Source organism: Ananas comosus, linkage group 9 (genome assembly GCF_001540865.1).
Source record: "Ananas comosus cultivar F153 linkage group 9, ASM154086v1, whole genome shotgun sequence".
Lineage (NCBI taxonomy): Eukaryota > Viridiplantae > Streptophyta > Magnoliopsida > Poales > Bromeliaceae > Ananas > Ananas comosus.
The window spans coordinates 12,973,734-13,110,157 of record NC_033629.1 but is presented as its reverse complement, the minus strand read 5'-3'; the positions used below and the strand labels follow the sequence as shown (position 1 = coordinate 13,110,157).

Sequence of the window (136,424 nt, the reverse complement as noted above, 5' to 3'; positions counted from 1 at the left end):
GGATGATAGTAGTTTTTTAGAATTGTGTGGGTGATTGGTTGAATAGTATGCTCTAACAGATGAAAATGGTCGAAGAGGTAGATTTAATAGCAGAAAACTTAAAAATACCAAATACTTGATGCTATTGATAGTACTGTAGCCAGACTCTAAATTATAATTAGATTAGTTGCACAAAAACCAAGTTTTCTATATGTGTACAAACATTAAACCAATTCTAAGCTAATTAAGTAATTCCTTCACCCATATTTGTTCAACTACATTCTCATTTAAGCTTATTAGTTAGACTAATTGTTTTCCTTTTTTTGGTCCTCTATACTAGCTGGACATTTTAGGACATCAAATGTGCAACCAACTGTGCTAGTCATAATAAATTCGTGCGTGCATGCAGAGGTCACGAGGCAAAGGTAGTAGTGTAGTGAGGTTTGTGTCAGCAATTTAGACTGCTTTGGCGAGTTCGCAGGAGAATTGAACGCATAAAAAGGATGTGATGCACGCTCTTAATCTTGCGAGCTTGGTAGCAAATCCAAACACGTGAGGAAGAGCGTTGGACATGCTCACGAGTCCTGTCTTTACTTTTGACACGAAAATAAACCAGGAAAACTTCAAATATCATTCCTGTGATTTCGTACTTTTTTATTTTAATATCATATGATTTAAAGTGTATCAAAATAGTATTCTACAGTTTCTCACCTTCTCACTTTAGTATCATGTAGTTTCAAGTGTATCAAATTAGTATCCTGTGGTTTCGCACTTTCTTACTTTAATATCCTGTGGTTTAATAATTCGTTAAATTATATACCCCGAAATGGATAATAAAAAGAAAAAATTGAAACTATAGAGTACTAACTTGATACAAAAATAAAATAACAGGGTACTAACTTAATACACTTGAAATCACAAGATACTAAAGTGAGAAAGTGCAAAATCACATAATACCAACTTGATACACTTAAAACTATAGGGTACTAAAGTGAGAAAGTATGAAATCACTTGGAGTATTTGAAGTTTTCCCAATAAACAATCTCACGCCAACCAAAAAAAAAAAAAACAAAAACACGATTTACATCTCAATTGTAAAAGAGTGAATGCATTAATTTTGATCAAATTAATTTAGTACTATACGAATATCTTTTACACCAATGACAGTTCCTACTACACTTCACAATAGGAGGGGAATTATATATGAATAATAATAATAATAATATATGAAAATTATATTTAATATAGTTTTTTTAAAATATCTTTATGACATTAAATTGGTCCTTCCAACGCCCATAGGCGTTCTATCACTTTCTCATGTTCCAACTTTGCTACTCTCTTTGATCCCCTACTTGTCCTACTCGGTTGTACGGTTTAATACCCAATAACATAATGCCACGTACCACTTTCCCCTGCGATAGCTACGAACCAGGTTGTAGCGAATCCGCCTTCTCAAATGAACGAAGAAAGAAAATATACATGGGCCGAGTGCATCATATCATCTCTGCATCGACTAAGCATCTGCCGTTCGTTCTCACCCTTTCAGATCTTTACCGTTCAATGAAATTCACCAAACATTGACAGCGCGGCGGTCTTTGATGACGTGGTGGACCGGGTGGACGAAACAGTGTCCCTGGAGCTAGCGTAGATTAACCCAACAAGTAAAAATATGCCACGTGTTCAAATGATTTCGCTTTTGTATTTTCTTTTTCCCAAATCTAATTCATATTATTATTAATATATTAATTATTATTAAACAAATCAAATTAAACTCCTCTCCCTCTCTCTTTATCTATAAATACCGAGCTCCTCTTCTCCTCCCCCTCCATCTCTCACCCCATCCCCTCTCTCTCTCTCTCTCTCTCTCTATATCTCCCTCTCTCTCTCTCTCTCTATATATATATATATCTCTCTCTCTCTCTCTCTAAATTAGGGTTTCTCCTGAAACCCACGAGGGATTTGGAGCAAAAAGGTCGGGTTTTTGCTCCCTGTTTCGGCCCCAATGGCGTCCATGATGTCCGTGAAGCAATCCTCGGCGGCGCTTACCGCCCACAACCTCGCTAGATCCAAGCCCAGAGCTTCGGCGCTTAGCTCTTCGCTTCTTCCTCCGCTCCCTGCGTCCAAAAACCCTGAATTGGTGTCGGTTTTCTTGCTTAAGCCCTTGTGTCGAACCCCTGTTGAGGGGCTCCGCATCTGGTGCGGGGACCCCCCCGCCGAGCGCCGGCCGCGGGCGTTCGAGTCGGAGCGTCCGGAGGGGATCGAGATCCCGGCCCAAGGCGGCGGCGCCGGCGAAGCCGGGGCCGCGGCGGCTGCGGCGACGGCGACGGCAGCTAAGGCGGCGCAGAGGGCTAAAATCGGGGTCTACTTCGCGACGTGGTGGGCGCTCAACGTGGTGTTCAACATCTACAACAAGAAGGTGCTCAACGCGTTCCCTTACCCATGGCTCACCTCGACCCTCTCCCTCGCGGCCGGATCCCTCATCATGCTCGTCTCCTGGGCCACTCGGATTGCCGAGACTCCTAAGACCGATCTCGAATTCTGGAAAGCTCTAGCTCCCGTATGTAAAAAATTGGATTTTGCTCTCAATTCTCGGATTATCTGTGAAGAAAAAGCTGTTTTTGACATGTAGTTTGTGCGTTAGGTTGCGGTGGCGCACACGATCGGTCATGTGGCCGCGACGGTGAGCATGTCGAAGGTGGCGGTGTCGTTCACGCATATCATTAAGAGCGCTGAGCCGGCGTTCAGCGTGGTGGTGTCGAGGTTCCTCTTGGGGGAGACTTTTCCGGTGCCGGTTTACCTCTCGCTCATTCCGATCATCGGCGGTTGTGCTCTCGCAGCAGTGACGGAGCTCAATTTCAACATGATTGGTAAGAGGAGTATCACAAAGATAAATTTATGAGTGTTTGCTCTTTCATTATGAAACATTTATTATCGAATTAATTTTTCGAAAAAAACTATCTGTTCTGAAGGTATTGTAACAGATCATACTTTTTTTTGTCTTTGTCAAGGATTCAGTCCAAACCTTCTCTTATGATACTTTGATAATAAATTACTCCAAAATACTATAATAATAATATAGTATTCAAAATTTTGGTATTGTTGGTGTTTCTCAGTAGTATTGTAATTGTTCTTTTACTTGTTTGATTAACCAATTCTGTGAGAACTCTTCTGCTGAAATTTGTATGTGGCTCAATCTTTATTGACTCTATGTAGGATGTTGTTGGCCAAATACTCTCTTTTTTCTTTCTCAAGTCATTGTCCTTTCACATCCCCTTTAGCCCTGTTGTGTTGTGTTTTCCATGATAAATACTGTTATGTAGTATATTTATGAACTCTTAAACTGATGAAATCTTCTTGGCTATTTGGTAATCTTTGCAGGATTCATGGGAGCTATGATCTCGAACCTCGCATTTGTTTTCCGCAACATATTTTCCAAGAAAGGGATGAAGGGTAAGTCGGTTGGCGGGATGAACTACTATGCCTGCCTCTCCATGCTCTCTCTGCTCATTCTCACCCCATTCGCCTTCGCGGTGGAGGGACCGCAGATGTGGGCGGCAGGTTGGGAGAAGGCGATTTCGCAGATCGGTCCCCATTTCATATGGTAATTTCTAATTGCGACATTATTTTTGAACTTACCATAGATACTTTTGCTAGTATTATAGATGAAATTTATTATGTTATCATTCACATGCCTCGCGTTTGGCCGATGAATGTCTGTTAAAGTTGCTAAGAATGTGTTTCTCATTCTTCATTCAGGAGGTTAGTGACAGAAAAAGAGAGTTCTTTTGTCGCAGTTCTTGTCCTGTTTCAGAATTCATGTTACCGTCTAGTAATAGGTAGATACGTGTGGTCATTATACATGCTTTACATTGTTTGTGACATGAAGGTTCTAGTGTTTACTCAATTATCTCTTTGTTGGCATTTTCACCATCTACTCTTTAACAATAAACAATCACAAAACAAAGGTAGCACAAAACCAGGGGATAAGTTATTCTCCTTATTATGTTTAACATGAAAAGGGTGGAGGGATAATTGTTACAATCAAATCAATTTATTCTGGTAATGCAACGCTCTTATCTCAAGTTAACCCTGTAATCACTGCAGTCGTTCCACGATGTAAGATCAAATGTAAAACAATATTTGCACCAACTTTCTAGTCGATTGTTAAAAGGAAAGTCCTTGCCAAAGAATTTGTCATCGAATCAAACACCTTTAAACGTTCGCTAACTTAGACAGTACAACATATAATTTTGCTACCTTTTCTGAAACGCATTGTTGTATTTTTTATTTTTGTTCAGTTTTGATTTATTGTGGTTCTTGAATCATGTATGATCAGGTGGGTAGCCGCGCAGAGCATCTTCTACCACTTGTACAACCAGGTCTCCTACATGTCCTTGGATGAGATCTCTCCTTTAACCTTTAGCATTGGCAACACTATGAAGAGGATATCAGTTATTGTCTCGTCTATCATTATTTTCCACACGCCAGTCCAACCCGTCAACGCGCTCGGAGCGGCCATCGCCATTTTGGGCACCTTCCTTTATTCTCAGGTAATTTGATGCCTTTAATCTCCTAATTCTCTTCCTCGCTGTAATTTTAGTTTAACCTTGAATTTACAAGCATCTAGGTTTCATCTTTAATGGCTAAACTCATATGAGAACTCTTCTCAACAAGGTATAAGAGAGAAATAGTAAAATTAAATGTGAAAACGAATGGAGAAAAAGGAGAAAGAAGAGGTGAAGAACTGCCTGCAGTGGTTATTACAGTCTATGATTGAAACAATTTTGCTTGCAGTGTTTGACTGGTCATCGAATCTTGCTCTTCATTCCAATCAGTTAAATACCATTGGATCTAATCACATAATTTTTCTTTTTCTAATTTTGCAGGCAAAGAATTAAACTATTGGAATCCGCACAAGATTTGATGACAAAGTCTCTATCCGGTTCGCTACCCCTAGTAGATTTTCCGGCTTCGCAGAGCAGTAGAGCCAACTTTTCGCAGCGGCCCAGCATATGTAGTATTGGTATTCTAGCATCTTAGTATCAGCAGGTATTTGTAGATATGTTATCATTTTAAATAGTAATAAAACTTAGGCTAGCTTGTCTTGTTTAGTACCTGAGGAAATAATGAATTGTTTTATTTTTTATTGTTTGCATTGTGTTTTTGTTTGGGTGTGTGAAGTGTGTGCATGACATGGTGGGTTGATATTGTTATTGTCCCCATCTCAGTTGAAAACAGCTATTTGATATGAAGAGGGCTGAGAGGGTTTAGCACATGATTGTTGCTTAGTGTTGATACCTATTGTGGATCTCTCTCTCTCTCTATGGCCTTCTTATTCATATCTCTGTAATGCTTCTCTGTTTGGATCAGAGTACTTTGTTGCTGTACATGAGCTGCAACTTGCAATTTGTTATAAATACGTATCTTAATGGAGATTTTTGATTTGTCCCTATTTGGTATTCAAATGGAATACAGAGTATTTCCTTCCCTGCAGTAGCCTGTCGAAATAGGCCTCTCTATTCTCAGAAGCAGAAGTGGAGGTGCTCGGCGACCAACTACAGGTAAAAGCTGAAATGGAATTCTAGAATTGAAAAGTAGAAGCTCCATTTCAAAATTTTGGGAGTATTTTGATGAAAAGAACTGTTTAAGTGTCTTTTGGAGTAATTATGCTTAAACAGCCCTTTATGGAGAAGCTCCAACTAGGCTAAATGTGCTTCTAACATGTTTCAATTTGTTCCAACTAGGCTAAATGCTGGGAGTTACATTAGTAACTAGTTTGATTTATTCACTAAAGCAGTAAGCAAACATCCATGATTTAGGAAACTGAGACAGCTTTGGTCTCTCTCTCTCTCTCTCTCTCTCTCATTTTTTCATGCATAAGCATATATTATAGTAATACAACACAACTTCAGGATCTCATTTAGCCAGAAATTGTTAGCTCACATTGTTTCATCTTGAACACCCAAAAATTAACAGCTATTGAAAACAACCAAACTTAACACTAATCATAATAATCACCATCACCTGATTAACCACCTCTCGACAAAGTTACCACACACTAATTAATGTTATACGAAAAAAATTAGGTGAGGTGAAGAAGGAAAGATCCAGCAAAAGCAACCATATGGTACTTATAACCAGAAAATGTTTACTACTAGCTCACTGCATGGTTGGTAATTAATATCATGAAAAATGCTCTTTATTTGAACTTACGACAATTCTGGGCAGTACAAAACTAAATGGTTAAAGCAGCGAATTTTCTTTTATCCTGTCTATTAGAGGATGCACCAACCATTGTCAACAAAATAGAAGGGAACTAACATTATCAGTGCCAATATTCATTAAACAAAAATTTGAAAATGACATCAATACTTCAGAAAGAACCTCCCTTAATACTTGTTCATTTAAGGGAAAAATAAAAGGCAATAAAGTAACAAACTGGGAGATGCCCAACAAATTAGAAAAGAGATGTACCCTTCCCTTTCTTGTCTCCACCAATCTCAAAATGCTTGCATCTCTGCGTAACAAGATACCAAAGTTAACTAACTACTCAAGAAACAGATAATATAAGCAGCATATTAAAACATAAACGCATATAACTAAAAATAGAAAACCTTAATTGCGTGTTGAGAGTAATGCTTGCAACTCTGACATTGCAGCTTCAACACAATTTTCTTGGTCGTTTTTGCCTGGAATATGTAAAATTACCATGCATTCCTTAGTTCTCCCAAGAGGACAATAATAAATGGATACAAGTTAATCTATTCCACTATCAAAAGTACATAACTTGAAACATCTCTTAATTACTCTAGAGGTACCACTAATGGTAGGAACAGTAATATATCCAGCGTAGTAACGAGTGATTACATTACCTTCTTGTGGAAAACGGGCTTTGTTTGTCCACCATAACCCGACTGCTTTCGGTCGTAACGGCGCTTCCCTTGAGCGGAGAGACTATCTTTACCTTTCTTATACTGAGTGACCTTGTGGAGGGTGTGCTTCCGACATTCCTTGTTCTTGCAGTACGTCTTCTTCGTCTTTGGAACGTTCACCTATAAAACAAATATATTTTGCAAAAGGTTGCATGGGCAAGAACCACCAAGCAAAACTATGAATAACAAGAACTACAATAGCAGCAGAAACGCCGGCGCAAAATAACGATCTGCAATGATATACGAATCCTCCACAAACTAAATCATCCAGCAATGTCCACAAGGTTTCAACCATTGCAAAAGTTTGGATCTTTGCAATTGACTATTACTAGCAAGAAGGTAGTTCAAAGGTTTCATTGGCAAAATTCAAAGAACTGAATGAAAAATAGGAAGTCCAGCACTTAAGGACCAATATTTCCAGAGCTGGCAAGTGACAGGACTCTTGACTTTTTAAAAAAAAAAAAAAACTCCTTTTCAAATGTTTCTGTCGCTTCGTAGTTTGATAGATCATTCCACAATAACAAAGTTGGATTGGAAAAGCAGATGAAGACATTAAGCACTTCAATAGTAAAATTAGTAACCGGGTGTGCCAATTGCCATATTCCCTATTCAAGTATAAGCTTTGCTCCGATAAAGGTTGAATAAGAACAAGCGCAAGCTAATCAGTTTTCTAACGAGCAAGCAATAGATGAGCAACGTAACAAGAGATTAAAAAATGCAAAGGTCGCAGGCATGCAAAAATTATACTATACTGAAATTTTGAACTAATATATTACATCCAGTTTAGCCCCTACAATCCCCCAGCTACAGTTCAACCTAATAAACACCTGTTCCTTGCACCAAACTACATGAACACCTACTATTTCTTTTCCTTTGTACTAAAAAATTTTTTATAGTGCCAAACTAATTCAACACTTAAGCAGCAAAACTTAAAAATTTATTTTAAAACCAATATATAATATGCGATAACCAATCTCCCAATTTCGTGACTTTTACCTTCATTAAGCATCCGATCCAAACCCTAGAATGCAACAAACACTATGAACCCAAATTCTACAACACAAAGAGCACCTATATGTTCCGGATCACAGCATCAGCATCGTTTACTCCCTAAAATCGTCAATTTTCAACTAATATTCCTGGCAAAGCTATGATATTTCGATCTAAAACTTCCTCATTTGATCGTAAAAGCGTACGATTTGGATCTAAGCGAGTCATATTACCATGATTGCGCCTAGGGTTTAGTCTCTCGGATCCGAAGTATCCTCCTCCGATTCCTCTTCGAGCGGCCGGAGACGGTGTAGACGACGAGGGGTTTATGTATATATATTCGTGGAGGTGAAGAGAGTTAGGGTTTTCACATGGATTTTTTTTAAAATTCCATATTTGCCCTCAACTTCGTATCAAATTACTCTAAACCAGACTTCAAGACGAGAAATTGTTGCCTGGACCTGGTCCACTATGGACCGGTCATGTAAAACATAGCTCGGAATCTTTGCATCTAAAAAATTCACAAGTTTTTAATTGTACTTTCTTAGTCTAATGTATAATAATAACTCTTTTTATATTATTGATTTTTTTGAATTATTTATTCTGAGATACTAGGATGCAGAAAAAGTCTACATATTAGATATCCAAAATTTTGGAAATATATTTTTAAAATTTAACGTGTGATAATTATTTTAATGATGTTTTTTTTTGCTACTTGTTGGGACGAAATTCGATGACTTGATTCAGCCTCCTCTTGAAATGCAGTGGGCGATCATTAACCAGGTATTGAAATTTTTATCTTCCTATAAAAGATGGTTGATCAAATGATATTCGTTTTTATCCGAGCATGAGTTGTGAAATCAAACAATCTTTGTTTTTTTTTTTTCCTTTTATGTTATACACTGCTAATTCTTCGTATATACCTTGTGCAAATAAGTATTAGCCACATACGGAGTAACTGAATTAATCATTATAACCTAGTAAATTGGATTCCTATGAACTAATGATTGACACAGGCTTTTGACGACTCGGCATGATATACCAAGATATTATTGAAGCTTGAAAATTTAGAGACATACCACCCATTTGGCCCTTTATTCCTATTTGGATCGATTTCATTGATTTTTAGTTGGTAACAACTAACAAATAGATATCTTCTTAGGCTTCGTTGGTTCGGAGTTAAGTAAGAATTAGTTATTTCAGGGATAGAATTAAGTTCAGGGTTAAGATGAGATTAGAGTAATTTTGTATTTGGTTGAGTATTGGGTTTAGTCCAGATATAAATAAAATAGTGTTTGGTTGGGGTAACTGAAATAAGAAGGATAGTGGGTTGTTATAAATAGAAAATAATTTTATATTTAAATTTAAATATTTATAATTTATAATTAAAATTTTAAATTTAAGTTAATAACTTTAAAAATTTAAAAAATTTAAATAAAAATTAATTTTTAAATCTCAAATTCAAAAATTTTAAGTTCTAAATTTTAAATTTATGATTAAATTTAAATTTAAAAATATCAAATTTTAAATTTTAAATTTAAAAAAATAATAATATAAAATTTAAAATTTAAAACTAATAATTTAAAATTATATGTCTCAATTTTAAACTTACAAATACAAATTTAAATTTAAAAATCAAAATTTAAAATTTTAATTTTAATTAAAAAATTGAATTGGGGTGGGATTAACTTTTTCCACCCCAATTCTATGGGGGGTGGGGTTTGTTAACGCCACCTCTAACGGGTTATCTTAGGGGGGGTTTGTTAACTCCACCCCTATTTTATTGTATTTGGGAGTAACTTCGGGATTAAGGGGTTATTCCCCCATTAACCTCAAACCAAACACAGGCTTAGAGACTACTTCTGCAGCGAAAGGACTGGAGCTTTAATCATCCACTAACTGATTTAGTTATCAGTGCAAGAACCAAGTTTTGTAACTAAAGTGATTAACCTCAACAACTGTTGCAAAATCCAATCATAAATAGTCTGAGTATTTATTTCGATAGCGACTATGTTCATTTAATCAAACAGGGGCTTTCCATGTACTGGCATATTGATTGAGTAGCTTAAATAAGGATCTCTCAAATTTGGTGGACCCCTTTAGTGCTCCCCAGATCAATTTGCCATATAAGAGGTGGCTAATTATCAACCTTATGCTCTCTTTGTGGACCTCATGTTTGAAAAATCACATATTACCTAAAGTAAGGCCATTTCTTGTTGGATAAGAGACATTTCGTGAAACTCACGACATTTGAAGTGTCTAGTTCTAGTTCTATGAATGTGAGATGGATGATCATTTGCCCATCATAAATGTTGTATGATAGGTCCTCCTAAAAGTGAGTTTAATTTTATTGGGAAAAAAAACATCTATTTCACATGTTGCTCAGAGATTGTGGCTATATATAGCCACTAATGCTCACTCAAATTGCCAAAACAAGTGAAGAGTTAAAGTTTTTTTGGAATAAATTTTACCACTAAATTGAGGTGCATCTTTCCACCAGTTAGGATGAACTGAACGAAGATGATTTGGATGATAGTATTAAGATTAAGTGCCTTTCCGCCTCCTCGACGAGCATTCCGACACAAAAATACAAAGAGAGTATACAAGAATGGAAAAAATTGACTAATAAATATACAGTCTCACCTCTTTTCCAGCCCCATCTTCTGCTCAAGATCTCACCTATTTTTTATGCATATTATTAAAGCGAAGCATCCATTCTGGTATCTCTTTGTGCTTATATCCAGTAATCTTCAGTGGACCATGAATTGTTAGAGACCTCAAAGGTGATACATCCGGAAAGATTGCATCGGAAAGACATACTGCTTATATTCATTCTTTATTTTATAATTTTTGTTTGTCTTTTTTTGCAGATTCCGACGCAATCTTTCCGGATGTATCACTTTTGAGGTCTCCAACAATTCATGGTCCACTGAAGATTACTGAATATAAGCACAAAGAGATACCAGAATGGATGCTTCGCTTTAATAATATGCATAAAAAATATGTGAGATCTTGAGCAGAACATGGGGCTGGAAAAGAGGTGAGAAAATGTATATTTATTAGTCGATTTTTTCCATCCTCTTATACTCTCTTTGTATCTTTGTGTCGGAATGCTCGTCGAGGAGGCGGAAGGGACCTTACCATGCTTTGTAAGGCACAATTTCCATTTCGTTCTCACCTTTAAATTTTCATGATTCAGTTCCCAAACTTGACATTCCATCACAGTTAATAGTCTTTTTTATCAATATGTCATCATCATAAAAGTAACTTTTCCGACTTCTTTTCATATGATATACTCAATTTGGTTTTGATGGCCTTTTCATAGTAGTTGCAGGACAATTTTCTTTCAACTTTACACAAAAATTCGACAGAAAGGTTTGATCGAATAGAAGTAAAAGACTAGAGATTCGGTCATAACAATTTAGAGATCGAAGACCAAATTGAAACTATATTAGAAGGTTGATGACCAATGGTGCATTTTATTATTGTAGTAACATCAAAGTACAGCAAAAAAAATCTAGACCAAGATGTAAATATAGTCGAAAACTTATTACCATCCATACCTGAGAAAGCTATATGGATATACAATAAACCTTCTAAAACTTATGATGCAAAGATACATATTGATTGTGTTTTATCCATATTTTGCCCCAGCATTTAAACTAAAAGGAGATAGGAAAACAAAATAAGAGGGACGAATGCGTGGCTCTTTATGACTCGTGTTTCGCTATCTACACTGCAGGAATTGAAACTCTACGATAGAAGCTGTACTTCAAGGTACCAACAGAGAAAGCAGACGATAGGAAAAAAGAAACTTAGGACCTAAATATCTATAATAGGCTCTCCGATGGTTAAGTTCCTCTTCACGGTATATGGCAGGTTGAAGATCTTTGCTGTGATGAACTTGAAGATCTTGTTCACATTTATGTTGTGGGTAGCACTCGAAAAGAAGAGAGTTGCTTTCATTGCTCTTGCATATGCCCTGGCCTGAGTAATAATAATAATAATAATAAGCATCATTAAATTCAAGTTTTAAAAACCATGCTATGAGCAACCAAGGGCCTGTTTGGCCTGACTTGAGCTTTTGAAGAAAGTGCGGCTTCAAAAGCTCATCCCAACATCTTGCCACAACAAAGCTCCAATCTTCGGGGTAAAATTTGTTTTAAAAAAAACCTTAACAGACCGTCCCTAGCGTAAGTGGCAAAAAGGCTTGGTGGTTGGTACCCGAGACCTTAGTTCGAATTCTAGTTGATTCACATTTCCTTTTAGAAATAAACGAAACAAGTAGCATGCTACCTTTCTCTCTCAAAAAAAAAAAAAAAAAAACTCTTAACTTTTCACTTCTTTTGGCAATTTGAGTGAGCAACAGTGGCTACAACCACAATCTGAGCACCATGTGAAGAGATAGATGTTTTTTTCCCAATAAAATTGAACTCACTTTCAGGAGGACCTACCATACAACATTTATAATGGGCTAATGACCATCCATCTCACATTCATGACACTAGACACTTCAAATGGCGTGAGTTTCACGAAATGTCTCTTATCCAACAAAAAATGGCCTTTACTTTAGGTAATATGTGATTTTCCAAACATGGGGGTCCACAAAGAGAGCACAAGGTTGATACAAATTGATCTGGGGAGCACATAAGGGGTCCACCAAATTTGAGAGATCCTTATTTAAGCTACTCAATCAATATGCCAGTACATGGAAAGCCCCTGTTTGATTGAATGAACATATTGAAATAAATACTCAGACTATTTATGATTGGATTTTGCAACAGTTGTTGAGGTTAATCACTTCAGTTACCAAACTTGGTTCTTGCACTGATAACTAAATCAGTTAGTCGATGATTCAAGCTCAAGTCCTTTCGCTGCAGAAGTAGTCTCTAAGAAGATATCTATTTGTTACATACTAAAAATCAATGAAATCGATCAAATAGGAATAAAGGGCCAAATGCGTGGTATGTCTTTAAATTTCCGAGCTTCAATAATATCTTGGTATATCATGCCAAGTAGTCAAAAGCCTGTGTCAATCATTAGTTCATAAGGATCCAATTTACTAGGTTATAATGATTAATTCAGTTACTCCTTACGTGGTTAATACTTATTTACACAATGCATATATGAAGCATTAGCAGTGTAATAACATAAAAAGAAAAAAAAACGAAGATCGTTTGATTTCACAACTTATGCTTGGATAAAAACGAAGATCATTTGATCAGCCATCTTTTATAAGAAGATAAAAGTTTCGATCACCTGATTAATGATCGTCCATTGCATTTCAAGAGGAAGCTGAACAAAGTCATCGAATTTCGTCCCAATTAAGATAGAGATAGATGTCTACATTAACGAAAAAAAGAATAAGTAACTATAATAGCTGAAACAATATTCAAATATCTTTCTCAAAAACTAACTCATTCACTGTAAACTTATAGATCCCCAAAATTAACTACCTAATAAGATTAGAGTAGCGAGATGTAACAAGAAGATGATCAAAATGTATTACCTCATTCCATCTTCTTCCCCTTTGATACCATTCAACAACACTGTAGCAAGTAAATGATACCAACAACAAGTAAAAGATCAAAGACTATCATTTCTCCAATATGTTCTATTTGTTATATCTGAATTTAGCACACAATACGGAAACCAAAGATGCGCTTGAATTAAACACTCTGACCGAGATTCGCACACCACTAGTTACAAATCCATATAAATTGTGAATTCGGGGACCATGTAAAGATCAAAATAAGCATCAAAATACAGAGATAAAAATAGATAGGACTAACTTATTTAGCGTGCAACGGCTCGTAAGATCGAACATGTAGAGAATCGCCGCAGCATCTTTGCAAGCAATGGGGACGTGATCCAGGAATCGGCTATCACCTTCATGAACACATATAAAAAATACATCAGAAAAAGTATAACTTTTTTCTCCAAACAAGTTTAAAAAGGTTCAAAGTGTTGGAGCACAGTGATAACAAATACACACCTGCAACATCCCAAATAGTAAACCCAATCCTAACTCCCCTCACCACCAAAACCTTATCCATCAAATTAAGCCCTGTTAGCTGTAGCCCCCTCTGCTCCTCCCCATCATCACCGCCCGCATACTTAATCTTCAATCAACACAAACAAGTTAGGTTAATTTTAAACCCTAATCGCCCGAATAAATTGAGATTAAACAACAAAGGTGGGGTTTTCACTACCATGAAGCTCGTTTTGCCAATTCGACAATCACCTAGCAAGCTAATCTTCAGGGACACGAGATCGGCGTCGGCGTCGGCGTCGGCGTCGCGGTCGGGGTCGGGGGGCGAAGGAGGAGGTGGGGGGTCTTCGGCTGCGGCGGAGGCCGTGGGAGGCGGCGGAGGAGAGAGGGGTTGGTAGTGGCGGCGGCGGCGGACGAGGAGGGCGAAGAGGAGGCGGACGAGGCGGCGGAGGAAGCGGTGGGCGCGTCGGAGGGCCTTCATGGCGCGGCGGAGGAGAGGAAGGGGACGGAGCGGCGAGGAGGAAATGGAGGTTAATAATGGTGGGCTTTATATTATTATTATTATTATTATTATTATTATTATTATTCGTAGGTGGTCGGATTTTCTCTCTCTAGTCCTATCCCCCTCTCTTACGTGGGGATTTACTGGGTATGCTTGGAGTATAGACCAGAAACACAATTTTTTTTTTTTTAATAAGAGATCTTAATTTTTAACAAACCTCAAAATTATACATATGCTTTTCAGCAATAATAAAAGTTTTGGACTTTTTCACTTTGAAAACAAAAGCAGAAATATTCGCTGTTTATTATGCGGGTGCGGTGGTGCACGAATAACTTCATGCACAGGGTCCACGAATGATTTCTTTTTGTGCATGATTTAGTTAATATTATTATTATTTTAATTATTATCCGTTGTTATTGCCGTTGCGGCAACGACCGGGCTAGTGTGAAAAAGGGACTACGTGCGGGGCGAAGACATAATACGCACCACCCAAAAAAAAATTTTAAAAAAATGAGTGGGTCCCACATGTCAGTGTCTTGTTCATAGAATGTGACCACTATAAAAAGAGTACTTTATTGGTTATTAGTCCAAAATGTGGTTATCAATTGAATCCGATAACCCGATAAAAATATATAGTCAAAGTGGATTTGGGTTCTCAAGATTTGAGCTCACTATATATATTTGTTTGGTATAACTTTTATGTCCCGAACCGACCGTGCCTAGCGTCGCAAAGAATTTAGTAGTTGGTACGATGGTATCCGAGATCACAAGTTCGAATTCTAATTAATTTACATTCTCAACTAAGTTATTTTTAAAAAAAATAAACGAAACGGATAATATCCTTTCTATCTCTCCAAAAAAAAAAAAAAAAAAAACTTTTATATCTTAGAGAACTCTATTCACACAGCAGTTTTTAGATTACTCTATATTTTACATGAAATAACTATCCAAAATTTTATAGGTTATAAAGATTCGAACACCTCCACAAGGAAATTAAGAAAGTATACACGTTGAGTTAATCAAACAACATTGGTGTTAACATGCAAATATACATGCATAATCAACTACCAAGCTTATTCCGAGAATAAAATTAAATCATAATTAGCTAGCGATGTCAACTTTCTTTGGCTTTTTAAAAAAAAATATAACAATCATGGGGGCATCAAAGAAGAGATCGGGGTCCAAATCCCCGCTAATTAACAAGTGTTCGATCGCTCATCAGATACAACAAAAAACAATTCTAAGATGCAATTAAAATATTATGAATGTATAATAATATGCTTAATTTATGTTCTTGTGTTTCTTGTGAGATTTTCTTTAATTTTGAAATGGTTGTTATGTCCCCTTGGAGCTAATTAATCACCAACCAAGTAATTAAATAGCCATTAATTGTCTACATCCATAGCTTATGTAGAGGTTATGTAGATGTGCAAGGGTGGAAGAACCCAACAAAAATGGTGTATAGTTTAGTCAATCAATAGTTGGAAAAAAAGAAAGGATGGTAATGATAATGAAAATTGCTTGACAATGGACAAACCACACCTGGCTTGTACAAATTATTGTCCTTTCCTGTTTTTTATTGTCCTTAGCCCAGGCTTTTATTGTTTTTTTATCTTCTTTTTTTTTTTTTCTTTTTTTGTCATGTTTCTTTACTTGCTCTTTGCTTATTTATTTTTGGCTAAATTATTGAAAACCTTTCTGTCAANTAATAATTAACTAGTGATGTCAACTTTCTTTTTAAAAAATATATAACAATCGTGGGGGCATCAAAGAAGAGATCGGGGTCCAAATCCCCGCTAATTAACAAGTGTTCGATCGCTCATCAGATACAAAAAAACAAGTCTAAGATGCAATTAGAATATTATGAATGTATAATGCTTAATTTATGTTCTTGTGTTTCTTGTGAGATTTTCTTTAATTTTGAAATGGTTGTTATGTCCCCTTGGAGCTAATTAATCACCAACCAAGTAATTAAATAGCCATTAATTGTCTACATCCATAGCTCATGTAGAGGTTATGTAGATGTGCAAGGTGGAAGAACCCAACAAAAATGGAGTATAGTATAGTCAATCAATGGTTGGAAAAAAAGAAAAGATGGTAATGATAATGAAAATTGCTTGACAATGGACAAACTACACCTGGCTGGTACAAATTATTGTCCTTTCCTGTTTTTTATTGTCCTTAGACTAGGCTTTTATTGTTTTTTTGGAAAACTTCAAATACTCCGTTGTGGTTTTATTTTTTCTCACTTTAGTATTCTGTGGTTTAAAATGTATCAAGTTAGTACCTTGTGATTTTACACTTTTTCACTTTAATACCATATGGTTTAAAATGTATCAAGTTAGTACCATGTGGTTTCGTACTTTATCACTTTAGTACCTTGTGGTTTCGCACTTTATCACTTTAGTACCCTGTGACCACAGGGTACTAACTTGATACAAAAATAAAATCACAGAGTACTAACTTGATACACTTTAAACCATGGGATATTAAAGTGAAAAAGTGCGAAACCACAGGGAGGGTTTTTAAAGTTTTCCCTTGTTTTTTCCTCTTCTTTTTTTTTTTCTTTTTTTGTCATGTTACTTTACTTGCTCTTTGTTTATTTATTTTTGGCTAAATTGTAAAAAAAAAAATTATAAATATTTATTTTTTCACTTCTCGTTCTAACTTTCAAAAATTTATATTTTACTTTCTATGTATTTCAAGTTATTGCATTTAGCTTCCCCTCCACTTTCTTTAGAATTTCATCACTACTCCGTTTATTTCTTATAATTTATACCGAAAATGTCTTTCAACATGACAGAAAAATATTACAATTTTATATTTTTTCTTACAGAAGAAGTAAGAGTAATTTGGTCATTTTACCCTCTCCATTAGCGTCATTTCTGTCCGAAAATATTTCTAAAATTTTAAGAGGACAAAATGTAGATTTTAAAAGTCAAAAAGAAAAATAAAAAAGAGAGGATTTATAGAAAGATTTTCTATAATTTAGTCTTATTTTTTTCATAAATGCAGCCTCTATTTATCCCCCCCCAAAAAAAGTTTGATACAAATTATGGCCTTTTCTTCTAGTGGGTCCAATAAAGTACCTGTCAAGTAATGACTTATTCTTCTTTGTATGGTTGTTGAAATAAGGGAGTGATCATGAAGCAAACCACATATAGAAACCTAAAAACCCTAGGCACAAGATAAAGAACAAGGAAAAATGATATTAGTCATCAAATCCTGAAAGGAGATCCACTCTTCTTCTTTGTTTTTTTAATGAGTTAGCCTCTAGGCCCCAACACTGAAACCTTCCAATATAGGTATTATTATTATTTTATGATCCAATAAATCGGAAGCACGAACCCGATTAGTAAAAGTACAAGCACAAGATTAAACTCTCAACCTCCTGAGTTAATGGTAACCCTAGTAACAATTAGTCGGTTAAGCCGATAGTAGTTAAAAGAAGACCCACTTATTAGCTTTGCTCTTTTTTTTTTTCGTTCTCTTGAAAGCGAAAAAGAGAGAAAGATAACAAGTTATCTACTTCATTCCTCTTTTTTAATAAATAACTCAGCTAGAAATATAAAGAACTAGGTTTTAATTGACTGTGCTTGGTNTGAAAATATTTCTAAAATTTTAAGAGGACAAAATGTAGATTTAAAAAAAAAAAAAAAAGAGAATATTTGTAGAAAAATTTTCTATAATTTAGTCTTATTTTTTTCATAAATGGAGCCCTCTATCTCTCCCAAGGAAAAAAAGTTTGATACAAATTATGGCCTTATCTTCTAGTGGGTCCAATAAAGTACCTGTCAAGTAATGACTTATTATTATGGTAATGGTTGTTGAAATAAGGGAGTGATCATGAAGCAAACCATATATAGAAACCTAAAAACCCTAGGCACAAGATAAAGAACAAGGAAAAATGATATTAGTCATCAAATCCTGAAAGGAGATCCACTCTTCTTCTTTGTTTTTTCAATGAGTTAGCCTCTAGGCCCCAACACTGAAACCTTCCAATATAGGTATTATTATTATTTTATGATCCAATAAATCGGAAGCACGAACCCGATTAGTAAAAGTACAAGCACAAGATTAAACTCTCAACCTCATGAGTTAATGGTAACCCTAGTAACAATTAGTCGGTTAAGCCGATAGTTGTTAAAAGAAGACCCACTTATTAGCTTTGCTCTTTTTTTTTCTCGTTCTCTTGAAAGCGAAAAAGAGAGAAAGATAACAAGTTATCTACTTCATTCCTCTTTTTTAATAAATAACTCAGCTAGAAATATAAAGAACTAGGTTTTAATTGACTGTGCTTGGTACGGTCGGTCGCTTATTAACTTTGTTGGTTTCCTTTTTGAAAAAGCATAGGCTATTTGGTGCCTATTGCTCTCATATGAGAGCTATGCTTGCCAGAGCTTATCATATGTGGTCCATTTCGGTCCATTTGTAACTTAGGGTGGCACCTAATCATAGAATAGGAATACGAAGAACAATAGGATAACTATTCATTTGCTTAATGAATTCTCCAATCAAATTAGTGATGATATGATACAAGGAAGTACAGGTCATGTAGTGGAGGGCAACTAATTAAGTTAAATGGTCTACCAACCATAAGTATTATCTCTAATCTCCAATTTAGGGTGGTTGTTAGATGGAGACATAAACTAGTTGGATGTGAGGCCAACTACTCTAATAAGAGATTTTAGCTAGTGTAGGAACCACCATGTTGACAATTTGATTGCACTCAAAATTAATTCGCGGGTTGCGGTCAAGCGACATGATTGAAGGTTTAACAAAATTGATTCCCATTCTGAAAGAGAAAATCATAATCTTTTGAGAAATTAGGATTTGGTCCTTAATTTCTTGCTTTAATTGTAAGCGAAAGATTTCAGAAAGATCAGGGAGATTTGTAGACAAATTACATACCATAGTCACCGCTATGTATAGATTTTTATGCCAGTGGTTAACAACAAGACACCATTGTAGATCTTTGTGGAGCAATCAACCTTTTCCCGGCACACGAGTTCTGATTTTTTAAGGTCCCTACACCCAAAAGAAGTTTAGGAGGTTCCTGAACAGGGATGGCAGCAGGATGAATGAGCAGGAAACCTGTTCTGTTATGTAAGGTTTTGGAGGTTTCTGAATAGGGATGGCAACACGACGGATTAGCAGAAAACCTGCTCCGTTGTGTCAAGCCCTGAATAGGGCGGATATGGGACGGTCTAAATGAGGTGCGGCGGCAGGTTTAAGTTTTGTCACACCGTCAATCCAAGACACCGCCCTAGATCTGGCCCATACAGATAACAACTTCAATATAGTTAAGCTACAGTTCATCCTAGATCATTACAAATAGGATCAAATTGGTCCCAACCGTCTCACTCTTTATTTTGAAGTTTCAGTAGGATCTTGCAAAATCCATTTAGATTCTGGTTGTATATTGAAGTACATGACTCATGCTAAGGTTTCGAATCCAAACATCATAAAGAGCTTCAAAGATGTTAGAACAATGGATTTCTCAAAAATAGCATCATAAATGTCATAATTAATCCAAATCAAGCACTCAATTGGTTCTAATTTAGCACTAGATGACGAAATTGCAAAGCAAATCTAAGTTGGAAGTGGTCAAAATTATCTTTGATTCTCTCAAATAAATAAAAACCGAAAAGAAAACCTGGCATATTGAAATTGTCAGCAACATTAAACTACTGCTGCACCTGAAAATATATCTAGCAAAGAGTGCTTCGGCGGAAAGCACTTTTCTCCTAGGCCCTCTTTTTCCGTGCAGAAGGAGCATGTGATGCAGCAGCAACAGCTCGTCCAGGGCGAGGGAGGAGTCCGCGCAAAATTGCGCAGAGGGCAAAGACCATGAAAGGGACATACATTTGCAGCAGCTTATCAGAAGCTCTTCCCGAACCGAGAAGTTCAGCAAGAATGGCAGCCTGAAAATGAAACACATAACAGTAAGGAAACAAAGTGGAAGTTAAAACTTAAATGTTCCTATTACATGTATATTTCCCACCAATATCATCTATCAATATATGTAGCCCTAAAAAAAAGAGAAAAACTGATTTGGGTATGTATGCAATTTCTACAGAAAAAAGTTACGCTTATCTAAGTTGAAGAAACATCGAATTCAGGAGATTGGTTATGCATTAGAAAAGTTGTTTAACGAGGACCACTATTCTAAGTAGAAAGGAATTAAATTTTCTAAGGCAATATATGACATTCGGATTTTGCAAAAAGATAATTCTACAGAGGTCTAGGGAGATATCTCTAATTTAGAACGAGAAGGTTAAAGCACACAAAAGCAGGATTCTAGTGCTCCGAATTCGCTTTCATAAATTCTGCCACCAATGTCAACAATCAATTTATAGCACGGTGATCGTTTTGTTGGTTATGCGACTCTTATGAACAACCCAAGGTAACTGAATTTCATCAGATGAACTTATGAGAGGTAAAAATGTATTCACTATCCCTTTCTATCACTTGCTAATATTGCAGAATGGTTTTTACGACATATATCCTATATTCCTGCATTGACATAATCCACTGCAATAGTCTATGAGATTAAACCGATACTAGTTATATCAGATATAGAAAACTATGCACCAGTTATCAAAAAAAAAAAAAAAAAAAAGGAACCTTAAAAAGCACTTTATTCCTCACATGTTGGAGTGGTTCAATTTGAGCAACGTATGTAACCCTTCTCCAGCTGCTGCAGCAGTGCTTATTTTATTTTTGTTTTATTTTAAATCTATCCTATTTGTTTAGCCAATATAACCAGATCAAGATCGGTTCAAAGGAAATCAAGAGAATGACAAACTAAGTTACAAAAAATCATTACGTCATTTTCAAGATCAAGCATAAGTCACCGACCGTCCCTAGCGCAAGTGGCAAAGAGCTTAGTGACTGGTATTCGAAATCCAAAATTCGAATCCTAGTTTATCTATATTTTCAGTTAAATTCATTTCTAAATGAAATGAACGAAATGGATAACATGTTACCTCTTTCTCTCTCAAAGAAAGAAAAGAAAAGAAAAGAAAAGAAAAATGGATGTAGGTTTGTGAGGGAGTCATTCTCAGGCAGTCAGTCAGAAGCCTGCTGCAAGTGCTTTTTCCTGGAAGCTTCCTCTGTTTGTGGACCCATTCATGAGCTGTGCAGCCAAGAATAATATCTACATCTACATCTACATGCCCCAACAAGATTTTTGAATTTTCTTATAGGGTCTTTTCTTCATTAATTCCATGCTTGGTTTCACCATATATGGATATTTTCCTAAATCTACAAAGTAATGGTCCAATGATAATGATATGTGTAGCTCTTAACCTAAATCTACATTGTAATGGTCCAGATGATAATGATTTGTGTAGCTCTTAAAACCATTCTTTGCTACACTTTCTCTCTCACCAAATAAATGATTTTTTTTTATAAAAAAAGGGGCTAAATTACAGAAAACCCTCCTGTCAATATCTGCTTTTTTACTTTCCTTGCTGTCATTTAAAAACCTATAGTTTACCCCCTTGTAATATAAAAAATGTTCANGCGCGTCGATCAGCGGCGCCGCCACAGCCACCGCCGCCGAGAACGCCACCACCGCCGCGTCCAGAACCCTCGAGATCAACCCCATCACCACCATAGATAGAGAGAGATTCTACGGGCCAAGAAGAAGAACAGGAGGGTTTTTTTTTTTTAATTTTTTCCCCGTCTTTGTCCGATGAGTGAGTGCCTAAATGGGAGGAGGGTGGATTGTACTTTAACAGTGCGAAATATATATATTTTTTAAACAATAGCATGTTACTGTTTTATACAATAAAAATTTGAATTTAGGTACAAAGATGCCACAACAATGCCTCATTGAAAGAAAGGAGGAAAAATTAAAAAAAAAAAAAAAAAGTAAGCAAAGAGAAAGAAAGACAGAGTACACTCAGCGTGCCAAATAAAATTTTGATAGAAGTTTGCTGGTTTAGTCAATTTATCCTTATTTTTTAGTCACTTCAAAACGTCTTTAAAATTACTAATTAATTTAATTAATGAGAATGAGTTGCTTTAGAGGTTTTTTTTTTTTTTTCGAGAAGATAGATAGCACGTTATTCGTTTCATTTATCTCATTTATAAATAAACTTAGCTAGAAATATAAATCAACTAGAATTTCAAATTTTGAGTTATTTGCCACTTGCTCTAGGGACGGTCAGTATTAACTACGTTAGAGCTAATTTAAGAAATTTTATTTGGATCACGCAAGCTCAAACGAACCGTTTCAAGTCATCTGCATCGTACACGTGCACTCTGAGATTCACTAGTATTTTTATCCCAACCTGTACTGGAATGTAGCTTGAGATTCCTAAATAGTAAAAGAGCCCATAAGCACCTAAAAAAAGATTACAACAAATAAATAAATTAGAGAGTAAGAATATATAGATTGCTTAAAGCAATAAGCAGTGCGTTAGTCAAATTATCCACTTCCAAGAAATAAAAAAGAAGAAAAAACAGAAAAAAAAAAAAAAAAGTTAAATTATATTATATTGGACAAGCAAATCCAGTGACATACTCGCGTTTTAAAGATTAATGTGGCAGGATGAAGCGGCAAAGAGGGCAGGAGCGGTTGATGCGCAGCCACCGGAGGACGCACTCGCCGTGGAAATAATGGGAGCAGGGTAAGCGAGTGACCTCGGACCCGGCGTGGAGCTCGGCGAGGCAGATCGCACACATCTCATCCTCCGCCGATCCCGCTGCAGCCAGCTGCGACAGCTCCAGTCCCTCCATCGCCATAGGCATCAACCGAAGACGAGAGGTCACCGGAAAGGCAGAGAAGACCGTCAGCTCCACGATTACCGGGAGCTTTCTGCAGAGCGCGTAGCGCGCGTCGCACAGCATCCAGCACGCCTGGACGCCGAAGTCGTTTGCGATGCATCTTCGCGTGAACGACGGAACTGCACCCCCCATGCATTCTTCGAGCATTTCGAACATGATCTTGCGGGCCTCCTTAGACACTTCATTGCTGATGAATTCCCCGCGATCGCGGCACAGCTCCGTGCACCCGATCTCCAGATACCACCGGATCGGAGGATCTACGGGTACGCCACCCCTTATCCCGTGTTCTTCGTCCTCTAAGATGTTCCGAATGACCAACGCGAAGCCGAAGAACATGGAAGACCACGAGGGAACCGGCGGTTGTGGATACTGATTGATGCGGACGGTTTCGTCGACATCGTCTGCAAACACTCTATGTGAGTAGCGCTCTGCAGACATGGCTTAATTTTTTTCCTTTTTTTTTTTTTTCCGCGCAGCTGCAGGAGCAAAATCACAAGGGAGAGAGAAGAGTAATAAGAAGAGAAGATACAGTACTTACTAATTAATTCAGGATACGATACGCCCCCACGGCCCCACCCCATTCGTATTTATTGCTGCTAATTAAAGCCTCGATCAATAATAACCTTACCAAATACTACTAAACCGACTCGCATTATAACCTTAAAACACTACTAATTCTACTGCTACCGCTTTGCACTGATTTGGCACGAGATCGAAAGAAAATTCAATCAATTCGGAGAAAAAATCCAGTTAAATTTATTTTAAAAAAAAAATAAAATCATACATTTTTCATCACATTTTCAGGAAGATATTATCTCTACTTTATCTATATTTACATCTCTATCTGTATCTATGTCCATACTATTTATTTATCTCAGTCTATAGGCCAATTTGTATAAAAAAATATACTAGTTTTAAGTTTTTGTAAAAATAGACGGCTTTTTTGAATTTGATAAATTCGGACCAAATTTTTAAAAAACTGACAAAAAGACAGAGGCAGCACGCCTCGCCTCTCTCCGGCGCACCCTCGTCTCTCGCCTCCAACCTCGCCAAGGCCGTGTCGCGACCCTGCTCTTTACGACAGTAAAGAGGGTAACTCCACGTTCTTTTCCTCTCTTTTTTTTTTTGTTCCTTTTTTTTTTTTCTCTTCAACCTCCCTCCATTGCCTCCGCAACTCTTCACAACGGTAAGGAAAACAGCGCCGCGTCTTCTTACTCCGTCTTCGCCGGCGGAAGTACCGATACCGGCGTCGGAGAAGGAGAACTCAGAGTGAGCGCGGGAGAAAGCAGATCCAAAGAAAAAAAATAAAATTAAAATATAAAATATAAAATATAAAGAAAAATATTTTTTTCTACAAAAAAAAAATAAAGAATCAAAGAGAAAAAAAGAAAATGATGAATATGCACTGAACACTACACTGTTTTAAAGAAAAATTACATTTTTCTGAATGAAAGTTACAGTCTTTAAACGAAAGTTGTACTTTTTGGATGAAAATTATACTATTTATTCTCTTCCTCTTCCTCCTTTCTCTTTGTTTCCATGTGGAGGAGAAATAGTGTAATTTTCACCCAAATAATGCAAAATTTTTTTTTTTCTCTCAAATAGTATAAGTTTCTTTTTAAACCATGCAACGTTCCTTTAAAATAGTGTAACTTCATCATCTTCTTTTTTTCTCTTCTCTCTGATTCTTTATTTTTTTGATAACTTCTTTTCACCTTCTCTGACCCTAGTATAAGTTTTCTTTTCTTTTTTTTGAGAAAATAGTATAAGTTTTCTTGTAACTTTTTTCCATGCAGAACATCTTAATTAGTATCACCTCATCACTAATGGGAGACTTACGTATTTTCAGCTCAGCTTGAAATTCTCCTCTTGACACACAATAGGAGTGATTCATTTTGATTCCTATTCCAAGTCCCAGATTTTTCAAATCAAAACACACTAAATTCTCCTTGTTCTCTAGCACAAATCATTTGTTCTTTTCTGTTGGGTTTTTCTCTACATTAATTTTAGTATTTTAATGAGAGGTCTCCTTGTTCTCTAGCACAAATCATTTGTTCTTTTCTGTTGGGTTTTTCTCTACATTGATTTTAGTATTTTAATGAGAGGACTAGTGTGATAAAAATGACTTGGATGGGTAAAGTGTAAATTTACATTTTCTTACAGTAAGGGCGAAAATAATCAAATGTGCTAGGATATTTAACAATACCATATTCCTATTATATTTAATACACGAATACAAATTTGAATACGAATAACAAATAAATAATGGATTTCATAATTATATTTGACCAAAATGAATTTGAATACAATTGGAGTTCGGAAAACTACAGATATGAATAGACTTTTCAAGTTTCAAAATATCTCGATTAGAAATCTTTAGGCATTATTTTATAAAAAATACATTTTGAATTTTAAAATAAATCTATTTTATAAGCTCTATACATGATTAGCTTCCTTCTTTGGTTAATTTGAGCCCTTGTTTTAAGAAAAATGCTACGGGCGCACTGCTACATGGTCCAAGGATTAATAAAACCTCTTTTAAATTTTTTTTTTTTTAGAAAAATGACAAGATAAGTGTAAAAATGTGGATCACAAGGAAACTTGGAGTGTAATATGGAACTATGTTAGAATAGTTTTGCTTATAATTCTACGAAAGTCCTCCGCAATCGGCAAGACGAGAATTTGAGGTCAACCTCTCCTTCAACTTTTTGAAGCTTTGATTGCAGTGAACCGGAGATTTAGAGAATCCTTCCATAAACTACGATGGTGCTATGCTATCGATAACACCAAATACTTGGTGCTATCAAGTTTTCTACTGTTAGATTAATCCTTTAATTATTTTTATCCGTTAGATTATACTATTCAACCAACTGCCTATTCAACCTTAGGGGGTCCATATCATTCTAACCGCACATTTTTTAATAGTATGGTACATGACTCAGCCTGAAAAACGGTTCTTTAAAAAAAAAATAGCATGATGATCCACTAATTTATTTCTAAATGAAATAAACGAAGCGAGTAGTATGCTATCTTTCTCTCAAAAAAAAATAGCATGATGTAGTACCTAACAACACTGATTCTGTTCCTATAGATTTTTTTTATAACGAAGGTAAGTTGAGTTTTTTGTACGCTGTTTGGGGATTTGATTGTCGTCTTTAATTAATATGCAAATATAGTATTTCCTAATTTCTATAAAAAAATGTTAAGTTTATCATTAAAAAAGAATTATAACCTCTACACCTCTTCCTTCAATAATACTAACTTTTGCCAACTCCTTTCTAATTTTTAGTGAAAAAAAAAAAGAAATGTGATAAAACTTATAGAAAAAGAAAAGCTTTGGATAGGATTATTGTAGGATTGCAACTAATTTTTTAGTATATTTGTCTTGGGTTGTTTATCATGGTTTGGCATGATATAATAAAGTTGAGCTAGAATACTCTCAAAAGTACTATAAAGGTTGTGCTTTTGAGTTTTTAATTATTGAATGGAGAGATGTGAGATTGAGATGATGGTGATAGGTGGTGGTAGGTGGAATAGTATTTGTTCCAAAGGTTATTAATAATCAATGAGTAGATCCAAGGGCTAGAAACTTAAAAGCACGGAGGAGTTGGTACTTATAAAAGTATTTTACCTCAATTCATAATATTGGTGTGCTGGTGCTTATTAAAGTATTCTAGCTTAATTCATAATATTGGTGTGCTGCACGATAAACATGTTAATCCTGTTCACACCAAAGACACCAATATTATTGATGTGTCCTACGATAAACATGTTAATTCTGTTCACACCAAAGACAAATGTCATTGGTGTGTACCATGCAAAATATGTTAATTTTCTTCATGAGAAAGACACTAATATGATCGGCGTGTCTCATGAAAAACATGTTAATTCTGTTCATGCCAAAGACACCGATATTACTGGGATATTTCATGCAAAACAGGTTAATTTTTTTCATGCGAAAATCTCACAAAAAACATGTTAATCCTGTTACAAATATCGAACCCATCACCCATGGCTGGCCTAGGACACATATTGGCTCCAATAAAACTACCTCTGACCGTCTCTCTTCAAACTTTAGAAGTTTTGAGGTAGAAAATATGGTGGCCTTGGGTTTCTAAAATCGACTATAAGATCAGTGCAGTCCAAATGGCCATAAAATCCTGGAGTATAGGGGTTGTGAGAAAGCAAAAACTAAAATTTCTTTTTCTCATCACTGAACCTATCAAGTTGGTTCCAGTTCAAAAGATATTCTGCGTAGTATAATATCCTCTTTGATAATATTATTCAGCAAATTGACAACTTGCTGAAGTTCTATCTTTCCAGCAAAATGGCCGCGAGCTAGAATGACATGTTACTTGCATATTTATGCGATAGTTCTTAAACAAGTAGGAATACACGAGAAACCAGTAGCTTATGATTCAGCAAAATACTAAACCACTAACAAGAAAAGATCTGCAACAACTATTTCTCCAATAGCACAGAGGATCAAATAGTTGCCGTAGCAGTTTTACAAATGGCTTTTCATATTATGCTATGACGAACTTCTTGATCTCATTGGGTCCGCCATTGCTCTATCACAGGCACCATTCCATGTAAATCCTTAACATTACACCTTGCAATTCTTTTCCGACAATCGAAACAGTTCAAAGATGAGAACAGAGTCACTGAATAGCCAATGCTTATAAGGAAATTAGTAGCAGCAATTCAACATATAAACTACCAACAACAAAATAAGATATACATCAACTAGTGTTCTACCGCAGCAAAACAAAAAAAGAAAAAAAAAAAACATACAAAAAAAAGATCAAAGAGATCATTCGAAAAGTGGCTTCTTCCAATCAAACTTTTCTAACTGAAAACCCAAGGATAAGCTCCTTGATCTCATCGTTAGCCACTCTATCCAATGCCGTCCTTCCATCTGCATCTTTAACATCGTACTTCGCACCGGCCCTCAATAATTCCTCAATCTTCGGTTTGTCACCTTCAGACGCCGCCAACATGAGTAGGATATCAACGGGGTGAATGTTTTGGTTTAAAAGAGCTTCCATCTTATCGTATGAGCCTTCGACAGCAAGCATTCCCATATAATTGAAATACTGCCAAAGATTGATGAACAATTGAAGAAAACTACAAATATCAGATATTTTTCAATGAGCATAAAAAATTATAATTAAGAAATTAACTAGAATATTTTTTTTTAGTGAAAAAACACAGTCGGAATTCTTTTCTAGGAAATTTGAATGTAGAATGCTAGTTTTAGCGACAAATAAAGACTTGTGAAGGAATAAGAGAGTAGTATCTTGTAAATTAGTAATTATATACAAATTAAAAACCAAGTGAACAATTCTAAATAATAGGCTAGCTCATTCATCTACATGAGTAAGTTTTCATAACTTTACAATAGATCATATGAAAATGATGACAATTGATTTGAAAATGTTGATAAAATTAATCTTTATAATAACTTTTGAGCCATAACCTGAGATAAATTACCCACGGCATGATACTTTTAACCTCATTTCTTTATAGTTAACGAAAGAGTAATAGGTTTTTTGATATGTGATAAAAAAAAAAGGCTTGAAAGATACTCTATAATCACGTACATTTGTTAAAAGGAAAGAATGGCAAGTTTACAATTAACATAAATTAAAATGGAAAGAGAACATTGTGTAACTTCAAATGACGAAATTCTCTGTTTTTGGGCAACAATAATCAAAATGAATAAAATTCCTTTTCCAAAAAGAGGGATAGACTACAAGCATAGACAAACTATGCATAATGATAGACAAACTTGAGTACACTTGTGTAAGGCTGAAAACGAATTATTAGTGCTCCGATCAATCTCCTAATCCTATAAAAACAAAGTGAAAGGAAGAATACGATTCGTGTTATTAGCTTACATGGATAGAAGAAACTCTACAGCAGCAAACTTGGGAAAATTTTTGGAAGCTTTATAAAGTTTGAACAACACTAAATTAATGCTCCCGTAGGATATCTAAAAGTCAACAAAATTGAGGCTGTATTAGTTTTAAATTATTTCAACTCAGAGAGAATCAATAGAACAAGCTGACACACGTGTGTGTTGCATGCGAAATGTGGGCACGGGCTTGTCCATGTGTGTGCGCACATGTGTGGGAGCAAACGAGGATGATGAAGCAATAATGTTATGGGCACCTTCGAAGGAGTATTGAGCGATTGTCCCACACTTCGCAAATACACAACCTTTAATTAAAATTCTCCTCTTAGCTACCTACTATGCCAAAATTGTGAGCAAAGTTAATTTTTTTTGGAATCCAATCTCTTAATGCCTACAATGATGAGCAAGAAAAACGCAGTTTTTACTCAGGCAATTCAACAAACACTTAAACAGAAACGATGAAAGGAACCACCAAAATTCTCAGGAGAGCCAAAATTCAGAAGCAATGAAAAAAAAAAAAAAGAAAATTGAAGAAAAGGAATCACCTGCTCCACATCGTCGCGGTCGAAATCGTCCCGGGACTGGCTCCCGTAGATCCCCGCGCCCTCGGCGTCGACCCCCCTGTTCCCGAACCGGAACCAGCACGTGGCCCCGCGCCCTCCTCCGCCGCCGCCGCCGCGCACCTTCGCGGCCACCCTGTTCCCCCCGAACCACCCCAATCTCCTCCTCGCCGCGAGGAACGGGGATCTCAGCTTGTTCGACGAAGATGAAGACGAATTCGTCGAAGAAGAAGAAGACGAAGTGGGTGGGATCAGGAGTTGGATGGAGCAAGGAATCGACGCCATGGATGGGACTGGATTCGTTCTCCTCGCTCTCAATCTCTCTCTCTCTCTAACTCTGTATCGCAGTGGTGGAGTGGGGAGGAGGAGTTAAAGGTGGGATTTTTGTTTGGATCTATCCGGGGCTTCGATTTCGAATCGATTTAGATGCGGAATAAGAGGTATTTGGAATAGGATTAAGGAATAACGCGGGAGAGAATAACGGACAGTTATTCCCGTTTTAAAGCGGATTCGGGATTTTGCCCGTTCAATCGTTTTGGATAAAAATTGGATTTTACTCATACCGGATAAGGACTAAGGTCCTCTACGAACTCGGGTGTAGGAAATTTGTACAACAAAGTTAAGTGACTATTTCTCACTGGTTGTTCGAGTGCTTTTGGGTAAAAATATACACTAAACCCTTTGACTATTACTCATTCGGACATCGGTCCCTCAACTGTATAATATTATTATTATTTTTTAATCTAATACTCTCTTACTTTATTTTCCATTTTTTAGTTTAAAATTTTGGTTAAATTTGATAGAACTCACTGTTGATTGTTCTAGTTTTATTTGCTAAAAAATAACAAAAATCATTAATTTGACTGCATCGCCAATATTTTTGTCAAAATTTCCAATTTAATAGAACTCAAAGCCGACAAATCTCATCTTAAAATCAAACTCTCAACCTGCTCTACAAAATTCGAATCTTGATGCACAAAATTACTATAAGACCTTATTTGCACTCTTTCACAATTATGTATAAAATAAAATCATCTTTTTCAAAGCATTCAAACAATCACATTACCTCACATATATACCATCTTCGCTAAATCCATCAAAAAATCACAAGAGACAACAAATTCCATTCCAACAGAGCAGAAAAAAAAGAAAAAGAAAAAAGAGCTTCTTTTCATCCAATTTCATCCAATTCTCATCACTACACAATCGAACCGGAGAGCTTCGCAAAGCCGATCTTTCTATGCCGTCTGATAAAGAGATTGTCGCATTTTACATCCACCATTTCGACAGCGTAAACTCGCTGTTTGCTCCCCCCGACATCTACATTCGAATTCCTTTCTGCATATATCTCATCCACGCGCAGTATCGGAACTTGGCTCCCGTCGCATCGAACACTTCTCCGAGGTTTATGGTTATTGTTACTACTGCTATTGCTGTTGCTGCTGCTGCTGCTGCTGCTGCTAAAATCATTTTGTGGGGTTTGCTTTTTGATTGGCTTCTTAGAAATAGCACTATAGTGTACTAAAATAGGGCTTGTTTGGTGCTTTTTTCGCGAGAACGGAGGGTGTTTAACGGTGTCTAACTCCCTTGAAATGAGAGAGCCTATTGTGCCGGTGGTGCCGACTTCAATAGAGCCTTCATCGGCATTCATGAGTTCTTCGTCGGCACGAAGCATTTATCCTTTTTTTTTTTCTCTTTTGATGATCGGTACTGGGAACCGCGAGAAGAGAATTTATCTCAAGAGTATTACTTCTCAGCCAAACGAGCTGTGATTCAAGAGAAAGAAAAGTATGTTAATTGTTAGTTAAGATGCATATATTTCACCAGAAAAGTGTACAAAAACTCTAGATTGTGCAAATACCAGTTCAATGAATTTAGCACTATTCAACATAAATGGTATCTGTAGTTTTCAGTTTTTTTATAAAAATTGCTAGAAGTTTATTATAATATTGAGAAAGCAAAAAAAAGAATGATTTAGAGAAAACTATTTGCCAAAGAACATCTCTTGGAAGAAGCAGAAGAAAAAAGGAAAAAAAAATTTCAGAAGAAATCTGTTTAATGCATCAGATGAGAGAAAAAGCAACAATGAAACAATCAAACAGAAGAACCCATTTGCCCAATTTACACATAGGGATATAAATTTTACAAATCCCGGAGAAATTAGGAACCAGTTCACATTAAAAAAAAATAAAAAACTTGAAAAGAATTTCAATTGAGGAATTTGAGACGTACCCATTAATGATCCATTTGTTCTTGCTCGCAGAAACTGCTCTTTGCAAATCAAGTTAAAAGAGGTAATTAAGGAGGAGAAATTAGAAGAAAATAGCAGGAAAAATGGGGGGGAAAAAAAAAAAAAAAGCGGATCCGAGGCGTCCTGTTCAGTTGACTTATAATTATGCAATAATAAGAATTAAGAAGGGTATATTATTATTATTATCAAAGTCCCTGCACTTTTTATAAATTTTACTTTACTTCTCGAATTTCTAAGTTGAGAGTATTTTACACTGCGTTATCTATTATTTGAATGGAATTTCAAAAAATACATACTTTATGAGGAAGTGTGTACAACAAAAGTAGAAGCACCCACTTGGTATTTTTCATTTTACAGAATCAAAATTCATTTTCTTTTTCTTGTCGAAGTAGAAGCTTCAAAATTTTCTAGCATTTCTTATGTAGCTTTGGATCCATTACATTTGATACTGTTGTTTAAGCTCTTTTAGACATTTTGGTTATGAACTGCTTTGAAAGCAATTTGCATCTTAAGCACATGCCTTGTGCGAAATATCATTTATTTATGGAAATGATAATAGTATACGGAGATTTGAAGATGTTTAAGCATTTGAGGTGATTAGGTCACAGGCTCTTATTGAGGTCCCCAGTAAGGACACTGGGCCCTCTACTTTATACATACATTCTAAGATCTAAACATGCTTGTATGTCTAGCTGCGAGAGATGTAATTCTACGTTGCGCTTTCAACATCAACTCCATGTTGCCGCCACTGCTTAGGCCAGTTAGTCGGTACCTTTCACACAGGGTCAGGTGATCCCAATTCAAATATTACTTGAGATTAGATTGGCAATACCAAAAGTTAGGTAAATGAGACCTTCAATATGATTTGTATGACACATGACGATATCAAAGCATGTGAATCCAATTAATTGAATTACGGTCTATGCTGAAGCAAATCATTGATCGCTTTCTATTAGTTCGATGCTTTGAATCAACATGACATCAGAGTCGGTTCTAATTATCCTTTTCTGTAGTTTCATGTCGTAAATTCATATATGTTTTGGGTCACAATCTAAAACTTGGTAAAATGCCTCAAAATCAAGATTAGTTCGTCGGGGTTTGATTACATATTTAAGGATTTGGGACGCGTTACCCGCTCCTAGAGAGTCGAGAGAGGACAATTCTAGCTGTCCCAGAACAATCAAACCATGCAGCTACAATGACGGGCTAACCTCTCTTAGCTCCTCAAGCGAGTTTTCGTTGAGATAATCTGAAGAGTTGTGTGATTCATTCCGCATTTATGTATTACACGTCCCTTTCAATATGAAAGTTTTGTTTTTTATCAAACACCGTTTTAAATGATAGATTTAGAGGAGATCCGACAAAGAAGAATAAAATAACTCATAATCTAAGTTTTCTCCGGAACTAGCAGCCTGTTGGTGGATCATCTGAGAGAGCAGAAATAATACGATCTTTAGAATGATCCAGCTGGACCCCCTGATAGCAGTTCGCAAGGTTAAACAGTTGTCAAATTTTTGGAAACATCTACTTTTGGCTAATCGACACTTTCATGAGATATAGTTTTCTTCTTTTTTTTTTTTCTTTTTTCTTTTTTTTTTTCTTTTCCCACCTCTTAGAGGTCCTGGTTGTCTCACCCCTATGGCCTAATTCATCTTTTCAATGAATGAAGCGGATAGCACGCTACCTTTTTCTCAAAAAAAAAAAAACCATTTTATTAGGTGTAACGTAACCTAGCTCGTGGATAATAATACTAATGTTTTGCAAGAAAATGACTTGCGGAGAAAAAAACAAAAATATCCAGCTATGTTTCTTAATTAGTTAAGTAGTAGATGGAGAATATTATGTCACTAATGAGAGCAAGCAATATATACATTATTATCAAAAGTTTTAAGGTTTAGAAACATATGTACAAAAATATCATGAAATCAAATAATAAAATTAAAATATTTAAAATTTAGATATCTATTTGGAAGGGGGCTACAGTTGAAGAAAGGTTTGGTCTATTTTACTTTAAATTCTTTTTACAATCTAAAACATAGTTTAATTAAGAATTATTCCCAATTGGAGAAGAGGGGAAAAAAAACCCAAAAATGTATGGAATCTGAATTGGCTTCTCAACTTTAATTTTTTTGACCGAAAATCTATCAACTTTTAATTTTTGCAATTAAGTAATGTTTGTCAGATAAATTAAAAATTTTATCAAATTCATGAGAATAGTACAAAATTTAATAATTTTAATCACTTTAAATAAATACATTCAAGACAATAAACAACTAACAGCTAATAATAAGCCATTAAATTTTAAATAAAATTTAGTTTGAGTAGAAAAGCTCAAATAAAAAAAAGAGTATAGGTTAAAGGTCATTTTTTTATTTATTACGAAAAAAGAACAACACATGGCACTCCATAATTTGTTCTTTCCTTTGAAATGTCATTATTTCATTTAATTTAATTTATTTATCCCAACTGTTTTAACCAATCAGAAAATTCCTGAACCATAAGCCAAATGCTTTTTGAAACCATATACAAGGATCACATTTATTCAATATGAAGGAAACGATTTCATTTCTCAAAAAAAAAAAAAAAAAAAAGGAAACGATTTCTCCCAATCGTATTTGAGTTGAGTTTGAATCTCTCATCTTTAAATTTGTAATATTATTTGAGCCAATAGCTTTTAATTTCATAGCTCGATTTATTATTAGTCGTGGAATCTAAATAATTTGAATTTGGATTTGATTGGATACGATTACATCAGTCGATTTAGAGCAGACGAATTTTTACGAGTTGGACAAATCAGAAATATCGAGTTGTCGTGTTGCATAATTTCTAAAATAAAAAGTTTAGTTAATTTAAGTTAAATAGAAGAAAAAACTTAGGTAAACTTCAATTTTGGTCCAATTACGTTTAATCTTTGTAATGCACCTCTGTAATGTACAGTAAATACATTCTATTAACCCATCATCCTCCTTTTTATACAGCGAAAAAATAATATAGTTTAGAGGTTGAAAAAAAAAAAAAAAAATCTCTTTCTCCTTCCTTGTTTTAACTTCTCACCTCACTGTGTGGGACTCTTCTCAACGATACTTGTTTTCTACTCCATTTTGGTTCACTTCCCCACTCTCTCTCTCTCTCTCCTCATCGTTCTCCTCCTCCTCCATTCTCTTCCAAATCGCACCCCCATTTCCCCCTAAATGTGCTAAAAAATCCCATTTTTTCCCCTAATTTTGCCACCATACATAGTGAGAGAATGGCTACTTCGCTCTACAAACCCTCCTCGAAGCTCTCCAAATCCCCCTCTTCCCAATCCCAATCCCTCCCCTCCCCATCCCCCAAACCCTCCTCCTCATCCTCTTCGTCCTCCTCTCTGTCCACCCATCTCGCCATGGTTGAGCTCAAATCCAAGGTCCTCGCCGCACTGTCCAAGCTCTCGGATCGGGACACGCAGCAGATCGCCATTGACGAGCTCGAGCGCATCATCCGCACCCTCCCCTCCGACGGGGTCCCCATGCTCCTCGGCTCCCTCACCCACGAGCCCCCGGCCCCGCCCCCGCCCCCGGTCGCCGTGCGCCGCGAGTCGCTCCGCCTCGTCGCCGCGCTCTGCGCCGCCCACCCCGACGCCGCCGCCGCGCACCTCCCCAAGATCGTCGCCCACCTCGTGCGCCGCCTCAAGGACCCCGCCTCCGACTCCTCCGTCCGCGACGCGTGCCGCGACTCCGCGGGCGCCCTCTCCGCCATCTACCTCCGCCCCCTCGCCGCCGCAGCAGAGGGGGGCGGCGGCGCCGGCGCCGGGTCCTCCTCCTCCTCCTCCTCCTCGTCGGTGGTGGCGCTGTTCGTGAAGCCACTGTTCGAGGCCATGGGGGAGCAGAACAAGGCGGCGCAGGCGGGGGCTGCCGCATGCCTCGCCAAGGTGGTGGAATGCGCGAATCCGGAGGCCGCGGAGGCGTCAGCAGGGGCCGGCGCGGGGGCGTCAGCAGGGGCCGGCGCGGGGGCGCTGTTCGCGAAGCTGTGCCCGCGGATCTGTAAGATGCTGAGTGCGCAGAGCTTCCTCGCTAAGGGGGCCTTGCTCTCCGTCGTCTCCAGCTTGGCTCAGGTTTTGCTCTCTCTCTCTCTCTCTCTCTCTTAATTAGGGTTTCACCATTCCTTCTTTTGGATTTATTCAGATTTAGTGTACTGAAATTGCAGATCTTTTTCCACATTTATAAGAGAATTGCCACATTGAAGTAATTTAGATCTGATATACATTTCTCTTATTTTTAAATCAAAATGTACAGTATGAAACTAATCATCTTTGTCCTTTTTATTCTTTCCTGACACTGTTTGTTTTTTGGATTTATGAGGCATTGACTTCTAATTGAGATTTTTAGTGAGCTTACTGATATATTATCTCTTATGACATCGTGGAACTGAGTTTGGCCTTGTCTAAATCTTTGATGGGTTCTCCATTGTCTCACAAAGTTGTCAAAATTCATTTGCTCTATGGTAATTGAAACTCTTTATATGAGATTAGCAAGCGATGATCGACATCACTTATATAATAAGATATTGATCATGAAAACGACTAAACGAGTCTACATGTCGTTTGGTTGTCAGATAATGGATCATAGTTGGATAAGTTTTCAGTTTTCGTCTGTAAGGTTCCAAATATCTTGTTTCTAGTCCCTGAAGTGTTTGATTTCAACTAAATTTATCTTCTCAGGGTAAACTACAAAAATACTTCGAGTATAACTATCAAGTCCTCATATTCATACCTCTTTATACCATAGCTATCATTCTCTCCCAGTTTCATATCTCTTTTTGTGCCCGTTTATGTCTTTCGCTTCCCTTTATGCCTTGTACAGTGCACAAGCTTAAAGCTTGTTATTGCGAAAGACATTGTTTTTCTCTAAAAGCTTCAGCAGCTGGAGAATGTTGTATTTTACTTCTATTTAACACCCCCCTTGTATGAACAGATTTAGACACAAACCCCTACACGGTTTGTAAATGGGAGGGCATTGGAGACTAGGAGTTTGGAAAGATTCAAACTCAAGACCAGGCCTCTTGATCTACCACTATGTGAAACAACCATTTTCTCTAAAAGCTAAGGTACTGTTGAAACATGTATTTATTCTATATTTGACAGATTCAAATATGTTTCAGGTAGGAGCAATAAGTCCTCAGAACATGCAACAGGTGCTGCAGAACATCCGTGAGTGTCTTGAGAGCAGTGATTGGGCTACTCGAAAGGCTGCCGCTGATACACTGTGCATCTTGTCTTCTCATTCGAGTCATTTAGTCGGAGATGGGGCCACCTCTATAATAACTAGCCTTGAATCATGCCGTTTTGATAAGGTAACTCTTTTGCATTTCACTTCTTTCAAAGATTAGTTGTAGATATATTTGTAATTTTATTGTAACTTATTTGAAATCATGGTAGGTTAGAACTTTTGCCATTGCTTTGTGTATCATTTCTAGATGTATACTGTTAGATTGCTTGCTTCATTTTTATTTCTTTCTCTTCTTTTTTTTTTTTTTCCTTTTTTCTAGGTGAAGCCTGTTAGGGATAGCATGGCAGAGGCACTGCAGTTATGGAAAAAGAGTACAGGAGAAGATGCAACCTCTGAAGACCCAAAAGGTGATTCTTTTTCTGTAGCTGGGGCTAATTTTGGACTGAAATTCGGGGTTTAAACTTTCTGGACTAAATTTTTTGGTGAAATATATATTTTCCGGGCCCTATTTTTGGCATCTCCCCCCCCCCCTTTAGCTAACTTTAGATCTATATATTATTCTGCAGATGGCAAAAGTAGTGAATCAGCTGATAATGAAGAGAGATTAGATTCCAATAGACCAAATGCCAGCACTAAAAAATCAGAATTTGTGAAAGATGCATCCCCTGCTTCTCCACCCACAACTAGTGATTCTGCACCTAAAGGAAAAGGCGCCAACATATCAGAAAAGGCAGCTGTTTTGTTGAAGAAAAAGGTCCCTTCTTTAACCGATAAGGAGTTAAATCCCGAGTTCTTTCAAAATCTTGAAACAAGGACAAATGACCTAGCTGTTGAAGTGGTGGTACCTCGTAAGTATCTTCAAACACAAGGTGGCGATGAACCAGATAGAGATTATAAGGTTCAAGAAAATCAAGATGGATCCATGGACCGTGATTTGAATCAGAGTCAAGTTGCCAATAACCAGAGTTCCGAGAAAAGATTCTTTAATAAGATGCAAATTGCAGATGATTATTCTCGGGATAAGTGGACGGAACAAAGAGGATTCAGGGGTAGAGACTTGAAAGCGAGGATGGGTGATGTTGATGATAAAAATGAAACTAATCAGAGGGATTCTTCAAGTGGACGTTTAAATATTTCTAGATCGGATGGCCAGGCAAATTGGTTGGCCATTCAAAGGCAGTTATCACAATTAGAGAGGCAGCAAACAAGTCTGATGAACATGTTGCAGGTTAGTTTAAAATAGAACTAACAAATTTCTTATATTGCCAATAATACGTGGGGTAATTTTGTACTGCTGAAGGTCGCTAAGAGTGTATGCAAATTGTTCTTTCTTTTGGCTAGCTTGTCGCCTTTTTTGGACTAAACTAGCTTTTAGTTTTGACATACTTGAGTAATGTTGTTAGTAAGAACTAATTGAGGTTTAACCTTGCCGTCCGTACTTGTGACTGGAATAGTTAAGACTCTTCTTTTGACAATGTGAGACGAATCTTCCTGTGATATTACTAAGTCAACATCTGAATTTTGAAATTCCTCAACTTTTCAGCATCTAAACAATATATAGAATTTTCATTTATTGAGTTTGCTGGAGAAACAGAGATGTATCTCATCATCTGTAATCTGTACTCTGTAAAAGGAGTAATCTTTCTTATGCCTAAATTAAGATTGTCGTATGTGCATCCGTTCACGTCATTAGCTATACTAACTATTCCTTTCTCTCCTTTTGCTTCGTGTACTCTCAGGATTTTATGGGAGGTTCTCATGATAGCATGGTTACGCTAGAAAACAGAGTGCGTGGTCTTGAGAGAATCGTTGAGGAGATGGCGAGGGATCTAACTCTATCATCTGGAAGGAGAAGTAACTTACTCATGGGTTTTGAATCACCTCCAGGTAGATCTTCAAGCAAGTACAACGGTTTTCATGAGTACTCTAGCTCAAAATTCGGGCGGGGTGGTGACGGACGGCTTGGATTTGCAGAGAGATTTCTCTCTCCAGATGGTATTAGAGGAAGAGATCCTTCTTGGAGATCAGAATCCGAAGCATGGGATTCTTATTCATATTCTGGTTCAAGAAATGGAGCCATGAGTTCAAGAAGAGGTTTGGGTGCTGCTATCCCGAGAACTGAACGAGATGGTGATATAATAAGCAACAGGCGAGCATGGGATAAGGGACAAGGGCCGTTTCGGCTTGGTGAGGGCCCATCAGCAAGAAGTGCATGGCAAGCCTCGAAGGATGAGGCCACACTGGAAGCCATCAGAGTGGCTGGTGAAGATAACGGGAATTCTAGGGTTTCGACACGGGCGGCTATCCCTGAACTGGACGGAGAAGCTTTGACCGATGATAATAATCTAGGTCAGGAGAGGGGCCCACTTTGGGCAATGTGGACCCGTGCGATGGACTCGCTTCATGTTGGTGATGTGGATTCAGCATATGCTGAGATTCTTTCGGGTGGCGATGCTATGCTGCTTGTGAAGTTGATGGAGCAAACTGGTCCTGTTATTGATCAGCTTTCTAGTGATGTTGCCAATGAAGTTTTACATGCAGCAGGGCAGTTTCTTCTTGAAGAGAGTTTCTTTGATATAGCTTTGACTTGGCTTCAGCAGGTAAACGTCTTATTATATAGTAGCATATGACATGTCCTGGTTACCTCTTTCTTCCTTGTATATCCTGAAAATTTATTATGTTTTGATGCAAGTATATTGAACTGGCGGTTGGATATAATATTTAGGATGGTTCAACTTTTTGATATAATATCTTTTTGAATGTCTGTTGCCACAAAAGCATAAAACATTTAGTTTAATGACAGGAATACAATATGTCATTTTGTGTATTGAGAGGTAAGACATGAAACTTTCCCAATCGAATGGAATTTCCATTCTCTGCAAACACCTACGCAATGTAGGAATGTAATGGTGGATAATGGGTTCGGCCAGATGTTTTGAGCTGCCAAATTGGCTGATAAATGGGAACAGTTACACTAGGGCCCCATTGTTTGGAGACAATATGCGGGTACCAATATCTAAGAACAATATTGATGCTCCAAGTTGTATGAGATGTCAATCATTAATAGTCATGCCATCAAACTTTGAGCAAGAGTTATGAACATAGGGTGAACAAGCACAATGCCTGGGAACCAGTTCTATTTAATGTTAAAGGCCATTATTGAATTATACATTTCTGAGGCTCACCGTTAAGTACGGAGAAGTAAAAAAGGACTCCCATATGATTCAAAATTAATTAGAAATCATTTAAGTAGCAGTTTATCATGTGGTCATTTATGAAAACAAATCGAAAATCAATTTGGTGGAAGTATATGTCGCAGAGAGCAGTCACTATAAAGGGTAGTGGTATTACAGTAAGTATATTTGTGATGCTTCTCTCATGTCGGATACGTTGTACTTGATAAATCTACGTGTAGACTCATCTACCTTCCTATTGATATATATTACTCATATGCATAACATTTTGCACGCCTTTAACATTCTTTAACGATTATAGGCTTGTTCTTGCAGTTGACCGATTTAGTTGTGGAAAACGGCAGCGACTTACTCGGAATTCCCATCGAAGGAAAGAGAGAGATACTGTTGAGCCTTCATGAAGCTTCTGCGGTTGAATTGCCGGAAGATTGGGAAGGGGCAACACCGGAGCAGATAATGACACAATTAGCCTCATCATGGGGAATCAATTTACAAAAGCTTATCAATTAAGATCTTTGCGATCTATCTAATACCGTGTCAGTTGTTAATTAACTCAGTTTTTTTGTTGTTGTTCTTGTTTCTCTTTTTTGGTTTGCTTGGTTCTTGGGGAGCAGATATTACCACATGTAATGAAATCGAAAGGGTAGTTGTGAATCCGTGGACTGCCGATGTGTGGGAAATATGCGTTATTATGACCATTCTTCAGAACTTTTTGATTTCTCTTCTAAACTGTTGAATGATCCACCTCAAATCTGTGTCTCCTTTTTGAAATGCAAAAACTGGGTAAATCTGGAAAAGAGGGGGGGGGGAGGAAATCAGACGTAAATGAAGTGGAATTTTGGGTTATGTGGGAAAGTTATCTCACTTTGGCTACTAATTTTATTGACACAGTTTGAGCTGAATTAGCATAAATCATCATGGATTGGTTCTTTCATGCTTCAGAGATTAGCTCAAGTTTTTTTTTTTTTTTTTTTTTTTGAGAGAAAGGTAGAACGTTATCCGCTTTATTCATTTAGTAGATGATTAGCTCAAGTTTTATTTGGTCATCATGAGATTTCATATTGGAAGGACAGGTTTTTTTTTTTTTGAGAGATTGGAAGGACAGGTATTGCTCATTGTAATTCTCGATCCCCTTTTTTTCTAAAGCAAAATTGTGATTTCTTCTCTAAGCCCATTATTCCTCCAATCATGAATAACTTTCTTATAATAAATTATTTAAAATTTAGGTTAAACTTATATATATATAATTGCACCTAATCTGAAAGTACTACACCATGATGCACGTGTTTTGAAAGTTCAAATTTCGCGCAAGTATTGTCCTTATTTTTTATTCAGTACCTCTCGGCTCTCACCAGCTTAAAATGTTTTCATCAAAAAATTATATTATATATAAATCAATATGATGGAAATGTACTGAAACTATAAAAAAAACTGAAAATTTTAGTAGTAAAATTAATAGTTCACGAGTTCAAAAGCTTCACAAGTATCAACACACGTACCAATTTTTTTTTTTTTTAAACTCGAATTAATCATATTTTCTCCGGGATAATAAATGCGGTGATTATCTAGTTTCATTCAATAATTGTTTTTTTTTTAAAAAAAGAGGCAAAAGGGGAAAACTCTGGTGTGTGTGTGTGTATGAACGCGGGAGACGGAGGGAGTTTGGGTTGAAAATTACGAGAATGCCCTCGGTCAAAGCCCAATCTCCCAACGGTGGAGTTGGTCTGCGCGGGAGCGAGGGATTGTTGGCGCGAAAGCTGGAGTATCAACTGCGAGAGCGAGAGAAGAGAAAGGAAAAGAAGAACAGTTCCAAGAATCACTCCCACCACACAACCCCCTCACAATATTATTATATTATCATTATAGAGAGAGAATATATAAAGAGAGAGAAAGATAGAGAGAGAGAGAGAGAGAGAAATAGTTGAACTTAGAGGAAGAAGAGAAGGTTAACAACAGCAGCAACAGTGATAACAACAACAATGACAACACCACTGGGTTCAACAAAGAGGATAGTGAGGCAAACGGGAGAGGCAACAAGTTCAAGCTCAACGTGAACGCGCCCGAGTTCGTGCCCCGATCATCGTCGGCTTCTCCGGGAATGCCGCTGAGCACCGGTTACTTCTACCCCTACCTCCAGTTCCCCCCCGGTGGGGCCGGGGCTGCGGTCGCGCCTGACTGGGTCTACTTTGCCGATCATGATCCGATTCTCTTCGCGCCCGATTTCCACGCCAAGATCAATCCCGCGCAGTTCAAGAGCAGTGCCGACATCGTTCAGAAGATCGTCAAGCAGGTTCGTTTCGAGACCGTTCGATTTTTACTATATTTTTTGATCGAATATATCACGCCAACATTAATTCCAAAAGCTCGAGCTATTAAGAATACGCAACTAATTCGCTTAAAGCGTACAAACACAGCGTTCACAGATCTCGATTGTGACTCGGCTCAACCAGTCTCACGCCGCTTCGAACTTGGCTCGGCCTAACCGAGCATCACTCTATTTCGAACGTGACTCTACCCACCCTAGCATTCCGTTACGGGACAGGATGCTGGCCCATTTAAGCCAATACAATAAAGTATATATAAGCTAAAGTTGTTTTGTAATTACTTCATAAGAAACGTACAAGAAGTAAGCATTTTGCTGAATCTATCAGCGTCACATAATTCTTAAAACTGAGTTTTTTTTTTAAAAAAATGTTTTTATTTTTTTCATCACTTCATTTTGTGTCTTCTCTCGCATTGCGAATTCGGCGCCTTTTGTTGTAGTATGGCCTAATATGCATGAGTTTGTTCTCCAGGTGGAGTATCAATTCAGTGACACAAACTTGGTTGCAAATGATTTCTTAATGAAGATTATGAACAAAGATCCTGATGGCTATGGTGAGGGAAAAACATATGTAATACCAAATTCGAGTTCGACTTTAGTGATTCAATGAGCAGAACAAAAAAAATTGCTTTAAGAAGTATCATTCGGAGATTTAATTACTCTCTATAGATTGATTATGACTTCTTTTTTTTCGTGACAGTGCCAATGTCTGTTATTGCATCTTGGAAGAAAATAAAGTCGCTTGGCGCGAGCAATCATATGCTTGTTAAAGCACTTCGGACCTCAACGAAGCTTGTAAGTGATTCCTCTATCTCCATCTTATAATCTTCTGTACCAGAAATACAATGTAATTGTTTAACAGAGGTGTATAATTTCATCTTATCTCTGAATCTTTTCCGAGTTTTTGCTTAATCATCGCATCATTTGCAGCTTGTTAGTGAAGACGGTAAGAAGATTAAGCGCAAGCAGCTTTTTACCGAAAGGGATAAAGAGGAATTGCAGGTTCAAATTAATAAAGTTATTTAGTTTATAGAGATTTTTGTTATCCGAAATTTGGAAAAAAAACTTATTGTTGCTTGAAATTTCGCCTATTTCCTGCAGTCCCGTACTGTCATCGTGGAGAATCTGCCTGAGGATTACTCTCGTCAGAATCTGGAAAAGATATTTGGTGCCATAGGGAGGTGAAATTATTGAACCTTAAACTTTTTATTCTAATATGATCAAATTTAAAGGAAAAGAATAATCGTTCGCCCATTAAACAGAGTGAAGAACATCCGAATATGCCACCCACCGGAACCCAATTCTGCGAGGTCTTCAAATAGTGATGTGCTAATAAGCAACAAGGTACTCGCTAGATCTTTTATGGTTTCGAAATTTGTGAATTCCTGGACCTCGTCTCCATCTCGCATATGGCCTTCTTTCGCTTTTTTCATTTGTATTTAATACACATCACATTTCATGAAAATCTAACTTCATTTTGGTGAAGGTGCATGCATTTGTGGAGTATGAGACAACTGATCAAGCTGATAAAGCAGTAAGTTAACTAATTGAATGAAAAAATATTTTTTTTAGAGTTTATTTTTTTCATTAAATTAATCGCTTGGACAGGTCGAGAAGCTAAATGACGAAAGGAATTGGCGAAAAGGTCTCCGTGTCCGCACGATGCTCAGACGCTCGGTAAATTAAAAAAAAAAAATTGCTGATTTTATATTACATTCAACTTTCAACTTTTGGGCTCTATACTATTACCACTACAAACTAGTAAACTATTCAATTTGATTAATCTATCTCGCAATATAAAGACTTTTTTGAGAACTTTTACAGCCAAGATCGGTAATTCTTTGAAAACTTTTACAGCCAAGATCGGTAATAAGAAGCAGAAGGCCTGAGTACGATCATTTCGATATAAATTCCGAAGACGAAAAGTCACCACCATCTCAATCATCTACAGCAATTGACAATTTGCTTGATCAAAGTGTAAGTAATTTTTTCTTAATAACTTTATATCAATAAATAGAACTTAGAGCAATCCACACATACACATATATTCCGCTGCAAACTTATAACTTTGCTTATATATCCAAGCTTTTTTTTTTTGGTTGAAATTGACTGCAAAGAATTTTTTACTTACACCCTTCCTAAACTTGTTTTCTCCTAAATCAAATGAGTTTTTAATTTAATATAAGGGTTTATACATAATAGAAGATTTTGTAGAAAAGCATTTTAAAAATATTCAATAATATAAAAGTTCATAGGTAATTGAAGATTTTGTAGGACAGCATGCATACTAAAAAATTCTATATTATTGAAAATAACTTGATAGAATGAAGAAAACCAGTATGGCATGAAGAAAGCATGGGGGAGAGGCAGGATGAAGATGCAGGTACCACCTCAAAATATCAATGGTCGTGGCGTGCTATCACAGTCCCCACAATCGCCAAACTACGGCCTTCCCGAATCTCCGAGCACCAAACAAGGTCCACGAATGCCGGATGGCACACGTGGGTTTACTCTGGGGCGAGGGAAGCCACTTACGTCGCTATTAGGATGCTTACAACTACCGTCGGCTGTTCTTGCTTCTCCTGCTCAGCTGTGATTGTTGGTATTCTTGTTATTGGGGCAAGAAGTATTCGTCAATTATTTTTAATTCTCCAACATGCATTATGTTTCTTTACTTTCTAAAGTTCGGTATTTCTTGTCATTGTTGTTCAATTATTCTTATTAATATTTGTGATGAGTTCTATTGTTATATTTCTATTTATAATTTTTTAAAAAAATACTAAGTATGTAACTCAAAATAGATGGAATCCTATAGTAGTTCATCCTAGAATTGAGTCAACCTTTTTAAATTTTAGTATAAAAAAATTAACAAAAGAACAATTTGTTGAGACATGAATTAAATACCGATATATCCTTCTAAATTTCACAAATAATCTATATATTCCTAACATAAAATTAATCCGTATATCCTCTTTTCACATAAATTCCGTTAGTCCGTATATTTATTATTAGCCGCTAATTATTTTAATTTTTGTTTTAAGGGGAGCTATACCTGCTTCTAACTATTCATATAAAAAATAAAGTCACAGTTCTGTACTGTTTATGTTCCCAATTACCTCTCTATTCAGAGTAAGTCATTTTTATTCTATTTTGTGTCCCCCAGTTATCTCTCTATTCAGAATAGGACAGAACAGAAGTGGGTTTTGAACTGATTTTTTTAGAAATCTTATATCACTACTTTTTTTTTCTATTACAGAAATATATTACATAAAAAATAAAATACTTCACTAAAATAAAAATTACCTACATCATATACTTTGATGGAAGCGAGCACTTGAGGTGCGTGACATGATTCATCATCTTTGGGGCGATAAATATAAGTCTCTTGTGCCGGGGCAGTCGATAGAGGTGTCCTCGGCGTGAACAAGAATAACATTTTCCTCATGAGACACACAAATACCAATGACGAAACAGTAATACTGGTGTCTTTGGTGTGAAGAGAATTAATATGTTTTCCATGAGACATGCCAATAATATTGATATCTACCGACTGTCTCTAGAGCAAGTGGCAAAGGACTTGGTGGTTGGTACCCGAGTTCTAAGTTCGAATACTAGATGATTCATATTTCCAGCTAATTTATTTCTAAATGAAATAAACGAAGCGGGTAGCGTGCTACCTATCTCTCAAAAAAAAAAAAAATATTGATATATTTCGTTAGAACAAGATTAAGATGTTTTCCATGATGCACATTGATGTCAAACCATAATAAAAAACCCAAAGACAAATATATAAGTATTTGCATGAAACAAACTAAAAAGAGAACTCAAGAAATTAAATTTAGGTGATTAGTACACAAAGTTTCATCATCTACCTCCCTCGACTTGATGTCGTCAGAATTCTTGGTGAACTCTGAGCTATTGGTTGGCTACATTGCAATTTCAGTTAGATTTAATAGCATTTTTATGATAGAATTTTGATTTGAAGTAATAAAAGTTAAGGACCTTATTAACAGGAATGTTGGGAAGTAAAATAAAAAACCAAGTAACTCCTGAAAACCAATGATTCAATTGCCAATTTATTTATTTTTTTAAAAGTTATTATTAGGTTGCTAGCCTAAAAGTTGAATTACAAGATTTTAAAATTAAAAAACTAAAAAATTATGTTAGATTGTTAGTTTAAAGAGAATTTGTTAGTCTAAAGAGAACTACATTTTTTAAAAAAACAGAGGAAACAAGGGTTTGGAAACATATAAAAAGATAGAGAAAAACAAAAAAAATATCACATAAGTGCTTATACATGAGAATCCCTAAATTCGAGTTCAATAGGAAGTCCATGCAAAGGCGATGGCATGGGGTCTCTCTTGAATGTATCTTCTTTGCAACATAGCTTCCATTTGTACTGCATGACGATGTAATGCATTGTCACCAATATCTCTATCCTTGCAAACTCATTTCCAGGGCATATTCTTGGCCCTCCTCCAAATGCCACAAAGCAATACGGCGGGATCGAAGATGAATTCTCGAATCGGATTGGATCGAACTTGGTCGGTTCGTGGAAAATATTCGCATCCATTTGTGTTATATTAGATGCCCAAAACACCTGTAAGAAGATTATATATAATAGAATAGAGTCTTATTAGAAGTTCCGCAAAAATAAAACTTTAAGTTAGAGCTTTTGCTTTTAGAGTATGCCTGAGTAAAGCCATCAGAATATTCGTTGGTCAAGATTTTGGACTTTTGAAGTTTATGATTTTAGAAATGAAAAAGCTATTTCAGAAGCTAAGTAATCCTTACCTGCCATCCTTTTGGTATGAGATGTCCCTCAAACTCGATATCTTTGAGAGCTCTTCTGAAGCTCCCAAAAATCGGAGGTATCATCCTCAGTGTCTCCATTGCGACTCGCCATGTGTACTTCATCTTAGAAAGATCATTCCATGTTAGAGTATCCCCTGAGAGCTTGTTCTTCGCAATCTCTTCTTGTTCTGTAAATGCCAAATTAGTCCAAAGAAAGAATATACTCTTCTTGTAACAAGAGTTTTTTAAGCCATTGTACAAATAGCATATCCTGTCTCACATAATTTGTGATTTTAAGTTCATTTTTCATTCTTAGTTGTTTTAGACATGAGCAGCTAAGCTAGTACAGTAATTATTCTAACCAAATCACGAAACTAAAAGATCTCTTTTTTTTTCTCCTCTCACCATGAACAACCCCTTGTAGTGTTTCCGGATCATTCGCGAGGTGTCGGATCATGAAGGTCATGAGGGTGGACGAAGTGTCATGGCCGGCGGTGAGCAAAACCATGGCATTGTCCACAATCTCCTCCTCACTCAATGCACAATTATTATCCTCACCCTTCAAACTAAGCAAATAAGTGATGAGATCCTCAGAAGGAGAACAGTGTCCACTCTCTAACATGGCCTTTTTCTTCCTAGTGATTTCGGTAAGCGCCTTTCGAGCATGCGCGCTCGCACGCAGGCTCTTGTTGAAGGTGGTGAAGGGTAAGTTCACCGGGACGGCCCATAACCCGGCCAGCAATTCCACAAAGTCCTTGCATAGTGCATCTCTCTGGGGACCCCTCTCAAGGCCAAATAGGAGCGAGGATATGATGTCAAATGTGAGACTTTTCATTAGAGGAAGCACCTGAGTATGTACACAAAGATCATATATAAATGATAAGATTACATGGCCATGAAACCATATAACTTGATGTTCTTTATATGCATTAGTCTAGTTAAGTTGCTTGAGAAATTCTAACAGGTTTCAATTGCACTTCAATGTTAAGTTGCACTTTCTCTCAAATGCTTAGTTTAGTTTGATTCAAAAGGACTTTAATTAGTGCCGTACCGTGACAGTTTGATGCCTCTTCCATTCACTATTGATATGATGCTTAACTTCGCCGTCGATCTTTCCGACGTACTTCGTAAGCATCTCCGGCTTAAGGAATTGCACGACCGCCCCCCTCAGACGTCGATGATCGTCTCCAACTAACTCAAGCATGTTTCTCCTCCCTAATATCAGTGAGATCGACCTCGGCTGCTGCGGAGCCAAAGCATCATTCACAAATATGAACTTGTTGGCCGCCGGTCCGGTTAAGAATATCGTCGGGGTCCCGAAAAGCGACATCTTCGATATCGGGCCGTATTTCTTGATCCGACCTGCTAACCATTGCTCTGCCGTGTTGTCGTTCATGGCGCGGAGGAGCGCGAGGCTCTGGCCGACGATCGGAAGTCCTAGAGAGCCTGGCGGGAGCTTGCTAGAATATCTTCTTTCTTTGATAAGGAAATAGAGGATAGGAAGGACAAAGATAAGAGCTAAGATGATTGGTGAAGCCATATATTGTTAGAGTGAGGAAATTGAATGAATGGAGAATCAATTGTTGGGGATTATATATAGATGATTTTAAGGAAGTTAATTAGGAATTAAAAAGGTAATTATCTAGCTGAGACAAATGAGAATCCATTTTATTGAAGGTACGTGCAAAACTAGAGATACCATGGAGAATAAAACAATAATTGTCGTTTATCGATCGATCGATTATACTCTAAGATGTTCAAATTAACTATAGTTTAGTGATTGCCTTGTGCAGTGCAAGAGCCTCTAAACCTTAATCAAAAGCATAATGAATTTATAAATTAAGTTAAACAGTTAATTAGCTCCACCCTTGCTCTCAATAAATATGTTTTGAAGCTAAACATATCTTTTAGGATTTGGTTAGATTTGTAATTGAATCATATTTGGATTATAATTAATATTTAAATTTGTTGGAGATAAATTATGATTTAAATATTAATTAGAGTATGAATCTAACTAGATTAGGTTAAATATTTAAATTTATTGGAGATAAATCAATTAAGGTTTAAATATTTATTAGAGTAGAAATCCTAAATATATTAGGATTGGGGTACGTTTTGGTGGAGCTTTATAAATAGCTCTCGGTGGGTTTACTTTTGGTAGTAGTACGGCTTTTGTGATGTGTCGTACTAGAGAGAGAAAAAGAAAGAGAGAGAGTTAAAGAGTTGATGCACCTAGTGCACGGGTGTACCAACAAGAGAAGTCTTCTTTTGAGTTTATAGAAGACGAAAGAAGGGTAGAAGAGATTCAGAAAGAGGGCTCGGGTTGTAACTACTCTCTGCAGAAGAAGAATCAGATGTAATCTTTTCTTATTTAATTGAATCTTATTTTACCTGTATATTTTTCTCTTTTATGATTGTATCAGCTTCTGCTGAGGAGACGGGTTTATAGTGAAAATCCGATTCGACGCTTTCGTTGCGGAATCCCAACAATCTGTTGCGAATTCACAAGATCCGGTACCGGTACGAGTACCGGATTCCCAACAATTGGTATCAGAGCTGAAGGTTATCGATCCAAGGGAGAGATCGACGAAGATGGCCACGAAATTCGAAATCGAGAAGTTCGACGGCAAGAACAATTTCAGATTGTGGCAAATTAAAGTACAAGCGATCCTCGTACAGCAAGAGTTAGATGAAACGTTGAACGGAAAAGAGGCAAAGTCGGCGGAGGTCACGGATACGGCATGGACGAAGATGGAGCGGAAGGCGCTGAGTACACTTTATCTATTATTAGCAGATGACATTCTTTACAACGTAGCCAGCAAGACGACACCGGCGAAGTTGTGGAAGAAATTAGAAGATTTGTACATGACCAAATCCTTGATGAACAGGTTATATCTGAAGCAACGACTGTTGATGCTGCGGATGCAAGAAGCGGCAAGCCTACATGAGCATCTGAACGAGTTCAACAAGGTGGTGGCCCAGTTGACTAGCATCGAAGTCAATCTGGATGACGAAAATAAGGCGCTGATTTTACTATCTTCGCTACCGGCGACATATGAGCATCTGGTGACCACGTTGCTTTATGGCAAGGAGACCATAGGCGTGGAGGCGGTCACAGCGGTGTTTCTCTCGAACGAGATGCGGAAGATGACTCAGGAGTCCGGCACGCAGAGACAGAATACTGCTTTGATGGTGAGAGCGAAGAAGGAGGCGACAACATCGGCGACTGGAGATCGACAGAAGAAGCCACTATCCGAGGTGGAGTGCTTTTACTGTCACAGGAAAGGGCATATCAAGCGCAACTGTCGGGAACTTCAGAATGATTTGAAGGAGTTAAAGCGACAGAAGGAGAAAACTATCGTGAACCAGGACGAGACGGTATCAGCGATGGCGCAGGCTGCAGAATTGGAGATGATGGATTCTGATGTCCTGTATGCGGCGATCGGAGGTGCGAAAATTTCGGATGATACGTGGGTGCTCGATTCGGCATATTCCTTTCACGTCTGCCCGAAGAAGGAGTATTTTGCCACCTGTAAGGCAATTAATGGTGGAAAAGCTTTGATGGGGAACGGGACGGCGTGCAAAGTTTTGGGAGTCGGCACGGCGAAGATCCGAATGCACGATAGGGGTCGTGAGGACGCTAACAGATGTGCGACACGTTCCTGGTTTAAAACGAAATTTAATCTTGTTAGACGCATTGGACTCGAAGAGTTGCAATATTTCGGCTTCAGGTGGAGCTATGAGGGTCCGAAAGCGAGATCGGGTCGTGTGCGAGGCGAACAAACGCAGGAACTTGTACCTTCTGAACGGGAGCACGGTTAGAACGGAAGTAAAGACGGTTTGGGTTCCAAAAGTTCGCAGAGGTGCAGTCGCTCGACGCGAAGCGACAGATGTGGCGACATCGAGCGGAGGAGACAAACTCAAGGTGGAGCTTGCATGGTGAGCTCGACGTAGCGGTTGAAGATTACAAATCCAACCAAGGTGGAGATTGTTAGGATTTGGTTAGATTTGCAGTTGAATTCTATTTGGATTATAATTAATATTTAAATTTGTTGGAGATAAATTATGATTTAAATATTAATTAGAGTATGAATCTAATTAGATTAGGCTAAATATTTAAATCTATTGGAGATAAATCAATTAGAATTTAAATATTTATTAGAGTAGAAATCCTAAATATATTAGGATTGGGATACGTTTTGGTGGAGCTTTATAAATAGCTCTCAGTGGGTTTGCTTTTGGTAGTAGTACGGTTGGAGCCTTTGGGATGTGTCGTACCAGAGAGAGAAAAAGAGAGAGAGAGTTAAAGAGTTGATGTACCTATTGCACGGGTGTACCAACAAGAGAAGTCTTCTTTTGAGTTTATAGAAGACGAGAGAAGGATAGAAGATATTCAGAAAGAGGGCTCGAGTTATAGCTACTCTGTGCAGAAGAGGAGTCAATGTAATCTTCTCTCATTTAATTGAATCTTATTTTACCTGTATATTTTTCTCTTTTATAATTGTATCAGCTTCTGCTGAGGAGACTGGTTTATGGTGAAAATCCGATTCGACGCTTCCGTTGCGGAATCCCAACAATCTGTTGCGGATTTACAAGATCCAGTACCGGAACGAGTACCGGATTCCCAACAATATCAATTATTGTATCTTTTATAAATAAGAGGAATTAACAAGTATACTCGTGTCCATGATCTAAGTGCTTTGATTGTAATTAACGAGTCAAATTTTAAATGTGGCATATAAGGTAAAAAGTTTAATCAATAGTTAAACTATTAATTTGCAAAAATTAATATATTTTAATATTTGGGGCGTAATTTGTGCTATGATCAGTAGTAACATTACTCTTAATTTGGAGGGTTACTAGTTTCTTGGAACCATATATATAAAGGAAGATTCTAATGAATGGATGTGATCGGTCCAGACGAGGCCTATCCACGCTCCCAATGTAGACATGTTTAGGAGAATAACATCCACACATCACATTCTCAGTAAAATCGGCCTATAGGATGTTGAACGATGGAGGAACGAGGGATGGACATGCCACCAAGATCTGGAGGCTTAGCATACCACTCAAGGTCAAGATATTCTGCTAGCTTGTCCTTAAAAAAAGACCATTCACAACCGATAATCTTGTTAAGAGATGGTGGATGGGAGACACAGTCTGTGTGTTGTGTAGGGCCCACGACAAATCTGTGGATCATCTTTTCACTCAATGCGTGTTTATTAAGTATATCATGGTGATGGTACTCGAGGATGTGCGCACGGAGGAACTAGGTGATGACGTACTTGTAGTTTGGGATAAGTGGATGGGAAAGGCAGCGATGCGAGGTAGGAGTAATGGACTTTCCGAATTGGTCGCATGCTGATGGACAATTTGGAAGGTCAGGAACAACCTTATCTTTCGTAATCAACAGTTCGACCCTGTTTTAACGGTCCAGAGGCTTAAGATTCTCCTATCTTCGTGGAAAGATTTGCTTTGATCCTTTTTTTTTTCTTTTTTTCTTTTTTTTTTTTGAGGCCTTTGTTGTCTCATCTCTGTAGCCAAATTCATCCATTCAATGAATGAAGCAGGTAGCGTGCTACCTATTCTAAAAAAAAAGGTGTTTCTTACGAAAAATCTGCTAGTTTTGCCTTGTTGTAAAGATGGGCCATATTTTTCATCTTTTCAGATTAAGTTANGTGGAGCTTGCATGGTGAGCTCGACGTAGCGGTTGAAGATTACAAATCCAACCAAGGTGGAGATTGTTAGGATTTGGTTAGATTTGTAGTTGAATCCTATTTGAATTATAATTAATATTTAAATTTATTGGAGATAAATTATGATTTAAATATTAATTAGACTATGAATCTAACTAGATTAGGCTAAATATTTAAATCTATTGGAGATAAATCAATTAAGATTTAAATATTTATTAGAGTAGAAATTCTAAATATATTAGGATTGGGGTACGTTTTGGTGGAGCTTTATAAATAGCTCTCAGTGGGTTTGCTTTTGGTAGTAGTACGGCTGGAGCCTTTGGGATGTGTCGTACCAGAGAGAGAAAAAGAGAGAGAGAATTAAAGAGTTGATGCACCTATTGCACGGGTGTACCAACAAGAGAAGTCTTCTTTTGAGTTTATAGAAGACGAGAGAAGGATAGAAGAGATTCAGAAAGAGGGCTCGGGTTATAGCTACTCTGTGCAGAAGAGAGTCAGGTGTAATCTTTTTTTATTTAATTGAATTTTATTTTACCTGCATATTTTTTTCTTTTATGATTGTATCAGCTTCTGCTAAGGAGACGGGTTTATGGTGAAAATCCGATTCGACGCTTTCGTTGCGGAATCCAAACAATCTGTTGCGGATTCACAAGATCTGGTACCGGGACGAGTACCGGATTCCCAACAATATCAATTATTGTATCTTTTATAAATAAGAGGAATTAACAAGTATACTCGTGTCCATGATCTAAGTGCTTTGATTGTAATTAACGAGTCAAATTTTAAATGTGGCATATAAGGTAAAAAGTTTAATCAATAGTTAAACTACTAATTTGCAAAAATTAATATATTTTAATATTTGGGGCGTAATTTGTGCTATGATCAGTAGTAACATTACTCTTAATTTGGAGGGTTGCTAGTTTCTTGGAACTATATATAAAGGAAGATTCTAATGAATGGATGTGTTCGGTCCAGACGAGGCCTATCCACGCTCCCAATGTAGACATGTTTAGGAGAATAACATCCACACATCACATTCTCAGTAAAATCGGCCTATAGGAGGAACGAGGGATGGACGTGCCACCAAGATCTGAAGGCTTCGCATATCACTCAAAGGTCAAGGCGTTCTGCTGGCTTGTCCTTAAGAAAACACCACTTACAACTGATAATCTTGTTAAGAGAGGGTGGATGGGAGACGCAGTTTGTGTGTTGTGTAGGGCCCACGACGACGAATCTGTGGACCATCTTTTTACTCAATGCGTGTTTATTAAGTATATCTTCGAGGATGTGCGCACGGAGGAACTGGGTGACAACGTACTTGTAGTTTGGGATAAGTGGATTGGAAAGGTAGCGATGCGAGGTAGAAGTAATGGACTTTCCGAATTAGCCGCATGCTGGTGGACAATTTGGAAGGTCAGGAACAACCTTATCTTTCGTAATCAATAGTTCGACCCTGTTTTAACAGTCCAGAGGCTTAAGATTCTCCTATCGTCGTGGAAAGATTTGCTTTGATCTTTTTTTTTTTCTTTTTTTTCTTTTTTGAGGCCTTCGTTGCCTCACCTCTGTAGCCAAATTCATCCATTCAATGAATGAAACAGGTAGCGTGCTATCTATTCTCAAAAAAAAAAAAAACATCCACACATCACATTTCTTGGAATGTTTGTTTTTGTTAAAAAATATATATATATCTTTGGAATGGTTCCAACAGGGTGAAAATAATGAAGCTCAACAATTTGTGTTTCTTAACCACGTCGAAGAACAAGAAGAAGGAGACATAAAATAATAATAATAATAATGATAATAATAATAATAATAAGAAATAGAAATAGAATAAATAAGAGGTGGGGACAAGTGGTAATGCGTGGAGAACTTATTAGTGTGGACAGATATTTGATGTGGGTCTAATAGACTCATTTCAACTAATTTAATTTAATTTATAATTAAAACAATTTTGATAGAAGCTAAGTTTGTGTGACAAATTGTTACATAATTAACTTTCAAATTTAAATTTAATAGGTTAGTGGATAGGGATAGAAATAGGCCCTTATTCTCCCCTTTATACCCAAATACTAATTTTTTATTCGAGAATAGTAGTTTTTGGTTATCCCCACCAACACCTTCATTTTCTATATAAAACNAAAAAAAAAAAAAAAACATCCACACATCACATTTCTTGGAATGTTTGTTTTTGTTATATATATATATATATATATATATATTTATCTTTGGAATGGTTCCAACAGGGTGAAAATAATGAAGCTCAACAATTTGTGTTTCTTAACCACGTCGAAGAACAAGAAGAAGGAGACATAAAATAATAATAATAATAATAATAATAATAATAATAAGAAATAGAAATAGAATAAATAAGAGGTGGGGACAAGTGGTAATGCGTGGAGAACTTATTAGTGTGGACAGATATTTGATGTGGGTCTAATAGACTCATTTCAACTAATTTAATTTAATTTATAATTAAAACAATTTTGATAGAAGCTAAGTTTGTGTGACAAATTGTTACATAATTAACTTTCAAATTTAAATTTAATAGGTTAGGGGATAGGGAAATAGGCCCTTATCCTCCCTTTTATATCCAAAAGCTAATTTTTTACCCGAGAATAGTAATTTTTGGTTATACCCATCAACACCTCCATTTTCTATATAAAACTATCTAAAATTGTTCTTATCCCCGGAAACAACCCAATTTTCATCCAAACACTATTTTTTTTATCCGCATACTTGTACCTATCCCTGTAATAGCTAGTTCTTGCTTATACCCGAACCAAACGGCACCTTAAAGTTTACATGGTAATAAAATCCTATTTCTTTTTCTAAATGCTATACAAAATTATTTCCTGCACCCGGTGCATACTTTAGTACTTTAATAAAATTAGGAAAACGTGGAGGATTCGAGTACGAATCAAAATGGGTGTTGCGGTACACAGAGTGTACGGATGCACGCGGTGCACGCAACAGTTTCTCTAAAGCCCACTTCACTTCATTTTGAAACCGCCCCTCCTCCGTTTCCCGCTCACCCTTCGGTCGTTCTCATTTCTCCAATCCGCTTCTTCTCCTTCTCCGACGCCGAAGCCCTAATGGAGCGGCGGCGCCGCCCCCCGGCGAAGGAGGCGGCTGCGGCGGGGGAGCTCCCTCGCGGTGGTGCCTCCTCCCCTCCACCGAACCCTTCCCCTCTCTTCCGCGACGTCTCCAACTACAAGACCCCGCACCCCTCCTTCCCGAACCCTAAAACCCATAACCCCGCTTCTCCTCTCCCCATATTCTTCACCGCCTCCAAGAACACCCTCACCCCCGCCGCTTCCTCCGCCTCCGCCTTCCGACGCCGCCCCTCCGCCGCCGCCGCCGTCGCCGCGCGCCGCCTCCGGGCGCTCGAGCTCGACCAATCCAAATCCTCCCGCAAGGTCCAGATCCGCCGAGAGAAGGCCCTCAAGTCGTTCTCCACGTCTCTCTCCTCCTGGCTCAACCTTCTCTTCCGAAACCCTAGCTCTTGCGGGTGCGATATCGCGAGTCGGCGACAGACTTCGGGTTTGATCGGGAAAAGGCAGAGCTTGGATGCGGAGAGGGAGATGGGGGTCGGCGGGCATTGGAGGAGCCCGAAGCGGCGGAGAGATCGGCTCTGGAAGTGTGGCGGGGAGGAGAAGAAGGGTTTTTCTTTTGGGATGGTTGCTTCGCTAAAGGTTTCGTTGCAGGATGTTTGTAGCTTTGATGATCTAAAGGAGAGAATGGAGGGTTACATATCCAGGGAAGGTTGTGATGAGGTTCTCTTGATGATGTATCAGGTTTGCAAGGTGAGTGCTTTCGTGGCTGTTTTATTGGTTCCTGATGCAATTTGTTCGATTTCATCATCATCCAATGCTAAAATACATAATCTCTGAAGAGAAAAGGCAGAATCTTTTTATTAGATGTAAAGTGGTGTTCTGAGATTTGCTAAGTATTTCATATTTCTCTTCCAGAATATAGATGAAGGCAGATTAAAAATGAAAGCAAATTGCCCGCTTGTAAGTGACCTTAGACTGAAGGAAAAGGCAACTCGAATTCTGATGTGCTACAACCCGGAGTGGCTTAGGATCGGACTGCATATTGTTCTTGCCGGTGATTCATTATTGTGCAATGAAGAAAGGGAACATGAAAAAGAAGATCTGTTCTTAAGGATGATTATAGAAAAGCAATTCTTTTCTCATTCAGGTGTTGCGAAGTCCTTTGCCTATAACAAGTTAGTTGAGGGCCTCTACCGGCCAGGGTACTTCGAAGCTTTGGGAAGCATTATCCTGAAAAGATTTATATTGCTAGTAATCTCTCTGGACAAAGCTAAAACCGAAAGTTCTCTGCCTATTAAATATGGTATTGATGGTCTAGATGGTGGTTCCCCTTTACTATTTTGTCGTCATTCTAATATTAAGTCAAGTCAACAAATTATTCATGGTACGTTGTAAAAAACTTATCTTTTCATAGACATGCATTTGGCTTTTATACTTTTATGTTTCGAAACACAACCTTTGTTTTTTTCTTTGTTCGCACATTGTAGAGTCCTTATCAGAGGTAATGCATGGCGAAGGTGATCTTCTTGTGCATCTCACAATTGTAGGATGTAAGCTGAATTATGTGCAGGTATTTGTAAATGATTGTCCTACTTTCTCTGTGCCTAGTCCGAATAATCATTGAAGTGGGGTTTTCATTCTCTTTTTGTTGATATTTAAATTCTTTTTTTGTCACCAACAGTATCAACAGTCTGTTTAGTTGCTGTATGCTACACTACTCAACATTGATATGAGTTTCGTGCTTTTGAAATTGTTAACAGTCCCCGCTTTCAGAATACGACTTCATTGTAAGAAATTTATTTCAAGATCTTCAAGATGGCATAGTACTGTGCAGAGCTCTTCAACTCTTGCTTTGTGATGCCTCAATAATTTCAGTATGATTCCTAATCACCACCCCTGTAATTACGCTCTAATGATATAGTATTTTAATACGAAATCTGGTTATTGTTTTCATGACTAGAAAGTGGTGGCTCCGTCAGATACTCGTAAAAAGAACTTGCAAAATTGCAGTATTGCGATTGAATACCTCAAGCAGGCTGGGGTTCCACTCTCTGCTGGAGATGGAGTTATGATTGTTGCAGAAGACATTGCCAATGGGGACAAAGAGCTGACAATGTCATTGCTCTGGAGTGTTTTTGTTCACTTGCAGGTCTGTTTGTAACTTTTGTTATTTGGATGGCAGATTATCTGGTGATACATTGAATGTTGGATTGCCTTCTGCAGTTTCCCCTACTAGTTCAGAGAACCTCATTGGTTGGCGAGATAGCAAAGTTAAAGGCATCTGATATGGTATGTATTCTACTTTATACTCTTAAATCTGTTGTAGTGCAGGTTTAATTTTTCTCTTAGGCTTCATGCGTAGTATTTGATCCCTGTACATGGATTGAGGACATGACCCAAGCTTTTCAGGTTGGGAGGGTCTAGAATTAGGGCTCTTTGATAAGGTCTAACTGTTGCAGCTTTCTTTCTTTCTTTCTTTCCTTTTTTGACAATAAGCTATTACAACTTTCTTATCTCCATAATATCAATGATTTAGTAATCCAACATTGTTGTTATACCCAACCTGCTGAAATTGGCTGGAAGCTCTGCTGCCGAGCTTAGCTATAATTTCATATAGATTGCATAGGATTTGCACAAAGTTTGCAATTTACTTCTTAATTTATAGTATATGTTATCTTCACTCGTAGGACCTTCCAAAGTACAACACCAAGACAAACATGGCCCTGCTTCTTGAGTGGATCCAGGTACTCTTTTCTTCTTTTTTTCGAAATTAGATCCAGTCATCCAGTTACTTCTGTTTAATACTGTTACCATCTATGAGGTTTCGTTCATGCAATCCCAGAATCTTTTTATTCTCTAGATATGCTTGAGCATAAACTCCAATCTGATGCATACTCATAATTTTAGTTTCTACAGAGAATTAAATTCATTCAAACATTATTCTATGCATATCCTAGCAGTTTATTTCATCTTTACTAAGATATTTAGTTTTTTAATCTTCCAGGTAGTTTGCGGGAAATATAGTATCAGGGTTGACACCTTGTCTTCTCTGGTCGACAGCAGAGCATTATGCTGCTTGATGAACTTCTATTTAAATATTGACATTCCTCTGACTTCACAAAAGGTTGACAATACTGCTGTTTATTCTTGTTCTTTGTTCTTATTTTCATTTCTCTTTTATTAAGCATCTGATCAGACTTCTTGTTAGACAAATTACTGTGTGACCATCTGTCTATCAGGAAAATGGTGAAAATTTTGATGAAGGATTAACTAGATGTCTTTATGCCGATTCTTCTGTTGTGTGTCACAATTTTCTTCCTGTCCGAAGAATCATTGAATGTCTATCTGACTTTCCTGAGGTAGGATTAGATCTATTATATATTCCTCTGTTTCCTCTGTTTGCTTATGTGTTTTTGGGTCTTTTATTAGGAACTGCAAGTAAGTCACATTTTAAATAACGATGCATCTCCTGACGAACGAAGTGTGACAATTCTTCTTACCTTCCTGGCTTCGCAACTTCTAAATAGTAAGAAATTGGTAAGTTACTGCATCCTAGTTATTTTGCAGGTTTAGTTGTTGGAGAATATGTGTGAAATTTTGTCTCTTGCCTTACTGTAGGATAAAGTAAGGAAGCTGACAAGTAGAATATTGGAGGATCAAAATGCAGAAATTAAGGTTTTGGCATTTTCCCAAATGTCCTTTTCTGGGAATGGTTCACCTATTAGATGCAGATCTCAAGGAAATAAGCTACCGAAATGTGCTTCAGAACAGAATAATGAAGGGTTTGGTAAATATACCAGTAAAAGTTTGTTTCTCTTTACTCTTTATAACTTGACTGGAATCGCTAGAAGTTTCATTTGCTCGCAAAAATTTAATGCTATCTGAACCATTTTCACACGATTTGTTTGATTTAATAAGATAGAGCTGAAAATTCAATGAAAGTCTGATTCTGCTGTTATACTGTAGTTTAGTACTTTCTTTTATGGCTTTTGTTTTGATGGCAGAATTGTCGCAGGAGAAATTTAGTCCATATTTAGTATAGATGCCAATGCCATTTATGTCTAGTTATGTCAACTCATGTTTCAGTTGCTATCCGAGTTGCTAGAGTCACATTTTACTGATTTTTCAGTTGCCATCTTCAACTATAGTCTCCTTGGTCCCTTTTATTGCCATATGTTGAGCCCTTGTTCTTTCATTCAGATTGGGCTGCAACAGTTATCCAGTCTCAAGTAAGAAGGATTGTTGCACGAAGCAAATTTTTGAAGATAAAAAGAGCCGCTTCTCTTCTGCAATCTGCCACACGTGCTTGGTTAGCTGCAACTTCAAATATTAAACATGCCTTTACTTGTTCTGATCACTCCGTCCTAGAGCAATCTTCTGGTGAGTTTTTCTCCAAATATGCCTTATAGTTATGTTTCATGCGAAAACACTGCTGATATTTATTTAAAATTATTTTAGGAAACTCTAACAGTTATCTTAAGTTCATGATGGAAAGACATAATTTTGTACGCACCAAAAGATCTGTTCGACTGATTCAGCGAGCATTGCGGGCTTGGATCGCACAAAGACGGCAGTTAGAAAGTATATTTTTGCATTCTAGTCTTCCAAACCAACAAAGCATATGTAGCAAGCTAGAAAACCCTAGGTATCAAGAAAGTATGGCTGCAGAGAAGATACAGCTTGCATGGAGAAGATACGCATATCATAAACAATTTTTGGAGAACATATCTGCTGTGGTGAAGATTCAAAGCAATTGGCGCAGCTGGTCCACACGGATACATTTCTCAAGACAAGTTCGAGCAATCATTACCATCCAGGCCAGAATTCGATGTCTATTTTGTCTAAGGGCATTCAGAAGGTTTCGTCTTGCCGCCCTCGTAATTCAACGATTTGTTAGGGGATGGCTGGCTCGAAAAGCGCTGCTAGGTTTGTTTTCACTTTAGTATGAATATGATTAGATTTTTCGGAAATTCTACCTTTTCTTACTAATCTACAACTTTTCCATTTTGGGTATCTGCATATTATCGTGCTTTGTTACATTGTTGCAATTCTCTATGATGCTTCCATGGGCCAATGATGACTAGTATCCATGCAGGTGCTTGTTTCATTCAATCAAAGAGGAAGATTTGTGGGTTATACAGCACACAATGTGCTGGTTCAGTCAAAAGTGTTGAATACAGTACTGTATTAAATTCAGTTTTGAGGTTACAGAGATGGTGGAGACGGATTTTGTTGTGTAGATCTGAACTAATGTCGGTAATTTTGATCCAAGCATGCATCCGTGGTTGGAGCTCTCGAAGAGAAGCAAATAAACTACGTTATAGTATTTCAGTTATTCAAGTAGGTAAAAAAATTCCAGATTCCGCTAAGATGATATATTAGTCTCTTAGATAAAGTTCGACCAAAGTAAAGCTTCATTTGCAGAAATGGTGGAGAAATGCCTTATTTCGACAATCAAGGAAAAGGTCGGTGCTCATTATTCAGGCACATGTTCGTTGTTGGATTGCTAGACAAGCAGTGAGACGAGATAAGAAGCGTATAATTCTTATTCAAGTATGCCATTTTCTAGGTTCTCTTGTCTAATTATGTTCTGTATTTTCCTTTTTTCCTATCTGGTGAAGTAGCCATATGGCTGGACACTAAAGGTCGTGCATAATGTATATTTTAGGCTAATAGTAGTAGTATACATATTTTAATTGGTAAAGGTGGAGCAAGTCCCATGTATGTACATCAACAACAAAAAGTCACACTAGTTTGTGTATAAAGATGGTTCTAAGGGTCTTTGTGATTCTGTTTCTTTACATGCACACACAATCCACTAATTCTCCGATTGCTTTCTTCGATACACAGTGTAACTATCTACCTAAAAATGTGTGACAAAACCTTCTTATCAATCTTTTGCCTTAAATTGTGTTAATTACATATCTTAAAAAAAATAAAATCAATTTTTCATTATTATTTTAAATCTGAATCAAGAGTCTTGGTTCCTTGATATCAGAATACTAACTCTCTTATTTACAGTCTCAATTCAGAGGCTACCTTGTAAGAAAAAACTCAAAAGAAGAGGTGTCCAACCTAAGGCACAGGCTACAGAAGTCAGCAACAAATGTGAAGGACGATATGCGGCTGATTAACAGACTACTCTCCGCACTTTCGCAACTCCTCGCCTGTAGAAATATTAGCAGTATTCGACAAACTTGTGCAACATTAAGTAAGTATTTCTTTTTCCAGAAATAGTTTTCAACATAGGAAAACTTGATTCTGCATAGTATGTATATAGCCAATGGGATATAATGCAAATATTTTAACACAGTCACATAATTTAGCTGCCAGTTTATCGATTTCATCAACTTTTAGGTGTTCAATTTTAATAGCTGTGATTCTTTAACCATATGTATCTTTTCTCACTAACCTTTTTCATGTGTTACTGTTCTTGAATTTATCATGGAATGTTTATTTATCTGTAGCTTCTATTGTTTTGCCACCAATTGCCTGTATCTTCTATTAACTACCAAACTACATCTTCCCTGAAATTTGCACGAATTTCATTAGAGCTGTTCTAAGATGATTGCCCATTTTGCTTGTCAAAAATTTCCAAAGACACAAGGTAATATTTTCTTCTGTTGTGGAAATAACCTTTGGTGGATTGTATTTATTACCAAACAGAATAATGATGCTTCCACACCACATAATTAATGTGTTAGTAGTTGGTCCTCATAGGTTTACATTTTGGAGCAGCATTGGCACCTATCATTCTGGATTCATGCTTAAGAACTTGATGATGTTTACTGGTTTTTCATGCAAGAGTTATGCTGAGCAACTGCTTTCTGAGCTGTTTGTGGTTGTTAGCTAATATTATGTTGAAGTTTCTGGTACAGAAGGAAAGTATGTATTTTATTTTGCATGTGTTGATTCTCTCATATTTTTCTCTGGCAGGTATGGCTACCGAGCATTCTGAGAAGTGCTGTGAAATGCTTGCGGATGCTGGCGCAGTTGAAATTCTACTGAAACAAGTCCACTCACTGAATCGTGGGGTCCCCGACCAAGAAGTTTTGAAGCATGTGCTTTGTACTCTTAGGAACATTGCACATTTCCCTAAACTTCTGCAAGTATTAATCAACGCCCCTCGGTCGGTGGAGATTATCTTCCAAGAATTGCTAAGGTTCTCCATAAATGGTGTCTCTTTCTCCATACTCAACAATTCTCAGTCACCTCATTACCCATCTTTCGAAGTTTGTGTAGATTTTTCCATATATACTCCTGCAACATAAGTACATATGCCTGCAATATTTGAATTTAAATACATGTCCTAAGCAAACTTAATGTCTTACATACATATATTCGTACTTACAAACATACATATGTTCGTACTTACAAAACTAACCTTTTAGAACAAAGAAATTTCTTGTATAAAACCAACTACATGAAATGAGTACCGCTGGTCTGTAAATAAGCAAACTTTTGAATACTAAGCCATTCATATACACTTTGAGGTTGGTTTTTTTTTTTTTTTTTTTTGGGAGAGAGGAAGAAAGGTAGCATGCTACCTACTTCTTTTATTTTTTTTAGAAATAAATTTAACTAAAAATGTAAATCAACTAAAATTTGAACTTGGGATTTCAGATACCAACCACCAAGCCCTTTGCACTTGCACTAGGGATGGTTTGTACCCTCTAAGGTTTCGTAATAGTATTTTCAATGCTGTAGTAGTGTAGTACTTTAGAATACAGTAACCTTGGAGGTAAGTTTCCCAACATCCTTTTCATATTTTGGAGTCTTCTGAGCATTTCAAATTTTTTCAATTTCAGTCCTTATTCCACTTCTTTTGTTTTTTACTTTTTGGTGCACTGTCTCAGGAACAAATCGGGCACGTTTTTTGTTGCATGCGATCTTCTGAAGAAGATTACTGCAGCGAAAGAAGGCCGCGAACTTACACATAAGTTACACGGCCATGTGAGAAGACTAACCATCATCATTCAAGATCTCGAGAGGAAGATAGAGTTGGAAAAGAGGTGAGATAATATATATTTATTACTCGTTTTTTTGCCTTTTTTTTGCCTTCCCCTTATACTCTCTTTGTATCTTTGTGTAGGAATGCTCGTCGAGGAGGTGGAAGAGACCTTACCATGCTTTTAAGGCACAAAGAGACTGTTAGCCTGTTAGCTATGATTATCGATAACAATCAGTAAGAGCATTGTAATCTTTATCCACATTTTTTTTTTTTTTGGTGGGAGGTGGGTGGGATAAATTTTGTCTTTTGTGTATATGGTAAAATGATACTGCTAGGGCCTATCTCTTCTCCTTTTGCGAGAAACTAAATATCAGGGAAAATAGGAAAATTAATATGGGTGGTGTGGAATGTTTGTATTTTGGTTTTTCTGTGTGCATGATGAAATTTACTAATGAGTGCTAATTTGTGGAGAAATGATTAAATACTCATGATCAAAATTTTCGTTTCTATTTGCTTTTGAGTTTGCTTTTTTTTATTTTTTGTATTTTCTCCTGTGAGAGTGAATTTAAATAGAATGAAATTTTGCGGGTAACTCTTGACAGAACCTAATAGTTTACGTCTGTTGCCTTTTTTTTATTATAGTGCATAAAGTGTGAAAACAATAAAATTTTTATATTTTATTATAGTGCACAAACAATAAAATGACCTTTTATTTTTTGATGTATTTATTTTTCTTTTATATAACTGTTTGATCCATTCGAGATCCTGCTGCCTCAACATTTGTAGCAAAATGTATTTTCCAAATGAATGAAGCGGATAGCGTGCAATCTTTATCTCAAAAAAAATTAAAATAAAATAAAATTCCCCTGTCAGGCTATCTTTCTTCTTGCACGTCCAAGACTTGCATTGTACTTCCTTACGGTAGTTTAAAGTGTAGCATTTGGAGCATATTAATCAATTGAGTGGTAGAGATTGTGTTTAAGTACCACATAATAAGAAGTCGAATTGAGCTAAACCACAAGTGTTTTACCGTCACAAAGAAATGGACAAAAACAATACATTAGCTTGTTAATGATAACCTTATGTAGGAGAGCTCTTGCGGAGATAATCATCAAGCTGTGCACTACTACATTACAAGCCTAGCATTAAATTTGCTAACGATAATACATACAGGAATTACATTATCTTTGGCACATGTATATACTCCTGGACCTAAGACATACATGTAAATTATATTTGAATCCCCCCCTCGCCCCGCCTGTTATTGGAGCGCGGCAACACAAATCAGTGCTATAGAGCATCGGATAGTGATGGGAATATGAAGATTACATGTGTCAGCTAGCAAACTTCAAATCAAAGGGCTCTGCAAACCGAGCCGACCTTCGCCTCCTTTTCCCCTCGGGGGTGCACCTAATAACATTGCCCTTCCCAAGCTTAACAGAAAATTTGCCACTCTGACTCGGCGAGTTCAAGTGGGATGCGTCGTTCACGACACAAGGTTTGCCTCTTTTAGAAACTTTCTTTAAAGGGGACTTTAACCTCTTCCTAGCCCACCGGCTCTCCGTTTCTTCTCTTTTATCACGATTAATGAGTGTGACAGAGAAGGGGTTAGTGCTTGTGTGACATACCAACTCATTGCTTGATGTGTCTCTTTGCAAATCGACATTACCATCATTCACCTAAAATTGAAAAAAATAAAGTTGACTAAAATGAGCAAGCTGCAAGCCTGAGGTGCTTTTACTGTTGTAAATTGCAATTAGCAACAACTGACAAAACTTAGCAACATTTGACAAAAATTATCAACAACATGAGAATTGAGAGTAGGCGTATACCAATTGGAGAAGAGCAGAAAATGTCCTGGCTACCTCGTACTTAGATTGGCCCAACACTATATTCGTAAAAGGCATTGCTCCCGCATCATCTGCTTCTGAGGAGAGTTTGTCCAGGATTCTTTCTCCATACAAGTGAATGTCAAAAGCCGGATGTGATTCCTATAGGAACAACCAAATATAAATGTAGAGAAAATTAACCTAAAAGTAGGAAATAACCAATAAACAAATCACTAGTGGAATCTCGTAACCCACTTGCTCTTCCAAGGTGTGTTCAATTCGTTGTCTCCATGTTGAGACTCGTGCAGCTAATTCTGTCTGCTTCTCAGTCTCAGCTATGCTAGCAAGAAGAGAATCCTGTGTCAAAAAATAGTATCTCATCAGACAAGCAACAAAAACAAATTGACAGCTAAGGCATGGCAAGATCCTCAAAGATTAACATATGTAGTGATAAATAGGATATCAAATTTACCAAATGCGAGCGGCACAAGTCTTCAAGGTTTCCATGGGAATCAAGATGATCTTGCGCGAATCCTTCAACTCCATCAAAATTAGCATTATCACTCTGCGACACGATGGTTAAAGCAAGCACATCACATAAAACACAAGCTGAAGTAACCAAAAATGAAAAGGAAAAGAAGCTAATAAACACCAACCTTGTCATGGTATGTGGGCAAGTCCGCATCCATATGATACAAATCATGGTCTACATCAACTTCCTCTTGAGCACAATCAGGAGAATGATCGCCACCTGCATCATCATTCTCATCCTCGAAATGACCAAACCCATGATGAATTTCTTCCCCAAATGTAAGTGATCTCCTAAGCTGCAATAATAAAGTCGAGATCAGTAAGAACTATGACAATTTAAACGATTCACATATCGTACTAGAAAATGGTACATATCTTCACCTTTTCATACAGAGGGGGGGAGTGTGACGCCTGCTGCTTTTTTTGAAGAGATAGCTGTACTTCAAATGATTTTGCAAACTCGGGGATAATAACGCCATCCAACTTGGCAATAGGAAACTGGGAACTGGTGGTGCTCCGTTTAGTGTTACATGTTACCCGTCTTGCAAAAGCCTTAACTGTTGAAAGAAGAAGAGCCACAAAGAGGTATTTCAATTTCTTGAGAAAAGAAAAACAGAGTTGTGATTAGTACAAATTTTATAAATAAAATTACCTTTTTTGAAGGGTTTTATCTTCAAATCCCCAGGTTCATGGGGATTCAATGGCTTCCACGGATCTTCATATTCATCATCTGAATCATCCCTAACACTTGAACATCCAAAATTTGGTTGCTCCCCTTCGAAGTTATTATGATCGGGATAATCTCGATTATAATTCTCATTATCTACAAAATCAAAATTTTGCTCTAAATTTCTATCCAAATTGATCCCTTGGGTTTCCTTATGAGTTGATTTACGAGCAGATCCTCCAGATCTTCCAGTTGGCGAAGCAAAAAAACCGTTACGACCTTTGGACCTCACCGAGCTGCCTCTGCTAGGTAATACACTTTCTTCAACAACATAATTCGTTTGCAAGAAATCATCAACAGCTGGGGCGTCACAGGGGTCTAAGAGAAGAAAATCACCATAAAAGTCACATGTCGCTAACTGCAATGAGAAAAGAACCAATCTGGATTCAAGAAGGCAATAATTCTGAAAATAGTTAAAAAAAGTTCGCATATAAGGAAGCAAATATTACCAAATACGATTCTAATTCACCAGAATCACCACTGCTATCTAGACAATCTCCTTCAAGTACAAGTAGATTAGCAGGGGGCTTCGGTATTCGCCTGACAGAGTCCTCTTTATCATGCACATCATCCAAAGTATTTTTCGCTTCCACTGCAAATTTATATTTTATGCCACTGGGGATATTACAAATTTGCTACAGAAAAAACACATTTGATAAAAATTATAATCACCTAGCACATCATCTAATCCCAGAAATGTTTCGTCCTCTTCATGTATAATTGAATCAGGTGCATTTCCATCAGCTTGAGCAAAAGTTTTCTCCTGTTGGTCTTGCCTAAACAAGAATCCAAACAGCTTAGTCTCTTCCAAATAAATAAAAAAGTTATGAAGGTGAAATGCAAAAGAGTGAGGAAAGAATGATTCCCACAAATTGATTATAGCTCATTGACTGGTCCAATATTTTTGATAATGGGTGAAAGGTCTTCAAACTTTTCAAAAAGATAGTACATACAGAGAATTGGAATACTAATTGGAATACTCATAAAAGCACTTTATACTAGAGCATTTTGATTTATTTAGGTGATCTTTTTGCTTATTAATGGAGAATAGAGCTAACTTCTTATTACTATCTATCAAAGAGATCATATACACAAATAGAAAAATATATTAAATTCATACACTGATAAAATCAGATCCTAATAAGTTAATCTCTCTCAGTTTGGACTTTGGACTAATATTCTAAACTATACACTTTTATCCATCCTAACCAAGACCGCATTGCTTTAGAGCTGTCGACTGAATTTTCTACTTAACACGCAATGAAACCTCACTACATCACCAATTAGGCTCCAAGTTTTTGTTTTTCTGTCACCTTCTACACAGATCTTCTAAAAATGTATACCTTAAGCCAGCATTACAGAGAAGAGCAAGAATTGCTAGCAACATTACTAAAATTGTTTCAAATGGGTATATATATATATATATATATATATATATATATATATATATATATATGTATACAGCACCAATTAAAAGGCAGGCTACTCAGGACTTACGCAAACTAACCTCTTCTGCGAAAGAAACTCCAATGCATGCAAAACCAATGAATACAAGTACTCAACTTTCCGGCTGTACACTTGGACCGATCCTTGGAGAAGCAGTGCAGCTGCACCAAGATCACCCACATTATGCAAGAAACAATCACCGAAAAATATAAAAAAAAATCATGCAAACAAATAAAGGTGAATTGCAAATATGTACCAATACCCCCTCCACAATAGGCCAATTTGAAATTGTTTTGTTTCGTTATGTTATTGAAAGGGATTTGTTAGCGCTGCGCTTGAAAAAGTGTCCGAAACAGTTAAATTGGTCGCAAAGACCATTAAACATAGAAAATCAACAATTTAATCAGTAGAAACAACTCAAATCAAAAGAATCTAAATTTGACGGGGTTATGAACCAAAAGGGGTTTATTTCAAAATGGTCTATGATCAGGGTTTTCCAATACAACTATACCTTTAAAAAGAAAAAAAAAAAAAGAAGAACAAGCTGAAAGAGAGAGAGATACGAGGTCGAACCTTCGGCGAAGTTGACGGAGTGGAGCGCGTGGTCTTGGTCGTCGGCGGCGGAGATCTCCCCGGAGCAGATCCTAAGGAGGTACTCCTCGAGATTCGCGGCGAGATCGACCTCCCAATTGGATTGGGGATCGCGGTTGGGTTGGAGGAGGTGGAACCGCGATGCACCGCCGCCGCCGCCGGGCCCTGCGAGCTCCTCTTGGTCGCTCATCTCCGAGGCTACGAGAGACCCGTTTGAGCGCGGCACCTCGGCAGATCCATGAGAAACCCTAGCAAACGTGGGGAGGGGATTTGGCGGAGGTGTTCAATGGAGTGGTTCTCGGTGACGGAGTTAGGGTTTCTAGGGTTTCAAGGGGAATGGGGGAAGAGAGAGAGAGAGAGAGAGAGAGAGAGAGAGAGATTTGGTTTTGGGAGTTCCCGCTCTCGGTCGAAAGAGGAGACATGGTTTAAACTTTTTCTAGTGTTTATGGTGTTGACTCGGTCAGAGTTGGAACTGGGCCCAACCAAAGCCCAAAACAGGTCAGGGTTGGGCTTGGCCCAAACACGGCCCAAAAGTCTGTCACAAGCAATTACTATTACTGGGCTCATAATTTCTTCCGGCCCATTTAATTTTGAGTCGGGCTTTTGTTAAATGACATTTAAATGTTATCAATCTCAAATTAACTTGCAGAAATTAGAAGAGCAAAAGAAGTATACCAATATATTTATTTTTTTCACATGAATAAAAATGGGAAAAGATTTTCTTACCTAGATTATCGTGTTATAATTTGTTTTGTTCTGTATGTTCTTAAGTAACTCTTTGGCTTAATCATACCGAATATGCGAGATAAGCTCGAGCTTACGAAATGAGTCAGATGAGGGAGCGCATGGTGAGCCAAGTTGCGAGCCAAGCACGAGGCATTTGCTGACGCTGTGTAGTGACCTATCGTAAATGTCTCCGAGCTATTCTGTGCCCCATAAACCTTAACCCTTAACATACATAGAAATGACTGAAAATATAGAAAGATGTTGAATCACCATCACAACTCATGACCACCAAACATTAGCCAAACCCTAACCCTTCCAAAGCTAAATTCTTTCGCATATTGGTAGAATTGGGCTCGAGCCATAACCGAACCCAAATGCACCTTTTCAATCAAGTTGGTCCTCATTTGCCTTTGGGTCCCTTTTAGACAAGCACTAAACCAAAAGGGAAAGTTGGCAAGTGTGTTCAAATGCACTTGTCTAGTACTAAAATAAACTACTTTGATTTAACAATGAATCTTCAACGCAAAATGAGATGACTTTTTAAGTGGTTTTCTGTTGTCCTACCTACTTGACCAAGTTTTGAATATATAGTTTATTTGGGAAAAAAAAACTTTTGAATCTATAGGGGCTTATTTGGAGCTAATCATGCCATAAGACAATTACATTGGATTGGACCCATAACCTGATAAGCTGTTACATTTGGTTTTAAGTAAATGATTTGAAATGGGTCTAAAATTCAAGTTTATGATTGACACTAATAAGTTACAAAATGTCATTTTACGACTCAAAATCAATACTTACATCTCTTGTCGAGTTTTGTGGGCTCCATTGACTCACCTATTACTAACCAATTTGTTGCACTTCTCTTTCAATATGGTTGAGGATAAGGATATGATTATCGGATTAGATTCATACATGATTAAATCAAATGCCAATCCAAAATCCAACCCGAATCAAAGGTATGTTTCGACCTTCACTGCATTTCAACTTCAAAACACAACTCCAAATCTCAGTATAACAATCGAAAGAATCAGACTTGGTGGTTGGTATCCGAGGTCCCAAGTTCAAATCCTAATTGATTCACATTTCTATCTAAGTTTATTTCAAAAAGAAATAAACGAAGCTGATAGCATGATATCTATCTCTAAAAGAAAAACAATCGAAATAATCGGACTACAGAACGTATTTTACAAATTACTTGACAATTGTTTAGAATTAAACTCAAATTGGTTTGCAGGTTCATATTTATCGATTAGCTGTGTCACATACATATGTTGCTCAAATGAAGCATCACATTCTTTTGTGCTGCTAAATTGCTAACTGATGGATAAGTATAACTATTTTATTTTTATTTTTATTTTTTTGGAGAAATAGGTAGTGATCTACCCGCTTCATTCATTCGGAAAATGAACTAAGCTTACAAAGTGAAAGCAGCCAGAACCTCCGATGGGGAAAAGCGTCAAAGAGTAGCAACAAAAAGAAAAACAAAAAAAGTAAAAATCGAGAAGGTAGTGATCTACCCGCTTCATTTATTCGAATAAGTATAACTATTAAACTGAGAATAGGGCAACTAATATTTTTGAAAGTAACATGCCAAAAGGAAAGGAGCCATGAATATTCCTCTGCACCAAAATTTTAATACTTGGGTACGATTTGCTGTTCAATCCCAACCACCAATTTTCCATTCTTGTGACTCTCAGAAAAGTATGCACAAACTACAGAAAAAGTGACATCTCACCTTATGTCCATAGCTATCATGAGGCTCTTTATTATAAGAATGTGCAAAAAAGATAGTAGAATCATGGAGTGTGAGATGGGCAAGGAGAAAGGTAATAGATAGCATTTTTAACCTATTTGTATAAACTAATAAGCGAATTTTAGACTGTTAGATATAATCAGCAACATTAAAAAGGTCTACTCATTAAAATGATCATTTGGGGTACTTTATTTCATATCTAATAACTCTTAGAACCACTTGGTATTTCGATAATAAATTTTAATTAAAACATCTAAATTCTTGAGTAACTATCGTTAAAATTATTTACAAATGAACAAGATGCCAGCAATAATTTTTTAGAGAGAGAGAGAGAGAGAGAGAGAGAGGGTGAGGGTTAGGGAGCAATAACTTTGCTATTATACATTTATTATTGGAATGCATGTGTTTGCTCAAAAAACGGGAAAAGAGAAATCAAAAGTTATATTGGGAAGCTTGTGAAAAGCACAAAGTACATATATAGGATAACCATTACCCTTATTATTCCATGCTATCAATAATAATAAATTTATATATATTCCACCAACCAATCTCTCTTTGGGGATTGGTCAACTGCTCCACCTTTGCCTCCATTCCAGGTTTGCTCATGTGATGAGTTCCATTAAAAAGAGCTTTTTTTTTTAGTAGCCCCATGTGAGGACTAAGTTGTTTGGCTTGACCAAATTTATTAATATTAACTTTATATATTAAAGAAGAAGGAAAAAAAAATCATAATTAGAGCAACCCACATTGTCTAAGTTGAATTCAAAATCAATGCATGTTGTTTGTAGCGGAAGCGAAGAATATAGAGGCTTGAGAATGAATAAGTCGTTTATGCGTTCATCTTATCATACAACTTATTAATGTGTGTTGCAATCGCGCGAACTCGATGTACTGTAAAATGTACAGAATAAATTAGAAAGATTGAGATTTTTTTTTTTTTAAACTCGTGCTTGTGTAAATATGGTTGCATCTGTGTATGTTAACTTTAGGGATTGGGTTGGGCCAAGAAATAGGACTAATTCAAGATAAACAAAAAAGAAAATACTTTTTTTATATAACTAAAATATCTAAATATTTTTTTAATTGAAGTATTAGTTTTTTTGTATTTATTTTTATGCATAGTGCTTGCTTTTTTCTAAGTTAGTTGTGACCTTATGAATATATAAGTTGTACAAAGTTTTCAACCTCAAAACCAATCATATTGGATTACCTTATCCTTGTTTGTAGGCATAGTGCACATGCAATTTGTTTAAACTATGCTTTGTTAAAAGTAATTTCCCTAAATTAGTGTCACCTTAGATGAAGGAAAAATGAATGTGATGAATTATACACTTTTTGTAGGTATATATATATTCATTGTAATCATAACAGTACTTAAAATGGAATTGATGATTATTGTTAAGTACCTTTATAGGTCTTTTTGTAGCAGATAAATTGTTATGGTAATTTGATATTAAAATTAATCAAAGCCTCCACCATTTAACATGTCTTATCTGGTCTCCACCTTAAATATTTAATGTATTAAATTTTCGTATTATATCACGATGGATTAAATTTTTACCTCTTATCTAATTCATTAATTTCTCTAGATAAGAGTGCGAGTATCTAATTCATTTAACGGTCGCTAATGTTGAATATTGGAAACTAAAGCCTAATATATATGGTGCCATTTTTTGTTTCTCTTATTTTGCCGAAAAAATGAAAACAAAAGTGTATTGTGTTTATATATTATTCATATTAAAACTTGACCGTTCAGAAATAAGAGACTACAACATAAAAAAATATAACAAATAACAACTTATTTGTCTTTTGAATCTTGATGGTTGAATTCAGAATTTTGAAAAAAAAAAATGTTGATATTGACTCTTGTTACAATATTGAAGTTATAAGATCATTCGAACTCCCACTCCTATAGAGATTAATCTTTCAACTTTGGTGGGGGTTGGCGAAACTTAGAATTTTCTCGCTTTTCAATTTTCTATTTCCAAACAATTTATAAGGTTTAGTTTGATATTGAGTTTTATCTAACACTATTAAAAAAAATGAAGTTGAAGAAAAATTATATAAGAATATACTTCTGCATTCTCCAGTGGAATCGTAGAAAATATATTGTAATCGATTCGACATGCGGAACGCAATATTACATATGAAAACAAACAAAATATTTTTTAACGTACTTTTTCATCGCACATAACGCAATCTTTCCGCAATAAGCCTAAGTCGCAATAATATCAGATTATGTTGCTACCATTTAAGATAAATAAAATAAAACGAAACAAAATAAAATAAAATAGAATAAAATGTTGTTAGTTTTTAAGCTCGCAACCAACTACACCAACCGGGCCACAATTTGAAAACTCAGTGGCAAAACCGATATTCTCTCAACATCCAGGGCCATTTTCCTAGACATTCGTCCTATTAAGCTGAGTACAACCCATTACCTATCGACAGGTGGTATCAGCGAGAAGAGTCGACCACAACAAAACAGGGGGAGGCGAAGGAGCGCCACGCCTCTTCGATCCCAATCCCCTCAAATCTAGGGTTTCCAAAATCCGAATCCTCTCTAGGGTTGCGATTCGGGAGCCCTTTGATTCCTAGTTCCACCTCCCCGACCGGATTTGGTGAGTTCGATTTCGCTATTTTGATGCTTCTTCGTGCCCTATTGGTTCGGATTCGGCACATCTAGGGTTTTACCGCTCCCGATCTCCGAAATAGGAGGGGTTTATTGGTGGGCACTGTTCAATATGTGATTTTGAGGGCTTCGACTTGTTCAATTTGCTCGATTTACCTTAGATTAGGAAGCTATTCTGATTTTTTTTACTGCTAATTTTTTGTTTTGTAATTATTTTTTGGGGGCTTGTTTGTTTTAGCGAGATTTTTGGTGGGATTGTTCATTTGCATTTTTAGTACTATTTTTTGATTTAAAGGTGTGTTTGATGGCTTATATTGTTGCATTCGATGTGAAAAGTTGAGGCCGTTGGTGGTGGGATTTGTTCAAAAAAGTTTAAATGTTCAAAAAAGTTTAAATGCGAGCTGGGGACTTTAGCTAGTGGAAATGATGAGCTGTTTTTGCAGTTAATATAATTTCTATTTACATTATTAGTGAAATTTGTGACTATATCTGAATCTAAGTGACGAGATCCACGGGATATTTTTTTTCGAACTTAAATTATGGTATAATGGGAGCAAGAATTTCGTTGGAAATTTTCATAGAGTTTTGAATTTTCAATTCCCCTTTTTTCTTATTTTTAATTATTTTGGTTCATTAGTGTTCCATTATAAACAATGGAAATTTATGTTTCGCAACATTGATTCAACAGAGTTGAGATTATCTAGGTCAAGGCACTGTTCCCTGAAACGAAGTTCTCAGTGTTTGTCCTGGCATATTACGATTATATTAGTGGTATTATTGTATTAAAATTGTTATTCTCTTTTTGTCACAGTTATAGCTTTTAGAAGATGGACAACCTCTGGCAATTAGGAGATGAGTTCCGCGGCCAATCGAAGGTCGCAGAGGATCATCAGTGGTCTCTCATCACTTCAAAACTGACGGAGTTGACTCGGTCGAAGGCCGAAAGGATGAATAACCTTGAGTTGTCTAAGAATTCTATTGAAGCCAAGCCATGGGACAAATTTGGCTATCAGGATGACAATAATAAGCTCGAGAATCTGAATCTCGGTCTCATGAATCTTGATCTCAAAGTGAACGAGGCCGCAGTGAAGAGCCCCTTCTATAGCAGCGTCTACAATATGAATCCGGTGTATCAGAAGAGCACCTACAACAATATCAACAGCTTCAAGATGAACAGTGGGATTAATACCTACGGTAGTAAGTTAAATGGTAAAGAGGCCAACAACAATATAAATGCCGGCAACAGTAACAGTAATAACAGCAACAACAACAGCAACAACAATGCTTCTGTTGATAAGCGATTCAAGACGTTACCATCGGCTGAGATGCTTCCAAGGAATGAAGTTCTTGGTGGTTATATATTTGTCTGCAACAACGACACTATGCAGGAAGATCTCAAGAGACAGCTTTTTGGTATGTAAATTTGTTTGTCAAATTTGTGGAGTCCCTTTGTTTTTTTATGGCCCTTTTCCCCTCCCTTCTCTTGCATGTGAGACAATGTTGATCATACATCTCAAGTTTTGTTTTAGATGAGTTATTTTGTACTTTCTAAATTCAAACAGCCCTCATTAGCAACGTTATATTTTGTTGCAGATTAAATGTTACTTAATTATTATCTTGCTACCATATTTTGTGATTGATTTTCATTTGCTAATTATCATTATTTGTTCAATATTTTTGACAATTTTCCCTCATATTTTTTATATACAGGCTTGCCTCCAAGGTACCGTGATTCTGTTCGGGCGATAACTCCAGGTTTACCTCTTTTCCTGTACAACTACACAACGCATCAGCTTCATGGAATTTTTGAGGTTTGTCGGACTCATCTCTAGTTCTACCTTTTATATGCTACTCTGTACATATGAAGATTATGATGTTTTGGTGCCCCAAGTGTACACTTAGGGCTCCCATTCTTCTTTTACAACCGATGCTTTCTTATGACATGTATCGTATTTTGTATTGTGGACCAGTGGCCATTCCTTTAGTTCCTATTACTCTTAACTTTCTTATTTTCTTCCGATTGTTCTGACAAATGACATTGCTCTGACTTGCAACTGTTGCAACTCATTTCACTTTTTCATTCAGTTAGTAAAGGCGGTTGCAAAACTATATGGCTTGCTTATAGTCATGCTAATTATTGAGTTCTGCAATAGTGCTGATGCTTATATTTGTATTATTGCCCTATGTTGGTTTTGTAGATTTTGAGTGTGGTGTCGGTGTATTTTCGTGTGTATGCCAGTTCTTATCCCGAGTTTGCAGACTCTTTGTATTCTCCCTTTTTTGTGATTAAAATTTCTACGACAAATTTGGGAGGCTGGTTATCAAACTTGTTGGACGAGCCTTGGGATGAGAGCACCAGTTTGGGCTTTCTCGGTGTTCTTTTTTGTTCAAAATATACAAAATATTGTTCGATTACTTTATATTAATGATCAGTTAAAATGAAGTACTTGTGGTGTGCTGATGCTTTTTCACTTTTGTTGTTGTTAGTGTTGAGTTGCTCAAGTTGAATGGCTAGTTCGCTTTGTTTTCTTTATTTGTATCATGCCCCATACTACGCAAACTTTATATTGCATGCTACCATCTTACACTTCCAAATATCAACAATTACTGGTGTTTGTTATATACCTGGATGCCTTTTTCTAATATATTTGGAATCAGGCTGCTAGTTTTGGGGGCTCCAACATTGATCCAACTGCCTGGGAAGATAAAAAGTGCAAGGGCGAGTCTCGATTTCCTGCGCAGGTAGGCTGAATGTGCAATTGGATTTCATTTATAGATTATTAACTGCCTTTTGGCTGAATTTTTCTGATTTGTAACATATTAGGTGAGGATTCGTGTTAGGAAGCTCTGCAAGCCTTTGGAAGAGGATGCTTTTAGGCCAGTTTTGCATCACTACGATGGTCCAAAATTTCGCCTTGAACTCTCTATATCAGAGGTGCATTAGGTTTCCACTCAGTATATTTTTCATTTCTATTATAATGTATATCTAAATGATCACTTATTGATTTTTCCCTTTTCCTTTTCCTTTTGTTGTTTAGACATTGTCGCTGCTAGACCTGTGCGAGAAAGCAGGTATATGAGCCTCAAAATGGAGGAGGATAAGTTTGAGGTTTTCTGCAGGTGCAGTAAATATGTATACAAGTTGTGTATACAAGCTGTGTGTATGTTGTGGGTGTTGTTCCACCTTTTCTGTAAGATGATCTTTTGAAGAAGCGCAAGCTTTGAAAGTCTGGTAGGTTCAAAGCCCAAAGAATGTGAGCCTACTACTTTTGGTAGATGTTTGCTGTTTTATGTTTTGTTTGTGTGTCAAAATGCCCCCCAAATAAAGGGGGTTTAAATGATGAACTGGGGGCTACTGCATGTATTATTAGACAACAATCGTGTATTTTGTTCGTGGAAATTCGAATTTGAACCCTATGGTCGCTGTCGAGTTTGCTCTTCCAAGTGCTACTGATTATCTTGCTGCAAATTTTAGTTTGGTTTATGCTCTTTTGCACTGTAATCAGAATATCCAAGGGAAAATGTATATCATTGAATAGAACTTCCCCTCTCGAACTTAATAGTGAAACATTGACAATACTCTTCAGTTTTATGATCAGGTAGATACTGAAACATTGATAATACTCTTCGGTTTTATGATCAGGAAACATTGATAATACTCTTCGGTTTTATGAGCAGGTAGATACTGGTTCTATGAAAAACTGGTTGAATCAGTCAAACCAATGATTGATGTTAGAGGGCTTGAATCCAAATAGAAATTTTGAGCTTTATATGTGGGGATGTTGTTGTACATAATCAAAATTGGAACACCAGTTGTTCTCTAGTATCTAGTTGTTTCAGTAACAAACTTGAAACAGTGAAGAAGTCTCAGATAAATTGTTATTCAGATGACAGAAAAAGCGCTTTCAGGTGATAGCACTTTGTTGTCTAGTTTCAATAAATTGTGTTTGATTATTGAGGCGGCCGGTGCATCTGTGCCTTCTTTTGGGGTCCATTTGGTTAACAATTTGTTCATCCCTGGGACCATCCAAAAGATTCAGCCGACACTCACATTCAGTCCATTCAAAAATGAGTAGTATCATTTTATTCACTCAGAATTTTGATTATTTTGGTCAAAAATGAGATGATATCTAATACCGTAAGATTAAGAAAATAAGATTTGAAGCGCTTCAAATCTATTTATTTTCAAATCAGTTTATTTTGTTTGTGATTGAAATATGAGTCAAAATAAACATTACTTGTTACTTCATTTGCATTCGTATTTTACTATTCTATAATTTTTTTTTTTATGTAATACTAGTCATATTTGTAATTATTATTCTGATTTTTCACTGAGTACCTGCCATTAAGCCAAAAGCAGAGGTCACCATATTAATCACGTCTCTAATTATTGCTTCATTCATTAGCAAAGCTAAAATTTGCTCCGTACATGTTTCCATCTAACTCCTCCATAGCAATTCCTCCGTACCAAACACAAGGAGGGAAACCAATATTACCAAAACAATATTTATTATTGTTTGTAACTAATTATGTTTTGAATTATTTTTCTCTGACAGTAGTAAAATTTACACTGTCAATAACACTTTCAAACAATAATAACACTACAGTTCTAATCATACTTAATGACACGTAATAATAACGCAAATACTTGTGCTTAAATGTAGTACCCAATAACATCCCCTACGCTTCCCCAAACAACCACTCAGGCGGCGCGGGCGGCGGAGTTGCACTCCGGGGGGAATTCACGGGGATCAGCACGTAACCGCCCCCGACGGAGATCATTCGGGGGACGGTGACGGTGAGGATGCCGTTCTCGTAGTCTGCGGAGATGTGGTCGAGGTTAACCAGCCGCGGCAGCCGGAATTTCCTCATGAAGCCCAGCCGCCTCTCACTGTTGTCGTCGTCACCGTCGTCGAGAAGCTCTGTTCTGATCACCATGTAGAGTGAGTCCTCCACCTCCACCCTAATCTCCTCCCTTCTCACACCTACATATTGAATTAAGTTGTTACGACTTACGAGTCCGTTCAGTATTGAAACCAATTTTCTAATGCTAGTCGAAAAGACAAAATTAGGGTCAAGACATAAGCTTATACGATTACAGAAAATATATCATAATCAACTCATTATAATTTACAATATATAATATTACTTATGAAATAAAAATAATAATTTTTTATCGTATTTTTTTAGTGCACATATCATAATCTTCTTGCAATTTCAAAAAAAGCTTTTGTATTGAGTGAAAATGATTTTTGAGGTCTGAGTACTTCATTTTTGTTTTCTATGAGTGTAAAACTTTCTTTTCACTCTTATTTCTTTAATTTTAATTTCTTCCAATAAATTAAACCCCTTGTAATTTCTAATAAGATTTATAATGTTTTACAGCTAATAAATTGTTAACAGCGCTAAATTCGACAGGATCACTGATTAACTAAATAAAATCCAAATTTAATTGGCTGAAGTAATCACAATTATATAAAAGAAATAAAGGTTTGGTATCAACCACCAAAAAAAAAAGTTCAACAGTGTAAACTTCAAATGAAAAAAAAAAGATCTACGAGGCCCTTGAAGTTATATATATATATATAGAGAGAGAGAGAGAGAGAGAGCTCAGCTATTATATTTTATAAATATATATTCCTTTATATTATAAATTTTTTACCATTAAATTTATTATTTTGATCATTTTTATCTACAAAATCATACTATTTAATCAGCTATCCACTCAACTTTAGAGAACTGTTATCATTCTAACCGCACATCTATTTATCAAACGATTTGTGAGTACAAAGAGTTCTATATTCATAAGAGTACAGTAGTCCCCTATATATATAGACTATTTTAAAATAGGCTCCTGAACTTTATTGTACATTATTGTATATTATTATTATTTTTTAAATTATTTTTTGATTTTACCTATTTTATTAAGCTGAATCAGAGATTCATGAAAATTAATATCTTTATTAGCTACTAACCAGTTAATTGTAATAAATCGACGCAACGAATACCTTTGATTCAATTGACTGAAATAACTCTAAGTTTCGATAACACAAACTAAAAATATATTACCAAAAATCAGGAAAGATAAGTTCAGAAACCTTTTCGAGAGAGAGAGAGAGAGAGAGAGAGAGAGAGAGGTGGAGATGGAGATGGAGAGAGAGAGTTTCTTTTATGTTGGTGGCTGGGGAAATTGGCAAATTGCACCACCTATTGCAAGTTGCGAGCTGCAAGTTGGGAAAAGGCAGAATGTTTACTGGCTAGCTAAGGAGGTCTACAGCCACATTTGCACCATATTATCATTAATAAATTAATTATATATTTTTTTACAAAATACAATAAAAATATTTTTTATTAATTATGATGGAACGAATGAACAACCTCTTATAACTTCTCTTACGGAAAGTGCATCTTGAAATACTATTCATATAAGAAAGAGGAATTCCTTAACCCTCCTGAAGAAATTTCGATAATCGTATATACAGCAGTTTGAACTATAAGAGAGACAATTCTATTAGTTGAGAAGAACACGTCAAGCAATATAATCTGTGTATTCTAAAATTATTTTTCCAACTATGAATTATATCAATATAAGCTCGGTTCAGAAAAATATGCAGGTCTATCATGTTTTGCATATTATAATAAGTTGGTAAAAATCAAAACTCGAATTTTACGTCTCATAACTCGAATAATATATTGTCTTTTTAGTGATATCATATAATGCATATCCCAGTGAGTCGATTACGCTATAAATTTATCACTATACAATTGTAAAAGTCAAAGAGTAAAAGTTGCTTTCCATATATCTTACCTCTTCTAATATTAGAAAATTATTATGGTAAAAATATTGCTAAAAACGCAAGAGATTACCAAACCATTATCCGGATCTAACCCCATGGAATTAAGAATAGTCCTTCTGAATTATAACATAACTACTCTAGCAGTAGCTATTAATTGCAAACATGGAATTACACAAAATAATACGTACTATTGACTAAAGCAAGCACTTTTCGATAAATTCAAAACTTCTACTGTAGAAAAAATTTAAAATTCAAAAAATAGAAACTTTTAATTAGGATGGTTTCTTGTGCTACAAACAAAAGACCAATCAATAAATAATATAATGTAACGAGTAAAAATAATAAAAAAATAGATCTAATGACGAACAATTTAGTAGTGCAAAATATTTGATATTTAATAATCTATTTTTATTAAAAAGATATTTAAACACAGCTTCGAGATTCTAGCAATTAAAAAAAAAAAGTTAAAAAACAAATTCCCATTTTAGCGTTTATTTTAATGGAGCGTCCGCATGCGGTCGTACGGGGCCGTCAGATAATTTTCTCATAACTACGGGATCGGCTCTTATGCCCCAACACGGAACAGCGTTTGGAGTTTAGAGGGAATGACGTGGCAGAATCGTAAGCGCAAAGGTGGGTCCCACTACTTGGGGGGATAAGTCCAAGCGCGAGAGCCCAACCCACATGTAAGTGCACTTGGGCCGAAGTGGGCCCAATAATGAGGCTTAAGTTTATAATTTAACCAACGTGGTCAATGGGGCCCACTCCACGGCTCGGCCCAGTAACTCCACTGTAGTTCACTATTACCGTGTACGGTGGTGTGGCGTACCTCGTCGGTGGCCTCTGCTGTAGTGTGCTCCTCCTCCTCAGATCCCGATCTCCTATCTCCTCCGATCGGATCAAACGCCTAGGGTTTTCCTCTTCCCCGCCATCGCCATGGATGCGCACCTCAAGCCTCTCTTCGCCCTCTATCACGAGCAATTCGGCCTCGGCCCCGGTCTCGGCCCCGGACCCGGCACCTGCCTCCTCTCCCCCTCCTCCAACTCCGCCGCGCCGCCGCCGCCCCCGCCGCTCCTCCGCTCCCTCTTCCGCGCCGCCGCCGCGCTCCGCCGCACCGACCCCTGGCGCCGGCTCCGCCCCCCGCACCTCCTCGGCGTCCGCGTCGGCCGCGACTCCGACTGGCCCGGCAAGCGCCAGCCCTTCCCCTGCGCCCACTTCGTCGGCGGCGACGGCGGGGACCTCGGCCTCCACCTCTTCCGCTCCGAGACCGACGCCCTCAGGATCGCCGGAGCGCGCGACACCAAGCTCCTCCCCAACTCCGAGCTCTTTCGGGTAATCTACCAAACACATTCCCTGCTCTCCCCCTCCAACAAGAAGATGATCGCCTCCTTGTCCCTGGAGCCCTCCGGGGACGACGATCGCTATCCGATGATCGACGTCGTCCGCTGCACCGCCTCGGGCGCGCTGCGGTTCCGGAATCCCACGGCCGACGAGATCCGGTTCCTCTACGCGTTCATGAGCGCGATCTCTCTGTTGCATCCCCTGCTCCGATCGGCCGGGAACGATGCGGCGAGGAGGACCCGGCCGCTGCTCTTCGATCCGTTTATCGAAACTCTCGATGTGCAGTGGCCTCCCGAGATCTCCAAGGCCGGAGATTTCGTCGCGGTTACCGTCTCCCACCCTCCCGGCCAGGCCTACGAAGAGAAGAAGCCCCCGCCGGCCCCGTCGTCTCCGTTGAAGTACTTGGAGCCGCCTCCGAAGGAGGAGCTCCCGCAAATTGGAGAAGCAATTGCCAATTGGACTATTCGGAGGCAATGTGCATTGTGCGAGAAGCAATTCCACGAAAAGCAATCGGTTCCCTGCGGTCGGTGCCGCGCGGTGGTGTACTGCAGCCCGGTGTGTGAGAAGAAGCATTGGAAGGAAACCCATAAGGGCATCTGCGGGCTCTATACGGCGATGATGGAGAGGGAGGAGGAATTGGCCATGAAGATATTCACCTTCCCGTGCTTCGTCGAACACCCTTGCAAATGGCTCGAATCTGTCGGTGTTCATCAGAAAGGAATGTGGAGGAGGAGCTGCAGCTGTTACTCTCACTACCCATTTGGCCTTCTTCCTGGTGGTAAGTCCGGCGGGGTCTCCGATTTATGGGGTGGCATACCGGAACGGGAATTTCCACCGGATTCTCCCTTCCCGAACTATCTGAATGGGAATTCGAACCCGATCTTCCTTTCCGGTTGGTCGGAGTACTATAATCTTCGATCCCTTCCGATGTCTAGCCCTGTGGCCGCCGTGTTGTCCCACCCTTTCACAGTCTATCACATATTGACCTCGCTCGTTATAAGCTCCAAAAATCGGCTTCTCAAGGGAAAAGAAGTGATCGTCCACTATCTCGGGCCGGCGGCAGAGCTCGATTGGATGGCGGCGTTTGCAGAGATCAATCATTTGCTTAATGGGTTGGGAAGCATACAGATTGTTATGATTGGTCCAGAGGTTCCAAGTAATTTATCGGGGACGGTATCGGGGATTAGCGGCAGGTTGAGAGTGCACTTGGTGAAGGGCATGTATCAGGAACAAGCCTCCTATCTATCTTCTCCCCATGTGGTTGTGGCTTTGAACTGTGGCTTGGAGAGCTATGGGAGTTGGGGAGCAGCTATCGAGCTCATTAAATCGATGAATGCGCCGGCCTTCTTCACTGAGAGATCTGAGCTCTTGTGCGCGAACGCCAAGCAGGTGCTTCGTGGAGCGGGACTGCATGTTACTCACCCTGTGACGCCGAATCCATTCCGTTCGCCATTACGGGACCAGGCACCTTCGACCAATTTGCCCTCATTTAGTAATGGTTTTGTGTTCGGCGTTAACACATAATATAGCAGCCTAGGTATTGACAACTGGATCTTCCAATGAATTGCTTCTGCAATCGAAGAAATCTGAGATCCAAGAAGTACCTTGAAACTGGAAAAGGAAGTCCAATTGGAGCACTTCGCCGAGCCGTAAAACAAGATCTTAAAATTTGTGACTATGTTTTGCTATTGTAATTGATATCTGTATGCTGCCTTTTGTTCTTGAATCTGAGCATGACATTCTTGTGAGGTTATTATCAAGTTGTGATCTGAGATTCCTGTTGCACCGTAGAAATCATCTGTGGTAATCTACGGCTTGTCAAAAATTGCTGAGAAAATGAATGATACATTTCAGTTTTCATTTGACATGCTCTCAATTAAAATGCTTGATGTTTAACTTTATGTTCCATAACCATTCTAGAGTTTAATCTAATTTGGTAGGGAAAATCATACAGAGATTGTTTTCATCGCATGGACCAAACCACAAATGATTTAGTTGACTATAGTTATCATATTTTTTATTATATTGGTTACTAGGTCTTCCTAATGTTAATTCTTTCTCCAACCCTCTTGCAACTTCAAAATTACAATGTCAAAGCGAGTTCATTCTCAGAATAACCGAGTCCTGGCAATCCATCCAATTGCTTAGATTGTGCTAGTCCTCTCCTTGCTGCAGTTATTCCTGCAATTGAGTATTCCTGTGAAAATTACACTTGTTGACAACTTTTTTTGCGAAAAGCGAACTTCATTTTGTTCTGTTTAACTTTATATTATTCTGTTCTGGGTTATATCGGTGATTTAGGATTGAAGTAGTTATGTACAAAAGAATAGGTTATTGATTAAAACATGCTGTAATATGAACTGCGCTATGGGGCTTATCTAGGCCAATATAAGTAAGATATAAGAGCAGGGAAAATGCTTTAGTCCTACAAAATTTGCTTAGGTTAACAAAAATAAACAATCAATACATCGAGTAAAATAATTGAAAGTTAGTTTGTGAAAACAGCTGAAAGTACATTATCTTTCTAGTGAAAGTATCTCACTGATGTATCCGACATGCAAAACAGTGAACATATTAAGCCAATACTGAGAGACCGAGATACTAAATTCTCTACAATATAGTTAAATTATATATTTCTAGCCCCATTGACAATTTTATAACAATAGAGATAAGGAAGGTTTGTCGTGAAAAGGAATACATTCAACAGCTACTACAAGCATTTTATTCTACTAATAACTCTTTGATATTCGGAAATTATGGTACAGACACTCACATCAACAACATTAGCAGATAAATGTCCTCTTTTGAAACCAGTGGCACAACAGCAACAAATTTTGACAATGTCAAAATATGTCCAACAAGAAGAAGCCATGAACAAAACCTCATCAATGAATCGTGATCATGATAACCGTCTCCAAAAGAAACAGGTTATGCATATAATGCTTCACAGCAGCATCACAAAGTATGAGCAACTAGAAAGATTGTAGATTATGTGACAAAACAAGGAAATCCATAAAACTGCATCATAGTTAACTCAAAACATCACGAGTCGCAATTTTCATAAAACAATTCAACTGAAATTAGGCATAGAGATCAATCCAAAACATATTCAGATCCGTTGCGAATAAGCTAACAAAAGCAATCAAGTTACTAAAAAGGATCAAAACCCTAGTTCAGGAGAACGACAGAAATTTCATAGTAGGAGTTTTTCTCTACTCCTCTCCCTCGCTTCCCGACTCTCCGGCCTTCTTGTTGTGCTTCCTCGCGTACCTCTGGTTCCTAAGAAACTTCGGGTCCATCTGCAAAACTATGAAATTGATAAATAAAAATTGAAAATCAATAAAGGAAATAAACAATTTGCCCTAAACATATTCAACCAACAAAGGAACCGCATTCCCTGATGCAACTTTTTGCAGGGTAACAAACAAAGAATAGTTGAAAATCCCCAAAAACAACAAATACAAAGTAGAACAACAAACATTCATTAACTTCTTTTTCTTGTCCGCAAAGTGGGAGAGGCCCAAAAAACCTCAATAATTATCTTAAGCTATTAAATTTGATTTAGTGCGCACAGTTAAATACATCACATTAAATCGCTTAGTAGTCCCTTTCACCAAATCAAGCTTTGTAGTTCAAACTCAAATAGATTATTTTGCACAAACTTCTGCAAGTTATCTAATCCTTCCGAGTTTAATCCAGTGCAAGCATTTAAATTCAGCGCAAAAAAATTCATTTTGAATTAGTGTAAAGGCCCTCTTTCACGAAAAATGAAGCTTTTTGGGTCAAATTAATTGGTAATAACGCAAACAGCAAAAAAGTTAGCAACTTTTCTATGATTTAAACCCTAAAAAAGCGAAACAAAAGGGGGGGCAAAAAATTCTACAAAAACAGGGGAGGTGGTTGGATTGGATGGAAAAGTACAGACCCCTTTGGTGGAGGTTTGGCGATGCCCCTTGGGCTTCTTGATGCCGTTCTTGTGGGCTTTGTAGGACTGGTTGTGCGCCGTGTGGTTCTTCGACTTCGCCATCTCCCCACTCTCTGCGAGAGAGAAACAAACCACTGCGATCAAGAAGAAGAAGAAGAGAGAGAGAGAGAGAGAGAGAGAGAGACCTGAGATGATGGAGAGATCTCTGTAGAACGAGGGTTTGGTGGCGGCTTCGGCGTTGCGGAGGAGAGGTTTGAAGAAGAGATGCGATGATTAAGTTCGGCTCTTACGGAAACCCTAGAAAGTGAAATGACTATAATACCCTCATTCCTCATCAAAGGACCCCTCCTTTAGGGCCCATTTGTTATTGGGCCAGTAACACGCGATCAGGCCCAATTACGATTCCACATCCTAAATGGGTCGGGCATTTTCCTACACCAGTACACCATTAAAATCCCAGCTCTTTGAGACAAAACCCTCGGCGGTGGTCGTCGTCGTTCCCCTCCCAAAACCCTAGCATCTCCCCGCAATTCCCCCGTCCTCTTCTCCCGATACCCATACCCCTTAGCAAAACCCTAACCCTAAACCTAACCTTAGATCTCGATGCGGCGCCCCAAGCCCCGCCAATCGCTCACCCGCAAGAAGCGGCGCCTCCAGGAGGCGGAGGAGATCGAGCTCCTCGACTCGTGGATCGAGGCCATGAAGCCCGCCTCGGGGACCAACCCCCTCGCCGTCACCCCTCCGCCGCCCTCCGCCCCCGCCGGCCGCCTCCCCGGCGCCGGCGGCGGCTTCTCGCCCTACGCCGGGTGCAAGCTCTTTAGCCAGTTGCCCATCTCGCGCAGGACGAAGGACGGGCTCGCGCGCAAGTATACAGAGATGAGCGAGATCCAGCGCGCCTCGCTGCCCCACTCCCTCTGTGGCCGCGACATCTTGGGCGCCGCCAAGACCGGCTCCGGAAAAACCCTAGCTTTCATCATCCCGGTAGAGTGTCCTTCTCATGCTTCTCGTCTTTTTCAAGTTCTTAATCGTGAACTTGTTTGGTTGTTTAGTGATTATGCGATTATATTTAGAGCCTAGTTCTGCTGTAGGATGTAGCTCTAGCTTTTCAATGAAGTGTTGTTTCGAGTAGTGCTATTTGATTATGCGCCATATTGAAATCTCTAGCAGAATCAGAATCTTAGTATGTGCTATTATGATAGCTATCTTTTAAAGATAAAGAGCTTAGTGTGTGTTAAAACTGATATATCACACATCTACTTAACCCTTAAGAGTTAAATTATTATCTACTACAATTGTTCTTTTCTACTTCTGCCTAATAGTTATTGTGTTCGATGAAGCTGTTTGGGAGCTTTGATCTAGAACTTACATTGTAGTATTATATTTGCTCAAGCAATAAATGTTTGAATATGCTAAATATACTGTACTTGTGGCATCGCCTTGTGTTCCTCAACATCGTGATTTTCCTGTTAAAATTTATTCGACACTTGGATTCTATTAGTTCTCGGGTTATACCCAAATGAGCACCCTTTGCTGCCACAAGACTATCCTGGCTATGGGTGCAAAGATGGTGGAAACTAATGCTGTAGACACGGCTAGCGACTTTCCTCTAATGCATTTTGTAGTTCAGAGTAGCACCTTTAATTGAGAATTTATAAAGTCCAAAAATTCCTCTAGCCTTAAAACACTTGTGCATTACTATCTATTTTGACCTTGCGGTCCGGAGATTCAATTACTAGAAACAAAGTTGTCTCAGTAAGCTATAACAAGAATTGTATCTGACTAAAATGATTTAGTTGTTATTTATTTTTTAGGTCATAGAAAAGTTATATAAAGCACGATGGGGCCCAGAGGACGGTGTGGGGAGCATAATAATCTCTCCTACAAAGGAATTAGCTGGACAACTTTTTGAAGAGCTGAAAACTGTAGGGAAATACCATACTCTGAGCGCTGGTCTTTTGGTTGGTGGGCGCAAAGATGTTGATGCAGAGAAGCAACGAGTCAATACTCTGAACATTTTGGTGTGTACACCCGGCCGGCTTCTCCAACACATGGATGAGACTCCAAACTTTGATTGTTCACAGCTTCAGGTCAATATTTGACTATTATTTCATCCTTATTGGTGATTTCCTAGGGCTTGTTTAGCCTGACTAGAGCTTCTATAAGAGTGTTGTTCAGTAAAGTTGTTTGAGAAGGACTAATAACAGGACTTGTTCCTGCTGCTGCACAAGGAGGATCTTCAAATTGGAGCTTTTTCTTATTCTTGGGGTCTGGAAGCTTATTTCAGCTTCATTGCCATAGCAAAAGCTTCATATCTTATTCACCAAATTCATAGCTGATGCCTTTTGAAGCAAAGGTGCTAATCTAGAAACCATCCTAACAAGCACTTGAATTATTGTCAAAAGGCAAAGTGTTGGTGCCTGAGAAAAGCTATTCAAGGAAGCAATTTTTAATTAAAATCTTTCCTAACAGCTTCTTGCTGTAGTAGAAGCAGAAGCTTGAAATTGAGCTTCTGCAAGTGGGGTTTAAAAGGTTTCTTTAGATTCGACTACAATTAGTTCTTCAGGCATTTGGTTTGTCAAATGCCTAGTTGCTGCTTTTCAAAGAGAAAAGCTATTCTAGCAGCCAAGAAGTTGCTTAAGATTATACTTTTTTGCCAGGAGACAGGTATTGGTGCTTGATGAGGCAGATCGAATTCTTGATCACGGTTTTAGGGAGCAAGTTGATGCAATCATCTCCCAGATTCCTAGAGTAAGACAAACGCTTCTCTTCTCCGCAACACAAACAAAGTCAGTTAAGGATCTTGCAAGGGTCAGTTTGAAGGATCCAGAGTACATTAGTGTGCATGCTGAATCTGTGACGGCGACACCTGAGCGCCTGAAACAACTTGCCATGATTGTTCCTCTTGAACAGAAGTTGAATATGCTTTGGAGTTTCATCAGGAGACATCTCAAGTCAAAAATACTCGTCTTCCTATCTAGCTGCAAGCAGGTAATTCGCCTTGCTAATTTTCCATGGTACCTGTTGAAATGGTTGAATGATAGTAGTAATGCAATCTTTTAAAGTGCGTCATGTTAGTATGATGCAAAGAGACGAGCGTTTAATTTCTTTTTAAGGTCTTGTATGGTCAACGCGCAATGATGTTTCTAGCATTTGAATATAAGTGCTGCCAAGAAATTAAGTTCTGACAATGTAGCGTAACAATAGCAGTTAAGTAGTTTTATAAAGAAATGGAAATATCACATCTTCCAAGATGTTGGTATAATCAATTTTTGCGTGCCTACAATCATGCTTGTGTATTGTAATACATTAGTTTCCAACTTGTGGGACTGCAGCTCTACAAGTAAATTCTTTTCCGAGAGTAATAATTTTGTAATATATTCTATCGGATCTCTGTTTTCTGGGGCTAAATCCCATAGGTCAAATTTGTATATGAAGCATTTAAGAAACTTCGTCCCGGAATTCCTCTAAAATGTTTGCATGGGCGGATGAAACATGATGTTCGAATGGCGATATATCTAGAGTTCTGTCAAAGTACTTCTGTTCTTTTTTCAACCGATGTGGCTTCCAGAGGGCTTGATTTCCCAGCTGTTGATTGGGTGGTTCAGGTAATTACTTTTTCTATGGTACTTTTTCATATATATATATATATATATATATATATATATATATATATATATATATTTGTATATTCGTGCTAAATCATCTATTTACATTATATTACCCTATAAAATCTGAACCTTTGGATATATTTTGCTATGTAAACATCTCTCTCGTTTTTAAGTTATTGTTTTAAGGATGTGTTGTATAAGTGTTCGACATATTCATAGGTTGACTGCCCAGAAGATATTCCAACTTACATTCACAGAGTTGGCCGTACTGCTCGTTTTACCAGTGACGGTAGGTCTGTATTATTTCTCACGCCTTCAGAGAAAGAAATGTTGAAAAAATTACAATCAGCCGAACCAAAAATACCAATTCTGTCCCGCGAGGTGAGTGTTCAATTTGATTATAGTATGTGAAAGATTAAATAATTGTTGCAGCTGAGTGTTGTCATTTTTCTTTGGACCCACGATTTTAATACTTATCTATAGTTAAATTGCTCTTGTTCAGCCAAGAAAAGAAAAATTGGAACAAATCTCTGCCCGTCTCTCATCACTTCTGGTTCAGTATCCTGAGATGCAGCAATTGGCTAAAAGGGCCTTTGTTACGTATCTAAAATCCGTGCATCTTCAGAAAGACAAGGAGGTATTTGACGTCACTAAACTGCCTCTGGAAGAGTTTGCTGCATCTCTAGGTCTTGCCATTACCCCAAAAATCCGATTCATAAACCAGAAAAAGAAGGGACAGAAGGTACTTGTGGAAGCTGTTCATGAGCAAGAAGATGGAATTGATGATAGCTACAAAGTTGCCAATAGAAAGCCACAAAGTAGTGTCAAATTGAATGAAGAACCAGAAGAAGATGATATTCTTTTGCCAAAAAAGACCATCATCGATGAGGAAGGAAACAGAGATGCTGAGTATGTCCTTTTCTTTTTACCACGTTTACATTTTACTCCGAGATAAAATATTTGCATGCGCACACTCTTTTTTTGTTTCTCGATCCTTTAATAATTTTCACACTTTCGTAGTTGTGACTTTCTAATTGAAAGCATTTTTTCTAATATACCTATTGTTACATATATTACAGGCCGGGAACTAGGGTTTTGAAGAAGAAGAAGCTCAAGATTAACGTCCATAGACCGGTCGGAACAAGGTTGAAGTATGATGAGGAAGGGAACATAATGCCTCCTCTTGCTGCGGCCATAGCTGGTCCTGAGAGTGGGAATGCCGTGCTCCGCACTGATAAAGGTTTGTTCCTTTTATGCATTTTGTGGGCTAAATTGCAGTTAACCCCTTTTATGTATGGTGAATTTCGACTCTCTGCCTGAAGTATCAAATTCAAAGATATTCTCCCCGTCTCATTTGAGTGTTTTATCAGGTGATAGGCATCCATCACTTCGCTTGTAGGCCAATTGGGTTCAGTGCAGTTTTTTTTGGAATTTAAGGGGAACATGGTGAAACTATGACATTCCTAGGGAAATACCTGTCACGCCTGTGGCTCAATTTTTTGAATCTGAAACTTGGCCGTGTATTTGAAGAAAACTTTTCCTTTTGAGTTTATACAGATGATTTTAATTATTTACTATACATTATTGCAGTAAAGGAACGGTACGAGAAGCTGAGGCAAGAGATGAAGGAGAAGGATAAGGAGGACAAGATACTGAACCGGCAGCGGCTGCGCGAGAAGAGGAAGGAGAAGCAGATGAAATTGAAGAGGCGGAGAGGGGAAGAGGAAGAGGAAGCAGCGGACTCCGAGGATGGCCGCTCGGAGTTGGACGAAGCTGAAAATGGAGCTGCGAAGAGATCGAAGATACGCTTCGTCAGTGACGATGAAGAGGAAGAGAAGGGTAATAATAAAAAGGATTTTGGCCTATGCTCGGATTTGGTTTCCATAGCAGAGCAGGAGGCATTGGCGCTCAAGCTGTTGGGTTCAATGCATTCTTGATCACCTTTTTGTATTATTTATTTTGTTTACTATAAAATCTTAAATTAATTCAGCATAATGTTTTGAAGCTGTCGGGTAAGGGACGTTTGGAAAAGGAACGTTCTAGTTTTTGTTTCTAACCGTTCGTAATTGTAAGCATTCTGCAGGTTATTTCAGCGATGATCATGCGGCAGTAAACTAGTTATATGTATTACCCATTTTGCTTTTTTCCCAATCCGAGTGTAGTGCTAAGCTCACAAAACTAGTTACTCTCGGATACGAATAGTAACAAAAATTCTCTCTGCAACCAAAGCATGAAACTTCATCAGCGTCCAAAGAGATTCGGTATAGAAGAAATCCATCAAAAGCATGAATCATGACCAAACAGTGCTCTCAACATCAAAAGCATAAAACTTCAATAAGATTACATTTACCAGTACACGGTTCATATAGATACACTCAAACTCGCACTAGAAAAAAGAGGAAATAAAAAAAGAGAGTATTCTCCAACAACAGACAAGCTGCAGCAGCTCTAGAAAGAGGAGGAAATAAAAAAAGAGAGCGTATTCTCCAACAACAAACAAGCCGTGGCAGCTCTAGGTCATAATTTAGAACAGTCACATTTGAACTAAAACCAGTAAAGCTAAACAGGAGAGACAGAAAATTCAACCAAGCTAGAAATAAAGTTTCTCGTGAAGAGGCAGCAAGATTTGCGTCCACCACGTGCGTTTTCTCCCTCTACAGAACTCGGCATAGCATCACTGCACAGTTGAGACTACGGAGTCAGCATTGCATATAAATCTTAGATTAAGAATAAAAATGATTTTTTTTAAAGCTTATTAATTATCATTTAATGAACTAACCTGTGCTGGGTTTCTAAAAGAAGCAATTAATCAAATTGCATAAAAAGCATTGGAACTGGAAGGGCACTCGAGCTTAGCAACAAAACAGTTATTACACAAACAGTTTATATATTGTTTTTTGTTCTTCATCTTGTCATTGCACTGTTTCTATGTGTGAAGAGGTGACGGTTAAACATTTCTGGCACCTAAACCGAGTTTTTACGTTCTGATAATTCAACATCGACACCACAAAGCATAGAAATAGGGGGATAAGACCACGAGATTTAGTCAATAATGGTTCACTTCCGAGAACAAAGGCAAAGTGACGAGTCAGTTCGCATCAAGCAATTGAAGAAAAACATAACAAAACTGCCTCTTCTTTTCCTCTTTCCTAGGACACCTAGAGAAACCATTTTGTAGAGTTTTAAAAAATAAGAGGTATTTTGTTTAATGGCAATAAAGCATCTAATGCATTGCAGAAAAGATTTGAATGAAAAAAAAGGGAAAAAGAAAATCACTGATGAATCTCAAAAAATACACATCAACCATGGCTTATAAAAGAAAATTTTTACCTGTTGTTGCTGTTGTGCTTGCTGTTGATAATTTCCATATCCTGGATAAGCTGCATATGCATACACATTAGGATCTTGCGGTGGGGCAGCATACCCGTAACTATCGTAACTCTGGCCATATCCGTAATAGTTACCATTCCATTGGTTCGGCTCCTGTTGAGGCTGAAAACATCAAAAATAGCAAGCACATGATAGTTCAGTCTACAGAAGTAGGAAACAAAAGAACCAATACAATAAGGTATGACTGAGGGCTAAGCTGGCCCCTGCAGAAAGTTTTCTGCGGAAGTGCATTTGAGTGGAGCTTATTCTGAATGCCATACCTGCTTATTTGCAGGACTGCGTCCCCATGAAAGGCGAATATTTTGTCCCCCCAACTGAGTTCCATTTAGTGTTCGAAGGGCTTCCTCTGCACTTGCTCTGAAATCAACAGAAAGAAAAAAAAGAGATCATAAAATAGAACTAAATCTGATAAACAATATTACATCAAAACTTTCTAAAAAGAAGTTGAGAATAAGTTAATTTCGGACTATCACCAGAGAGTTTAATAATAATAATAATAATATTAATATTAAGGAAAAACCTGTTCACAAATTGAACAAATCCACATCGCTTTCCTACAGGTATCTTCACGTAAACCAATTCTCCATATGGATTAAAAACTTGCTTTAGATGCTCATCGGTAACATTTGGATCCAGTCCACCAACAAATATCTGCAGCACAAAAAGAATGCGTCAGAATCACATCAATCCTCTCGGTGTGACTAATAAATAAACATACTCACAGTTGTATTGTTTGGATCATTCTCAGATTCTGTTCCTTGTGTAACCTGGTGAGCTGTACAAAAAAAGATATGTAACAAAACTAACTCTTGAGTGAAGAAAAACGAGCCAATTACTAATTCCTGTTACATTACAGAATGCGTTGTAAGCTAATTTCAAGTTCTCTTTTTAAGGAGGTTAAATCACTTTAAGAAAAGAAAGATTTAAGGTTATTTGTGCTAGGGTTACCACCTTGTCAGTCTTCGAAAACATCATAGCATCCATTTGTGCTAGGAATAGCACCTTGTTATTCTTTGGAAACATCATAGGATCCATTATCCTAATGTTAAAATGATGCACTAACATTATCTTTCCCAACTAAAAAAGAACTGATTATCGCAGACTTCGAACCACCAACTCTAAATAGTCAAAGTTTGTTCATATAGTTAAGACAGAAGCATTAACTCTTAATCTATCAATTGGCTCATAATATTGAACACCTTCAGTATATCAGCTATTAATGATTCTTTCTACATTCACAAAGTCGCAACATTATATTATCTCTTCATCAATATGATTATGATACCTTAGCTTGAACAGAAGATTCTAGCTTCAGCTCAAAAGCAATTCAAATAAAGCAGCCAATAACCATTACCACCATAATAAAGAGGAATACCTTTACACAGAAAAGTATTGTAAGTGTGAAACTACTATCACCAAAAGGGAAAAGATAATTAAAAAAAAAAAAGAATTCAAAGGGAAAATTTAAACAAATCCACCACTTGAAACATTTAGAGATCTAGCCAATAGCGATGATTTGTAATTGCTTAAGATGACCAGAAATTTCATCTGTCACTTGCCTAAGAAAGAAGACTGCATGGTCATGCTCCAAAGAGTTTTAGTGAATGGGTATGATTTTCCTTCCATAGGCAAAACATAATATTCTCCAATGGGGTTAGATACAAAAAGTTTCGAATTTTAGGATTTCAAAATACTTGTACAAACACCTATCCTGATGACATCCATGGAGGAATATCACAGAAATCTTCTGTTAACCAAAAAGCTTCGAATAATCAAACAAGTGAGGTCTTGCAGAGGTTGTTCATACGAACATGAGACACAGGTCAGTTCAACATCTGACATTTGATCATTACTATATTGAACGTTCGGAGGATATAAGTTACATTACTAGTGAAGGAGATCATATTATACATAAGTTAAAAAAAAAGGGTGGCAAAATCAACTTTGACCATCACGATGCAACATTTCATCTCTAATCATCAACATTGCCTTTCTCAAAATATCTAAAGGAGCTCCTTTGAGCAGAAAAATAGTAATGAAGTAATCAATTTAGTCATTAACCTAAAACTCACTCACTTCCATATTGACATACAGAAATTGCCTTGTTTGTAAATTTTCACTTTCTCCTCAGCTCAAAATCGAAAAACTCAATAAAACTTATGATCTCCTCCTTAATCCACCATCATTAAGGCACAAAAAAAAAAAAAACCCTCTGACTGGTATCAAGTAATTTCTTTAGAAAGAGTTTGCTTCACAATCTAAAAATTATGAAGTTTCGAGATTTCCTAGCAGCTAATGAAAAATATATTATCTTAGAGATATAATCAACAAGCACACCACCATAGAGAATTTACTTTTGGCTTGTACATGACAATCTAGCACTAGATCAGTAAAGCCATATAAAAGGACTCGCAGCAAGACTTGGCATCAATTAGAATCTGCAGGAAATCAGAACTTTCATGGAAAGTAAGGGAAAATACAGAACTGAAAATATCTGAAAATAGGACGTCTCTGGAACATTAATGCTACCTAACTTAACAATAGGAAAATCCATAAGGTAAGTGAAAAATTGACCCTTCGCAGAAAAATAGGCATATCTAAGGACATTGCACAAGCCATAGGAAATGGAAATTGCACCCTCATTATTGAAAAATAAACTAGGAGGATTAGAAAGCAATAAAAAAGAAGAACAATAAAAAGGCTATAAGGAAGAAAAAGAAGATCAAAGAAAGGGTCTGAACAGGTAATTAAGAAAATAAAGTGACCAGCTAAAACTATAAAGAAAAATTGAAACTTCAAGTAAATAAACTTAATTAAATGCTGGAATTGAAGGAAAGTAATGACTACAAGTGTCATTCTTTGATCATAAGAACTTAAAAAGTTTGAGAATCTAGACAGATGATTAAATTAAACCAATTGGAGTCTGAGGAAAGGAGTGTAACGTAAGTGCCAGAAGAAACACCATGAACCAAATTCTCACGTAATTGAAACACTGACCTAAAAGAGGCCACGCACTACAGGAGACATGCATCTCAGCTGAAGTCATTTCCAAGCCCTAAATGAAGATAGCATGGCATCCTGCTTCGAGAAACATGAACTTTTATAAGTCTTCACTTCTTAAATTATGCTCAAACTATATCCCAACTTTAGAAGGAAAGCGCTGAAGGAAATGACTTGGTACATCAATCGAAGCAATGCCGCTTATCTTCAAGAGCATAAGTGGAAAGTAAAACATTCTAAAGAAACTTTGAAGTCCACTATAATGCAGAACATTCAGCTATGTAAGCAACAACAAATTCGCTATTGAAAATGAACGCATCCGGGCATGATCTAACTGCTACTATCTCCTGCAATATATCCTTAAAAATAAGCATAAGAAACAACAATATAATGAAAAGTTCCAGAAAATTTGTTGATTTACATACCACTTGTAGAGAATTGCTGCTGAGTTCCCACATTCTTCTTGTTGGCAGCCGGACCAACACGCATTGGCCTTGTAGAACAGTATGCTCCATTCATTTCAGTCATGGCACGTGTTTGTTCATTTAAATCTCCAAACTTAACAAAGCCATAGCCTTTGGAACGCCCTGTAAGTCTATCCGTAACAACTTTTGCTCCCTTCACCGATGGATAGCGGCTCTTGAATGTCTCTTGCAGCAAGTAATCTGTAACGTCAGATGCCAAGTCCCCAACAAAAATAGTGTGATCAGCACCATCATCTCCTCGTCTCTCGCCAGCTCCGGATGATGCCCAATTTAACCTGAAAACTTGCTCAGTGTTGAGCATCATTTGACCATTATAGGTCTGAAGAGCTCTTTCAGCAGCAGGACGAGTAACAAATTCAATAAAACCATAACCTTCTGACTGCCCAGTCTGCCTGTTACGAATAATTTTCACTGAAACAACCTGCAATTATATACTAAGAATAAAAAACTAGCACCAAATAATTTCAATGCCGGAAAATAACACAGATACTCATGATAAGCATGTTGTAAAGCCAAATGTGACATGGTAAGCATGTTGTAAAGCCAAATGCGAAGCCAACTACAGAAATATGTTTAGCCACTTTACAGCATCTAGGCACCTTGGATCAAGCACCGCAACAGCACAACAGCCACATGGAAGGAAGAAAGAAAACATATATAAACCAATATGGCGCAGATAATACTACCTAAGACAACAAAAATATAACAAATTGATATTCCTTTTATTCTCTATATATCATAAAATATATGAAGTCCCATCATTCAAATTAGTGCCTTGTTTGCATAAACCAAACCTAAGACGAGTTAACATGTAGTGACTCAAATAAATAAAGTAGCTGAAGAATATGATCAAATAGGTCAATCTTTTGACTCAAGATTGCTAATTGGGAGATAGCTAACTGGACTTTTGTACAATATGTAAGCTGAATTCAGAGGACTCGTCTGTCAAATTCATTTCAATCTAGTCACCAGTTAAAACGCCTTCATGTATTATTCTAACTAAAAGAAAACCTATATCAAGCAAAACATCAGCATATCAACATGTATCCTCCTCAGATCATACAACTCAAATCAAACAACATAAAGGAATAATTAAAGGTTAAACAAAAACACACACACACACACACACACACACACACACACACACACACACACATAAATCAGAAGAACAATGAACAAGAGTAATAAAAAAAGATGCTTTTTAAATGGAAACATAATGAAATGAAATCAAATATGGAAAATTTTGCGAGATCATCGATACCTCTCCCGTGTGGGCGAAGCATCCATAGAGATAGTTCTCATCCATCCAATACTGCAGATCTCCGATCCACAGCGTCCGGATCTCATCCGCCGACGCCAGCTGCGGCATCGGCGACGCCTGGTACTGCGTCGGCGGCGCCATCTGCTGCGGCTGCGGCGGCGCCACTTGCGACGGCTGCTGGCCCCACATCGGCGGCGGCGGCGGCGGCCCCGTCACCTGCCCCTGGTAGTACTGCGTCTGCGGCATCGGCGGCGCCATCGCCGCCGCCCACTGCGGCTGCTGCGGCGGCTGCTGATCCATCGGGTGCTGGACCATTCCCCCACCTGGTTGCATCATCTCAGCGAGCGAGAGGATCAGGTACGAAACCCTTAACGTAACCCTAAACTAGAGGATTGCGGAGCGTAGATGGGGATCGAGATGCGGCTACAAAACTCTAAACTCTAACCCTAACCCTAGGCTGTAGATGGGGAGAGAGGAGAGCCCAAACCCTAACCCTACATAGAGAGAGAGAGGTGGAGGTTCTTCGAGAGACGCGAAGAGAAATGATAAAATACGGGCGGTGGAGGAGGACGAAAACAGATAATTTGGGTGGCGAGAACTCCGTGCGGGGAGTTGCATAAAAAAAACTCTGCGTCCTTCCTTAGATATTTTTCCGTGGACCGGGTCTTGTTGAGGAAATCCCTTATATAAAAATTAGAAGTTACAGATGTGCGAATATAAAAAAAAAAAAAAAAAAAAAAAAAAAAAAAAAAAAATCGATTAGAGTTGACGAGGTTGCAGTACAATTTCACTTACATAAACTTTATTAGAACCAAATGTTTTCTTAAGTAACAGTTTTTATTTTCATCATTACAGTAATAATTATCACGTTACAGCATAAGAAAACTCTATGATCCAAGTGTTTAAGCAAAGTCTCCAGATTAAATGCTTGTTTTTATCATTCTAACTCGAAACTGAAGTTGGTCGCATCTCTCACGAGGCCGCGAGAGTAAGTGATCTCAAGTTCCTTGAACTCAATGGTTTCATTGGCATTGATTGGGGATCTGAAAACAAGTCCTTAGTTATGCTCTCTCAAGGTAGTAATAAAGGTACAATCCCTACATTTTATTTTATTCAGCATGTATTTATACAACTGTTAACTTCTGAGAACAGCATTACTGTACTAAGATCATTAAAAAGAGTTGATAAGTCATCAAATTTATGTGTGACATTGCTGTTAATTTCTACTCATTATCACTTAGCAGAGGCCTCTTCTTGTCCTCCCACTTATCCAATCTTTTTATGGCTTTCTCAACCTGCAGTTTAAAGATCAAAACATTAGATCACTTGGTGATGCACTTAGCACTTTACTGCTCTGTTCAGATGATAAACAATAAGGAGAAAAAATTAATTCTCTCCTGTCCTTTTCTTATGTTCTCTCTTTTTCTCTCTATCTAACATTGTGATATGATCTTCATTTGGGAATAACATATGTGGTTCAAAATAAAATTATTAAGAAAATTAAAAAGGGAATGAGTAATACCTCTTTGTTCCAATCAGTCCTGAGAGTGATCCAAAGCAGAATGAGAGTTTGAATTACTGTTCCTCCAATCATACCAGACCACAACCCCTGCATGCATGTACAACATTAATCAAAAATTTGATTATATTTCTAACAAAATTTAATGTTGTTGTTGTTTCTTAAACATTAATGCTAAATTTTGAAGGAAATATCCTTTTACCTTGATCCCAAATCCACACACAAAACCAAGAATTGCACCAAGTGGTATGCCAACAAAGTAATAACATCCAACATTAATGTATGCCACAAGTGCTTGCCATCCACAACCCACAGCAACACCTTAATAATATAACAAATAATCCAAATTGTTAATCTCTTTATGTGTATACTCAAAAAAAAAAAAAAAAATCTCTGCTTTCAAATTATGAACACATACTTAACTTCTTTTAATGTTATCTACCTTAATTGAGTACTACAATATAGTTCTAAATAGGTGAATTTCTCAACCATTTGAAAGCTTGGAAGAGATTTTAATGTTCTGCATACTATTGTGCTTACCAGATAAAACTGGTTGTATGCCGCTGAGGACGAGAGTGGTCGCGAGCAAGGGGCAAAGATCTGAGACTGCGTGCGCCACCGTCTCCCCCTCGGTGAAGATATAGCTAATTTTATCGCGAAGTAGAAGTACAATTGCAGCCAATATGGTTGATATGATAGAAGAAAAGGTTGTAACTGTTGCAGCTGAAAATGCAGCTGACTTTGGATTTCCAGCGCCGAGCTCGTTGCCCACGCGCACACTAAATAGCGCAAAAAAAGTAAAAAGAAGAGGGATTAAGATTGTAGTTTGAAAAACTTTGAAACTCGACTCAACTTGAAAGTAAAATGGGTAGAATCGAGACGAATTCTAGAGCATTTGAATCCACAATCCATACATTTTGAAGTACTTGAAGTTGTCAGAAACCAAAATCAATGGTGTTTGGGTAATTTTATGTATGTGTATGGAGGTCTCGAAATTAACAGTTTTAATTGTTCTTGTAAAAGTGTTTATTCACTTATTAATGATTGAAAATAATAGAAACCAGTTTGAGATGTTTTGATAAATAGTTATACCTTATGCTATTTGGAGAAGCTTGCTGAACAACTTACAATTTCATCTTTGTCTCCGCTTGACGCATTCGTAAAAGGGAATCGAAACATATGATTTTTTTTTTTTGAGGAGTTTTGTGAGCGACTTACCTAGCAGCAGCATTAAATCCAACAGAGATCATGAATACCCAGCCAACAATTGAGGTGCTGCAGCAACAAATATATGTGTATAAGCAGTTCAAACATACTTAAAAGTAACACAATTCATCAAGCACAAACACACAAACCAAGCAATGCTTACCACACCGTAAGCGAATCGAGCGCCAGCTGCGGATTTTCGAGCAATCCGGCCATGAGGATCAAGATCTGGAAGTACCATGTCTCCAGGCACAGCATCACCGCCGACGCCACCGAGAGCTTCAAGAACTCGGGCAGGCCCGAGAAGGCCTGCCACGTAAACCCGGTCCACGTCAACCGACACCGCGGGCTCTTGACTATGTACACAAATTGAGCCCCCACTAGGACAACCCAACTCAGGCTCAACACCATAGAGGCCCCAAATAGACCTAACCCTAGCTTGAACACCACTAGCCAACTCACTAGCAGGTGCAGAACAAAAGTTGCAGCTAAGATGTAAGCACTTGGTGCAACAATGCTTTGGGCTTGTAGGAACTTCTGGATGGGGAAGTTTGCGGCATAGGCGAAAATTTGCGGGATGAGGCCGTAGACGAAGACCGAAGCAGCCTCGGCGATATCCGAGGATTGCCCTAAAAGGATGAGTATTGGCTTGGAGAATGCGTAGATCACCGCGAGTGGCACACCCGTGGCCATTAGCAGGACGGTCGACCGTTGGAGGTAGACGCCGAGCATTTCGTACTTCTCCGCACCGTACGCCTGACCGCAGAGTGTCTCGACTGCGCTGCCCATTCCTAGCTACTCAGAAAGGAGTAATGCTATGCTTACAAACATCTCTACGAACTTCAAATCACTATATTATGCGTAAATTTTGTAAGAAAAACTCATGTCATAGATTGGTCTACATTTGTAGAGTCATGCATGGGGGGGCATGCAATACCATGAGGCCATATGCAAAGACTTGGATGCCATTGTTGCCGAGGGAGGAGGCGGCGAGCTCGCGGTTGCCGAGGTGGCCGCAGAACATCTGCGTGGCGATCGACATGACGCTGATGAGCATGTACACCACCACCGCGGGCGCCGCGAGCGGCACGAGCAGCTGCAGCTCGATGCACACCGCAGTCCCCGCCCGCCGCACCCACGGGGCGGCCTGGTCGGCGAGCACCGCCTCGAGATCGCGGCCAACCATTGCCAAGAGAGTCTAGGGAGGGAGATGTGTGTGTGGGGTGTGTGTGACATGGGGAATAATTGGAAATTTGGTATCCTCCCAATACATAGGACATATGATTCAACAATTATATGTGAGTTGCTTTGTCTTTTCTCTTGGATGCAGCTCATGGTTACAGGTGGTGGGGGACCAGTCCATTTTGGTTTTATTAGTGTCAGCATGTGTTGCATTGTTGTAACTTTATGACATGTGAATGTGCATAAAATATATTTCTCTCTCTCTCTCTCTCTCTCTCTTTTTATGACAAATTTTGCCAGAAGCTCGAGATGTTAGGAGGATTACATCTTTCTAGACTTAAAATTAGTTTATAAAAAAAAGTTTGTCTTGTTATTGAAGATCAGAAGTACTAGTTGAATGACGGATATCTAATTCCTCTTTTACGATCCTTATAATAACATCGCGGTCATGTTTGTCGAAACTAAATTGATATAGTGATATATTCATTTGGTTTTGCAGTGTAGATCAGGAGAAGAAGATTCAGACTAGAGTTTTTGCTTGCAGGGCCATAACAAAAATATCTGACTTTTTATTTATTAAATACTTAGCTTCTGCTTTTGGAGTTGAGAAATACCATCGAAAACAAATTGGGTAATTCTACTTATCAATCTACTGTGGTACAATTAACCTGCAGGTAAAGAAAACTATTGTGGGTCATGTTAGGTAGGAGCTGCTTCTATATTTGATCTGATTTAACCCATGGTAACATAATTAAATAGGCATTTATGGTAGTTAGTGCAAGATATTTTGAGTACGGATGTCAACTGCTCGGATTCGGGGTGTATTTTTAAAAATCCGAATATGAACCGGATGATTTTTAAAAATTCATATCTAAATCTGAATCCGACAAAAAATTTGAAATTCGAGCCCAAACGTGAACCTGAAAATCCGAATCCGAAACAATTATTTTTTTTCAATATTTCAAAATATTTTACATTAAATCTAAATTTTTAAAATAAAAATTTAAATATAATATCAAATTTTTGTATACATATTATATGTAATGTAAAATAAATTCGGGTTCGGGACGGATTCGGATACGGATCGGATACAGTTAAAATGCATATCTGAATTTTTTTCCGTTGGATTTTTATTTTTTATATCTATATCTGAAATTATATCCGTTTAGTATCTGATAAATCCACTCTGTTCGGATTCAGATTTGGATAAAATTTCGGGCATCGTACCCGTTGACATCCCTAATTTTGAGGTTGAAGGGTTATTCTTTAATTGGCCTATCAGAAAATTAAAGGCCAAAATCATGCCCCACTTGGAATTTGTCTTTGCTCAAAACTCAAAACTGAATAAAGCAACATGAATATTAAAAGGACACAGAAAAAAAGGGGGGAAAAAAAACAGAGAAAATATTACAATGAATTACCATTTTCCACATCCACTTTAATACAGATCTCCACTAAATTAATTGGAGATCATTATTTTGCACTACTCTAAACATCATTCACCATTTTAGCATTCTAACTATGGAATGAGTATCCTAAAAAAAAAGAATAACAATTCTTGTATAATTAATATAAAATACTCATTAATCACATTGATCCTATTTTTGCCTTTTTTTTTTATACTCATTAATCAGAAGCTAAGAGGGGCTGCTTTTTGTCCTCCCACTTGTTCAACCTCTTCTGTGCTACCTCCACCTGCAATTTAAAAATTACTTAAATAAATTTTATACATAACCAAGTTGTTTCATAAATTGCAACTTTTTAAGAACTTGTTCCACATATATATGTAGTTGGGTTGGTTATTAAGTTCATGAACAGGAAAAAAGAAAAAAATAGAGTTTCTCAAGTGAGTTTTAATACCTCTTTATTCCAATCTGTTCTAAAAGTAACCCATATTAGAATGATGGTTTGCATGATTGTTCCTCCCATCATTCCTCCCCATATTCCCTGCAGAAAATATTTAATTATTTAAATCTTATGGTCATCTTATGATCCAAATATATCAAATAATTGCCTATATGGAGTAGGGCTATTATACTCTTATGAGTATAGAGCCCTTCGTACTCATAAGTTGTTTTCGATGTTGGGGTTTTCGACTCAACGATCCACACCGTTAAACATGATTTAGAGTATTTGAAACATCTAAAAATAAATTTCGTAATTTTTCGAAATCATTATAAAGTCCATTAAGCGGGTATAAAATGAAAGGTTAAAATCGAACGACATCCTAAAAATGGACGATTGGATTCTTCAATTTAAGATCGGAATTATTGATCTTTATTTAGATGGTGAATAGACTTTTCTATCAAAATTCAGTCTGTTCCAATTCTTTTTCACCGTTAAACTAACAAATATTTTATACCGGCTGTTAAAAATTATCAATTTTGTGAGTTTTTGATCGTAAGGTAAATGATATCGAAAAATTATAAAATTTGATTTCTAGAAGTTTTAAATGCTCTAGATAATATTTAACGATATGGATCGTCGATTCGGAAGCTCTATTATCGAAAACATCTTATAAGTACAAAGACAATCCTACTCATAAGAGTGTAGTAGCCGAACTCGCCAATATGTTTCAATTTACATATATATAAAAATATTGTAGTATATATTTACCTTTGCTCCCAAATTGAAATAGAAACCAAGGAGACAACCAAGTGGAACACCCACAATGTAATAACACCCCACATTAACATATGCCACAAATGCTTGCCATCCACACCCAACAGCAACACCTACATCAAAGAAAGAAAAGAAAAGAAAAAAAACGAACAACTTTAATAAGTTAGGGAAAAAGAGCTTTCATTGAAATGAATGATGCTAAATATATTAGTCAAAGTTTTGAATATCTCAATAGAAAATGACAAAAATGTCATAGGAGAAGCTGATGTAATAGCATATGGAGGTACATGCATACTTAGTTCTAATGCTCTACTTTATTTTCCTTGACCAAAAAACAATAATAGTACCTATAATTTTGAACCTACTAGGTGCTTTACTAACTTTGGAATCTTATATTACAGTGCCATTTATGTTGTACCATAATTTTTTGTTCAATTCACTAACCTGTTTTCAAATGACAGAGTACAAAATGCATCAAGATTAGTAAAAATAGTGAGAGACAGAGATCAGAATATACCGGACAAGACGGGTTGGATCCCGTTAAGGATAAATGTGACGGCGAGGAACGGAGTGAGGTCGGAGACGGCCCGAGCCACCTCCTCACCTTCCGTGAAGATGTAACCAATGTAGTCACGAACACACATGACGATCACAGCGAGTACGACCGATATAATGAACGAGAGTGTTGTCACAACGGTCACCGAAAATGCCGCGGACTTCGGGTTCCCCGCGCCGAGCTCGTTGCTCACTCTCACACTGCATCAAGTTTTCGAGTAACCGCATTCAAAATTCATCTCTCAGGGATAATATAAGCAGAAGTAAAGTTTAATGTACGTTAGTGAACTAACCTTGCTGCTGCATTGAACCCTACTGAGATCATGAACACCCACCCAGATATTGTCATGCTGCAACATCAGGAAAAAACACATTTAAGCATGCAGCAATCAAAATTCGGGCCCAAATTGAGGCCCGTTTAGTCAACGGGCTTCTCTTTAGGCCCAAATAAAACAAACGGATTGGGCTTACCACACGGAGAGCGAATCGAGGGCCAACTCCGGGTTCTCGAGCAGGCCGGCGATGAGCACGATGATCTGGAAGTACCAGGTCTCGAGACAGAGCATCACAGCGGACGCCGCCGACAGTTTCAGGAAGTCGGGCAGGCCCGAGAACGCCCGCCACGACAACCCGGTCCACGTGAGCCGGCACCGATCGTTCTTCACTATGTAAATGAATTGGGCCACAACTATGATCCACCAACTCAGACTCAACACGAGCGAGGCCCCCAACAGGCCCAGGCCCAACTTGTAAACGGCCACCCAACTCAGCACCACATGCACCGCAACGGTCGCAGCTGATATGTAAGCGCTCGGCGCCATGATGCTCTGCGCCTGCAGAAACTTTTGAATCGGGAAGTTGGCGGCGTAGGCGAAGATCTGCGGGATCAGGCCGTAGACGAAGACCGACGCGGCGTTCGCGATCTCCGGCGATTCCCCGAGCAGGATGAGGATCGGTCGGGAGAACGCGTAGATGACTGCGAGCGGCACGCCCGTGGCCATCAGCAGAATCGTCGACCGTTGCAGGTACACGCCGAGCATGTCGTATTTGTGCGCGCCGTACGCTTGACCGCAGAGCGTCTCGACCGCGCTCCCCATTCCCAGCTAAAAATTATATTGATATTATCAAACGATGAGTACTATGTTAGCTATTGACTTAAATGGATCGACATTCTGTCATGTGATTGGAGGTTAAATTAGATCAAATCATATTTAAAAAAATGTGAGACTGGGTTGGACTGAGTGGCATGAGATTAGTTGGCCTAGTCGCTATATTTGTACGTTTTAAATAAGTTAATTGTATATTTCTACCCCTCGAGTTTTTAGAATTAAAATTTAGCGTCAAAGATCTGACATTTACAACGTAGGCATACATATTAATTGCATACATATATATATGTACGTAAGCATTGGAAATGAGGGATATGTACTTACCATGAGGCCGTAGGCGAAGACTTGGATGCCGGTATTGCCGAGAGAGGCGGCGGCGAGCTCGAGAGTGCCGAGATGGCCGGAGAAGATCTGCGTGGCCATCGACATGACGTAGTTGAGCATGTACACCAGCACGGCGGGTGCGGCGAGGCGCACGAGCAGCCGCATCTCGATCACCGACCCCAGCCAGACGCGGCGGCCCAGCGGCACCGAGCCGTCCGTCAGGACGCTCTCCAGCTGGCTGCTGGCGCCGTGCGCTGCGCTGTCTGCCGTCGGCCCCGGAGAGGACGTCGGCAGAGGGAGTTTGTCGCCATCGTCGTCGCCATCGCCGGAGGGCGTTAAGAGAGGGGTCGAGAGATTCTGAGGGGGCTCACCTGCAGATCCCATCATAAAGAGGCAGCAACAGCAGCAGCAGCAGCGGTGGTGCTACGGAAAGTGTGATGGAGTTTATATAGGAAGAGATCAGTTTGTACTTGGAATCTTCTCATCTTGATTAGTCACGAATCGATATGTCTGCTTATAAGTAGGGCCTAGACATGTCCAATTTGAGTTCTACTTAGCGAGTTGAGCACAACTCTGCCGACGAGCTCTCGTTGAAACAATTTGGTACATCGTGTAATTTATTCTGTATAAAAAATTCTAAAAACTTATTTTCAAATTTTTTTTTATTCAATTTTTAAGCCTAGATTGAACGAAGGATTTAGAAGGATTTAGAGATGGCCTATAAAATTAGATGTGATCAAATGATTAGTCGAAATGATAAAAATGATATAAAATGTTAGCTAATTTACTTTTTTCGTACACATGTTGGTGCATGGTGGTCCAATGTTGACTCTGAGGTATCCTGTTGAATCATCACATACGTTTTCGTTAGGTTATGGTCACTACCCGGTGAACGAAGAGTTTCATAAATACAGGAGAAACCTTATAGAGCGAAGGTGAGGTCACTGCATATGTGATATAATTAATCTTTTGTTATAGTAAAATTTAAGCCATTTGCCATATATATATATATATATATATATATATATATATATTATAGGCTACTTGGATACTATCGATTACATTAAGGATTAGATTACTATCGAGTTTTTCCCTTAGGTTTATGACTTTTAATTATTTTTTACCCGTTAGCATTGTTATCTGTTCAACCAATACTACTCAACTTGAGGCGTCCATTTTCTTAACACTATTTAATTTAAAATCTTAAAAATTATAGCCAAGTAATAATTTTTGGTTGTTATTGATAGTATTAGTTGTTCTTATTAATATGATATATTATATCTATATTATATTATATATTATATTATATATCTATATATATATAAACTAAAGATAAATTATACAGAATAATTAAAAGATTTATTGATTGTAAGATATTTTTTATAAATTTTTGTTTTGATAATAGTTATTCAATTTTCGAGTGCACAACATTTATTAATCTAATTAGAAAACGATTTATAAAAGATCCAAGTCTGGAAAATTAGACTATTAAAATTCCTGAACTAATGGTTATGATTGAGGATCAAATGATGTGGATTGCCAAAAAATAGATGAGAGGTAAGATTTACTGTGGGTGAGGTTAAGTAGCAGGCTTATAGCCAAGAATTTTCATTTCTTTGATGACATCGGGAGTTTATGTTTGTTGTTGTTTGTAGCCCGTTTCATCATACAAAAAAAAAAAAAAAAAATACTAGTATGAAAATCTAATTGTAAGATATAAATTTGTTACACTCTATTTATTTACAATTTTTTTTTAAAATATTTTTAGCATTAAAAAGATAAAATAAGAAGACTACTACCAATATATTAATCTCCGAGCAACGAATGAGATGTAATTAATTTCCTACACCTTCGTGCGCAAGAATTTTGATACTACATCTGCTTGTTGGCGAAAAGCAGCATTTGCATTCTCCACACTGGACGGCGCAGATGCTCCTTTTTGATAATGAGTGACGGGATCACATCTGTTCATAGAAATTCTTACGCACGGAATTGTAGCATTATTTAGCCAACTCGAAGAGAAGTTGGGCTTGGTGAGAGAGAGATTCCGGCCCAAAACTCTTCTTCAATCAGGCCCATCAATGGTTCAAGCAGGTTAAGGGCCACATGTGGCCTGTTGGGGCCCGACCCAATTAGGCCTGGCCTAGCAAATAATTGGCGGTTCTACGGAACTGAGCTCATATACTTTTAAAAGTATCAAGTCATTGATGCTCGTGGGTTTTCGGCCTTTGAATTAAGAGATATGCGGTTAGGATGATAGCGATTCCTTATGGTTGAGTGGATGGTTGGTTGAATAGTATGATCTAACGGGTGAAAATGATCAAAATAGTAGATTTAACGGCAGAAAACTTAAAAGCATCATAGCCGGACTCGATTCTACATATGAAAAAAAAAAAAAAAAATCAATTAGTATTTTGGCTCATCCTCATTCTTTTATTCTTCATTTTTTCCCCCATTCTTAGCAGCAAAGTATTCTTAAACGAAAACTACAACCTTCTCTATGTCTAAAAGGTAAAATAAGCTTCTAAACTCCGAACATGCAATTGGAGCTAGCTTGCACCCTTGAGATCTCACTGATGTGTGTAATCACTAAGCAAAGAGCACCTGAAAAGCAAGTTTTATATCCTCTTGAATCAGGATTTTAGTTGATCGACGTAACCTGAATCGTGGCTCGATATAAATCGGACCTAAATCCAAGCATCTAAGAACCTTTCTTTCACATATTTTAAGCCATCTAATTACTGTAAAAGCTTGAGAGAGTTTCTTCTCTTCCACTACTTGCACATAACAAATAAAAGCATTAATTATTATAGCTTAATTATTTATGGATGTGGAATTATATGTAAAAAATTCTCTTTCTATCTCAATGATGCATGTGCCAGTTGGATACATATATACACTACTTCACTGTGGTGGGGTGCAGTACAAAACTATGTATGCTTTGAACAAGTTGGAGTGTGCATCAGGTGGTATGTCATAAGTAATTACCAGGTCTTCTAACAGGATAATCTCAAATAGTCACCAGTTTAAATTGTTGTCTCCAACAATTTGGTTTTTTTCCCCCCCTTTTTAAAGAAATAATATTTTAGGTCTAAATTAACAGAGAAGAAGGAAGTAGTGTGATCCTAAGCAAAATTTTGGAACTAAAGGCTGATATCCGAGGTCTCAAGTTTGAAATAAATGAAGCAGATAGTTTGCTACATTTCTATGAGAAAAAATATTACATTTAATTTCTCATGGATTTTTTCCCACATATTAGCTCACATCTCACATTTATCCTTTATGGATTTGACCATTTCTTTGATTCCTTGTTACCCCAAAGTATACTTCAAAGATTCTACTAAGTCAATTATATTCCTAAGTAATTAAAAAACATGACATCAATTCCTTCTTACATTGGTAAAGCACACAATTAATTATCAAAAGAAAAATATCACAATTACTCTTTTTAAATTTTGTAAATACATAATGAAAATTGACATTACCATATATAAATAATTACTAGCTAACAGTCAGCGTGCATGTTACCTAGAAATTCGTTTATCAACGTATCAAATTTTTAGTTTTTCAAAGGTTTTAGAATGTATAAATGGTTTTTCAAAGGTTTTATTTATTTTTTATTTTTATTTTGGTTACTTTGGTTTTGCGATTTATAAAATACCAAAGTTACTAATTTGGGTGATTTAACAATGAATTTGGACCATCAAAAAATAAAAAATATGTTACATGTGTATTAAAACTCTCCCTGAATTTGCAAATAAAATGTAGCAATTGCTTATATATGCACAAGCCATTAATTACATGAGCCTAAACATTAATTATTAATTGTTTTGTGGTGATCATCGGTTATTATTCTTGTATTAACACTTGATTAATGTCCATAATATTCATGTATGTAACAAATGTACTTAAATCTATTATATTTGATCATAATTATTGTTTCTTAAAACATAAGGTTCTCCTCAGAAGAATTAATCCACTATTTTGTCACAATTAATACCATCACGTAGTCAAATAGCTATTCAATATTGGCTTAATTAATTATAATCAAATTTCATTATGGAGTTAATTAGGTTGCGTCAATAAGCCTGATCTCATATTATTAATTAATAGCTCATCAAATTGATTAATACATACTTAGTTTTCACATTCCTCTCTTGGTAACACAACTTGAAATATATATACACGTATTTTTTATTACACATGAGATTGAGGTGAAGGAAAATTGAGCACTCCAAAGAAGTTGCTACGATATCCACATCATATATATATGTTGCATAATAACCAATAAATAATATTTTAATTTTCGCTGATCACGCTGCATTAGTTAATTATAACCCAAAAAAGTCACAATTTAATAGTTCATGGTTTTCTTATTTGGATGCACGATCAACAAATTAGAAATTTTAAGTAAACCATCATCACTATAACAGAATTAGGTTATAGGGACACATGTTTGGGACACTTTTGAGTAAGTGTCCCATTTATACTAAAACTTAAAAAAACATCTATTAATGCCTAAATATAAAGCCCAATCCAATAAAAAATAAAAGATTACTCTACTCAACCCACCACACCCAGTCCATTTGGCCCGATTACAAACAGAAAAGAAAAAAAAAAAGAAAAATCAATTACCATATTTTCTTCTCTCTTCACTCAATCTACTGAAATTCTAGACGAATAGCCATTCTTGTCGTCCTCCTCCGCCACCGCAGCCAACGAGATAGAGTTTCGGCGGTTACTAAATGCTTAAATAAGTTATTGGTAAATTAGCAGCACTTTTTTAGGTTATAGCGACACTCTTTAACTGTCACTATATACCTAGCTATTCCGCATATAGCAACACTTTTTAAAAGTGTCGGTAATTTAAGCTAGCAGCACTTTTTTGACATGTACCTACATTTAAAAGTGTCGCTATAGACCGTTTTTGTTGTAGTGCATTGTTTTTAATTTGGTCTAATTGCATGTTTATGGGTGTATTTGTTCAGTTTCTATCTATATAAGTAAACAACCAAATTATTTTTCCAGTTACATTTTAGTTTAGTTTGTAAACAAAACATGATTTTGAATTGAATGAAACAAATTTAAAATTTCTCCAAATAGTTCAAATTTTGCTCCTGTTTTTAGATATTAGAGGCTTAATTATTTCAACTTCCTGCTATAGTAAATTAATACTCCAAGCTTCTAATTTTTGCAATCATCTGACTACTGCTTCTGTAATTATAAAAGCTATCCATAGATAATTATTATATTATTAATTCTTACAATTTTTTATTTTTTTTTTCCCCTCTTTGGTTAGAGGGAATGTCATTCTCCACCTATATAAATGTATGCATATTTTCTTAATACACATATATTATATATATGGTCCCAAAATGTTTTGGAAAGTGAAATGAAGTATTTATACGACCTACTTAAAAAATTGTTGCTGAGTTATTAAATTTATGTAGCTCTCAAAGTCAAATGCCATTTTTGCCAACTGTATAACAATGTAACAACTTGATAAAGATGTTTAAACCTACTAAAACTTTGAGCAAAAATTAAATTTTGTGTGTTAAGATGTCCATATAAAATCAATTTTTTCGCGTTAAGATTTCCGGGTTTGACCTAGTTAAGGTCTTAACCTATATACATGTTTTGATCGATCTGTTTATAACCCGTTAGCTTGAATTATTGGACAACAAAAATTGCTCTCTCTTGAGTTATCATAAGTGGCATAAACGTACTATTTTTTTTTAAAAAAAAAACCAATTTGGGTCACATTATTTTTCTCTCAATATCCAAATTCTTGGTCCGAGTGTGTTAGAGAGAGGACTAATTTAGAGGCAATAATCCAGCCATGTTAATTACAACCCTTAATATCCAATTATTTTATTTGGTGAATCAAGGTTGTTAACTTTAATTTCCACATTATATACTTTTGTGTGAGAAATTTAAATGTTATAATTAGCATGGCTTTTAATTAATCGTTACTTAAATTTCTTTATGAATATGCTAGTATGATTCAATATGTCTCTCGCTGTTATTTATAGATGATACCTGCATCCTCTCGAACTTTCTTTCTTTCTACAATACGACTTGCAAAAACACGTACCATAATGTTTGAATTTGCTGCGCAATTCTCGTATAAAAATTAGAATGTTCTTATTTTTGTATTGAAACTATCGATTAATAGTAAAAACATAACTATAATCCATTAATATGATGTAGAAAATTATAGTGTTCTCAATATGTGCTTGATAACAACCAATTTAAGGGACACATATGTCAACATTTGGAGCTTTATATATAAATTCTTCCTATCCTAAGAATGTTTGTTCACAAAAAGTAGCAAAAAATTGTAGCCTCATATTTAATATATTGATAATAAGATAAGGTTTTAGAAACATTCACCTCACTTATTGATTTGTGGTGATAAGAGCGAAAGGGTTCCTTAATTTCTCCAATATTCTCCTTCAAAAGATTAACAAAAGCTAGTATTTATGAGCAAAAACAGAAGTAAAAGCAGAACTAAATAGTCATTTAAACTCACGCCACCAAAGCACATAAAATATGATCGACTTAAATTTGTATTCAGATTTAATGTTTAAAAAAGCAAAAAAAAATTCAATTTGACAATGACCTGTGTTTTTTTTTTCCTTCTTATTTGCTTATTAATTTGCCAAAGTTGAACGCGTGCGCATCAAATAATATAAATTTTAGTCATTATTAGCGATTTAAATAATTTATTTTCCCACTTAAAAAAAAAAAAAATTAGCTGTTGGTGCAGACCAACAACTCCGAGAGCTAGCAAGCAGTTGACGTCGTCAGTTTGTATTGCGTGTGGGGACCACACCGGCCCAAAAACATAGGGGGCCACGTGTCAGGATACGATTGGCCCGGTTGTACCTTTTCATGTAACCATTGAATCATCCAATCCTTACCCACTATAGATTGTCTCCCACTCCTTGTCCTCCACCCACTTTAGAGATAGAGAGAGAGAAGGACCATTTTGTAGAGGTGGTTGTGATTTTTCTGCAGCTTCGTGCGTAGAATTTTAATTTCTGCAATTGAGATCTATTCATTCCGTCGCAAACATATACCGCAAAATAGCATCGCGTATGAAAAATTCTTACATATATATATATACAGATTTGTATACAAAAAGCACTGGAGATCGAAGATCATTTAGAGGGAGAGAGAGAGCATGTACAATCTCTCTCTCCCTCTAGATACAATCCTCATTATTATTACTATTTGTACACAAATATATAAGATCTAAAAGATATATATACAACAACAATAATAATAATAAGCAAATTAAGGGCATATACATCCCTCTAGCCTTATCTCTCCATAATTGTATATACACATGCCTAAACCTAAACATCTACAAACTACGCCTCTAGTTACCAAAAGGAGAAATGGGGCTACAAGGACTCCATAAATACACATAATTACATAAAAAAAAATCTTAAACAAAGTACAAAAATCATATATATGTTCTATTTCATAAATTTTCTTTTTTTTTTTTTATTGCTACGTTTATTTACTCTGCGACCTCCGGTATACTTTGCAGCACGGGCCTCCAATGCTGATCGTCTCGAAGCCGATACGACTCGCTCATGCTGATGAGCTCCGCGAGCACTTTCTGAATCGGGAGCCCCTTCTCGTCGATTTGAGTCAGCAACTCCTGCAGCTGCTTCTTCGTGATCTTGATCTTCACCTCGGTGGTCGTCGAACATCGACCCTCCCGTCCGTTCTCCTCTCGTTTTGTGTTTTCCTGCTCCTCTCTTGTTCGTGCTTCGTTCAGCTTCTCGCTAAAACGTAACCTAGGGCTATCGCCCTCCGAAAAGTCCCAGAACCCTTCGTCGGCCCACGACACGTCGCTTTGGTGGTCGATACAATTCCCCATCTCTCTCTCTCTCTCTCTCTCTAGATCTCTCGATCGATCGATCGATCGATCTCTTCCTCAATACAAAGAATCAACAATTCCCCACCTTGTTTATATAACTTGGTTCTTTCTTTTCTTTTTTTTTTCTCTCTCAGTAGCTTTATTTATAATAGGTATATATATATATATAGAGAGAGAGAGAGAGAGAGAGAGAGAGAATAAGAACCAAAGGGGTGGTGTATTTATAGGGGGGGAGAGGCTTGTAGTACACAGTGATTAATTGGATAAAGTATATATATGATGAGAAGGATAGTGAGAGTTATTATCCCGGTAACAAATAGGAAGGTCACGATCCTACGTGGCACGATTGCATGTGGCCAACTCAGCAACGTGGCCCCTGTGTCCACGCGGGACCCACCGATTGCGTCACACTTACCGAAGCCGGCGATTCCTTCTGGACCCGGTGCACCGGTGTCATAGTCCTATGAGCTAAAGTGTTAAATTACATAAAACCACTGATTTTAATATTCCATACAAAGAGCTTGCTCATAACTTTTAATTTTAAAAATATTAAAATTTGAAGATGAATAATTAAAAAAAAATCTAGTATATAATCTCAAAATTATTTATGTTTGCCAAATTCATATAATACTAAAAAAAAAAATCAATTCATTATATATGTTGAAATTTAGCAAGCTCATAAACTCTTATGTTAAAAAGAATTATTCTATAATACATAAAATATTCATAAAAAAAATTCATATACAATACATGACAAATTTTGTCAGTAACGACGATTTCCGCCGGTGCTTTCTAACTCTAGTTATCTCATACTCTTTATTTGATATTTCTGAAGAGGTAAACAAAAAAAAATTTACTCTATTCTAAATAAAAAAGTAAAAAATATGCTCATTAATATCATTTCTGAAATTTTATTTACTTGTGTGAGCATATGAATGAAGCAATGCAGAAGATTATATTATATGGTTCTAATTTATTTTTCACTTTAAAATCTCTTGATGTATCATCACTGTTTAGAGAAATTGGTTAGTAGTTTTTTATATGGAGCTATTCAACCTCATTATAAGACCAGTCCACGGTGGACCGGGTCCAGGCAATAATATCTTTTGTCAATGGGGGGTTTGGTCCGGGGTTCGGTGTGAACGGGGTCATTTTAAGGGCATCTTTCGTGGGGAGGTTGGGAAAAGCCCAGTGTGAACGCGGCTTTTTCAGGGGAATCTCTGGTCCCCAAGAACATGTCACGTGCAATGCACGTGCACCGATGTTACGTACCTGGCCTGTATCTCGTCTAGTTAATTTGATGCACACATATTAATTTGGTGATTCATTAATTGGGTTAACATTTAATTTTGAAGCCTTATTAAACCTTAATTTTATTTATCAAAAATCTTATTGGGCAAATGTGTGTGCATGCGCATTTAAAAATGGTTAAAAATTTGTTTACCTTGCTTTAACTGTTTCGTCATTTTAAAATTAAACAGGCACCTCACGTTTCGAAATTTTAATTTTACCGCCCAACTTTACACTATGTTGAACATATTAATTATTTTGTGATCTAATAGAACATTTAAGAATGTCCTATAAATTGTTCAATAAAAACTATTAGATAGAATAATATATCATATTAATTAGGTGCTTTAATTTCCTTGCAAGTTTTAAAGTTCTTCATAAGTGAGTTATGATGCTTAAGAACAAGTAATGAACAACCTATATGTAAAACTAAATATATATTAGATATTAATTAATTCACCTAATATGGTTCATATGAGTTAGTTGTGCATTTTAATTGATTCAAACTGCACTTATTAAAGTTTGTTTTAGACTCATAAAGATAAAAGTTCTGTGTCTATTACTCAAAGTGGTGCATGTACTTAATTTTAAGTACCTTTTACGACACTTAATTTCATTACAAACTACTTTTATTGAATTACTTAAATATATGTTGGAGCTAACCACATTTATAGCTTAGGTGGTGAATTTCCTAAAAAAAACAGTGATAAGGTATACTGAATAATAACTCTATAAAATTAGGCTCACCACATGTCATTGTTTAATTAATTAAGTTTCAATTTAAACTTATAATGCAAAATATTCATCTTAAAATTAAACTTTTAAAGAGAAGCATTGGCACCAATTTAATTTAACTACTAATTACGCGTCTGTTTAGTTAACTATCACCAAGCTGAGAGATTTAATTAATTGTGCTCTTGTTGTAGCAATTTTTATATAGCTTCTCTTGTTTATAAATAAAGATTAATATGAGTTTATACGTACTCAAAATAAACAAAAGAATTAAAAACCAACATGAAAGGAGCTCTAAGGTAATTAAAGTAAAGCACTAGATAGAATTTCCAACTTCGAGTATATTTATTTATGGCAAGGTAAACATATCATAACATTATTTATTTCAAATTGAACTATGTGGCTATTATAAGCCTCAAATTAGGAGCCAAACAAATTGTCAACGGCCATTTTAAGCCTCAAATAGCAAACCCAAAGGTCAACTTTCCTTATTGATTCTTTAATTTTTCCAATAGGATTTGTGAATATATATATACTATGTATATGTACACATCATGCATTAATAATGGTGCATAAATCTTAAACGTGGCTCCATGATCATGTAGTGCGCTTCATATGTCCTTCATCAACTTGATGATTAATTGATTAATTCATAGTAAAAATATATTTGCAACTAATACTATAGCTTGTGTTTTCTATAAGTACATGCATCGATCTTTAGTTAATTAGATTGTATTTTTACTTTTTTGGGAGAGAAAATGTATGTTGCAAAAAAGGTGGGAGCATGATTTTTTTTTTATCACTATTACTTGCTTTTTTATAACTATTACTTTCTTTAGATTTTGTATATCTAGCTGTGTGAAATTTTATTAAAATTATCCACTCCATGTTCTAGATTAATATATTTAATTGGATAAAAAAGTATATGAAAATTTATATGATCTTCAAATTAACATTAATTAGAAATTGACTTAATGAGCATGCATAAGAGACACTCTCTTTTATCAAAGTTGAGTTCCTTCACATTCAAAAACACAAATAAAATTAAAATAAAATTTTTATAAACCATAATTGATTAGGAGGTACTGGAGAACAATATACTGTCCAATATAGCCGGAGTATAATGATGTTATTTGAATAGAACTTTTAAAAAAATACTTAAAGAATTTTTTTATTTTAGTTCTCTCAAAAGATTTTTCACTATGTATAGTAAATGCTAATTTTGAAAAAGGTGGTGTACTTAATAGAGCATGAAGGATTTGACTCTTCTAAGACCTTTTCCTAGTGTGTAGAACTTTAAGCTTTTCAAATAGACTTTCCATTGGATCCCCCATCACTTTTTGGTGTGAACAGGATCAAAGAAGGAATCTATATATTCACATTAAAGCAGTACGAATGGTAGATCAGACAGTCTTATCGTATGGAATATATCCTCCTATATGAGTTATGCTTGTTCGTAGATCCAAACCCAAATCTAATATCAACCCAAGAAGATATAGTTCGTGACTCGGATAGTATTGTCGATTGTATTACTACATCAAAGCAAATCTAGTTTGATCTGTCCATTCAGGACTTAAACTCGGATCCTCTTACTCTAATATTATGATAATTAATGCCAAAAAAATGGTTATTTTCTGAAAATTTAAGCTGGCAAAGAATGATACTTTTAATATTTACATTCAACAAAAGGTTCCCGCGAACATGAAATGAAATTTGTGCTAAGAAATGTTACATTGACCCAATATATATATATATATATATATATTTTGAGAGATAGGTAGCACGCTACCTGTTTCGTTTATTTCATTTAGAAATAAACTTAGCTAGAAATGTGAATCAGCTAGGATTCGAACTTGGGTCTCAGGTACCAACCACCAAGCCATTTGTCGCTTGCTCTAGGGACGGTCGGTGACCAAATATATTTTTAATTGCACTAACTTGAATACAAAGAGGTTCCCTTGTGGTTGAATCCTCTTGGCAACTTGAGTACAAAGGAGTTTTCCTGGAAGTTGAATCCTTTGGACAATACAAGTCAGAGGTTGGATGATTAATTAATAATCCTTATATTATTATATATTATTTGTTTGATATTAATATTGCTTTGTTTATTTTATGTAATGTAGATATATACATGGCTATTAGACTTTCAATTTGTGACTATTTGGCTATATATATAATATATAAGCTGTTGAAACTTGAAACAATCAACTTCTCTAGTTGGAATGTGTTGCCAAAATTGGGCCAGCCATAATGTCTACAGCTTCTGACTTGATTAAAGAACACTAATAGCTTAATTACTTTGTTTAAAACTCCAGTAATATTTTGCCGTTGGTTCAAATTGGAATTTTCGCCTTTAGATAGCAACTTTCTAATTTCTGAGCATCTATTTACTGATTTGTAAAGAAGAAAAGTTGTTTTAGAAGTCTGACCAAATTGGTATTATTGAGTAGATTATATTGTTATAATTTATTTTTCACATGAAAAGAAATCCATCAAAATTCTATGCAACTCGGTGACGACGGATTGCTTGTAATCTATATATATAGTCACTTCTTTGGTTTTTAAAGAAGATGTTGCTTCGTCTTGGACTTGCACACAACGCATGCACACATAAGTTAAGAAAAAAGAGAAATTTATTTACCAGCACATTTAATCATATAAAGTTTGTGTTTAAGAGAATGAAAAAAAAATAACACAATTATACCGAATGAAACCTAAATTAATAGTTCCTTAATAGATATTAGGATTGATGTGCTTGGTTTACCTAACTATAATTAACCCACAAAATTAAGATGAAGCTAGCTCTACCAAATTTGAAAACAAAGAGGAAGAGAATATTCCTCATCTCATCTTGAGGTGTGAACACAATGTCTCCAATGGTATCTTTCGCTAAATTCCTATGTGTTAGCTGTTTTACCAAAATTCCTTCTTCATTAGCTCTTATCCACTTGTCCCATTTTCTTTGCCAATTATTTGTACCTAGTCAACTCCAATCACCTAGATATATAATTAGATAACAATAGCATTAAATTACACTTGGCGCAGTCAATGTTGTCAGTATGTTTCTGTCGAGCTCAAAACGCATATGATATCAAAAGATGTTATAGATCTACTGAAACTCATTAAATCCATAAACTTAAACTTCTAAGTTTGGTCAAGCACTCTATAGTTCTATATAACTTTGCAAACTCATGATTTTTATTTCACAGAAAACAATTTATATGTAAATTCCTAACAAGTGTAACCGCGATCATCTCTCTCTCTCTCTCTCTCTCTCTCTCTCTCTCTCTCTCTCTCTCTCTCAATTTAATGATAATTTGTTCTAAATTTTTAATATCATCTTAAATTCGACTCGTAAGCCTTCTTAGTTAGGTAAGAGATCAGTCCTCGACTTATCACCCCATTATCCCTCATCTTCTAATACACCAAACTTTATATGAAAGTGTCCTTTTTATACGCTTGAGGCGACAGTACGTGTAGATTTGTAGTACACACGCATTCAGGAATGTAATATGCCATCCAACTAACTTACAGCGAATCGCTATAATCCAATAAGGCAATACAAATAAGAACGATATATTAAACAACACATTGAAAAGATCGGTTGATTGTATGTGTTAATTGATTGTATGGATGTGTCATTCTATTTACATGCACAAATGCTATGGCGATCGAGCAAAGCATTTTTCCGTTTTGCTTTGATCATTCCACACAGAGAAAACTAGACGGAGACCGGTCGAAGCCCAAGAATGTATATATCCAGATATGAGTTGGCCTGTGCTCAATTCTAGCTCATTAATCACGGGTCTTAACAAGTAGTTGTTTCTGACCACGAGAGGTATGGACTGTCCAGTTATCTGCCCTTAGTCCCATCATTTAATTAATTATATATGTAAATTTTTACCATTCTGATAAATAGTAGGATTTTTCATATTTAAAAGTTCAAAAAATTAGTTTCTTTCAGAAGAGGTGATCATCATCAGTATTAAAAGCATAGGATGAGGATGAAGTTAAGATGATTAGGCTGTCCTTGTAGCTATATGGCGGCCATGTCCGCACAATAATCTCTCCATGTAATGATTCTTAAGTGAAATGTAGAGTGAAAATTGATCATGTAAAGCTAAATCTCAAGGAGCCTTTTAATTAGCCTAACATAGTCTTTTTCTGATCCTATTGCATAAGTGTTTATCTTTATGTAAATTAACAACTTAAGAGTTCCTTTATGGATTCCCCTCTAAATCCAACATATTTGAATTTACCTTTCTCAATAATAATACTAATAATATACTGGATCAATTTTTTTTTTTATATATAATAGTTAGAATATATTAATAGTATGAAATTAGTATTCACTATCAACTTTTTTATCATTAAATATATACCTAAAGTGTAGTGGAGGATAATGGAATAGTAATAATTCAAGGATGAAAACATTTATTGATAGAAAATAGTATTCATATGCGATCAATAGTATAGCAGCTCAACTACGTACTCTCTCTATATTATCTCGGACGGTGATTCATGTGGGTCAAAAGGAGAGGACACGAATGAGTTGGATCATGTGCTTGAATATTATACGTGCCAATTCCCTTAAATGGTAATGTGGATCAAAAGGAGAGGACATGAATGAGTTCATTGAGTTGGATCATGTGCTCAAGCACCATTAAGTCAAAAAATTTAATTGGTGGTGTTCCAGGCCGTCGTTTACGAACCTGGTCTACCAAATCATTCATAGACTGAGCCAGTTACGAAAAAAAAAAAAAAAAAATACACTGTTCAAGACAACGTAATGAGTTGTCGTGTCATAATCCAATTGGATAAAACCGCCCGAGCTCCTCAAATTAATAGAGTAGTTATATATTAATAGAACATGAATTATTACCGATAATATAACAATCTAGTAACTTTGTATTCACATGAGATTGTTACAGTATTATTACTTTAGTTTTTTTTTTTTTTTATGACACGGTTATGAACCAGGTCTAGGTAATAACTTATCAGTTGACATAGACCAACTTTAGGTTTTCCCACCTAATATTATTGGATTCAAGATGAATGTCGTGTCATTTTTAAGAGAGATTAAAGAGGATCCCCATAAGTCAAATGCAATTTTTTTAACTTAGCATGTAGAATCCATTTTAGTTTATTTTCATTATTTTGATAAATCCAAGATTAGTGTAAATTAATTTATATGATAATAAGCCTTCACATTAATGCGGAACACTAAAATTATCACCAAGTTTGGTAGATCCAAGATGGATGTAGTGGCTATTTATAACTTCATAAAATCATGTCATTTAATGTTATAACATATACTTGTCACCAATTTTGGTGGATCCAAGATGAATTTAATTTCAATGATTATTAATCAAACCTAACCCATAAATGTATGTAACTTCAATGTCCCAAAAAAAAATAAAATAAAATAAAAACAAAGATTGCTACATCAATTATTATTACTTAACAAATCTCCCCATGATTGTGTTGGATTCAAGATGAATATAAAATGTCTTTTTTTTTAGAAAAAAAACTTAACAAATCTCTCGATTAGTGTGCTATAGAAATCATAAAATTCAAAAACTCTTGTTAATTGTGATTTGGTCAATCATCTCACATCTAAATTAAAGTTTGTGTTCCCTCAAAAAAAATTATTATTCTTAGATTTCCGTCTAAACTAATTCGAATCGAACAAAATATTTCGGTACGATTTTGTTCATCTCTAGATTGCAAACAAACAAGATCTCATTCATTTTAATTAATTTATTAATTTATTCAGCTAAATTTTAAAACTTCAAAAAAAAGTCAATGATCTTCCATTTAAATTTTAAAATTCAAAATTCCGAAATAAAATATAAATTTTAAAAAACTGTTAACTACTGCTTAGAAAAAGCGCAATACGCGCCACACGTGGGGATCTATTTATACGCTCTTTGTGGGTATCTTTTCCATTTAACCCTTCCACTTTATTCTAATTTTTTTTCGCTCGTACACAAAACACATAAAACGCCGCTCATCTCACTCCCTCGCCCACTCCGATGGCGTCGGAGTCGCCCCCGGCGATCTCCGAAACCCTAACCCTAACCCCGTCTCGGGACCCGCGCCACCGCCTCCGCCGCCGCCGGGCCAAGCCCGGCCCCCGCAGGGGGAGCGGCGCCGCCACTCCTCTCCGCGTGTGGAGATTGGACGGCTCCGATCGATCCGCGAAGGGAGGAGGAGGGGGGGACGCCGCGAAGGGAGGAGGAGGGGGGGACGCCGCGTCGGCGAGGAGGGTCGCCGCCGCGCTGTGGCGGATGCGGCCGCCGAGGGTTGGCGGAGGAGGGGAGGAGAGGAGAGCTGAATTAGGGTTTGAGGTAATTGTTCGGATTTTGATCGCAACTTTTATGTTGAAGATCACTTTTTTCGTTGTTGATTCGTTTCGCTTGGTGAAACCTAGAACAAGAGTTCCAAAGTTTCAGCAAAAATTGCGTTTTTTTTTGGTGAATAAATTACATCAATTCTACTGTAATTACATCAAAATTGACAAATTTGGTTGATCAATATGGATATGCATTGTTCATGCTACGGTCGACTGTGGTGTTCTATGAGCTCATTATACCTGGATATTTGCATTTTGTATGATCCTCTCGTTTAGTCTTATTCTGGTATTTATGACCTCACTATGGCTTGTTTGGCCTGGCGCGAGCTTCTAAAAGAAAGTGCTCTTTGAGTTCATAGAATCATTAATTGCCTTTCGATTGAATTCGCACTCAAATAGTTTCTGAAATACTTCAAATTCGAGCTTATGCTTTTGGTGCCTAGAAGCTTATTTTTGTATCGCAAGTGCTTTACAACTACTTTTTGGACTAGAGAAGTTGTTTCAGGACAATAGTGACTTGTAGGATGGTGATCACCAGTGTGAGCCTTATTTTCTTATGATTTTTTAGGTGATATTTGATTGTTTAAGATTAATGATCTCTCTTTTGCTTATTGCAGGTTAATTCCAGGCATCTACAATCACCTTGTCCTTGTTGTCGCGACGCAATAATCCTTCATAATAAGCCAAGGAATGGCCGAGCTATCGCCATCTTGTCACATTTCTCGAATAATGGTGGCTTAAAGAAGGTATTCATAGTTTATTCATAACTTTCCTCTATTTCTGTTTGATTTGTTGCTCAATTTATGTACTTTGATCAGGTAGAAACTTGTGCTGCGTGTAATGCATCGGAGATTGCGACTAAATTTGCATCGGTTGCGATTGTTTCTTGCCTCCAACAAGAGCTCAAGTTTGCTCATAGACGGATTAACGAGCTCGAGTTTGACAGACGGTCTGTAAATGAAAAGGTCGACTGCATGTTGCAGAAGTTTGAAGAGGAGAAGGCCTCTTGGCGAAGGAGAGAGCACGAGAAAATTCAAAATATTATCGCGTCCATCAAGAACGATCTTAGTGGGGAGAGGAAAAACCGACAAAGGATGGAAGTTGTGAATGCTAAATTGGCTGCTGAGCTGAACGAGGCTAACTTACGAGCAAAGCAGAACTTGCGAGACTACGAGAGGGAAAAAGGGGCCCGCGAGCTGGCGGAGGATGCGTGCGATGAACTGGTGAAGGAGATTGGTGAAGACAAGTCCGAGATTGAAGCTTTAAAACGAGAATCGGTGAAAATAAGAGAAGGGGTCGAAGAGGAGAGGAGGATGTTGCAGATGGCAGAAGTTTGGCGCGAGGAGAGGGTGAAGATGAAGTTGATAGATGCGAATCTGACTCTACATAACAAATATTCCGAATTGAATAAGCTAAAAGCTGATCTTCAGGCTTTTCTACAAGTGCAAGCTGCTAAAGTCACAGATCTGGAACCAGTGAAAGAGGCCCATATGCTTAAAGATGCAGTCGAGTTGATTAATGTTCCCGACATGAGGGAGTTCTCTTACCAACCTCCAAATTCGAAGGACATTTTCTCTATCTTCCAGGAACTTATTGAAGAAACCAGTGAAGAAGAGATTAGCCAAGTTTCCGAATGTAGCCTTGCGAGCCATGACTCCAAGATCCACCCAGTGAGCGCTGAGACAGAGAAGTTAGAGGAACCGATAAGCGGATGTACTAATGAGGGGGCAGACACGATTGGAGATACTGAAGATGATGATGGGTGGGTAAGTGTGAACAAAGTCGAAGAGCAGGGTTCGAGTAATTCCCTGGAAGGGAGTGAGGTATTGGCAAATGGTCTCCACGAACACACTAATGCGTTGGTTAGTGGAACAGATTGGGATGACGACAAAGAGAATGACAAAATATTTTGTTCGAGTACTAATAATCGACAGTCAAATAAGAAAGGATCTTCTTCAGTTGATGGCGAGAATCTCAAGAATCGAAGACTACCAAACGATGAAGTAAACTCCGACACAATTGGATCAAGCCCAAGTAATCTAGGGCAGTTGAGCTCGCTCAAGTTGCTGAACCCTCATGTTACTAGGGGAATGAAGGGGTTCGTCGAGTGGACACGAGGTATGCAGAGGCTCAGGTTAAGGTCGAAGCTTATAGAGGCAAGCATTAACAGCCAGAAGATTCAGCTGCCCCACACTACTAAACAGAAGACGTAGTAAGACCATCGAAGGCGAAAATTATATTCACTCTTAATCATTTCCACGGGTTGCAGATTAATCAGAGAAAATCAAGACAATGTGTCTCATAATTTCTTCAATCCAAGTTCCTATCCTCTATGATTGGTGGGAAGTTTGCGATTCATCGGTAAGCATCCCCATTTTAGCATCCTTTTTTTAATGTAAAATTTAGGTATATTAGATCACATATTCTTTGTAGCAGTGATGCATTATGTTGTTAGTATTAGCTATATCAGTTTTAGTTTCGGTAAAACTAGCCAAAGTAGCAGTGTATATCTCCTATTTCGTCATAGTTCATATCAGTATCATATATTTTTACGCACATTTCACTGGCTTAAAAAGTGTTGGAAAAATTAGTTCTCTTTCCAAATCTTTAGTCAAATATTTGTATAAACAATTTTGTTTGAAAACAACTTAGCCACTGTTTTTAGAAACGTTGATTAAGAATGAAATAAATAAAAAACTATGGAGAATAAAGGATTAGATGGAGCCTGTGAGTCGAGGCGTGCGATTGCACTGTCCTAGAAGCAAGATTGCCCCTCCACGTACGAGGCGCCGGCAATCACTCATAGCGATACAACGACCTCCGTCCACCCCGTCGGCACGGCTTCAGGGTGGCGCAAGAACGAACCGTCACAGCTTTTCAGAGATCCAGCAAAACAGTGAAGAAGAAGAAGAAGAGAGAAAAGGGAAGAAGCTTAGGCTAGGGTTTCTGTATGTCACTACTATCCTAACCCAGCCACTCACCCTAGTAAATAGGAGAAGGGTTCCAACGGGAAGACCACCTTCCCGAGGTAGACCGTTGGGGCTGGTTGAGTCCCGAGGTGCGACCCTTCGACTGAACCAAATCTGGACCTAATCCAGGTAAGGCCAAAAATAAAATAATAAACGAAAAGTGTAACAAAAATGAGCCGGGTTCACGCGCGCCGCCGCCCGGCCCGGCTCGGCTCGTGTCGTGCGCGCGTGCGTGTATTTAGACGAGAGCTCCACTCTCATCACTTCCCAAGTAATAACAATGTGAATAAAGTAGAATATAAACCAGAGCAAGTGAGGGTCTCTTTCCAATGTGGGACTAAACACCACATGAAAAGAGACCAAAGCTTGGGCTCCCAGGCAAGGCCCATTGACAGTGGGCTGCCCACAAAGTCCAAAGGCCAAATTGAATTTTTAAAGCATATAAAGAAGTTTTAAATCACTTGTTTTAAATCAAAATACTAACAAAAAGTACATAACTCTATGTTGTCTCTGAGGACAGAGAAGGTTGTCACTGAAGGAGAACAACAATCAACAATACAGGAGATGTCATCTTTGCTTTTCCTAGTAAGTGCTTCATCACTAAGCTCCACTGCAGCCCTTTGAGCATCCTTTATGCCCTTGATTGTATCCACTGCTTCTTGGTTTGACATCACCTATGCCAACAGCCAAAATGATCATCAGAAACATATGATTACAAATTCATAATGAAACATATTTGGTCAGAAGATAATGAGTGAAGAGTTTCAATCTGAGAAAACTATAAATATTAGAAAAATCTGCTCCTTAACTTGTGTTATGTGCTGTTTTCTAATAGAAAATAGCTTCTAGCTTTCAGTGTTACACCACTGAACCACATTGTTAGTATAAGTGCCAAAGTAGAGCTTAAATTTCATCGGAAGTTCTAACTTCTATACAATTTATTATATTAATGTGGTTGAATACATACTCAAAAAAGAATCTTATATACCTTCCATAGACCATCACTTGCTAAAATGATGAACTCATCATCCTCATCAATATCTCAATCATGACATCGGGATCCGAGCTTATGTGCTCCTTCAATGTCCTATCACCAAATGCCCTAGACATTGCTAGTTGCCCATCTACTCTAGGCAGATTTCCTAAATGTTTATATTCAATAGTGCAAACTCACATTTAGTACTACAGGAAGAGAATTTAGAAAATACTTTCATATCGAGCTTTCCTACATAACACTTGAGCCTGTTTGAGTTTGTATAGACTCTAGAGCTTTAGCGATGCCGTTTGAATAGAATTTCAAAAGTCATTTCAACATTTTGGTACAGAAAAAGATTTAGACAGATTTCTAGCTGCATCAGAATAAAGACACTGTTGCATAAGCCAAACCAAACCACTATGTTGCGAGGGCGCGCGCGAGAGAGAGAGAGTGTGTGTCTTAAATTCTTGCTTACCTCTCACATTGGTCACAAAACCCCCTCGGCTTTCGATCTCATGTTGCCCCTTAAGCGGCTCATGGTCGACCGACAACTGCCTCGCCACGCCATCCTCGGAGATCACCACGCGGGAATCTCCGACATTCGCGACCACCAGTGCCTCACCATTGATCCGTATGACTGTGACCGCAGTTGAGCCGCCTCTTCTCCTAACGTCGCACTCCTTCCTCTTCAAGATCTTACCATCTGTTCTATGATATGCTCTTCTTATGGCTTTCATAGTATCACTCCAAAAATCTGGCTGTTCACACAATTCAAAACCGCACTAGTTATGTTTGTACCTTTAGTTCTCAACATTATAGCAAAGTTTCAATTTGGTACTCAACAGTTTTCCGCATTCGGGTCCCTAACCATTATGTTTAGTTCGCGGTCTTACTCCTTCAACTAAGTTCCTAGACTGGTAGAAATTACCCATATAACTACCACACAAGGACAAATGACCCTACCCCCTTGAAGAGAAGCTCTTTATGGCTATGATGTCGAGAATCAATCAATATGAAACTTTGCAAGATTGAAGGTAATCAGAGAAAGGTGAGAAAAGAGATTTATATATATACTTCATGCAGAATATCGTCGAACAGATGCTCGCGGAGGTAACTCGCGACGTCGGTACCAGAATGGCCGTCGAAGATGGCGAACAAGCCGACCTCGTTGTCATCCAACCTCTTAAACTCGGCAACATGGTAATCCTCCATTGAATGGCGCGTCTTTCCCTCTACCAAGTGGTAGCCATATGTGATCTTTCTTCTTGATGATCTACTCTTTCCTTTCCCACTATCACACACTTGTGCATCAACAGGAGCTCCAACCTATTGAAGGAAACTAATTTTAGCAATATATAGACTCTTGCTCATCTTTAACCTAAGGTCAACATTGAACTTGCATTTTACATCCATACTTGCTTTATGGTTACCAAGGATGACACATAGCTGTTAATTAACTAAAGATTTAAAGAAATATATGGGTATTCACTGATTAGCCAAAATAAAAACAAAAACAAAAGAAAAAGGAAAAATAGGAACAGTGAGATGCCTCCATGGTGATGGAATTGAGCTTCCTTATTGCTATTGTTGGTGGGAGTAAACTTTCCTTCTTGTTAGCTTATAAGCGGCGCCGACTTACAAAAAAAATTAAAGAAAAGGGAAAAAAAGACAGCCTCTGTAAAATTGTAAATATAAAAGAAAAAAGATGGGAAAAACCATTCCTAATATTTTTTTTAAAAACAATTTTTTTTCTCCTCATTTTACTATGATAAAATATTGTTGAAGTTGAGACCTCACGTATCTTTACATACTCTTTTAGTCTTTTCGTCCCAATGAGGTGCACCCCTCGAAAATTATGCGTCCGTATAATCCTTAAGCAGTGGTGTTACAGCAATTTGTATTTGACCAGAGATCACAATTGCATTGAGAATCAAATGATATCGAAATAAGGAACAAAAGTTAAAACTAGAAATGTTTTCTTTTTTTCTTTTTTTTTTTTTGAGAGAGAGAGATAGGTAGCACACTACCTGCTTCGTTTATTTTCATTTAGAAATAAACTTAGCTAGAAATACGAATTAACTAGGATTCGAACTTGAATCTCGGATACCAACCACTAAACTCTTTGTCACTTGTTCTAAGGATGGTCGGTTAAGTCTAGAAATGTTAAAGACATTTCCCTTATTTAGAGATGCTCACAAGAGCTTCTTCTTAGGATCGGGACATGCGAGCTCAAAGCCTATTCCGAGACAAGTGGTTTCATCTCAAACAGCATATAAACTTTCCCTGGATTAATGACACCTCAAAGAAGTATTTCATTCAAGTTTTAAGTATCCGTTGGCACGGACCGTATCCATCATTTCGTACCGTGCCAACAAAATACCGACACGATATAGACCCCATACCGATGGCACAGCTCAAAACTCTCAATTCTTTAAATTAGTAAGTAATTTTTTCAATAAAATTCAAAACATACGATAAAAAAATATAATAAATAGTTAGAATATTTTGTTGCTAAAGATAATAAATATTTCATGCTATTATGTGTCGGCACACAAAAATTTTTTTGACCGGCACGCATCGGCACGGATTGACACGCACCGTACCGGCAAGTTTCCGGCGCGACCCTGTGCCAGGGTCCTTGATTTCATTACATTGCGACCACTACTTTAAACGAACAACATTAATACAGAGCTCCATCTGGTTCCATCTTTACCCTAAATATATATTCTCAAATATCCAAGAAGAAATTTACGACGACCTTATTTCACAACATCACAATCCTCCCATTTCACAACCTCACAGTTTCGTTGGGCTGGAGAACAACATGCTGCAAAATGAATAAACGAAATTTAATCGTTTTTGTTTCGAAGATAAAAGGATTAAACTGGATCAAAATCATCAAAAACTCCCAGTGTTCACAACAAGGATACCTTGATTTGCGTCCTGTTGTAGGTGTATGTTATATGCACGAGCTCATCGCTTGTCTGAATCACTGCTGGGTATGAGAACTCCATATCCCCGGTTTCTTCTAATGTCAGGACCTCAGTCCAAGAATCGCCGTCGTCCAAAGAAGTAGCAACTTTCAGCACTTCTCTCGAAACGGTATTGTATACGAGTAAAAGCCGTCCGTCCTTCAGCTTAACCCCGTCGATTCCTACCATCAATTCCTACAAAGTGAGGCGACAGAACTCGGTTTTTCGTTTAAGGGAAGAAAAAAAAAGGGGGGTGGGGTGGGATAAGAACCTGCATTAGGGTTCAGAAGCTCAGTGGGCTGTGCATAGCTCCAATTGATGCCTCCGTCCTCCGACTCTGCCATGCATATCCGGCCGATGCTTTCGAATGATCTCAATAGCATGCGGATAGTCCCCCTGGCAGTCACGTATGGGACGGGTTGAATCACGCCTAGGGTTTCGTCTTCAATGTAGATAGGACCGTATTTCTTCCATGACCGGCCGGAGTCCGTTGTGACCTACATATTATTGATTCAGCATTTCTGCGAGACAACTAATTTGCCTTTTCTTTTGTTTGTAAAAATTTGGACTAAAACTTCGTTTTACAAGTTCCAGCCACGGGCATTCCAGTCAATGAAATGATCTATTTTAGTCAGAAACAAGGAAGAACAACGATTGTGCCAAAGTTGCATAATCCAAGAAAGAAATGGCGTCGGAACTATTACCTCGAGCCAAGCTCCCCAAGAGTTCCAACTTTCGACCGATGATCCACAAAGTAGGCGGCCATCTTCTAGCAAGATAGGCTATATTACGAATAGGAGTTAGGCAACACTAAACTTGAACGGGTCTCACTTATCCTGCGGAAGTACTACATAGGACGTAAATTACTCGCCTTGTTTTTGCTGGGGCCAAGGATACCAGGAGGAAGCTGCTCTCTCTCCGACCAGGTTACGCCCCCATCCAATGAACGTTTCATGCAGCCGCTCCACCTACGCACGGAGAGAAGTATTTCATAAAATAATCAAGAATTCAGGGATTTGCTTGATGGACTGCTTTTCTTTTTCGTAAAAGCACAAAGCACGACACACAGTAGAGCTTCTGAAGAAGTGCTTCCGGAGAAGTGCTAACATTGTTCTCTCTTTGACATCCACCCACATCTAACAGCTATTTACTACAGCAGAACCACAAGCCTCAAATTCGGGCTCAGAAGCTCATTTTAGCTTCTCGCCACTGCAAAAGCTCTAGATTCTTTATCATGACAATTGCTCAGGACCTATTCCAGGAGTCCGGCTAAACAGGCGCCAAAAGAAGGTAAAACTCACTTCTGGACCTCCTGGCCAATCTTATAGAAGAGAAGAATCTCTCGAGAGGGGAGCTGGAAAAGAACTGGATTCCACATCGGTACGTTCTCTTCTTCGTCGGCTACTTGCGGAGCATGCCAGGATCCATCCTGCAAATTATAACACCCTCTTCTCCGTAATCCTTTATCGTAGTAATGCACAAAACCCACATTTTAGATCACAAATAGCAAAGAAACAAGATGCACATACATTGTAACTTTGCAACCAAATCTTCACATCAGGGGCGCCTTCCCGGCTCCCCCCAAAGTAAGCCAGCAAAAAGCTGCCCTTCTCAACCTAACAAATAAATCTAGATGCCGTTAAAGAGATTGCATACCAATACTCGACGGAAAATTTTAAAATGCGGAGACGATCGAAACCTCGACGATTGTGGAAGCATGGCAACTATTGAAAGGCGCATTGCCGGGAGGAAACGTGAACTCTTCCGCCACAACTTTCCACCCAGAAGTCATATTGGTGATGTTCTTGATGATGTTATAAGACCCCTCCTCCATCCGCCGCCCTTGGCTTGCACCACTTCGGCTTTGCACGCTCTCCGACGACGACGACAACGGCTCCTCCTTACCCCTGTATCAAATGTTAGTAGGATGAGCCTTCAGTAGAATTGCTGTTTGAATAGAGCTATTTGCTACAGTTCAACTTTTGCGCTACAGCAAAAGCTCGTAACAATTCATTGGGGTGGTGGGTCGAAAAAAATGATCTTTCGAAAGAAGAAGAAGCACACCGCCGAATAAGGCCGGCGAAGGGGGTCGAGGACAAGGAGGAGGCGACGAGAGAGCCGTAAACGGCCTTCCGGTTGCCGGAGAACCTCCTGGGGAAGAATGACGCGCATAGAAAGACAGACAGCATCCCGACGGTCAGCAGAGCAGTCCGGACATGGTGGCGCTTTCCGCCGCCAGAGTTTGCGGACATCACCGCGGTTTCTTTCTAGCCCGCCCGCCAATTGACAGACTAACTCCCTACCCTCATTAAACCCTAGAAAAGCACAACTGCAGTAGCTCAATGTATGGAACTGGGATTGGATCACAACAAAGAGGCAAAGAGTGTGGTTCCCAATTGGGAACATATCTATGGAACTGGTATTGGATCAGAACAAAGGGGCATATAGTGTGGTTCCCAATTGGGAACATATCTATGGAACTGGTATTGGATCAGAACAAAGGGGCATATAGTGTGGTTCCCAATTGGGAACATATCTATGGAACTGGTATTGGATCAGAACAAAGGGGCATATAGTGTGGTTCCCAATTGGGAACATAAATTTTTTTTTTTTGCTTCTACTTCAGAATTTGCTTGTTACTACAGGATTAGATTTCTGAAACCAGATTAGTAGAAAATTCAGAGCATAATCAGGAGAGAGAAAGAGCGCGCAGTGGAGTTACCTGCTGCGGAGAGTGTAGCTGAGAATGCGGGAGTTTGATGCGCGACAACGACAGTGGGTGGCCGAAAGGGGCAGAAGTCTCGGGAAGAGTTTTCTGCGGAGGGTGGGCGTGCGGGCGAGATGACAGCACTACAGCAGTCGGGAGGCGAGGGGAAATTGCATCCGCACCGTCCGATCTTGCTCTGGTACTAGTAAGTCTCTACCGTCCCATCAATGAAAAAAATTTAGAATGCTCCGTTTCTCTTGCTAGGTGACGTCTTCGATCAATAAAATTATCTTTCTTAAATTCATCTGTTACATCATAATTAATAAAAAATATTTTTATTATAATTTTTTAAAATAAAAAATATAATTGACTTATTACTTGATAACGTGATACAAATAGGGTACAATAGAATTCCTCCTATCAACAATTTCGAAGGATCCGGGATGCTTTCTTTATGCATTACGTTTTTGAATGACTAAAATACCAAAAAAAAAAAAAAACTCATATAAAATACCTGACTTTTTTACTTTTCATTTTTTTACTTTCAAATTTTAATATTTTATTTTATCAAAATTTCAAGTTGGTATATTTAGTACTCCTCTGTCATATATTGTTTCGTTTATTTATTATAATTTATATCAAAAATATCTTTAAAAATAAAAAAAAATATATTAAAAAATTATTATTTTTTTTTATAGAACAATTAAGAGCAAGATAGTCATTTCGCTCTCTTCATTAACATCGTAACCATTTGAAAATATTTTTAAAATTTTAAGAGGGCATAGTATAGATTTCGGAAAGCCAAACGAAAAAATAAAAAAATTAATATTTATATTGAAATTTTCTGCACTTTAGTCTTCTGAAATATAAAAGAGTAAAAACATATAGAACTTTATATGAATTATGAGCCATTTTAAATGGGCTACGCAATCTTTCAAAATTTTAATTTTACTATTTAATCTTTTAATTCATTTAATTTGAATCAGTCAACTACACTTTGATATTGACTTTTAAATATGTTACTTATCTTTATATATTTAGTTAGTATATTTCATACAAATTTTATAATATTCTCATTTCTATACTTAAAAAAATATTAATAATCCACTAATAAAAATATATTAGTTATTAACAATCCTTCAACCTAAATAGCTTAATAAATATCAAACATAAAAAATACACCATTTTCAGAGAACTACAAATTTATAACGAAACGACTGTGTGATAGTTTAAACGATCGAACAAAATGGTGGTTTTAATAGCTATTTCAAAAAGTCTTTAATTATTGGCGTGATAAGTTCTGAATATAAATATTAAAAAATATCATTCGTTATCTGTTTAAATTTTTAAATATTAGTGATTGGTCAATATTATTTAACAAGTTTGAGGATTGATGAACTAAATCCGCACGAGCCACCATTGACACTTTTCTATTTTATTTTTGATTTTTATTTTTTTTTTCTTTGAGAAATTTGGTCTCTTTGTTTGTTTTTTACTAATACTAATGCGGTAAATTATATATCAATTCTCTTGTACAAATTTTTTTCATAATTTTATTAATTATTTCATTAAGATGTTTTACGTCGATATATTAATAAAATATTGAATAATTCATCTTTCTCTCTAATAATTCATCTACGACATAAACTAATAGACATAAGCTAATGGAATCTTTTAAAAAGAAAAAGGTGAAAAAGTTGGGAACGTTTATTAATGCGAAGGAACATGGCCCCAATGGGATAGCATTTAAAAATAAATTAAAAAAAATAATTAAATCACCTAATAATATCATTAGGGGACAAAAATGCCCGATGTCTTGCTTTTTACAGTGGTCCTATGATTAATCGTGTGTTGGCCACGTGTGACACATCATCCAAGGCATTACTCACAAGAAGCCAAGCACCATGAATTTTTTTTTGAATAAACTCCAAAAACCACTTCTGTAGTTTTGTATTTTTTTATTTTAACATTATGTAATTTAAAGCATATTAAATTAGTGTCATATAATTTTATTTTGATCTTTTCGTCCGCTTCTCCGTTAATATTTTATTAAATTATGTATAAAAAAACTTCAGATACCCCCACCTAAGTTTATCAAATATTCACTTTAGTACCCTTTAGTTTTAACTTTGTCACTGATTTAACGAAAAAAATTCGTGAAATCGATAATAAAAAGATTAAAATGAAACCACGGGACATTAAATTGATACACTTTAAAATTAAAAAATATTAAAGTGAAAAAATATGAAACGACATGAGCGGTACTTGAAATTTTTTCTAATTTTTTTAAAATCAGTGTGCATGAAATTTCTGTTCATCAATCAATTAATATAAATATTCAAAAAAAAACTTATTATTTTTGCAACTGAAATATTAGTACTGTTTAAGATACCCTCCATTAGAAGTCAAATGAGTACAAAAATTTTCCGCACATGGGAGTCTTTGCTACTCATTCACTTAGATGGGTAAAAAAAAAAATAATAATAATTCCGACCGAGATCTTAAAATATATATATATATTTTTAATTAGATAGCAAGTTATCTGTTTCATTCATTAAGCAAAATAAATTAGGCGTACATGATGAAAGCAGCTAAGGTCTCCTAACGACGGAGATCTAAAAATGTTGGTTGGAATCAGAAGCCAACTCGCCTGAAAATCACTTTCAGGCAAAGCGCTTGTGGTCAAATTTTTATCCCACGTGAGAGCTACGTTTGGTACGACCCAATCCACCATGGTTAAGTAGTAGCCACACATATAAAGCTACAACTCTCCTTACTTGCAAGGAATTGTTTTAGTAGGGTCCAAGGAAGATAATACCAACGAGTCCAGGAAATTGCTTACACTCCTATTCACGCAAAAAAAAAAAAAAATAANTTTTATTATTATTTTTTTCCATCACATATTTCGTTACCATGCATTTATGCTACTTTTATTTTTTTTCTATACTATGATTGTGTGCATGCAACATGCGCTTTGCACAAAAATAAAGAAAAAAATTTAAGGAGATGCTTTTATAAATTTTGAAAATTTATAAATTTTATCTGATTGTAATCATCTAATCTGATAGAAAAAATAGGAAGAATTATATTAGATTTAGTCAAATTAGGTTTTTTTTTCAAATTTCATTAATTTAAAAGTTAAATATCATGTCGGTTAATACATGAAAAACTTACTGTAGAATAAAATCAAATCAATATTTTTACTCGCTCTTGTATTTACACTAGTTAAAGTGCACATGCATGTAATGCACACTTTGCACAAAAAAAAAAATAAAAAAATAAAAAAATAAACTAATTTCAAATTTTTAGAGTCTAATTAGTCAAAAGTATAGCGTCGTAACCGCTGTTAGATGAAATATTGTCTAAAAGGTTTCATTTTGAATTGTTGTAAGATTGCATTACGTGCAGTAAAAAAGTATGAAAGAAAAATATGCTGTTTGTTTCGTACGTAATATTACGTTCCACATATTATGATGAGTGGGTTACGATATATTTTCTGCGGTTTCATCGGAGAACACAGAAGTACACAGAAGTATATCCCTATATACTTTTATTCCGACTCCATTTTATCTAATAGCGTCAGATGGAGCTCAATACCAAACTAAGTCTAAACGGACCGACCGTCCTTACTATAAGTGGTAAAGGACTTTTTTGATACAGTAACATGAATTTGATGAATTGACTGACCGTCGGTACTGTAAGCGGCAAAGGACTTGATAGTTAGTACATGAGGTCTCTTAAGTTCGAATTATAGTTGATTCAATAGCATACTATCTTTCTCTCTCAAAAAAAATATTTAGTAAACGGAATTGAAACTATTAGTTATGACATGC

The 136,424-nt window shown here is 37.2% G+C and overlaps 23 protein-coding genes across 31 annotated transcripts; 8 read left to right on the top strand and 15 right to left on the bottom strand.

Annotated features, from left to right (window-relative positions):
• Positions 1,825-5,366, top strand: LOC109714900 (glucose-6-phosphate/phosphate translocator 1, chloroplastic-like). 2 transcript variants are annotated; one of them, XM_020239630.1, is made up of 6 exons: positions 1,825-2,536; positions 2,621-2,846; positions 3,358-3,580; positions 4,316-4,529; positions 4,866-4,909; positions 4,996-5,366. In XM_020239630.1, the coding sequence occupies exons 1-5, from the start codon at positions 1,982-1,984 to the stop codon at positions 4,875-4,877; spliced, it is 1,230 nt and encodes a 409-aa protein (XP_020095219.1). In that variant the 5' UTR covers positions 1,825-1,981; the 3' UTR covers positions 4,878-4,909; positions 4,996-5,366. The 2 variants fall into 2 exon arrangements, with proteins under 2 accessions (XP_020095219.1, XP_020095218.1); XM_020239629.1 differs by having other exon boundaries at positions 4,866-5,366.
• On the bottom strand, positions 6,166-14,433 carry LOC109714901 (60S ribosomal protein L44-like). Of its 2 annotated transcripts, XM_020239632.1 has the most exons (7): positions 14,114-14,433; positions 13,897-14,023; positions 13,694-13,790; positions 13,411-13,450; positions 6,852-7,031; positions 6,594-6,668; positions 6,166-6,496 (listed from the first exon to the last, which is right to left on the bottom strand). In XM_020239632.1, exons 1-7 carry the CDS (start codon positions 14,372-14,374, stop codon positions 6,437-6,439), a joined length of 840 nt encoding a protein of 279 aa, XP_020095221.1. In that variant the 5' UTR covers positions 14,375-14,433; the 3' UTR covers positions 6,166-6,436. The 2 variants fall into 2 exon arrangements, with proteins under 2 accessions (XP_020095221.1, XP_020095220.1); XM_020239631.1 differs by lacking the exons at positions 13,411-13,450; positions 13,694-13,790; positions 13,897-14,023; positions 14,114-14,433 and adding an exon at positions 8,135-8,289 and having other exon boundaries at positions 6,226-6,496.
• Positions 19,879-20,320, bottom strand: LOC109715008 (the record flags this gene model as incomplete). The annotated part of the gene is given in 1 exon segment (XM_020239786.1): positions 19,879-20,320. A coding segment is annotated over 1 exon segment (178 nt), but the record flags the coding sequence as incomplete, so codon positions are not given.
• LOC109715800 (E3 ubiquitin-protein ligase Os06g0535400-like) lies at positions 22,596-23,675 on the bottom strand. The gene is made up of 2 exons (XM_020240974.1): positions 22,929-23,675; positions 22,596-22,748 (listed from the first exon to the last, which is right to left on the bottom strand). Exon 1 carries the CDS (start codon positions 23,627-23,629, stop codon positions 22,943-22,945), a length of 687 nt encoding a protein of 228 aa, XP_020096563.1. The 5' UTR covers positions 23,630-23,675; the 3' UTR covers positions 22,596-22,748; positions 22,929-22,942.
• LOC109714751 (protein LHCP TRANSLOCATION DEFECT) lies at positions 27,798-30,150 on the bottom strand. Its single transcript, XM_020239451.1, has 2 exons — positions 29,654-30,150; positions 27,798-28,287 (listed from the first exon to the last, which is right to left on the bottom strand). Exons 1-2 carry the CDS (start codon positions 29,951-29,953, stop codon positions 28,030-28,032), a joined length of 558 nt encoding a protein of 185 aa, XP_020095040.1. The 5' UTR covers positions 29,954-30,150; the 3' UTR covers positions 27,798-28,029.
• On the bottom strand, positions 30,683-32,369 carry LOC109715064. Its single transcript, XM_020239853.1, has 2 exons — positions 31,901-32,369; positions 30,683-31,434 (listed from the first exon to the last, which is right to left on the bottom strand). Exon 2 carries the CDS (start codon positions 31,341-31,343, stop codon positions 30,867-30,869), a length of 477 nt encoding a protein of 158 aa, XP_020095442.1. The 5' UTR covers positions 31,344-31,434; positions 31,901-32,369; the 3' UTR covers positions 30,683-30,866.
• On the top strand, positions 34,972-41,046 carry LOC109715324 (microtubule-associated protein TORTIFOLIA1-like). The gene is made up of 6 exons (XM_020240273.1): positions 34,972-36,009; positions 37,056-37,247; positions 37,443-37,530; positions 37,690-38,351; positions 38,863-39,723; positions 40,633-41,046. Exons 1-6 carry the CDS (start codon positions 35,167-35,169, stop codon positions 40,825-40,827), a joined length of 2,841 nt encoding a protein of 946 aa, XP_020095862.1. The 5' UTR covers positions 34,972-35,166; the 3' UTR covers positions 40,828-41,046.
• On the top strand, positions 42,000-45,372 carry LOC109714830 (la-related protein 6C-like). Its single transcript, XM_020239539.1, has 11 exons — positions 42,000-42,123; positions 42,249-42,607; positions 43,113-43,194; positions 43,341-43,435; positions 43,571-43,642; positions 43,742-43,821; positions 43,903-43,984; positions 44,127-44,174; positions 44,249-44,317; positions 44,498-44,617; positions 44,964-45,372. The coding sequence occupies exons 1-11, from the start codon at positions 42,000-42,002 to the stop codon at positions 45,234-45,236; spliced, it is 1,404 nt and encodes a 467-aa protein (XP_020095128.1). The 3' UTR covers positions 45,237-45,372.
• On the bottom strand, positions 46,827-49,003 carry LOC109715052 (cytochrome P450 716B2-like). Its single transcript, XM_020239838.1, has 4 exons — positions 48,486-49,003; positions 47,840-48,281; positions 47,435-47,622; positions 46,827-47,240 (listed from the first exon to the last, which is right to left on the bottom strand). The coding sequence occupies exons 1-4, from the start codon at positions 48,972-48,974 to the stop codon at positions 46,932-46,934; spliced, it is 1,428 nt and encodes a 475-aa protein (XP_020095427.1). The 5' UTR covers positions 48,975-49,003; the 3' UTR covers positions 46,827-46,931.
• On the top strand, positions 56,164-64,622 carry LOC109715078 (abnormal spindle-like microcephaly-associated protein homolog). 3 transcript variants are annotated; one of them, XM_020239876.1, is made up of 19 exons: positions 56,164-56,933; positions 57,099-57,567; positions 57,671-57,753; positions 57,944-58,057; positions 58,144-58,332; positions 58,407-58,472; positions 58,871-58,927; positions 59,188-59,307; positions 59,423-59,542; positions 59,613-59,720; positions 59,802-59,970; positions 60,384-60,563; positions 60,642-61,109; positions 61,279-61,523; positions 61,608-61,736; positions 62,205-62,394; positions 63,120-63,345; positions 64,040-64,195; positions 64,276-64,622. In XM_020239876.1, exons 1-19 carry the CDS (start codon positions 56,223-56,225, stop codon positions 64,370-64,372), a joined length of 3,897 nt encoding a protein of 1,298 aa, XP_020095465.1. In that variant the 5' UTR covers positions 56,164-56,222; the 3' UTR covers positions 64,373-64,622. The 3 variants fall into 3 exon arrangements, with proteins under 3 accessions (XP_020095465.1, XP_020095466.1, XP_020095467.1); XM_020239877.1 differs by lacking the exon at positions 59,423-59,542; XM_020239878.1 differs by lacking the exons at positions 63,120-63,345; positions 64,040-64,195; positions 64,276-64,622 and having other exon boundaries at positions 61,279-61,527; positions 62,205-62,287.
• Positions 65,132-69,883, bottom strand: LOC109715079 (condensin-2 complex subunit H2). Its single transcript, XM_020239879.1, has 11 exons — positions 69,241-69,883; positions 68,729-68,828; positions 67,894-67,997; positions 67,671-67,813; positions 67,147-67,579; positions 66,876-67,051; positions 66,620-66,790; positions 66,436-66,528; positions 66,219-66,320; positions 65,967-66,125; positions 65,132-65,813 (listed from the first exon to the last, which is right to left on the bottom strand). The coding sequence occupies exons 1-11, from the start codon at positions 69,446-69,448 to the stop codon at positions 65,469-65,471; spliced, it is 2,034 nt and encodes a 677-aa protein (XP_020095468.1). The 5' UTR covers positions 69,449-69,883; the 3' UTR covers positions 65,132-65,468.
• LOC109715512 (B2 protein) lies at positions 74,180-77,856 on the top strand. Its single transcript, XM_020240562.1, has 6 exons — positions 74,180-74,361; positions 75,184-75,785; positions 76,083-76,183; positions 77,031-77,114; positions 77,197-77,307; positions 77,411-77,856. Exons 2-6 carry the CDS (start codon positions 75,200-75,202, stop codon positions 77,450-77,452), a joined length of 924 nt encoding a protein of 307 aa, XP_020096151.1. The 5' UTR covers positions 74,180-74,361; positions 75,184-75,199; the 3' UTR covers positions 77,453-77,856.
• LOC109715448 (18.8 kDa class V heat shock protein) lies at positions 78,740-79,408 on the bottom strand. The gene has a single exon (XM_020240446.1). The coding sequence runs from the start codon at positions 79,308-79,310 to the stop codon at positions 79,053-79,055; it is 258 nt and encodes an 85-aa protein (XP_020096035.1). The 5' UTR covers positions 79,311-79,408; the 3' UTR covers positions 78,740-79,052.
• LOC109715447 (zinc finger MYND domain-containing protein 15) lies at positions 81,554-84,375 on the top strand. The gene has a single exon (XM_020240445.1). The coding sequence runs from the start codon at positions 82,106-82,108 to the stop codon at positions 84,032-84,034; it is 1,929 nt and encodes a 642-aa protein (XP_020096034.1). The 5' UTR covers positions 81,554-82,105; the 3' UTR covers positions 84,035-84,375.
• On the bottom strand, positions 85,502-86,768 carry LOC109715049 (60S ribosomal protein L29-1-like). Its single transcript, XM_020239835.1, has 3 exons — positions 86,621-86,768; positions 86,436-86,548; positions 85,502-85,809 (listed from the first exon to the last, which is right to left on the bottom strand). Exons 2-3 carry the CDS (start codon positions 86,535-86,537, stop codon positions 85,723-85,725), a joined length of 189 nt encoding a protein of 62 aa, XP_020095424.1. The 5' UTR covers positions 86,538-86,548; positions 86,621-86,768; the 3' UTR covers positions 85,502-85,722.
• Positions 86,876-92,164, top strand: LOC109715042 (DEAD-box ATP-dependent RNA helicase 32). 2 transcript variants are annotated; one of them, XM_020239829.1, is made up of 8 exons: positions 86,876-87,416; positions 88,247-88,522; positions 89,100-89,423; positions 89,852-90,040; positions 90,263-90,424; positions 90,546-90,952; positions 91,123-91,283; positions 91,414-91,627. In XM_020239829.1, the coding sequence occupies exons 1-8, from the start codon at positions 87,039-87,041 to the stop codon at positions 91,440-91,442; spliced, it is 1,926 nt and encodes a 641-aa protein (XP_020095418.1). In that variant the 5' UTR covers positions 86,876-87,038; the 3' UTR covers positions 91,443-91,627. The 2 variants fall into 2 exon arrangements, with proteins under 2 accessions (XP_020095418.1, XP_020095417.1); XM_020239828.1 differs by lacking the exon at positions 91,414-91,627 and adding an exon at positions 91,634-92,164 and having other exon boundaries at positions 86,878-87,416.
• LOC109715047 (polyadenylate-binding protein RBP45-like) lies at positions 92,337-98,691 on the bottom strand. The gene is made up of 7 exons (XM_020239833.1): positions 98,180-98,691; positions 96,859-97,339; positions 94,156-94,208; positions 93,954-94,084; positions 93,694-93,790; positions 93,374-93,535; positions 92,337-92,720 (listed from the first exon to the last, which is right to left on the bottom strand). The coding sequence occupies exons 1-7, from the start codon at positions 98,513-98,515 to the stop codon at positions 92,718-92,720; spliced, it is 1,263 nt and encodes a 420-aa protein (XP_020095422.1). The 5' UTR covers positions 98,516-98,691; the 3' UTR covers positions 92,337-92,717.
• Positions 99,187-102,181, bottom strand: LOC109715046 (protein DETOXIFICATION 40-like). The gene is made up of 7 exons (XM_020239831.1): positions 101,842-102,181; positions 101,068-101,699; positions 100,917-100,973; positions 100,239-100,477; positions 99,901-100,019; positions 99,702-99,788; positions 99,187-99,474 (listed from the first exon to the last, which is right to left on the bottom strand). Exons 1-7 carry the CDS (start codon positions 102,088-102,090, stop codon positions 99,403-99,405), a joined length of 1,455 nt encoding a protein of 484 aa, XP_020095420.1. The 5' UTR covers positions 102,091-102,181; the 3' UTR covers positions 99,187-99,402.
• Positions 103,469-107,261, bottom strand: LOC109715045 (protein DETOXIFICATION 40-like). The gene is made up of 7 exons (XM_020239830.1): positions 106,697-107,261; positions 105,735-106,366; positions 105,557-105,613; positions 105,226-105,464; positions 104,703-104,821; positions 103,947-104,033; positions 103,469-103,781 (listed from the first exon to the last, which is right to left on the bottom strand). Exons 1-7 carry the CDS (start codon positions 107,081-107,083, stop codon positions 103,713-103,715), a joined length of 1,590 nt encoding a protein of 529 aa, XP_020095419.1. The 5' UTR covers positions 107,084-107,261; the 3' UTR covers positions 103,469-103,712.
• Positions 113,942-114,776, bottom strand: LOC109715048. Its single transcript, XM_020239834.1, has one exon. The coding sequence runs from the start codon at positions 114,588-114,590 to the stop codon at positions 114,225-114,227; it is 366 nt and encodes a 121-aa protein (XP_020095423.1). The 5' UTR covers positions 114,591-114,776; the 3' UTR covers positions 113,942-114,224.
• On the top strand, positions 122,565-128,289 carry LOC109715239. Of its 2 annotated transcripts, XR_002217556.1 has the most exons (4): positions 122,565-122,962; positions 123,585-123,713; positions 123,786-125,328; positions 127,996-128,289. XR_002217556.1 is itself a non-coding variant. In XM_020240153.1 (3 exons), the coding sequence occupies exons 1-3, from the start codon at positions 122,648-122,650 to the stop codon at positions 125,178-125,180; spliced, it is 1,839 nt and encodes a 612-aa protein (XP_020095742.1). In that variant the 5' UTR covers positions 122,565-122,647; the 3' UTR covers positions 125,181-125,557. The 2 variants fall into 2 exon arrangements, 1 of the variants encoding a protein (XP_020095742.1); XM_020240153.1 differs by lacking the exon at positions 127,996-128,289 and having other exon boundaries at positions 123,786-125,557.
• On the bottom strand, positions 126,274-128,325 carry LOC109714829 (probable protein phosphatase 2C 39). The gene is given in 7 exon segments (XM_020239537.1): positions 126,274-126,335; positions 126,430-126,610; positions 126,925-126,980; positions 126,983-127,078; positions 127,388-127,670; positions 127,987-128,238; positions 128,320-128,325. Coding segments are annotated over 7 exon segments (936 nt in total).
• On the bottom strand, positions 129,593-132,798 carry LOC109715241. 3 transcript variants are annotated; one of them, XM_020240154.1, is made up of 10 exons: positions 132,607-132,788; positions 131,949-132,199; positions 131,584-131,791; positions 131,414-131,500; positions 131,186-131,313; positions 130,756-130,852; positions 130,589-130,666; positions 130,156-130,381; positions 129,843-130,066; positions 129,593-129,739 (listed from the first exon to the last, which is right to left on the bottom strand). In XM_020240154.1, the coding sequence occupies exons 2-10, from the start codon at positions 132,134-132,136 to the stop codon at positions 129,701-129,703; spliced, it is 1,275 nt and encodes a 424-aa protein (XP_020095743.1). In that variant the 5' UTR covers positions 132,137-132,199; positions 132,607-132,788; the 3' UTR covers positions 129,593-129,700. The 3 variants fall into 3 exon arrangements, with proteins under 3 accessions (XP_020095743.1, XP_020095745.1, XP_020095744.1); XM_020240156.1 differs by lacking the exon at positions 131,949-132,199 and having other exon boundaries at positions 132,607-132,784; XM_020240155.1 differs by lacking the exon at positions 129,593-129,739 and having other exon boundaries at positions 129,901-130,079; positions 132,607-132,798.

What these genes read in the sequence shown, in the direction of transcription:
- LOC109715324 (XM_020240273.1), top strand. Translation starts at nt 35,167, where the DNA reads ATGGCTACTTCGCTCTACAAACCCTCCTCGAAGCTCTCCAAATCCCCC. An exon ending in AATCATGCCGTTTTGATAAG is followed by an intron (nt 37,248 to 37,442) that starts GTAACTCTTTTG and finishes CCTTTTTTCTAG; the next exon opens with GTGAAGCCTGTTAGGGATAG. An exon ending in GTCTGATGAACATGTTGCAG is followed by an intron (nt 38,352 to 38,862) that starts GTTAGTTTAAAA and finishes GTGTACTCTCAG; the next exon opens with GATTTTATGGGAGGTTCTCA.
- LOC109715052 (XM_020239838.1), bottom strand. Translation starts at nt 48,974, where the DNA reads ATGGCTTCACCAATCATCTTAGCTCTTATCTTTGTCCTTCCTATCCTC. An exon ending in ACTACAAGGGGTTGTTCATG is followed by an intron (nt 47,623 to 47,839) that starts GTGAGAGGAGAA and finishes TGGCATTTACAG; the next exon opens with AACAAGAAGAGATTGCGAAG. An exon ending in TCATACCAAAAGGATGGCAG is followed by an intron (nt 47,241 to 47,434) that starts GTAAGGATTACT and finishes ATCTTCTTACAG; the next exon opens with GTGTTTTGGGCATCTAATAT.
- LOC109714901 (XM_020239632.1), bottom strand. Translation starts at nt 14,374, where the DNA reads ATGAAGGCCCTCCGACGCGCCCACCGCTTCCTCCGCCGCCTCGTCCGC. An exon ending in TACTATTTGGGATGTTGCAG is followed by an intron (nt 13,791 to 13,896) that starts GTGTGTATTTGT and finishes GTGTTCATGAAG; the next exon opens with GTGATAGCCGATTCCTGGAT. An exon ending in GGGGAAGAAGATGGAATGAG is followed by an intron (nt 7,032 to 13,410) that starts GTAATACATTTT and finishes TTTGTTTTATAG; the next exon opens with GTGAACGTTCCAAAGACGAA.
- LOC109715045 (XM_020239830.1), bottom strand. Translation starts at nt 107,083, where the DNA reads ATGATGGGATCTGCAGGTGAGCCCCCTCAGAATCTCTCGACCCCTCTC. An exon ending in GGGTTCAATGCAGCAGCAAG is followed by an intron (nt 105,465 to 105,556) that starts GTTAGTTCACTA and finishes AACTTGATGCAG; the next exon opens with TGTGAGAGTGAGCAACGAGC. An exon ending in GAACAGATTGGAATAAAGAG is followed by an intron (nt 103,782 to 103,946) that starts GTATTAAAACTC and finishes TTTAAATTGCAG; the next exon opens with GTGGAGGTAGCACAGAAGAG.
- LOC109714900 (XM_020239630.1), top strand. Translation starts at nt 1,982, where the DNA reads ATGGCGTCCATGATGTCCGTGAAGCAATCCTCGGCGGCGCTTACCGCC. An exon ending in TCTGGAAAGCTCTAGCTCCC is followed by an intron (nt 2,537 to 2,620) that starts GTATGTAAAAAA and finishes TTTGTGCGTTAG; the next exon opens with GTTGCGGTGGCGCACACGAT. An exon ending in ATCGGTCCCCATTTCATATG is followed by an intron (nt 3,581 to 4,315) that starts GTAATTTCTAAT and finishes ATGTATGATCAG; the next exon opens with GTGGGTAGCCGCGCAGAGCA.
- LOC109715448 (XM_020240446.1), bottom strand. Translation starts at nt 79,310, where the DNA reads ATGGTGATCAGAACAGAGCTTCTCGACGACGGTGACGACGACAACAGT.
- LOC109714751 (XM_020239451.1), bottom strand. Translation starts at nt 29,953, where the DNA reads ATGGCGTCGATTCCTTGCTCCATCCAACTCCTGATCCCACCCACTTCG. An exon ending in ACCGCGACGATGTGGAGCAG is followed by an intron (nt 28,288 to 29,653) that starts GTGATTCCTTTT and finishes AATCTTTGGCAG; the next exon opens with TATTTCAATTATATGGGAAT.
- LOC109715239 (XM_020240153.1), top strand. Translation starts at nt 122,648, where the DNA reads ATGGCGTCGGAGTCGCCCCCGGCGATCTCCGAAACCCTAACCCTAACC. An exon ending in GAGCTGAATTAGGGTTTGAG is followed by an intron (nt 122,963 to 123,584) that starts GTAATTGTTCGG and finishes TGCTTATTGCAG; the next exon opens with GTTAATTCCAGGCATCTACA. An exon ending in ATAATGGTGGCTTAAAGAAG is followed by an intron (nt 123,714 to 123,785) that starts GTATTCATAGTT and finishes TACTTTGATCAG; the next exon opens with GTAGAAACTTGTGCTGCGTG.
- LOC109715447 (XM_020240445.1), top strand. Translation starts at nt 82,106, where the DNA reads ATGGATGCGCACCTCAAGCCTCTCTTCGCCCTCTATCACGAGCAATTC.
- LOC109715048 (XM_020239834.1), bottom strand. Translation starts at nt 114,590, where the DNA reads ATGGGGAATTGTATCGACCACCAAAGCGACGTGTCGTGGGCCGACGAA.
- LOC109714830 (XM_020239539.1), top strand. Translation starts at nt 42,000, where the DNA reads ATGCCCTCGGTCAAAGCCCAATCTCCCAACGGTGGAGTTGGTCTGCGC. An exon ending in GCACGATGCTCAGACGCTCG is followed by an intron (nt 44,318 to 44,497) that starts GTAAATTAAAAA and finishes AAACTTTTACAG; the next exon opens with CCAAGATCGGTAATAAGAAG. An exon ending in ACAATTTGCTTGATCAAAGT is followed by an intron (nt 44,618 to 44,963) that starts GTAAGTAATTTT and finishes ATAACTTGATAG; the next exon opens with AATGAAGAAAACCAGTATGG.
- LOC109715241 (XM_020240154.1), bottom strand. Translation starts at nt 132,136, where the DNA reads ATGTCCGCAAACTCTGGCGGCGGAAAGCGCCACCATGTCCGGACTGCT. An exon ending in TTCGCCGGCCTTATTCGGCG is followed by an intron (nt 131,792 to 131,948) that starts GTGTGCTTCTTC and finishes CATTTGATACAG; the next exon opens with GGGTAAGGAGGAGCCGTTGT. An exon ending in TTTGGTTGCAAAGTTACAAT is followed by an intron (nt 131,314 to 131,413) that starts GTATGTGCATCT and finishes TATAATTTGCAG; the next exon opens with GATGGATCCTGGCATGCTCC.
- LOC109715800 (XM_020240974.1), bottom strand. Translation starts at nt 23,629, where the DNA reads ATGTCTGCAGAGCGCTACTCACATAGAGTGTTTGCAGACGATGTCGAC.
- LOC109715064 (XM_020239853.1), bottom strand. Translation starts at nt 31,343, where the DNA reads ATGCTTCGTGCCGACGAAGAACTCATGAATGCCGATGAAGGCTCTATT.
- LOC109715047 (XM_020239833.1), bottom strand. Translation starts at nt 98,515, where the DNA reads ATGATGCAACCAGGTGGGGGAATGGTCCAGCACCCGATGGATCAGCAG. An exon ending in ATGATCCAAACAATACAACT is followed by an intron (nt 94,085 to 94,155) that starts GTGAGTATGTTT and finishes TTTGTGCTGCAG; the next exon opens with ATATTTGTTGGTGGACTGGA. An exon ending in TTTGTTCAATTTGTGAACAG is followed by an intron (nt 93,791 to 93,953) that starts GTTTTTCCTTAA and finishes TGTTGATTTCAG; the next exon opens with AGCAAGTGCAGAGGAAGCCC.
- LOC109715046 (XM_020239831.1), bottom strand. Translation starts at nt 102,090, where the DNA reads ATGGTTGGCCGCGATCTCGAGGCGGTGCTCGCCGACCAGGCCGCCCCG. An exon ending in CTCGATTCGCTTACGGTGTG is followed by an intron (nt 100,974 to 101,067) that starts GTAAGCATTGCT and finishes TTGTTGCTGCAG; the next exon opens with CACCTCAATTGTTGGCTGGG. An exon ending in TGTGTGGATTTGGGATCAAG is followed by an intron (nt 99,789 to 99,900) that starts GTAAAAGGATAT and finishes ACATGCATGCAG; the next exon opens with GGGTTGTGGTCTGGTATGAT.
- LOC109715079 (XM_020239879.1), bottom strand. Translation starts at nt 69,448, where the DNA reads ATGAGCGACCAAGAGGAGCTCGCAGGGCCCGGCGGCGGCGGCGGTGCA. An exon ending in GAGTTTCTTTCGCAGAAGAG is followed by an intron (nt 67,998 to 68,728) that starts GTTAGTTTGCGT and finishes ATTCTTGTTTAG; the next exon opens with GCAAGACCAACAGGAGAAAA. An exon ending in GATAAAACCCTTCAAAAAAG is followed by an intron (nt 67,052 to 67,146) that starts GTAATTTTATTT and finishes TTCTTTCAACAG; the next exon opens with TTAAGGCTTTTGCAAGACGG.
- LOC109715512 (XM_020240562.1), top strand. Translation starts at nt 75,200, where the DNA reads ATGGACAACCTCTGGCAATTAGGAGATGAGTTCCGCGGCCAATCGAAG. An exon ending in AGTCTCGATTTCCTGCGCAG is followed by an intron (nt 77,115 to 77,196) that starts GTAGGCTGAATG and finishes GTAACATATTAG; the next exon opens with GTGAGGATTCGTGTTAGGAA. An exon ending in TTGAACTCTCTATATCAGAG is followed by an intron (nt 77,308 to 77,410) that starts GTGCATTAGGTT and finishes TTTGTTGTTTAG; the next exon opens with ACATTGTCGCTGCTAGACCT.
- LOC109715078 (XM_020239876.1), top strand. Translation starts at nt 56,223, where the DNA reads ATGGAGCGGCGGCGCCGCCCCCCGGCGAAGGAGGCGGCTGCGGCGGGG. An exon ending in AGTTAAAGGCATCTGATATG is followed by an intron (nt 58,473 to 58,870) that starts GTATGTATTCTA and finishes CTTCACTCGTAG; the next exon opens with GACCTTCCAAAGTACAACAC. An exon ending in GGCTCGAAAAGCGCTGCTAG is followed by an intron (nt 61,110 to 61,278) that starts GTTTGTTTTCAC and finishes GTATCCATGCAG; the next exon opens with GTGCTTGTTTCATTCAATCA.
- LOC109715042 (XM_020239828.1), top strand. Translation starts at nt 87,039, where the DNA reads ATGCGGCGCCCCAAGCCCCGCCAATCGCTCACCCGCAAGAAGCGGCGC. An exon ending in TCCTATCTAGCTGCAAGCAG is followed by an intron (nt 89,424 to 89,851) that starts GTAATTCGCCTT and finishes TAAATCCCATAG; the next exon opens with GTCAAATTTGTATATGAAGC. An exon ending in CGTGCTCCGCACTGATAAAG is followed by an intron (nt 91,284 to 91,633) that starts GTTTGTTCCTTT and finishes ACATTATTGCAG; the next exon opens with TAAAGGAACGGTACGAGAAG.
- LOC109715049 (XM_020239835.1), bottom strand. Translation starts at nt 86,537, where the DNA reads ATGGCGAAGTCGAAGAACCACACGGCGCACAACCAGTCCTACAAAGCC. An exon ending in GCCAAACCTCCACCAAAGGG is followed by an intron (nt 85,810 to 86,435) that starts GTCTGTACTTTT and finishes ATAGTTTTGCAG; the next exon opens with ATGGACCCGAAGTTTCTTAG.